General features: G+C 34.6%; 17 protein-coding genes across 26 annotated transcripts; 11 read left to right on the top strand and 6 right to left on the bottom strand.

Moving 5' to 3' along the window:
- The first annotated feature begins 15,717 nt into the window (after window positions 1-15,717).
- On the top strand, window positions 15,718-18,502 carry LOC108199779 (stem-specific protein TSJT1). The gene is made up of 5 exons (XM_017367750.2): window positions 15,718-16,093; window positions 17,133-17,373; window positions 17,491-17,611; window positions 17,720-17,829; window positions 18,228-18,502. Exons 1-5 carry the CDS (start codon window positions 15,891-15,893, stop codon window positions 18,264-18,266), a joined length of 714 nt encoding a protein of 237 aa, XP_017223239.1. The 5' UTR covers window positions 15,718-15,890; the 3' UTR covers window positions 18,267-18,502.
- Window positions 18,503-20,542: 2,040 nt separating this feature from the next.
- Window positions 20,543-25,968, top strand: LOC108199866 (NEDD8-activating enzyme E1 catalytic subunit). Of its 2 annotated transcripts, none has more exons than XM_017367867.2 (9): window positions 20,543-20,779; window positions 20,870-21,033; window positions 21,518-21,720; window positions 22,295-22,527; window positions 22,637-22,699; window positions 22,784-22,840; window positions 22,947-23,068; window positions 23,785-23,902; window positions 25,366-25,968. In XM_017367867.2, exons 1-9 carry the CDS (start codon window positions 20,681-20,683, stop codon window positions 25,651-25,653), a joined length of 1,347 nt encoding a protein of 448 aa, XP_017223356.1. In that variant the 5' UTR covers window positions 20,543-20,680; the 3' UTR covers window positions 25,654-25,968. The 2 variants fall into 2 exon arrangements, with proteins under 2 accessions (XP_017223356.1, XP_063938713.1); XM_064082643.1 differs by having other exon boundaries at window positions 20,575-20,779; window positions 25,338-25,509.
- Window positions 25,969-26,975: 1,007 nt separating this feature from the next.
- On the bottom strand, window positions 26,976-37,927 carry LOC108197288 (probable ATP-dependent DNA helicase CHR12). Its single transcript, XM_017364866.2, has 12 exons — window positions 37,319-37,927; window positions 35,654-35,804; window positions 34,180-34,244; window positions 33,630-33,818; window positions 33,121-33,270; window positions 31,479-31,871; window positions 30,660-30,919; window positions 30,310-30,528; window positions 29,904-30,111; window positions 29,660-29,813; window positions 28,648-29,250; window positions 26,976-27,851 (listed from the first exon to the last, which is right to left on the bottom strand). Exons 1-12 carry the CDS (start codon window positions 37,541-37,543, stop codon window positions 27,187-27,189), a joined length of 3,282 nt encoding a protein of 1,093 aa, XP_017220355.1. The 5' UTR covers window positions 37,544-37,927; the 3' UTR covers window positions 26,976-27,186.
- Window positions 37,928-42,107: 4,180 nt separating this feature from the next.
- LOC108199177 (organic cation/carnitine transporter 1) lies at window positions 42,108-44,641 on the top strand. The gene is made up of 2 exons (XM_017366910.2): window positions 42,108-42,524; window positions 43,259-44,641. The coding sequence occupies exons 1-2, from the start codon at window positions 42,158-42,160 to the stop codon at window positions 44,476-44,478; spliced, it is 1,587 nt and encodes a 528-aa protein (XP_017222399.1). The 5' UTR covers window positions 42,108-42,157; the 3' UTR covers window positions 44,479-44,641.
- A 1,546-nt stretch (window positions 44,642-46,187) lies between these two features.
- Window positions 46,188-46,823, top strand: LOC108199074 (protein FANTASTIC FOUR 3). Its single transcript, XM_017366830.2, has one exon. It carries the CDS (start codon window positions 46,188-46,190, stop codon window positions 46,821-46,823), a length of 636 nt encoding a protein of 211 aa, XP_017222319.2.
- Window positions 46,824-50,818: 3,995 nt separating this feature from the next.
- Window positions 50,819-56,098, bottom strand: LOC108200084 (uncharacterized). The gene is made up of 5 exons (XM_017368146.2): window positions 55,726-56,098; window positions 53,844-54,780; window positions 53,610-53,705; window positions 53,033-53,169; window positions 50,819-51,328 (listed from the first exon to the last, which is right to left on the bottom strand). The coding sequence occupies exons 1-5, from the start codon at window positions 55,917-55,919 to the stop codon at window positions 51,169-51,171; spliced, it is 1,524 nt and encodes a 507-aa protein (XP_017223635.1). The 5' UTR covers window positions 55,920-56,098; the 3' UTR covers window positions 50,819-51,168.
- Window positions 56,099-56,773: 675 nt separating this feature from the next.
- On the bottom strand, window positions 56,774-61,059 carry LOC108197054 (DEAD-box ATP-dependent RNA helicase 58, chloroplastic). Its single transcript, XM_017364531.2, has 10 exons — window positions 60,690-61,059; window positions 60,233-60,326; window positions 59,599-59,712; window positions 59,376-59,498; window positions 58,873-58,977; window positions 58,154-58,309; window positions 57,976-58,044; window positions 57,688-57,777; window positions 57,433-57,573; window positions 56,774-57,310 (listed from the first exon to the last, which is right to left on the bottom strand). The coding sequence occupies exons 1-10, from the start codon at window positions 60,950-60,952 to the stop codon at window positions 57,047-57,049; spliced, it is 1,419 nt and encodes a 472-aa protein (XP_017220020.1). The 5' UTR covers window positions 60,953-61,059; the 3' UTR covers window positions 56,774-57,046.
- A 2,065-nt stretch (window positions 61,060-63,124) lies between these two features.
- Window positions 63,125-68,244, top strand: LOC108197581 (E3 ubiquitin-protein ligase RHF1A-like). The gene is made up of 8 exons (XM_017365233.2): window positions 63,125-63,318; window positions 63,927-63,973; window positions 64,064-64,126; window positions 64,283-64,361; window positions 64,472-64,779; window positions 65,055-65,150; window positions 65,235-65,556; window positions 67,824-68,244. Exons 1-8 carry the CDS (start codon window positions 63,199-63,201, stop codon window positions 67,833-67,835), a joined length of 1,047 nt encoding a protein of 348 aa, XP_017220722.1. The 5' UTR covers window positions 63,125-63,198; the 3' UTR covers window positions 67,836-68,244.
- A 651-nt stretch (window positions 68,245-68,895) lies between these two features.
- Window positions 68,896-72,427, top strand: LOC108199844 (receptor like protein kinase S.2-like). 2 transcript variants are annotated; one of them, XM_064083497.1, is made up of 6 exons: window positions 68,896-70,279; window positions 70,362-70,708; window positions 70,934-71,069; window positions 71,197-71,333; window positions 71,432-71,576; window positions 71,882-72,427. In XM_064083497.1, exons 1-6 carry the CDS (start codon window positions 68,995-68,997, stop codon window positions 72,208-72,210), a joined length of 2,379 nt encoding a protein of 792 aa, XP_063939567.1. In that variant the 5' UTR covers window positions 68,896-68,994; the 3' UTR covers window positions 72,211-72,427. The 2 variants fall into 2 exon arrangements, with proteins under 2 accessions (XP_063939567.1, XP_017223328.1); XM_017367839.2 differs by having other exon boundaries at window positions 68,897-70,279; window positions 70,931-71,069.
- LOC108199843 (receptor-like protein kinase ANXUR1) lies at window positions 72,116-76,718 on the top strand. 4 transcript variants are annotated; one of them, XM_064083495.1, is made up of 7 exons: window positions 72,116-72,231; window positions 73,576-74,640; window positions 74,959-75,299; window positions 75,494-75,629; window positions 75,802-75,938; window positions 76,052-76,196; window positions 76,268-76,718. In XM_064083495.1, the coding sequence occupies exons 1-7, from the start codon at window positions 72,216-72,218 to the stop codon at window positions 76,594-76,596; spliced, it is 2,169 nt and encodes a 722-aa protein (XP_063939565.1). In that variant the 5' UTR covers window positions 72,116-72,215; the 3' UTR covers window positions 76,597-76,718. The 4 variants fall into 4 exon arrangements, with proteins under 4 accessions (XP_063939565.1, XP_063939566.1, XP_063939564.1 ...); XM_064083494.1 differs by lacking the exon at window positions 72,116-72,231 and adding an exon at window positions 72,751-73,054; XM_017367838.2 differs by lacking the exon at window positions 72,116-72,231 and having other exon boundaries at window positions 72,751-74,640.
- A 4,016-nt stretch (window positions 76,719-80,734) lies between these two features.
- LOC108197593 (receptor like protein kinase S.2-like) lies at window positions 80,735-85,180 on the top strand. The gene is made up of 8 exons (XM_064083815.1): window positions 80,735-80,748; window positions 80,790-81,070; window positions 82,107-83,201; window positions 83,410-83,750; window positions 83,995-84,130; window positions 84,292-84,428; window positions 84,541-84,685; window positions 84,757-85,180. The coding sequence occupies exons 1-8, from the start codon at window positions 80,735-80,737 to the stop codon at window positions 85,083-85,085; spliced, it is 2,478 nt and encodes an 825-aa protein (XP_063939885.1). The 3' UTR covers window positions 85,086-85,180.
- A 1,301-nt stretch (window positions 85,181-86,481) lies between these two features.
- Window positions 86,482-99,403, top strand: LOC108198895 (uncharacterized). 2 transcript variants are annotated; one of them, XM_017366667.2, is made up of 6 exons: window positions 86,482-88,038; window positions 88,216-88,577; window positions 88,655-88,790; window positions 88,978-89,114; window positions 89,269-89,413; window positions 89,499-90,060. In XM_017366667.2, exons 1-6 carry the CDS (start codon window positions 86,661-86,663, stop codon window positions 89,825-89,827), a joined length of 2,487 nt encoding a protein of 828 aa, XP_017222156.1. In that variant the 5' UTR covers window positions 86,482-86,660; the 3' UTR covers window positions 89,828-90,060. The 2 variants fall into 2 exon arrangements, with proteins under 2 accessions (XP_017222156.1, XP_063939563.1); XM_064083493.1 differs by lacking the exon at window positions 89,499-90,060 and adding an exon at window positions 98,997-99,403 and having other exon boundaries at window positions 86,484-88,038.
- Window positions 94,309-97,520, top strand: LOC108199739 (putative receptor-like protein kinase At5g39000). 4 transcript variants are annotated; one of them, XM_064083500.1, is made up of 4 exons: window positions 94,319-94,466; window positions 94,668-94,712; window positions 95,369-95,446; window positions 95,518-97,520. In XM_064083500.1, exon 4 carries the CDS (start codon window positions 96,250-96,252, stop codon window positions 97,246-97,248), a length of 999 nt encoding a protein of 332 aa, XP_063939570.1. In that variant the 5' UTR covers window positions 94,319-94,466; window positions 94,668-94,712; window positions 95,369-95,446; window positions 95,518-96,249; the 3' UTR covers window positions 97,249-97,520. The 4 variants fall into 4 exon arrangements, with proteins under 4 accessions (XP_063939569.1, XP_063939570.1, XP_017223179.1 ...); XM_064083499.1 differs by having other exon boundaries at window positions 94,309-94,712; window positions 95,555-97,520; XM_017367690.2 differs by having other exon boundaries at window positions 95,369-97,520.
- A 190-nt stretch (window positions 99,404-99,593) lies between the features above and the next one.
- LOC108199741 (peroxiredoxin-2F, mitochondrial) lies at window positions 99,594-101,836 on the bottom strand. The gene is made up of 5 exons (XM_017367693.2): window positions 101,527-101,836; window positions 101,371-101,400; window positions 100,566-100,724; window positions 100,009-100,103; window positions 99,594-99,882 (listed from the first exon to the last, which is right to left on the bottom strand). Exons 1-5 carry the CDS (start codon window positions 101,737-101,739, stop codon window positions 99,777-99,779), a joined length of 603 nt encoding a protein of 200 aa, XP_017223182.1. The 5' UTR covers window positions 101,740-101,836; the 3' UTR covers window positions 99,594-99,776.
- Window positions 101,837-102,553: 717 nt separating this feature from the next.
- On the bottom strand, window positions 102,554-106,530 carry LOC108197234 (3-dehydrosphinganine reductase TSC10A). The gene is made up of 4 exons (XM_017364795.2): window positions 105,863-106,530; window positions 104,737-104,884; window positions 103,958-104,260; window positions 102,554-102,834 (listed from the first exon to the last, which is right to left on the bottom strand). The coding sequence occupies exons 1-3, from the start codon at window positions 106,391-106,393 to the stop codon at window positions 103,968-103,970; spliced, it is 972 nt and encodes a 323-aa protein (XP_017220284.1). The 5' UTR covers window positions 106,394-106,530; the 3' UTR covers window positions 102,554-102,834; window positions 103,958-103,967.
- A 687-nt stretch (window positions 106,531-107,217) lies between these two features.
- Window positions 107,218-107,786, bottom strand: LOC108197815 (uncharacterized). Its single transcript, XM_017365521.2, has 2 exons — window positions 107,676-107,786; window positions 107,218-107,493 (listed from the first exon to the last, which is right to left on the bottom strand). The coding sequence occupies exons 1-2, from the start codon at window positions 107,784-107,786 to the stop codon at window positions 107,218-107,220; spliced, it is 387 nt and encodes a 128-aa protein (XP_017221010.2).
- Window positions 107,787-110,805: 3,019 nt separating this feature from the next.
- LOC108199691 (pentatricopeptide repeat-containing protein At5g67570, chloroplastic) lies at window positions 110,806-116,394 on the top strand. The gene is made up of 9 exons (XM_017367631.2): window positions 110,806-111,444; window positions 111,993-112,184; window positions 112,286-112,367; window positions 112,448-112,639; window positions 112,727-112,840; window positions 113,314-113,407; window positions 113,481-113,638; window positions 114,104-114,541; window positions 115,322-116,394. The coding sequence occupies exons 1-9, from the start codon at window positions 110,879-110,881 to the stop codon at window positions 116,165-116,167; spliced, it is 2,682 nt and encodes an 893-aa protein (XP_017223120.1). The 5' UTR covers window positions 110,806-110,878; the 3' UTR covers window positions 116,168-116,394.
- Window positions 116,395-118,608: the final 2,214 nt, after the last annotated feature.

Raw genomic sequence — 118,608 nt, 5'->3', positions numbered from 1 at the left:
GCAAAACCTTTAATCATGCAAGAAATTATTGAATAATATTTTTTCAAAAACACACTAATTGATAATACCATCTTATCATCACCAACATTAAACCACCATAACTCGTCATTGTCACTAACAACAACGATGAACCAATTCTAACCTTAAAAGCTAAAAAAAAAAACACAATTGTAAATAAAACTTGTGACTAAAAAATAGATAAAAGACAACATATTAAGCACATAATATACAAAATAAATTTGACTACACTCTTCACGTACATTCTCATCTACCAGATAAATCAAAACAGACAAAATTAAGACATAAAACAACACCTACAATAATTGATAATCGCGCACAAATACAAATATAAAGAGAAAAATGGAGATTTACATCAACACTTTTAAAAACATAAAAATATTTGAATATACTAAGAAAAAAATAGTTACATGAACATATAAATTAAGAATTGGAGAGAATACACCTTTGTTTTTGAATGTCGAAATCTTGACATGTAGATCCGTAGTTGAGCCCTAACACGACGATTAGAAGACGTGTGTATCATGGATGTTGGGAAAGAATCACCACCACTCCTCTTTCCGTTCCATTATCGTGAGACCCGTTATTATTCTTTCAAAAAGACCGAAAAATAATCCTCCTTTAGGCACTCTGTCACCATCCGAAGGAATTATATTGCACGAACGATGAGATTCTTCGGTCGCAATAAGACTTATTTGGTGGTATGATTTGAAAGCAGTAGGGAGTATTATTGAGAAAACGGGAACATATCAAAAGAATTAAACAGATTAAGAACTTTTCATCGGTGAAAATCGATAAAATTCTTATATTCGTTCTTCAAGAAAAGCAGACATATTATTGGTATATGTTCACGTAAAAAAAAATTCTTAACAATTTAAATATTTTGGAAAATTTGGTCTCTAAATATTAAACCGTTTGTTTAGGGGTAACTAACAATAGGAAAGGGAAACAATAGTTTCATTCCCTTTAATGTCGTTTGTATTATGACATCTGTCATTTCCTTTCCCCTTTTTTGATTTTAGATTTACCCCAAATCCCTCATGCTCCATTCCCCACCCCACACCAGGTATTTCTTTTTCCTTTCCTGATTCTTTTTTTATTTTCGTTTATAATTTATTTCAGAAGTCAATAACATTAAAAAATAATATGTAAAATATTTTTAAAGATAAAAAATAAATCTTAATTTAGTTTTTACATATTAAAAATAATTTTAATGTAATTTACAAGTCAAGATATTTATAAATTGATAAAAATTTTAAATAATAAAATATATCAAATTATAAACGTAAATATATTTGACTCTTTTAAAATTATTTAATATTTAAAAATAAAATTTAAGAATGATCATATAATTTTTCATTCTGTTTCCGAATCAAAATTAAACAGGTAATACAATTCAGCATCATTCCTTTCCTTTCTCTTCATTTCCTTTTCTGAGTTCCATTCCGTTTTTTTAAGTCGAACCAAACGGCCCTGAGTAAATTTGAGAATGGTGGTTGAAATTTCCAAAATTTTGACTGAAATTTTAAAATAATAAAAATTCACCCGAGTTTTTCTCCGTCTTTTAAGAAGGTAGTCGTGTTGTGATGCTGTTGGTAAGTATTAAAAATTAAAACTGAAATTTCAAAATGGTGCCTAAAATTTTTTCATTTTCACGAGATATTGACCCCGAAAGGTAGGGCTCATTACTCATAGCTGAGTTGCAACTTGCAACCTACGGTTTAGACGAAATAATTCTGGGCTTGCCTACTTATCTAGAAGGCCCAACAAATCAGAAGCCTTGTCTAAATCTCCTCAAATTTTTCGTCGGGTTTTATATCAAACTGGCCACCGTTACGTCAAAATATCTCACTTGAACCACCCATCTCATCGGCGACTCATTTAAGCCACTACAGATCAAATATATATCATTTTACCTACATCACTATTCATACCTCTATACTTAATCATTTATCAAAAATTAACCGTTTAGCTTTTTACTGCAAAACCACTTCGAGTACTTTCATAATTGTTCCTAGTATTTATCAAAATAATTTGGGAATTTCTAAAATAACATAACTATGTTGTTAAAAATATATATAGCTATAAATATATATTTATGTGATCACCCTAACTATATTGCTTTATAAATTCCCAAATTATTTTGATATATACTATATACAATTATGAAGGTACTCGAAGTGGTTTTGCAGTAAAAAGTTGAACGGTTAATTTTTGATAAATGATTAAGTAAAGAGGTATGAATAGTGATGTGGGTAAAATGATATATATTTGGTTTATAGTGGCTTAAATGAGTCGCCGATGAGATGGGTGGATTAACTGAGATATTTTGACGTAACGGATGGCCAGTTTAATATAAAACCCATTTTTCGTCAGAAAGAAACGCACCCATCAAAAGATGGCAGCAGAAGAAAACAATGTTTCGGTAGATATGGTAATCCAGATGTATCTCTACAATGTGTACACCAACATGAAGCCAATCGGGTAAGAATAAATGTATATTTTTGCTGTCTATTTACGTAAATCTACATCGACATTGTCACATTCAGTATAGCAAATGTGCCCAAGGTCAATGGAATGGAACGAAAATTGTGGCCATCACTCGCCAAATATTTATATTAATAAAATATGTTTATGATAGCAAATTGGACCACTCTTCTTCCTGCTTAGCAGTAGTGGGTGTGAATACGTGATTGCCCATCAATTTCATCTTTGGTTGAATCGACCTACGCACCATTATTCTTCTTTTCTTTTAGTTTTTTGCTTTTTAATTTTTGTATTTTGTTTAGTTTCGTTTCATTTCCCTTGACTTGGTAATTTGCCGTTCGCACGTTACTGTAAGGACCCCACCGTGACAAATTACCCACAGACCAGTTTTCTTACTTTTCGTAAAAATATTGCGAGTTGATGTTCGTGGGACTTTGATTAAGTGGACCGGGGAAGTTCGATCATGAAGTTAAAATTCTCAGTCTCTTAAAAATATTCTATTTTTTTATACAAACGGATCAAAAAAAGCAGAAGCAATATGCAAAATTTGCTTCTTCCAAACAAACACCATCATAAATTATGAACCTCCCTCTTGACACGAAAATAAAGTAAAATTAGCTTGTCATCCTTTGCAGTAAAGGCAACTGAGTAAGCGCCCAGTCACGGTTCGAATATTTAAAACCTTTAATTTAGTGACTGATAACGTGATCCGTAAAGAATACATAATTCAGTGATGGTTACTTGTTAAAGCTTTTTAGGAATATGATATAACTTTATTTCGAACTTCTAAATTATGTTTAATCGAGAATATTCATTTAAGAAAAATACTCAAGTGGGGGTGTATAAAAGTATGAAAAATCGAACTTCTGTTTATTATTTTCGTTATTATTTATAGAGTTATATGTAAATGATCAAAATATATAATAATATAAGTCTACTTAATATTTTAAATTAAATAAATTAATAACTCAAATTATTTAATTTAAATATTAATTTACTTGTCAATCAAGCACGATAACAGAAATATCCAGTCTCATAATTTTTTATTACAATTAGACGTCACTCACTGATCATAATTTCATGGAAATTCATGCGGATTTTACCGAATGGTTTATTTTATATTTAGATATTTAAATATAAAATTGGTTAATAAATTTTTGAAGAAATGGACACCTAAATCCTAGCTAATAACACATTATGCTACGTGACATTTGACCACTGAAGAATATTTATATTGCTCAGCATAGATACATGCATAGCGAGAGGGTTCTGGTACAAACTTACAAACTTTTTTTGTTCAACACATATATAACTTGAGTTCAACATTTTTTTAACATATTTTGTTGAACATTGATTAAAATAGTGGTGGAGAAGTACATAAACCAATTTTTAAATTTAAGAACTAAGGTAAACAATGTTATTTAACTAATATTTATGTTTCTAGACCCTACCCAAACCCCAGAGGTATAGTTTAAACATCTTTTTAGATATATTCAACACAATAATAATTAGTGTTCAACACCCGATGTTGAACCCCAGTTATAAATGTGTTGAAAACGCGATTTATTTATGCGTTATTTTTAAAAATTGTGATGTTTTTTGACGAATTTTCAACATGGATACTTTATATAACTAAGGATTAACACGATGGGAGAATAAAAAAAAGTTTGTAAGTTTGTAACTTAAAAAAGTTTTTATTTGATCCTATCCCTACATGTATATTTCCATCACATACGTACACATATAGATATTAGTAACGTAAAGAAAGTCGATACAATAAGATACTCCCAAATAGGGATGGCAGTTTTACCCGACCCGATGGATACCCGACCCGTTCCGATCCGATTGGGTCTACCCGAACCCGATTTTTTTGGATTTGGATCCGGATCTGGATCTTATTTTTGGACCCGAAAAAGTTTGGATCTGGATCTGGATCTCAGGTATTCCGAACCGAGACCCGACCCGAAACCCGAAACCCGATTTAAACCCGATCTGAACCCGAAACCCGATAAAAACCCGATACAAAATATTATATATATATATATATATTTTAAATGTAAATACATATATTTTAAATGTAAAGTATATACATTGAAATATTATGAATTATTAGGTATGAATATGAACATTTTACTTAATCTTATATTTGCAATATAGAATTTATATTTATTTCATCAATATTTTATTTTTCTTAATTATTGTGCATTAAAAAATCTAAATACAATAAAAATAATAAAATATAAATGATAAGTTGAATGATTGTATACAATTGAGTTAACATGTTTCACGTGTTTATTGTAATAAATGAAGCCTGTAATTCCCTTTTTTGTATTTCTAAAGTTCAAAAAAATAATCCATAATCACATTTTTTATAAATATATAATTTTTAATTTGTATTTAATTGTATTTTTTAAAAAACCCGAATTAGACCCGAACCCGAACCGAAACCCGAAAAAACCCGACGGATCGGATCTGGATCTTCATTTTCCGGACCCGGACCCGAACCCGACCCGACCCGAAATATAATGGATCGGGTCTGGATCTCAAGAAACCCGACCCGATCCGACCCGTTGCCATCCCTACTCCCAAAAAACGCATGGAACCATACATACTACGGAATCTTAGATGCCACCCATAATCTGGAAATAAAAGTGACTATTCTTTTACTCTTGTATGACTAAGAAAGGCACTCAAATTTTAAGATCACTACGAACTCTAAAACAATAAAATTATTAAAGCTTCGTTTTATCAAGTGAGTGTGAAAAAGACGGCCCATTTTTATCCATTTATTTCACAAATAGAATTTATTCTTGGAAAAAAAAAATTGCGCCGATCATGGACAAAAAAAATTATGTTAAGATTTTCGCAGACACTCCATCAATATTATATATAGATATATATTGTAGTAAGAAGTATATTTTATTATTTTAGAAGTATATTATAATAAAAAAAATATATTTAATGTACCTTTATTTCGATACTTAGAGCATCTCCAACGGTGTTGGCTATAATCGTTGGCTAAATTGGAACCGTAAGACATTATGTAAAATTTGCTGAACCTGTAACACATTTTGCTTCAATGGTATTGGCTATAATGGTTGGTTATAATTTAAAAATAGTATGTTATTAATATTTTAGATTGTTAAAATAGAATATATCAGTTTAATACAGTAATAAATGATGTGTAATCTTCCTACAGATTTCTTACAGACCTGTAGAGGTTCGACAAATATAGTCATCCATAGGAGGTTGGCTAAAATTATAGACAACAGATTAGTGTGGTTAGAGCATCTCCAACCATCTAAAGCCCTTGGCTAAAAAGTGAGGTGGCATACTTAAAATAAAAAAATTTAGCCAACAGCTCCAAAAACCCAACTCCAACCATGCTCAGCTGTTGTCTATAAATTTAGCCAACCTCCTATGGATGGCTAAATTTGTCGAACCTCTACAGGTCTGTAAGAAAATCTGTAGGAAGATTGTACATCATTTATTACCATATTGAACTGATATATTCTATTTTAACAATTTAAAATATTAATAACATACTATTTTTAAATTATAGCCAACCGATATAGCCAATACCATTGAAACAAAATGTCTTACAGGTTCAGCAAATTTTACATAATGTCTTACAGGTCCAATTTAGCCAACGATTATAGACAACGCCGTTGGAGATGCTCTTAGAGTGCTATTTTTTCAGGACGTTGGCTATATTTTTTAATTTTAGAATGCCAACTCATTTTTTAGCCAAGGGCTTTGTATGGTTGGAGATGCTCTTACAATATTTGTAGCAGTTCCGCTCTTCGAATTTAACAAACGGAGTACTATCTAAATGAATTCGAATCTTAAATATGCACTACAATTTCTTGCCTGAAATATTGGTGTACACTGCTGTATATACGGAATTATATATAAAATAAAGCATAGCTATCAGAACACAAGAAAATAGTTGGGTCCATCCACAGTTTTGGGTATTATTAGATCGTTGCATCCGTCCACTAGTTTGTTGCTTTTCTTTAATGCAACTTGTAATTTACATACAATATACATTGCCAAATATATTTATAAATTATCATCTCGGACTATGGTAGTTTAGGAAGAGGGCCATCAGATTACTTAATTTATCCTGTTCTCAGATTGTGAAACAACCGGAGTTCAAATATTAAATTTTCAAGTCCGTTACTAATATTTTTATAATGAAAAATACACATCGAAGGCTCGAATAATGCAACCAACGATGCATTAATGTAGCGGCCATGTGTTACTTGACGTATCGGCATCGTGTAATTAGGACTCGAGATTAGATATATGGTCCGGCTGGGACATGTATCTAAGAAAATGACACTTTGTTTTGATAAATAAAAATAATTGTTTTTTCTGCTAGTATTTGGTGTTTATACTGTGATCATTTGCCTAATCCATTTTTTTAGAAATAGGATTTATTTGGAGAAAAATATATGGGATTTCTAATTTATTTTTTCTAAAATGAGTCCCAATATTTTTGCTAAATAACAAATATAAAACACATCCTTAACATTTATATCTAAAAAAATTAAAAATATGTATTTCTTAAAAAATAAACCCTTAAATTTGAAAGAAAAACACTTACCCAAACAAACCCATCAAGTACTTCACAAGTTTTTCAGATTTTCAAAGTGAAAATATAAATAAATACACAATCTAAAGATTTGAACTTTAGCCAAATAAATAATTTATTTTTGGCTTAACCTTTTTTTTTTTCCAGCATTTGCATTGCTTTATTAATTGAATTGATACGTGCCTTGTAAAAGTTTCTATGATTATGGAATATTGGAATACAAGGTGACTTCACTGCCTCAGAGAGTCAGAGGAGTGTGTAGTTGCTTCCAGCGTCGTCCACGGTTTCTGGATTATTTTTGTGCATCTATTTGTAGGTGTTAGTTTTGATCATCTTTATTTAATTTATGTGTCAGCTGATTCTCTTTAATATTTGGACTGTCCTTTTTAATTGAAATATTCTGATTTATCTTTTCGCATTATTTTTATTGCCACCTTAGATATGAAACTTATGCTTTTCTTGAAAACCGTGTACTTCATATACTAGGAACCATAATTTAAATATGAGAAATTTGTAATAATATCTATATTTTCAAATTCAGTTTCGAAAATACGATTAAAATTATATATATGATTGCTATACTTGATAAAAATTGTTGCTTTTCACATTGCATGAATTACGATTAAAATTACTTATATATGAATCCTATTTTAAACAAATTATTAATTATATTTTTTAAATTGGGATATCGGTCGTTAAAAAAACAAGTGAAATTGTTTCAAAGTCTAGTATAAGTAAAATTGTATCATCTTATAATAGTGTGATATTGGTGAGATACTGATATAAATATCAACAAAAATTGTATAAGAATTATTTGTGTGTAATTCGGTTATGTTTAAACTCTGCTAGAGTTCAGCTCCAATCGAATGGTTCATTAATAAATTTATCTTCGTCTCAATATTCAAACAAACGAATCTTGAACATCACATTTATTCGGTAAAAAACTGGGCTGTGAATTTCCCAGATACAAATTCTTGTATTCATTAATTAAGAGCCACCGAATACACCGTTCCATGAATCAAGTCATTAATTTACTTGAACATAAATTATAGAATTATAGAACTATTATAATCACTTACATAACATGCATGTTTTGTGTTTATAATTTTTGATAATTATTTTTGTAAGCGCGTATTTTTTATATTGTTTTAATCAATTTCAAACAATAATATAACTGTTATGTAATTAGTTTATTTAGGTGACCTTTGGCTTGTGGATGACTTTGTCCTTTAACTTACTCCCATTAATAGGAGACTCTTGACCCTCCATTATACTTGTAACCTATATCTCATGGCCTATATAAAGGTATTTTGTATTGCTTGAAATCATATGAAAATCCTCACCATTCTCTTAGTCATTTTGTTCTTCTACTTGCTCTCTTTATAGTATATATTATATAACACGTTATCAGCACGATAGTGTAAATAGGTATTGGAAATCCAAGAAGTGGAAGGATTCTACGAAAATCTTGTTATTTCGCTTTGCCCATATTCATGAACTCAGTTACCATAGAAAACATATTGTGAATATCTATAAAAAATTTTATGCTTGTTTTGTTTCTTTCTCTTGTTCTTGTTTGAGACAAGTCGTGAAGATAGAATATCATAGTCTTTTACAGTGAAAGAAGTTGGGAACACTTCTTGTAGTTTACTTTGTTTTGCTTGCAAATAGTATGATCTTTATGTGCTTATTATGTGTTTGAGTCTTATAAATTTCGTATTTGGTTCATTGTTCATCGGAATACATTGATCTTATATTCGTTGCAAAGGTCTTTTGATCCTCTACAATTTTTATTCTTCGCATATTTCTATAATATGCTCGTAAGTATGTCAAAATCTGCATTTTGTGTAATCTGATTGTATGATTCAAGTTGATATGCTGTCACTTCTAAAATTCATAGTAAATTGAATATTTTTCCAAATATCATGAGCAATACCATTCTGGAAACCTCTTTTCGATATCTACTTTTTGTCTTTACACTCCATTTCGATCTTCTGTGATTTCGATGTCTTAAATATCAAAATACTATCATAATCAGAAGCTGATTTTGCATCTGCAGTCCACAAATATTCGTTTTCTGAATTCGTTACTTGTTCGTTTTTAACGAGTCTTACCATTCTGAAAAGATCTCGGAATATTCTACGTTTTTCGTGTTTTATACTTTTCCAGATAAAATCGTCTTCATAGAGTAAATTGACATTCTTTGAAACTGATCAGATTTGATTTTATCATAGAATTATGACTTATCATAGAGTAAATTGCTATTCTTTGATTTATGATATTGGATTAATATGTTTTGAGGTTATTCTTGATATTATTCTTAATTTGGGAGATTTAAGATATTTGAGCATGTGATTTTTGAGTATGTGTTTTTGGTATTTATCACAAATAGGATGTTTGGTTAATTAGTATAGACCTATTTGTGATATACATAATAAATTTATTAAAATCTTACCTTGATGTTTACTCTCTAGATAATTTGTTTTAGTATTTGAAATATCAAATCTTATAAAACTTGAGTTCAATGTACTTTATGTCACCCGAAAAAAAGAAAAAATATTACTTGACATAAATTTTGGATGTGGAAATCCATCTAAGTGCCATGAGCCTTGGTGACACAATAAATGAGGAAAATAAGGCCTCTGAGTAAGATAAAGCAAAGGCTATGATTTTTTTTTTTTTTTGAAAAGATCCACACTCTTTGGATGGATCTGAAAGAAAAATATGACAACACAAAAAAAAAACCGGAAGTGATACTTCCCGAGGCTCGCTATGATTGGCATCACTTGCGCTTGCAAGACTATAAAAGTGAGAGCAAGTATAACTTTGCAATGTTTAAAATTACATCCCCACTAAAGTTGTGTGGCGAGAATATCACTGATAAAGATATGTTGGAGAAAACAAACTCCACATTCCCCGTCACATGCTCTTTCATCAACAATATCGTGAACGTGGATTCACAAAATATTCTGAGCTTATTTTAAGTATTGCTCCTTGATGAACAAAACCATGAACCCGATTGGTTCAACACCATTCCCTGAAGTGAATGTTGTGTCTATTCATGACTGTAAAAAAATAATAATAATAATAAGATCTTTTGACGTGGTCATGGACATGCCCGTGATTGTGGTTTTGGGCATGGTCGAGGTCATGATTACCACAGTTTCTCCATTTTTAATAAAATTAAAAAAAAAAATGCTCACCTCTAGAATTGGAAGAAAAATGAGGAGAAACCAAAGAAAAATGTGATGCCCTAAAGGATCACATCAGAATTAGTGATTTCTTTGAAAATGTGAATGTGGAGATGACCGAATTTGATGGTGGCGATAATTAAATCATATATTTAAAAGCCTTGCTTTGCTTATTGAATATAAAAATATTTACATTCGAACTCTGAAATAATTGCTTGAATATATATTATGAAATCTCCTTCTGTTTAAATTATTTCAAATATTTTATTTTCTAAAATATTTATATATTTTTCTTTTGAAGAAATATGGCCGGTAGCCTTTCATTATGTGACATGAAAGATGAAGAATCATTTTGTTTGGCGGATAGTGCAACAACACATACAATTTTGAAAAATAAAACATATTTTTCACATCTAACATTAGCCAAAGCTAATGTTAATACAATATCGGGTGCATCAGATATAATTGAAGGCTCCGGAAGAGCAAGTATAATGCTACCTAATGGTGCATGTTTATTGATTGAAAATGCAATGTTTTCCCCCCGATCAAAAAGAAATCTTTTGAGCTTTAAAGATATACGCCACAATGGCTATCATATTGAGACGACAAATGAACGTGATAATGAATATTTATGTATCACAACTATAGTCTCAGGGAGAAAACATGTGATAGAAAAACTCCCATCATATAATTCTGAATTATATTATACTTTCATAAATCCAGTTGAGTCACATATGACTATTAATAAAAGTTCTGTTGACCCGAGAAATTTTATTATATGGCATGATCGTTTAGGCCATCCGGGTTCAACAATGATGCGAAGAATTATTGAAAATTCAAATGGACATCCGCTCAAAAATAAAATTGTTCCATTGTCCAAAGATTTTTCATGTGTTGCTTGTATTCAAGGAAAATTGATAACAAAACCATCTCCTGTGAAAGTTGCCATTGAATGCCCAAAATTTTTGGAGCGAATTCAAGGAGATATATGTGGACCAATTACCCCATCTAGTGGGCCATTTCAGTACTTTATGGTACTCATTGATGCATCAACAAGATGGTCACACGTTAGTTTATTGTCCACTCGTAATGTTGCTTTTGCACGACTCCTTGCTCAAATAATTCGATTACGAGCACAATTTCCTGATTATAATATAAAGAAAATACGATTGGACAATGCAAGAGAATTTACATCCCAATCTTTTAAAGATTATTGTATGTCTATTGGGATTGAAGTGGAGCATTCTGTTGCCCACACACACACTCAAAATGGTCTTGCCGAGTCTTTCATTAAAAGGCTACAACTAATTGCGAGACCATTACTTATGAGAACAAATTTACCAACTACTGCCTGGGGACATGCAATATTACATGCGGCTTCTTTAGTTCGGTTAAGACCGACTTCTTATCATAAATATTCCCCACTGCAACTGGTAAATGGTCAAGAACCAAATATCTCTCACTTGAAAATTTTTGGGTGTGCTGTTTATGTTCCAATATCCCCTCCCCAACGAACAAAAATGGGACCCCAAAGAAGATTAGGGGTATATATTGGATTTGATTCTCCCTCAATTATTAAATATTTGGAGCCCAAGACTGGTGATTTATTCACGGCAAGATTTGCCGATTGTCAATTTGATGAGACAGTTTTTCCTGCATTAGGGGGAGATAAGACAAAATTTGAAAAAGAAAAGCAAGAAATTTTGTGGAATGCAGTATCCCTGTCTCATTATGATCCTCGTACAAATCAATGTGAACTTGAAGTTCAAAAGATTATCCACCTACAAGAAGTCGCAAATAGATTGCCTGATTCATTTACTGATGTCAAAAATGTGACAAAGTCACATATACCAACTGTTAATGTTCCTTGTAAGATTAAACTTCCTGAAGAAGATAATAAAATCATGCTAGCAAATGAGTCTAAAGCACGCCAGAAGCGTGGTAGACCTATTGGATCCAAGGATAAAACTCCAAGAAAAACAAGGAGACTTGATAATAAAGTTGGAAACTTATTCCCCGGTAATGGATGCAACAACATTCAGATTTTTAATAAGTTTATCAATTCTAGAAGGGCTCCGAATGAATTTAATGGATGTTGTAACTGCCTACTTGTATGGATCACTCGATAGTGATATTTACATGAAAATCCCTGATGGGTTAAAAATGCCTGAAACATATAGTTCAAGACCCCGAGAGATTTACTCAATTAAATTACAGAGATCATTATACGGATTGAAACAGTCGGGTCGTATGTGGTACAATCGTCTCAGTGAATATCTCTTGAAAGATGGATATACCAATAATGTAATATGTCCATGTGTTTTTATTAAAAGGACAAAATTGGGGTTTACTATCATTGCAGTATATGTTGATGATTTAAACATCATTGGAACCCCAAATGAACTTCATGAGACGATTGGATATTTGAAAAGAGAGTTTGAAATGAAAGACTTGGGTAAAACAAAACTCTGTCTTGGTTTTCAAGTTGAACATTTATCTAAAGGAATCTTTGTCCACCAGTCTTCATATATTGAAAAGATTCTGAAACGGTTTATTATGGATAAGGCATATCCTGTGAGTACACCTATGGTTGTACGATCCTTAGAAAAGAATAAGGATCCATTTCGCCCAAGAGAAAAGGGAGAAGAACTTCTTGGTCCTGAAGTACCATATCTTAGTGCCATTGGTGCACTAATGTATCTTGCCAATTGTACACGTCCCGATATTGCATTTTCTGTTAACCTTTTGGCAAGACATAGTTCTGCTCCAACTCGAAGACATTGGACTGGCGTGAAACAAATATTTAGATATCTTCGAGGAACAATGGATATGGGTTTGTTTTATTCTAAAGACTCAAAAATTGAATTAGTTGGTTATGCAGATGCTGGATATCGGTCTGATCCCCACAAAGGTAGATCTCAAACAGGTTATGTATTCACATATGGTGATACCGCAATATCTTGGAGGTCTACAAAGCAGACTCTTGCAGCAACTTCTTCGAATCATGCTGAATTATTGGCACTACATGAAACTAGCCGGGAATGCGTGTGGCTAAGGTCTTTGGTCCATCATATTCGAGAATCATGTGGTCTTTCAGTTAATAAAGGAACTCCTACTATTCTTTACGAAGATAATGAAGCATGTATCACTCAGACCAGGGAAGGCTACATTAAAGGAGATCGAACAAAGCACATTGATCCGAAATTCTTCTTCACTCACGAACTTCAGCAGAGGGGAGATATTAATGTTTGTCAAATTCGCTCATGTGAAAATCCAGCAGATTTGTTTACAAAAGCACTTCCAACATCTTCTTTCGAGAAGTTAGTACACAAGATTGGAATGCGCAAACTTCGGGACATCTTGTAGTTATGTTAAAATGAGGGGGAGACATTATTTTAAACTATGTAGAACACATGTACTCTTTTTCCTTCACTAGGGTTTTTCCCACCGGGTTTTTCCTAGTAAGGTTTTAATGAGGCATGATGTTAGTACAAGTCATCATCCAAGGGGGAGTGTTATGTAATTAGTTTATTTAGGTGACCTTTGGCTTGTGGATGACTTTGTCCTTTAACTTACTCCCATTAATAGGAGACTCTTGACCCTCCATTATACTTGTAACCTATATCTCATTGCCTATATAAAGGCATTTTGTATTGCTTGAAATCATATAAAAATCCTCACCATTCTCTTAGTCATTTTGTTCTTCTACTTGCTCTCTTTATAGTATATATTATATAACAATAACAATTTTTTGTCAAACAAGGAGAGTTTTTTAGAGTAGCTACAAGAGATTCTGTCATATGACATTTTACAATATAATCTTCATAAATATGGTGCAAAACGTACTCCAGTAGTGTTCTCTCTACATCATCCATTTCTATACATTTTTTAGAATGGATGTCGCATTATTTTTATACATTCCAAAAATAATAATTTATAGTAATATAAAACACTACTACACCAACTATTTTCTTCTACTATCTTCATTTTATAATAATATAAACATTATTATACCAACTACTTTCCTTCACTATCTTAATCTATAATTAAATATAAACAGTCCCGCCACTTTACTCATTTTTCTTATAACTTTACTCATTTTTAAACTTTTTCTTGGTTCATGTATCCACATATAATGTATATAATTCATTGGGACGGAGAGAGTAATCATTTTGTAGAAAGTTATTATCATCCTTTCATTTCTTGTTAGATTTAAGTGCAATTGACACCACTTTGATTTTAACTTATTGCACTTTGCACCGAATAGTTGTGGAATAAATTTTGCAACCCTGATTTATCAAATGCGTCACAGTTAGCACCCTCTCCGTTATCTTATGATGTTAACATTACTTAAAGCAGAGGCAAAATAGTCCAAGGGAATTTCAACAGTTATGTATCACCAATCAAAAATGTATATATCTCCAAGAACATAAGAATACATCTTGAAGGATACTCGAAATCATTATCTAAATCACTGACGACTTTATAAATTAGTAATCTATCATTATCCGGGACTCCATTCTTCAGCTCTTTGAATTTTCCTTTCATACTTCAGTTGCTTGTAATCGGATTTGGGTTTTGAGTATAATTTGATTTTGTGTGTAATTGGGTTTAGATTTACTCTTTGGTATAATAGGGGAGAGGTAACGACAGGAGAGGTTTTTGTGTGTAAAATTGTCCAAAGCCCTTATTTGACTAACGTTAACGATCAATATTTGACGGAAAAAAATCCGTGAGGTTATAATTATAACGGGGTTCAAAATAAGAGGATGTAAACTGCTTTTGGCCAAACTTCTAAGTATAATGTGTAATAAGTTAAAACCAAAATGGTGCCGGTTACAATTATGTCTCCTATTTATCTATGACTAATTATTTCTCTCTCTTTTTTTAATAATTAACTATTCAACTTCTCATATTTTACTCTAATTTTCATCTTTTATATATAATTTTTTTATCAGTAAATTTTGTATTTAATACTATAATTATAATAGTAATAGTGAAATATATATCGAGATAATTATTGGAGCTGTTACTATAATAATCTATCCTTTTAAAATTAAATTATTTATTATATATTTAAAAATTTTAACCAGCATACTCTCGATTCTCGAAGATAGTTATAAAATTCCTTTAATTAAAAATTCTCCATAAAACCCAAGCTCTCCGATCTACTCTCGAAAATACGCGTATACGGGAGAAAATAGAAATTGGAAATCCACTTAACTATCAGACACACGGAATCATCGCCTAGTACTGGCCCCACTCCAATCTTTAATGTATTTATATCATTTTCTCCATAGTAGGTCCCACCCCAAGTTTAAAAAACAAATAAAGCAAACAAAATCGTAAATAATTGCCAATTTAAATGACTAAACCACCCTCATCTTCTTCCTATAAAACGACACCTCCCTTGCAGAGCTTCTCTCCCATGTTCATCCCTTTCATTTATTGAGTATTTATTTGAGTACTTATTATTTATGTTAGTTGTTAGGATAATAAGCCTCTTTATATACTAGTACGTTTTTTTTTATATCTGTAGAAATTAATATATAACACAAAAATACAGAGTACTAGTATTTATCTGTAATATCTTAAACATGTTGGCTGTGTTTAGTAGCTCTATCGTTTCGCCGCCGGACGAGCTGGTGGCCGCCGGGAGCCGGACGCCGTCGCCGAAGATAACGTCGACGGCGCTGCTGAAGAGGTTCTTGGGGAGTGATGCATCAGCTGTGTCCATGCAGATTGGTGATGATGCTCAACTAGCTTATACTCACAATAATCAGTCCGCTTTAAGGCCCAGGTATTTAACTCAACGTGATTCTATTCATATATTTTCTAAGCATTTTTAGGTTTGATTAGAAGTAATTTAAGTCCGGACTGATCTTCAAAAATCTTGGAAATATTAATCCCGCAACCGGATCAAATATATAATACGAATTTTTTTAGTGTGTGTCTACGAGCATACATTAGCAATCACCGCTCTTTGATTTGTAACAAACATCATTTCTTGATTTGGTGACAGATTTTTATTGGCTCCAATTTTATTAATAATGATGGCTCTGCATGTATAAAAATTGGAAAGTCCCTGTATAATATTGTTCTAATGCACTTAGCTTTGTAATTAGAGTATGATTTTTGAGTTGTTTTATATGCAGAAATGATCCATAGAGTAATTTATTTACCTCCTGCGCACAAAAAGGCAGAGGTGTTTCAATTCATTTTATCACGAATTTCTACAAAGCATGTTAGTATATGTAGTAATATGAATTTGCAGCAAGGATCTATACTAGTAGTTGGTTTTAATAATATATAAACGTTTGCTCAAGCCTGTCATCAGTGATGTAGAACTTTCTTGTATGCACCGCTCTTATTTTGATCAGGTCATTTTCACTTAATCTTAGAACAAGGTGAATCAAGAATTACATATAGATAACAAATAGATATAAACATCGACCAGGAGATGGATGGTTGGAATTATTGTCTGCGATGATATTATTGAGTTACGGATAGGATTGGTTCTTTGTAGGACATGATCACAAGTTTTTGGGTCCAATGTTTTTGAGTGGTTGCCCCTATTTATCTTTATTGGAATATTCTACCTAATATTGACATCACCTGATCACAACTACAGCAGATTCCTTATCGGATTCGGGATCCATCATTACTACCTTTCCACTGTCTGAAATTATTGGTGTCGTAGCTTGTTGGTCGCTTGTCTTTTATCAAGATAATGTTTGATTTATGTGAAATAAAACTTATTAAAGACTGGTTTAATAGGAAGCTGAATTTTGGTAGATGGTAGTAGATCATGACCTTATGTTTTTATATCGAATTTGCAGGTCATTTGCGGTTAAGGATGAGATATTCTGCCTGTTTGAGGGTGCGCTAGACAATTTAGGTAGCTTGAAACAACAATATGGACTTGGTAAGTCCGCTAATGAGGTTGTTTTGGTGATTGAGGCTTACAAGACTCTGCGTGATCGCGCACCTTATCCTCCTAACCATGTTGTTAGCCATCTTGATGGTAACTTTGCCTTCATTGTCTTTGACAAATCCACCTCCACTTTGTTTGTCGCTGCTGTAAGTAATTCATTTTTCTGACCACACAAATCAACCGATATAATTTCCTTCCGAAAATTAAAATGTCAAATATGTAGACTTTTGTGCTAATAATATGGAATCGCATAATTGTGGCAGGATCAATCTGGTAAGGTTCCTTTGTATTGGGGAATCACAGCCGACGGCTATGTTGCAATTGCTAATGATTCTGATTTGCTCAAAGGTGCCTGTGGCAAGTCACTTGCTTCTTTCCCGCAAGGTGGGCTTTCCATAGCATCTTTACTCAACCTGCACGTTTTTAATTTAATTTACTTGTTCGCTCATTCTTAATCTGTTTGATAACTGAAACTGGAACGGAAATGTACAGGGTGCTTCTTCTCAACTGATAACGGAGAATTGAGGAGTTACGAGAATCCCAAGAACAAGATCACTGCTGTTCCTGCCACTGAGGAAGAGATCTGGGGTGCTAAATACATGGTATTACACGTCTACTCATAAATTATTCATATTCATATTCCATGATTCTAGATCAGTTGGCAGCTTCACTAATCTAATGTCACACCTTCTTAGTTGTACTAGATAGTGACTTCCATTATCAATATGCCTACATGTCATATCACGAATATTTGCTATAAGTTAATGATTGTAACCCGTTATCCACCTCGAAATGTCAGCCGAAGTAAAAATATCTTAAATGTTCGACTTGAAACCGGAAAAAGTAAGATGTACACAAATTTCCTTCTATCATTAACAGAGTAGAGAGGTTGTTTCCGTGATGATCCTAAAAATGAATTTTTTTGAAACTATCTCGATTATCCTCGAACATAATTTTGTTAGATAGCGATGTTAATTGACTTGCGGTGATATAAATTCAGGTGGAAGGGGTGCCGGTTCTTGCAGCAATCAACAAGTAGAAGAGTTCCTGACTAAAGAAAGGGGTTGAGCTGGGGAGCCATGTAGATATAGGTGTTTGAGAGCTTGTAACATAGTTGTAGTGAAACTTTGGGCTGTGTTGATTGCTTCTTTCAATTAGTAGTGCTTTTCTTTTCTTTAAAAGATCTGGTAGACACTCTTTTTCCTCCGTTATCTTCATCGTTGTAAAGAGATGTGTTGTGTTTAATAAAAGTATGGATCTTTTAAGTTTGGACTATGATGATATGATCCCGACCCGTTTCTACAGTTTGCTCACTTCCGAATTCCGGTGCCCGCCATGAAGTTCTGCTTGTTTAGGGTCACTGTTTGCACGTAATATTTTGAAACTTTTAATAATTATAATTTCATGATATTTTTTGATTTTATCTTATAAAAATTTAAACGTCAAACTTGTATTTAGGAATTTTTTTTAATAATTACTTGCTTTTCGGGCTCGAAATGGCTTGATATTAGCGTACATTCTCAAGTCTAAAAATATTTTGTAGAGATCTGATACAATAGTGATATTTGTGTGCATATGAATGTTACATTATCTTTTTTTTTTTTTTTTTGACGAAATGTTACATTATCATTTGATTATATGATATTGATAAAATTTGATACGATTCAAAACCCATCCCGAATTCTACACATGAGAAAATGATATTGATTCGATCCTGTGTATTTCAAACCAGGTTCAAACCTAAGTAAAAATTTATTATAAAATTTGAATCAGGCTGACTGAAAATACATGAATTCAACCTAAAAATTACAATATAGTTAATTTTTTAAAATTTCAGGTCAAAATATTTTCCTATTGATTACTAGACAAAATGACAGGTTGGGTTGGTGTTGATATTTTCCGAATACATTATAAAATCAGGTTAATCCAAAAAGAAGATCAAGATAGATAAAATTGAGGCACCCGACACGTCATCTAGATGGCTATCTGATGATTTTAGATATAAATTAATATAACTTAGCTGTTTACATTATTAGCCGGAAATTAAACAATATATTCGAGACAGAAATCGTAGTAGTAATAACTGTGATATTATAAATCTGGAACTTATTTAATTGACAATTATAAATAATTGACATTAATGATGTGTTACGCTTTGAACCTTTAACATTTGTTAACCTCCTTGGATTAAAAAAAGAGTTAATTACAATTGGCACCCCTTTGATTTCGGCTTATTGCACATTGCACCTAATAGTTTTGGAAAATACACTTTGCATCCCCAGACTTTTAACCCGTAGACACTTTGCACCCTTTCCGTTAATTTCTGCCGTTACCGTTAATTTTTGCAGGGGCATTTTGGGAAATTTAATTATATTTAATTAAAATCAGACCTTTATTTAAATTTTCTGACCATCTAAACGATATTTTTCGGAAAAACTTAAAGAACGAAAGTTGTAGAGGAAAAAAAGATCTTTTTAGAACAATAAGATTCAAAATTTAAATAATTATTTAAAAATGATTGTTCATTTTTACAAGATTGCTAATTTTTGAATTTTTTAAAAATAATTATAAAAAAGATTACGAAAATTTTGAACCTTATAGTTCTAAGAAGATCTTTTTATTCTCTAAAACTTTCGTTCTTTAAGTTTTTCCGAATAATATCGTTTAAATGGTCAAAAAATTTAAATAAAGATCTGATTTTAATTAAATATAATTAAATTTCCCAAAATGCCCCTGCAAAAGTTAACGGTAACGGCAGAATTTAACGGAAAGGGTGCAAAGTGTCTACGGGTTAAAAGTCTAGGGATGCAAAGTGTATTTTCCAAAACTATTAGGTGCAATGTGCAATGAGCCGAAACCAAAGGGGTGCCAATTGCAATTAACTCTTAAAAAAATAATCTTATTGACTTGAAGGAGGCCGTACAAATCTTTCTCAATTGATATCATCAAACATGATTACGGTAAACATCTTTCTCAATTTATATCATTTAACATGATCACTATCTAAGAGGTTAATATCATATAATGAAATAATGAATTTAGGTCTGTGAAACACTATAAAGGCAATCGAAAAATAGTGAGGGGGACTTTTAACTCAGAAATATATAATGAGGTGGTCATTTTGTTTGAAAATATAATAATTATAATTTTTTTTGACTAATATTACTTACAGTTTATGATTTCATATTTTTTCGTAGTAATTTTCGAGAAGGACCTGAAATAATAGAAAATAAATATTTAATCACTAATCGTCATTTAATCGGTAAGCTAATTTGCAAAACATACCAAAACTAAAATGCAAGTAATACCCATTGAAATCATAGACGTTGTTAAACAGAAAAACTGGTAAGTTATATATACACTGGAAAAAAGCATGGGATGCCAAAAGCGTAAAACATAAGCAAAACTACCCGTACTCTAACTCGCTCTCTGCTCAGCTCGCGAGCATCGCCAATGGCGGAGCAACTCAGCAACAGCAGATCACGTGATCTCGACAAGCTTCTCCTTCGTCCCGGCAATCTCGTCGGCCCCACTTTCGAACCTGGAGCTGATGTAAGCTTTTCTGTCTCAGGACTTTTCACAAACAACTTGTGTGCACTTTCATTTTTGATCATTCTGATGTGTCAGTGTTGGGTTGTGTAGCTGAGGAATGATCTTCAAGAGTATGCTAAAGTGTTGGTTGTTGGAGCGGGTGGATTGGGTTGTGAGTTGCTCAAGGATTTGGCCTTTTCGGGGTTCAAGAACCTGGAAGTTATCGATATGGACCGGATTGATGTATCTAATTTGAACCGACAGTTTCTGTTTAGGTAGTGAGAGCATATATTGTAGTAATGTTAAGAAAGATTGATTGTTTGATGTGTTTTGAAATAGGGACGAGGAATATGTGTTCGATTGTTAGCTATGATGACAATTTTAGTACAATTGATAGGTTTGGATGGAATCGGTTTATATTTTTAGTGAATTTATAGAAAGTAATTAGAATTTTGTTTGGTTTTCTAGTATCTTAGAACCAATTGGGCGATTACATGTCCTATTCTTTTGTGATAATGTTCCTTATTTCCGTCTGTTTTTAGCTCCTTATTTGAGGACTTGAACAGGGAATGATTTTCTAAATCAATGGCCATCTATTATATTTGTATTTGTTTAAGAATACACCCTTCAGTGATATGTATTAATTTCTCATGATAGTTTAAGACGATCATTTGCTGAAGGAACAATCGTGCTGTATTCAAGCTGTCTGTTAGCCGAGTGTTATATGATTATGTAATTATGTAATTTGTGTTTATGTAGGTTTGAGGATGTTGGAAAGCCAAAGGCTGAGGTGGCTGCAAAACGGGTCATGGAGAGAGTTAGTGGTGTTAATATTGTCCCTCATTTTTGTCGAATTGAGGATAAAGAGCTAGAGTTTTATAGTGATTTCAGTATTATCGCTCTTGGTCTTGATTCCGTTGAGGCACGAAGCTACATAAATTCTGTTGCTTGCAGTTTTCTAGGTGCGTCTACTTTCTGCAGGTTTGCTGCTGAGATCTTGTCATTAACATATTCACTTTGCATGTGTCCAATTGAAGTTCTCTCTTATTGTGACCTAATACTATTGCTTATTTTTGTATGCACATGTTGATGCTTGTAATATACATTTTCTGACTACAATGTAACTGTATCATATGTGCATTCTATAAAATTGTAAATTAATGTCAGATACTTACTGCATTAATTTCTACATCACCATCTCTGGTAACCTTCATTCTACTTTAGTTTTATATTTGCACTCCGGTTTGCAACCTTCTCTCTTCCAAAGAGTAAATTTTTGAAAAAGAAATAGCTTGCGTTATTCGTAATTGCCAATGGATGTACAATAGAGTGATTATTTTGGATCAATTTTAAGCATAAGGGACTTTTAGGGATCAAAAAAGCTTAAAGTCCATAAAAAACAGTGAAAATATAAGTTTAAGCCAAATACTATTGAAATTTCTCTATATAATAGTTAAAGGCATCAATACCTGTGGGGTGAGCTGCCTTTGTCGCAAAATTCTTGTGCTTTTGTTTATGTCCATTTTGTAAAATCAGAGTATGATGCTGATGACAACCCAAGGGAAGATACATTGAAACCTATGGTAGATGGTGGAACTGAAGGATTTAAGGGTCATGCAAGGGTTATTATGCCAGGGGTCACACCATGCTTTGAATGTACCATTTGGCTTTTCCCGCCACAAGTCAAGTTTCCTTTATGCACACTTGCAGAAACTCCTCGAACTGCAGCTCATTGTATTGAGTACGCCCATCTGATTAAGTGGGATGAGGTAAATTATTGTCTCCTCAACTTCATCTACTTTACTTCTGTTTCATGCTTCGTATTAAAGAAACAACTGATCTATCATCTCAATGGTACTATCTGTTTAATTATTTCAGGTTCATGGTGGTAAAGCTTTTGATCCAGACGACCCGGAACATATGCAGTGGATCTACTCCGAGGTTTATAAGTGAATATATAATATATGTCCTCTACTGCTGTATATAAATCTTCTCAGTTACAACAGATGTATTCTAAATAAACAGGCTGTGAAGAGAGCTGAGCTTTTTGGCATTCCCGGGGTTACCTATACTCTTACTCAGGTAGGGTATATTCAGAAATCCTTCACTCTGTACAGGAATGTGTGGTCAATTCGATCACAAGACATTTTCACAGTAAAATTTGCCTTTAATTGTCTTCATTGTACAGGGTGTGGTAAAGAACATCATCCCTGCTATAGCTTCCACAAATGCAATCATATCAGCTGCATGTGCTTTGGAAACTTTGAAGATTGCATCTGGATGCAGTAAAACGTTATCGAATTACTTGACGTAGGTGACATGTCGAGTCTGATTGTTAAAACGAATCCTAGGTTTAGTTTGTGTTGCCTGAAATCCTCGACTTCCTTGAAATAATAACTTTGTCTTTGATTTAGTTTTTAATAGAGAATCTTTCCATGGTGAAAGCAAGAAATTAATGCCCCCATCTCTTTAGTTTGTCAACGACTAATTAATCTTGGTGCTATTTTTTATTTGCTGTCAGCTATTGGTAAGTTCCAATAGCATCCTTAAGTAGTTGCAATGCAAATAATTTACAATTCAAATCATTTCCTTTCAAGAAATTAAGTTTTTCAACTGGTTCTACATGTATGCATATATGTGTGTTCATCTGTACAAATTGATTGAATAAAGAGTAGTCTACTGAGTACTGAACACCACATGAGTAGGTTTTACAGCTTAAGTGTAATAATTGAATCTGCAAATCTCGTTATCCCATTATTCTATTTTCCAAGTATATGTACCTTCTATTGTCTGGCCAATCTAGCCTGGTGGGTTTGAGCAAAAGTTTGTGTACTGGACTGTATGTGGACTCTCTTAGTCTATTGGGCTGACCAAGTTGTTTTCCTTGATGATATTCTGACTAAAAACACGTCACCTTGATACAAAATTAATAGTTTGTCAGTATTCAATTCTAAGATTCCTTCTCCGAGAATGAAAAACACAGAAAGTTCTGTGTCTTCACTAATATCCACTTGATATATTTGCAGGTATAATGGTGCTGAAGGTCTGCACACTAAAGTTACTGAGTTTGTGAGGGACAAGGATTGTCTTGTTTGTGGTCCTGGAATTCTTATTCAGCTGGATACTTCAGTCACATTGAAGAAGGTATTTTTTTTGTATCCTTGACTTTGCCATATTTTATAGTGCAATTGTAGTGAAAATTACCACTACATCAACTAGAACGGAAATAATCAGTTTTTCCACAGTACCCCCTAGAATTCTGCTTTTTAGATTTTCAGTTTGATGTGCACTTACTTATGACTTGTGCGAAAATTGGAAATTAAATCATCAGATTATGTCATACATATTCTAATGATAAAATCAGCTAATCATTAAATTTCATGTACTATCATATGCCATTTCTAAAGTATATGGTGAGGTATTTGGCTATCATATTCATATCCTTTGCAACTCTATCTGATCTGGAACCCTGCACATCGTAATTTGTTTGTCCTTGAAAAATCGTGATTCAACTGCAAATGTGATGGGTTTCAACTTACAGTCCTTCAACTAACACAAGTAACGTCATCCGTTTCACACTATTGAAAAAGATAGCGAAATTCCTGTTCTTTGAAGAATTTAACAGAATATTATAGTTTTAAGAGGACTATTATTTTTTTTCAACAGGCTGGCATATGTTATATGTTATTAATATAATCTGTGCTGACCATTAGCAGCACAATTTTTGGAAAGATTACCGATAGGAATCTACTTTCAAGAGCTTTTGTTAAATTATCTAAAAAACATAAACGACTGGTTCCTTCGAGAAGAATCTTTATTTCGTCCCTCCTTGTTGCAAATTTAAACCGTGAAACAGGTTTTAAAAAGTAAAGCTTCGGCATGTCTAAGACTGCCAGACTTGAAATGAGATATTAAAAAAAAGCTTGGACAAGGGCGGTGATGACTGCTTATGATAGTAAGAAAAAGATACTCCCTCTGTCCTTCAGGTTGTTTAGGCATGCATTTTAAGGCTCCAATAAAGTATGTTTTCGTAAATTAAATTTTTTTTTTGAATAAAAGTTTATTGTTCAAATTTTATACAAAAAAAAGAGAAAATTTTAAAAATAAATTATGAAATTATATTTTATATACACCTTAAAATGTGTGCCAAGTAGTGCCAAAAAAACACTTCAAAGAAATGAGTGAGATGGAGGGAGTAGAGCATAGGCATTATGAGTTAATGGCTTAATGCCCATAAAAAATTCTCACGTATTGGTTTATTGTTGAGGAACAACCACTTCAGTAAAATGCACATGTTAGTTTTGTGGAAGTCTTCCATTTTTTTATTGTTTTTCTGTTTAAGTCGTCTAATTTGAAATTGAATTAGCCTCCATCTTTTACATGAACTTGGTCTTTTTTAAGAATTCATTTCACTGGGTGCACGTACAATGAGTTAGCAGCTCCCTAAGAATAATATACTACGATATTAATATTGCGTTTTGGAAAGTAACTTAAATTTGTTATGCTTTCTCTTTTGGTGTTAGCTTGCAAGCTATACCTAGCTCCTTTCCTTCATTAAATTCAGTTGTTTTATATGCAGTTTTCTTACTTTGTGTCGGCTGTAACAGTTTATTGATCAACTAGAAGATCACCCGAAGCTGCATTTGTCCAGAGTTAGTGTTACATACAGGGGCAAGAATTTGTACATGCAGGTCCCTGCAGTACTGGAAGAGATGACTCGCTCAAACTTGGACAAACCGCTATATGAGCTGATGGATAAATGCGGGAAAGACGTTGTCCATGTCACTGGAGCCGCAGGGAAGAGTGGTGCGAAACAATCATGTTTGAGGAAGTTGCGAATTGTTTTTAAGGGAATTGATGGGGTGGTAGATATGGATGTGGCAAATGGAGCTTAGAAGATTCTGCTCTTTTGGTAAAGCGGAGTGTGTGTAGAATTTAGAGTGTCGGGACCAAATTAAATATATTTAGCAGAAGGCATGCAAAACCAGCTATGGTACTTGTCATAGCCGGAGGTTTTGAAGATATCACAATTGGCTAAATGGCAATACTTTCACGAAATCAAGAACTTGTTTCTCATTCCTCCAACTCTTGTGGTGAGAAAAATTTCAAATTACTTGGAAAGCCTCTTGTTTTAGCTTCTAATATTTGAGAAGAGAAGATAAAGTTGATCTTACTTTAGATATTGATTAATTACTTAAATCAGTTTGATAGTTTCTGGCTTGCGTGTTGTCTTAAACTAGGGTGTTCCAATGACACTGAAATCTCATCATTTATTCAATCACTTGCAACTTACAAGTAGGGCCAATAAATGCGAAACTGAAACCAAGCCAAGTTGAGTTGTATAAAATTGAATTTGAGAAGTTAAAAATTGAAATGATACTGATTACGACAATCTCAGTAAGCTCACGAGATTTACATCTTGTACTTGGAGAGTATATTGGATTGGGATTTTGAAGATTTTTTTTTCATTCATGAAATTCGAAAGTATTCGATTGAGATTGTTTTGAATCCATTAAAATCTTGGGGTATTCAATTGAGATTTTAAATTATGCTACAAAATCTGGTGGTATTAAATTAGGATTTTAAATTATGTTCCAAGATTAGAGGGTATTCAATTGAGATTGTTTAAAATTCATTAAAATCTGATAGTATTCAAAAATTGATGAATTTTTTTGGATTTCATAAAATGATGTATTTTGTAGGATTCCTCGGTGTATTTTAAGTTTTTCGAAATCCCACCAAAATCCATGAAATTTTGAAACATTATGCTTAAATCTTAATAAATCTATATATTCTCTGCGACATTTTATCATAAATCCACCATAAATCCACACAAAATCAAAATCACATACAATCCATTCACTAAAAACAATCCTTAGTCATCGTGCCTAGTTTCTAATGTGCTACATGTATTTTCTACTATCAACAATTAATAAACTGAGTTTTGTTTTAGGTTCCGAAAATGACCGACACAACCCAGATCAAGTTTTCAGAATCAAATTCACCTTGGCAGAAAATAAAGGTCTATTATGCTTTTCCCCTGAACTTGACCAAACTTAGACATTAGGCACAACATATTCAATTTTTTGGGCCGGTGATAATGACTGACTAAACTCTCTGTCGCTATGAGGTGGAGGCGGCTTTATAAAAGCAAGAGCAACGACGAATCATAACTTGCGGCATAAATTAAATTACTGTACAAGCTATCAAATTATCCTCAATCTAAACGGTGTCAACTTATCTTCAATCAAAACACCTTGTTTATGTATGTCTGCTGCACCTGCGGCAGTAATGGCTCCCAAGTTCTAACTACAAAAGACATGGAGCCTCACTATAGTTTTGTGTGTCATTTCCCTGCGATCCACTACATCGTCGTTCATTAGGCAATATTTAAACATGTAATTTAATATGAAATCATAATAATGCTATTATGCTAAGCTAGACCTCTTTTTCCTATGGATCTTCCATGTCAGCATGTTTCCCTTCGAATTATCATCATCGGAACCTGGAACTTCACTGTCTTGGGAATTTGATACCTCAGACATGGATATGGACCTGGACCTCCTTGGGACCATGCCAGAGGTAATTTCCGGAAGTCTTTCATTCGGAATAGGCACATGTTCACTCTTCAATTCTACTACTCTCTTATCTTCCAGGACATCATCATAGGCTAGTTGATAGCTTGGTGGAGGAAGATGCTCCTTCATCTTTCTTTTACCTGTACGCTTGGATACTGGTTCTCCATATTCCACAGCCTTTATCCACTGCGATTCGCTAAGTGTATCAGCATAAACAATCGACTTCCTGCGTCTCTTTCCACTGACATTGGCACTCTCATAATCAAATCCTTTACCCCTAGTGTCCTTTGGGTCAGGTTGAGCATATGCCCAATCTGGTACCTCATTCTCTTCCATGAGACGAGATCTGTAATTCTCTTTCTGCCTTCTTTCTTCATCCATTTTCTCAAACATCCAGAATTCTTCTTCTGATCTAGCTGCAAGACGGTTAATCTCTCTCTCGCTTGGCACATCTCTTCCAAGTGAGTTTGTACCTCTACGCATAATATCCTCCAACATCTCTCTCCTATCTTGAGCTGCAATCAGAAATATACTTCAATTTTTTTTAGTAAATAAAAGAAATGCAAGTAGACTAATCCCATTGTGCAGGAAAAAGAACATCAGAAACACTTTTCCAAAAAGCTAAATCATGTAAAACCATATGGCTGCGAAGGCTCGAGAAACATATGAATATATGTTGAATCAGAATTATATCTTGTGCAAACTGGAAACACGTATACATACCACTAGGGTATCTCTGAAGTCTGAATCCTCACATATATGTATTTTGAACACACATGAATGGTCCCTCCCTATTCCTATATTATTGACGTTATATATCATTGACATTATAACTAAATGGCAATTGGTATCATAGTATATAATGATCCTCCTGTCTCCATAAATGATCGCATGCGAGTTTCCATTTATGATAGCACTTGTGTGTGTGTGTGTGTGTCAGATATGTATTCTTTTATCTACTTCATTCGCAAACAAAAGACACAAAACAAGCCCAGTAATCACTGAATTTTTTTTATAATAACACAATGCCGCTAGGTTTTCGAATTCTGAACTTAAAATTCCATAAAAATTTATATTATTCTATAGGTCAGTTTTCGGCTTTTCCCTAGAAATAAAGGACAATACAATGCGATATCTTCAAGTTTTAACGAGGTTCAAATGTAACTCAGATATATTTTTTTCGAAAGGCAATGAAACTAGAAAAGAGGGAGGGAGTGAGGAGTGGACATGTAAAGCTAGGAAGTTGAAAGCATAACTTTGTCAGAAGATTTGTCAAGCTCCAGAATAAATGTCAAAACACAAAAAACTAACCTGTGGACGTTGTATTAAACAGTCCTGCCTGAATAACCTTTGCATCAATACCCATCTTTTGCTTTGCACGTTCCAAGATTACCTCTTCAATTGAACCGACACTGACTAGTACAAAAACTCTGACTTCCTTCTTTTGCCCAATACGATGCGCTCTATCCTCTGCTTGTTGGTCCATTTGTGGATTCCAGTCACTGTCAAAAATAATTACAGTATCTGCTGTCTGCAAGTTCAGGCCAAGACCTCCAGCACGTGTACTTAATAGAAACATGAAATAAGGAGAGTCTGGGGCATTGAATTGCTTTAGCAGAGTTCCCCTCTCATCAGTTTTTGTTGAGCCGTCAAGTCTAAGAAACTTAAAGCCATGAAGTTCGAGATAAACTCCAAGAATGTCCATAAGACGAGTCATTTGTGAGAAAAGGAGTACCCTGTGCCCCGCTTTGTACAGTTTAGGAAGTAAACGATCTAGGAGTTCGAATTTTCCAGAAGCTCTAACAATTTCCTCCTTCCGCCAGATATTATAATCGCCAACAAAAAGGTAGGGATGATTACAGCACTTCCTAAGCTGCATTGTCAAGTTCTGCAGGCTCTTAGACTTCCCGGTACCTGCAAATTAGTGTTATCAGTGGAGTAGGTGCAGAAATTTCCTATCTCAAACATTAATAACTCACTGGGCTATTACCAACAGAATGTATCAGGAGAACAAATAGAGAAAGTGATAACTAGCAACAGCTATCTCTGAAGTCTGAAGTCTAATTGAATGTGCTTAAAGTGATAATTAGTGTTTTCGATTAATGTGCTTTTTCCTTGGTCAACTCTCAGCCATGTGATTGACTTGGTAATAACCAAAGAAAGAAGAGAAACCCATGTAGTTAATTTAACTACTTTCTTGTCCTAACTAGCTTTAGATAAATCTTTAAGACCGGCGCCAGAGTGATAATCCATTACAACACATAGTAGTGAACTTTCACCATGTTGATGCAAAAACAGGTAACACAAGGGACGAACTACATACCAGAACCCAGTCCAACTCTCCCCACATCGGTGACTTGGTGATAGTATACTTTCTGCCAGGCTGACATGTCACATTTAAGTATGACCTGAGACTTCTGGGGAAGGTACTTTTCCACCTCTTCTTTCTTCCTTCTCAATATGAATGGCCTTATAACCTGGCATTCCACAAATGATTATGAGGTCAGAATTATGATAAATTAAATTAATATACTATTACACTATTACAGTATTTACCCAACACTTACATGATGCAAACGCCGAATCACCAATAACTCTTCTTCATCTGTTAGAGAAACATCACATCGATCTGCAAAGGGAGCATTAAACCACTCCTCGAAATTCTCAACTGAATTAAAAATGTTTGGAAGGAGAAAATTAAGCAGTGACCATAACTCTTGTAAACTATTCTGTATTGGGGTTCCAGTCAGCAGAAGTCTCCTTCGTATCTTGTAACTGCATGGGACATGAATCTTAATCAAAGTGAATAGTTATATATCAGCATCTATCTCTCTATAGATGCACTCTAACTTAGAATAACTTAGTTACAACCTTCAGATGTATTCCCTAAATAAAAAAATTTATATGTAGACAACTAGTACAAAGTATGAAGCATCTAAGAGCCTAAATTGTGATGCAGTCATGCAGCATTACCCAGAGTCAATAGTCCTTGCTAAAGCAGATTCATGATTTTTAAGCCGGTGTCCTTCGTCAACAATCATGTAGTGCCAGTGAATTTTTTTCAGAAAGGCTTTATCTCTCATAATCATATCATAATGGGTAACCAAAACATTAAATTTCCCCTCTCCTGAATATGTTTCCCTCAGTACCCTTCGCTCCTCCATACGTCCATCATAATGAACAGCAACAATGCTGGAACAACAAGGAACTAAGTTATAAAGTGAATACTAAGCTCAGAAAAGCACACAAAAATGAAATAAAGTGCAACGGGCACTTTCTAAATACAGTGTGACAGAGGAGCACAGACACCCAGTTACACATACCTGGGAACCCAAGTAGAGAATTCAGCTATCCAATTTGGTAGTACAGCCTTTGGGGCCACAATCAAGTGTGGTCCAGCCACATTCTTGTTCTCCATAAGATATGCAATCAGAGAGATGGTTTGGATTGTCTTACCCAACCCCATCTCATCTGCCAATATACCATTCAGATTGTTATTAAACAAAGACAGCATCCATTGAAGCCCTTCTAACTGGTACGCTCTTAGTTCTCCACCCTGAAGCATGGATGGCTGCTCTATCACCTGTAGAGTTCAAAAACTAATTAATACTTATATTCACTATCAAACTAAAGATGACATATAGAACAGGAATAAACGAACAAATAAGGCCAAATGACATCCATCACCTACAGGGTTAGAACAAATGCAAATGCAATGTTTATAAAGTGAAGACGCATCCTCTTTTGCATAACATTTTATTGAAAAAAACGCAGATAAATATAGCTACTAGGGTGCATGATCTTTTATGATAGAAGTACAACTCAAAGCAAATGTTCCTTCGTATATCTGGAACCTTGAACTGTTTTGGAAGCAAGTAATCAAGTTCAAAACAAAAAAATTAAAACCATAAAAGAAACTGGTCCTATCAACATTAACAATAATTTTAGTTTTTATCTTATAAAAATGTAACAATCTACATGTCAAGCTTCGCAAGACTTCTTTTTCTTTCGATGCAAAACAGTTGCACAACTTTGGCTCACTTCTATAGCAGTGAAAAAAACTATAAAATTGTCACCATAATAAACAAAAAAACAGGTGTGGAAATATTTCAAAGGAAAACAATTATAATTTATCTATTTACCTTCTCCTGTATCGAATGAATAACTGAATTGTACTGCCGTTGACCTTCAAGTAAATCACCAGGCTTTACATCTTGATGAGGTTCCATGTCAATTATATCATCCTCTTCCTTGGATCCCGCTAATATTCCAGTCTTCGAAGGAGAATAATCAGGCATGTTCGCTTCTAATTCATTCAAGGGTTCAATACCGTCATGCTCTGCATCTTTTTGACGTTGAACTGCAGCACCCAGGCGAACAAGCAACTCATTTGTCTTCCCAAGAAGCATTGTTAACCTTTCATTTTTGCTCTCTTCAACCATCCTCATATACGCTTCCTGATCATCAGCTTTTAAAGCTTGAATTCTCAATTTTTCTGCACGAGTCGCACGCTGTCGTTGCCTTCCATGCCATGACTGTTCATAATAAAGAATAGCAATGAATACTTGCAAAAATCTTATACTACGCATCACCTCTTACTTTTTTCCCTATTTGCCACCGCCAAAGTGACTACATATGTGTTGCTTTACAGATCTGCAGAACTAGTTCGCTCATCGTTATAAATTTATACATGCAAGAAAAAAATTCATATAAGCAATGAAGATAGGAGTCCTCCAAATCCATATTCTATAATACAAGCCAAAATGCCTTTCCAGTGGCATGTAGAATGCGATAGTGCCAAATTTGGTTATCATCTATTTATCTAAAATGTATAACTTGCAATTGAACAAGCAGATGGAATATTTTAGTACCAATATTTTATAAATTTATATAAATTAAAACTTTTACAGATTAAACTGTAATGTTCAGCAGCATTTACTACATTGTTTGAAGCATAAATAGTAAAATTAGGTATTTAATTATCAATTCTTCAGTATTAAATACAAACTATCAATAAAATTTGAAAGATATATAGTCAATTTGTATAATTAATTAATTATTGAAAGAATGTAAATTGTTAATAAAACTATCCATATCAAAAATATGTCTAATATTAGTTTAGATATCATTAGGTAGAAGTAAAAAAGTTAGCTATCTATAAGTCTTATCATGTTTAACTTGAGTAAAACAAATATAATTGGAATATTCCTCTTGAATCCTACAACAATTGGATATTATAGTACTTAACATATAACCTTTTAAGCTTAAATTTCTTTTGAAAAAATTATGTAAATTTTAAGAAAAATATTTTATGATAAATGGTTGATCCTAGTTTCAATATTAGTTTCAAATATTAAGAGCTAAAAAGTAAGGATTAGCTTTATTTTTCAGTGAATAATAAATAAGCAATTGGTACAGTAATAAATAGAGACTTGATTAACAATACATATATTTCATGCAAGTAAATACTGAATAAACTTTTATGTTACATCCCTAAGCAAAAATATAAGGTGGTAAATACGAAATTTTTATTTAATTATTCTATGGTAAAAAAAAAGGATTTTATTCACTTTTTTTCCTCTGAAAAAGAAAGATAATCATATTTGGAACCTAATAGTTTTTAAACTAAAATTTGACAAATTCTACACTGCTTTTCATGTTCGTAAAAGCATGTTAGAATGCAGGTGATGACAAGTTCTTGTTAACGTTTTGTGTAAAAGTAACAGGTGATCAAACACTATGAGATGTATAATAGAATAAGCAAAAAAGTCAAAAAGAACATGCCTGAATGCCATCGTTCCTTTGCTTTCGGCGCTTGTGAGTAGCCTGTATTTGTAATTGCAATTCACGGGCTGCATCAAGTATCTCTGCAAAGAATTTGCGTTGCCTACTCTCGATTCTGTTCTTTTCCTCCTCCTCCAACCTAGACAATCTCTGCAAAGAATGGTGGTTTAATGTATCATCAGTATTATTGCACATACTTTTGCTTAGATGATGATGCTAAATCTGAACTTTCCAATTGCAGTAATTTACCAACTTCAGAACTCGTCAAGCCAGTACAAGCATGACCACTTAACTTTATTTTCCATAAGTCGCCAGACTACATTATCTGAGAGCAAATATGATGCTATCTTTACCATATATATCAATTTTCCTACAACTACAAGCCTACCCCTTCCATGTCCCAACCCCTAATCTCAATCACTTCCAGTATCATAATATACATTTTATGCCCGATAAATTACTCAGCAAAGTTATGGCCAAAATTAAATTAATGTTAAAACATATATCACCTCAGCTTCCCATTTCTTTTTCATGGTATCATCAGCTTCCATAAGAAAAGCATTTCCCACGCCATATAAAGGACGACGTAAACGCATCATTCCCCAATCAAACAACTGCTTTTCAGGAGAAGCACAATTCATGCGAAGCCCGTACTCTTTACACAGATCTGAGCGAACCTTGCTTTGAAAGTCCGCCAGCTGAAAGAAAAGTTAGCATTCTCAAAAAAGTACCACGTAACCTTAATAACTATGATCTATTAATTATTCAAGTACAGTCAGGTGCATTTATGTCGATGCGTCTTAACTTTGCTAATAGAATATATCACACTTCAGGAGCAATTAATGCTCTATAATCATCAATTTACTTACTGCATGATAGAGCGAGAGATTACAGAACAAATTTTAATTACTTTCTCCATAGCCATCTTCCTTAATTAATATGTTAACAAAAAAAAGGACCACATTGTGTTTTAGGCGTAAGTTCATATGCATATTTACAGTTAATAATTCAGATTATGTTTCTTTCTTTACATAAATGCACATTTTCTCACAAGTCTACCTTTAGCCCATAGAGTTCAAGCAAACACTTCGACTGCAGGTCCTCGCCTCTACTTGTAGGCAACTCTGTCAAAATTAAATAAATAATCAATATTACAAGTTATATTAAATTCTAAATGCAGTTGTTTGATCATGTTGTTTTTCTCATAAAGTTATATAATAGATGTATGTAATATGCAGAAGATATGGAGGGAAACTGTCTCTAGAGCAGGATGAACTATCAGATAGGCACACCAATAACAATTAAGACTTACCCAGTCCTGAAAAAAATATTATACTTGCAAAAGTGGATCGTATAATTATTTGAGAGAGAGGTATGACGTTGATCCATCTATATGAGTCTCTTCTTTTGCTATTAATTTTTGTTTTACATGTATACTACTGTATGTCCCACATACATACGATATTTTGATAAAATAATTCTTTTCTGACAAACTACAAAGATAGGTGTCCTTATTTTACCCACTTTATGCCTAAGCAACCTGAAAATGTCCATATAAAGAGAACCTATATGATATATCATTCTTCTCTTTCCAGAATGAGATTCATATCCTTATATCAAATTAATAGTTAATTTCCCATAAAGAATATGTACATATACCAATGATTTGAGCCACACTGGAAATTGTAATGCAGATTAACTAATACTTTAGACTATAATCCCAAGGACCTGCATTCAGTGTCAACCAATTGATGACATCACAAGCTTATTAGGACATAGATCCTTTTGCAATCCGTTATATGACATAATCACATAAAGTCTTGGAGGGATAATACTACAAAAACCCTTGCTTCAATAATCTTAACCGAAGTATTCAGGACGCCCAGTCGAGTCAACAATAGTGATAGGATGATTAGTCGATTAAGCGCGGACAGTCAAACATAAGGTGTTATCTTAGTTATTATATACCCAATATATGAATGTACGACGAGCATGAATTTCCAACAATGTTGCCATCAGACTAAATGCAGCTAATTGCAATTAAATCAGAACATATGTGCTAGAAACCATACAAACGGAATGTATTTTAGCCCTTGATATACTAGATATATATATCGTGGACAATTAATTATAACAACCATGAATGTTAATTTAACATGCAAAAGGAGAATCTTTTAAATTGAATGGCCACATTAATGAAGTCTAGTAAAGATCCGTCTTCTCTTGGTAACAATAGGTCAAGGGTTCAAGCCTCATAGGAGGCAAGGGTGTCTGCGCATTTGGAGGGAGTGGGTAGGGTGCACGCATTGGTGCAGCCGCCACCTGAAAACCCGGAAGTTTTGTAAAATTAGTTTTAGAACATCTATATAGTTTCTTTCTTTGGCAAATTAATAGCATGCAGCAAAAATATTTAAATAACTTGAGAATTAAAATTAAAAGTAAGTTTTAATAATTTTTCACTCCCTCTCTTTCGTCCCTGCAGTCAATGAAATTTTGGAAAGAAATCTAAACGAACCAACTGTTAGATTCTAACCTTCGAGTTCGGATATGCGATGTTGTATGTTGCTCTTTAAACGATTTTCCTTCAATGCTGTCAATTCGAAACCTGACATGCAATCTAACCGATGCTTTGCCAAGGTATCCTCAAGCTCTGATATCAAATCTCCTCCAACTGAAGAATCACCCTACAACATAGAACTAAAATCATGTATTGTGCCTTCTTACCATCCCAAGACTACTGATTAGAACGAAAATGTAAGTGTTTACGAGTAGAAATTGACATATAGCATAAGTATTGCATAATGACAAAGTATGAAAAGTGAAAACTAAAGTATGACAACTGAGACCCTAAATTTTCAATGTAGATAACAAACAAAAAGTACATAATTCAATTACGTCTCTCCAAAGTATGACAACTGAGACCCTAAATTTTCCTTATAAGAGTTTCCAAGTAGTAAACAACAAACAAAGTACACATATCAATTACGTCCCGACAAATTATAAAAATCAGACCCCTAAAAAGTCCCCATTGTTGTTTCTATGTAGAAAACAAAAAAGACAAATAGAATAGAAAAGTACATAACTCAATCGTGCCTCGACAAAATATAGGAATCTAGGTCATCACCCAACGACAGAGAACATTTCTTGTTGTTGTTTCCACGCTTCTTTTATTTTAAAAAAATAAAAAAATTCAGCCTTATGATAGTACAATATAAGCAATTCCTTTAATAACTTCTACACTCAACTAAACAGTTATGACATAAACTCTGGACTATGCCGATCACAATCAGTAATACCATTTACTATCACAGAAGGTAACACACATGCTGAAAATTGTTAACCTAATCCATAATCGTTATATATTCATCTTAAATTATAAGAACAACAATTAAACACATAACAGACTTTCAGAGATTGCGTAAAACAACTCCTCCCTACAAGAGATATGAACAAACACTACTTACAACAACTTATAACATTTTCATATATTGATAAAATCAAGATCAAACAGATAATGTAGAAAATCATTCCAGCTCAGCTCACATATAGCAATTAATAATTGTCTCCTTAAAATCAAACATATACATACATATAAGTAACAAAATGTTACCGAAATGTCAATGTTTTTATATATCGGTGAGTTCAAGATCAATTGAACAAATAATCAAAGCTGCTTAAAGTAATCAGTAAATGGCTCTATAAAATCATATACATAAGTAACAAAACCTCAACGAAACATCAATATATGTCGATTTCAATATCAAGTAAACAATAATAATTATGCATCTTAGCTTACAACAATAATAAATAACACTATAAAATCATATACATAAATACATACATATATAACAAAGAAAAGCTAGACAAAATACAACATTTTCATATAGCAATTAGTTCAAGATCAAATAAACAAATAATTATTTAAACTTACAACAATCAATAAATGATTCCTATATAACTAAGAAAAGCTCAACGAAATATAAACATTTTCATATACCGGTAAGTTCGACATCAGACCAACAGATAATCATCGAAAAATCAACATTATCAAATATCTATAAGATCAAGATCAACAAACAGATAATCATCGCAGCTCACACACACAATTCCAAAAAAAAAAAAAAACTACAAAATCACACAAACAGACAAACGCGCATAAACATCAATAAACGCGTATATAAAAACAAAAAAGCCTCACCGGAGCATCGACATTCTCATCCGCCGCGACGCGAGATCCACCGTCGGCGTCACCGGGGAGAGGATCGGAGTAAATTCTCGAAACCGCCTGCAAAATGTGAGAGGGAAGGGGGAGATTGCGAGAGAGGAGATTGAGAGCGCAAATCAGCGTCTTCGTCTCTTCAATCCCTTCGATTGAGCTCGCGTCTGGCTGTTGTGTTTCTTCTTCATTCACCGCAGTGGCCATGGCGGGAATTCAAGCCTGTGTTTTTTGTAAATTTTACTATACTATTACTATATGTTATGTTCGCGTCTATGTGGAGATGATTTAATTTAAGTGAAATTAGGGGAGGAGAGATTTGTGTATTGTGTAGAGTGTTGAGAGTTTTGTTCCTTTTATTTTAGGCTTGGTCCTCTATTATGCGGTGAGCCCTAATTAAGATTTTAGGGGTATTCTTTTTTATTCTTTTTTTTTTTTGACTTGAATTCTTATTTTATTTTTTGTTGCTAGATTTGGGATAAGTATAACATTTTTCTTTTAATTAATTATCGAATAAGAGTGTCGACATGTAAGATTTTTCCTTTTTTTTTATTCAGTCGGTGAGAACTTTGATTTTGGAGAAAATAGAAATTTGTTTTGTCTTTATTATTTATTTATTTTGTTAGGAAGTTGGTCCTTAACTCTACTCCGTTGGTTCTCTTCTTTTTTCGGGTTTAATTTTATTAATAAAATTCTTAACAAGCCTTGCGGTTCATGTGCGGCAAGTCTGAATGGGATGTTTACAAGGCCAGCAAATCCAACAGGGTCCTAGTTTAAATCTTCATATAAAAATATATATCTTAAAAACTAACAGATGTCTTATATCATATTTTAAATTATTAAAAAAAGAATTGATCCCAACATGTTTTATTAATTTAGGGCATTTCTCTTCTTACCCCATCTTATATTTTTATGATAAATTCTTATATACACATATATCTCTCCACTTTATATTGTGCTTTAATGATGAAATAAATTTTTTAATGATAAAATACTCCCTCCTTCCCATTTTAATTGTCCACTTAGCAAAAAAAAGATTTCCCATAATATTAGTCCAGTTCTTCATTCAAAGCAAATATTGTAGTTTCAAGGATCGACTATTACTCCCCATATGCACAATCCCAATAAATTTCCTACTGCAGTACGTAAAACTGGCTGTGAAGCTGGAGTATATGTGAACAAGTCTAACATTGTATTCAGTAAGTAATTAATATGGCATATGAGTTTTATCTTTTTTTGTGTAATCCATGCAATGATAGTAGACAAAATGAGTTATATTTATGATTTCTTAATATGTGTGATTTTGGCTAAGTGGACAATTAAAATGGGAATGAGGGAGTATTAAACATATAGTGCGGATAAGACCTTGTTGGAGTTGAGATCATTTAAATATGTCCTAGCACAATTATTATATTATATTTAGGGACTGAACTAGACTTGCTCTAATAATTTAGACCATATTTAACTAACCTCAACTCCAACAACGAGACCGTTTGGGTGAGTTTAAAATAAGTGCTTCCTGCTTAAAATAAAAAAGTAGAGTAGAAGTTAGAAACAAGTTAAAACTTATAAGTGATTAAAATGTTTGGAAAAAAGTAGAAGCCCTGAAACAAAAGTTAGTATTCCCAGCTTTTTATATGTGCTTCTTGACTTTTTACACAAACGATACGAATAAGTGCTTTTAACTTATAAACTCAGAAACCCGGCTTTTAAGCCGAAAACAAACACCCCCAAATCCCAATGTCTTATCCCATCCGGGTCATGTTCCGGAAAAAAACATTAGGAAAACATTAGGGAGACCGAGAGAGAACTCTTAGAAAAATTATATTAGTTAGGGTTCTGCAGTAGAATTGCACATGAAAAAAATGTCTTATTTATGTATTATATTTTGAAATTACTTTTGGACACACACAAACAATGCAAAAAAACATGTATTTGGATTTAGATCTTGAAAATCTATGAAAAATATAGGGTTCTGCGTCAGAACCTTAGTGATTCTATGGTTCTATTTTAAGCCGGGTTTTCTCTTGAGCGCGACCATATCCTCCTCAATATATATATATATATATATATATATATATATATATATATATATATATATATATTATTAAATACACACACGTTTGTGTTTTATAAAAATAAATGGAAATACTAAAGAAAATATTAAATATAAAAATTATTATTATATTAATTAAACTATAAATAAAAATAAGATATTAAAAATATATAATAAAGTATAATTAACGAATTACATATCTGAAAATTTCAAGAAACATTATAGAAAAACCGTATTAATATTATAATTGTTAATAATTAATGTAACAATGCGATAGGATTATAATACATATTAAATTGTATAATCTTTTATTATCATATAAAAAGATCATCAATCAACCGATAAATCATGATCGATCTCATTCAATCCATCTCAAATTCATCAAAATCTCGCATAGGTTTCAGAGAGGCTTAGTACAAGCTTAAGAATTGATACTTGACTCTCTCTCGCAAAGCTTCCATCTACCGGATCCCATTTACATTTGTAAGAGCATCTCCAACCATGAAGTCCCCTTAGCTAAAAAGTGAGTTGTCATGCCAAAAATAAAAAATTTAGCCAACCACTTCAAAAATTCACACTCCAACCACAGTGACCTGTTGTCTATAAATTTTGCCAACCTCTCATGGATGGCTAAATTTGTCGAACCTCTACAGATCTGTAAGAAATCTGTAGGAAGATTGCACATCATTTATTACCATATTGAACTGATATATTCTATTTTAACAATCTAGAATATTAATAACATGTTATTTTTAAATTATAGCCAACCAATATAGTCAATACCATTGAAGAGAAATGTCTTACAGGTTTAACAAATTTTACATAACGTCTTACAGGTCCAATTTAGCCAACGATTATAGCCAACACCGTTGGAGATGCTCTAAAGCCCCATTTCTTTTTTCGAGATCCCATTTAACGGTGGTTTGGTTGGAAAGAGGTTATAGGGTTGGAATAAAAAATCGGGTTAAACTGGTATGGATTTGAGGTATCATTTCTGATATCAGGTGTTTGGTTGAGCGATGGAATGAATATGGTTAAATTATATTCTATCCGTCCCATTTTAGTTGTCATATTTCTATTTTTGTTGGTCAAAGTGACCAAATTTTTTACCAGAGATTATAAATCATTCTTTCATTATTTTTAAAAATTGAAAATTACATCCTAAAGTAGATTAAAATTTATTTACGGTGACATATATTTTTTATTATTTCAATTGATAAAATACTAATAAATCTCAGTCAAGTTTTAGTCATTTTGACCGGCACAAAACCAAAGGTGACAACTAAAATGGGACGGAGGGAGTAATATTTATGAGTTATTAATTGTAATTAATTTAAAATATTATTAAATTAATATATATATATATTTTTGAGTCATTAATTTCATTTTGTATTAATAATCTACATGAAATGATAAAAATAGTAATGAAAATAAAAGGAAAAAATTTTGATTCTTGAAACCCATGTTTCATACCCACCTCTCCCTTGGGTATGAAAATCTCATACCTTGTGGGTTTGAGAAATGAGTTTGATTATAGAAATTTTTCAACCAAACACCAGGTATGAGTTTAGAATCAACAAAACTCATACATGATATCAGGAGAGCTCGAACCAAACGACCCCTTACATTTGTAGAGCCTAGGGGTGAGCATTTGGTTGGTTCGGTTTAAAACCGAACCGAACCGAAATAACCGAAAACGAAATATGCTTTTTTTTAAACTGAACCGAACCGAATTATTATTCTAAACCGAACCGAACCAACCGAATCATTTCGGTTCGGTTTCGGTTTTGGTTTGGAAAAACCGAAATTCTTAAGAACTCTATACTGTAACTATAATGCACCAGAGGGTTTGTGCTGTGCGAAATAGCTCAATACCAGGCGTTTCAAATCAGAGATCATAGAACTATAAAGCCGTAAAATCAGTAAAAGCAAAGCATGCTCTATCTACCTATCTACGGTCATGGTAATGGATGGAATCTTCTCATCTTCAGTTTAGATTTATATACAAACCCACACAGTGAGATCAGGCAGAATTGTGCCTAATAAGCTCACTGATAGCAAAACGATCTAAACCTGCATAAAAAGTTAACAAATGACATCCTTAATCAGAATTTAGGACATTAGATTTTAGGATTATCCATAAATAATGTATATAAAATATTTTTTTTTATACATAATAAAAAGTTTGGTTATTTCGGTTTAAACCGAAATATTATATCAGAAATCTTTGAAAGGAGAAAAAAGAAAACTACGAATCGAACCGAACCGATATTTTTTTTCGATTTAAACCGAATTAACCGAAATTTTGAAGAAAAATGAAACTAAACCCAACCGAAATTATACGGTTCGGTTTTACGATTTCGGCTACAAACCCGTGAAATAGTATTGATTTATTATATTAGTTTTGACATGCATGGACTATAAATCCACAAATTACATTTTATGTAATTTGAATATAATATTATAGTTATTCATATTCAATATAATTATTATGAATAATCATGTATTCTATTTAGTTAAAAATCTGCTGTTAATTCTTAATAAATATTTTATCGATTCATTGATTACACTCTAATTTAGTTAAAAATATCTTATCTTCTTTTTTTTTTTAAAAAAAAATTCTAATATCGATAGATGGTTCAATTACTTACGATTTCAATTTCCACAACCCTGAAATAACCACCTACCAAATATTGCCAGAATTATATATATATTTCTTAAGTGTGAAGAAGGGCACTTGCAGGGTTTAATGTTAGTCTTGTAAAATGGAAGAAAATGCAAGTTCACAAGAACAAGGAAAAGAAAGAGAATTAAAGCTAGAATTAAAAGTGGATCAAGTGATCGAAGAGTACGTGGGTTCACTCGGATTCTCCCAAATCTTGCATGTTTTTCTCGTCTCGATCGCTTGGATTTTCGATGCGCAGAACACTCTGGTCACTATTTTTACCGATGCTAAGCCGCCTGCATGGAGCAATGGAGGACACGTGTCGTCGGTGTGTGGGTTGCCGGACGGCAGCTGGTGGTGGGTCGGCGGGAATGAGAGCTCTATTATTGCTGAATGGAACCTTGTTTGTGGCAGGAAATTTCTCGCGGCAGCTCCGGCTTCTCTCTTCTTCTTTGGCTCTGTTCTTGGTATTCTTACTTTGATTCTCACTTATTTTATTTCATCATGTTATGTTATGTATCATATTTGTTATTTGGGTTAACTCCTGATTTCCGATTAATGGCAATAAGATCGTCTCGCTGATTAGTTCTGATGACCGATTTTTTTCCAGCAAGATTTAGGATATATTAAGGTAACACTTGAATCTGGATGACATGATTGCACTAACTATGTGTACATTTAATATGTTATATGAAGAATACTGGTAGGGAATTTGTTGAATCCGTGTAATAAATTTATGGAATATAAAATATTTGAGTTTATAGTACTGTGATATGAAGTGGTTTTGATTGATCAATTGAATTTACAATGTAGCATCTGAGAAGTAGTTGAGAAACTTTGTTGGTTTACCTATGTATGGCCATTTTTCGTTTTTAAGGAAAAAGATGAACTATAAACGAAAGTTTTTAATCTTGCATGCTTTACTATAATATTGATATGTAATGGTGCAACAAGGAGATGAGGAAGTATATGGATACATGTTTTTATGTAAACGAACCGAGTTTGAATCGGATATTAAAAAGCTCGGATCGACTCGTTAAGCTTATCGAACAGGTTTTTGGTTGTTCGAACTCGAGCTCGTTAAAAAGCCGAGTCGAACTTTTTAGCGAGTCGAGTCGAATTTCTTAACAACCAGCTCGGTTCGTTTATAGCTCTATGTTTTTCAGTAGAAAAACTTAAATGGTATGTCTGAATGTGACAGGGGCAGCATTCTATGGCTGGATTGGAGATGAAGTGCTGGGGAGGAAGAAAACAGTACTACTCTCCTGTATACTAACTTCTATAACAACTTTCCTCACTTCAATCTCACCAAATATATGGGTATACGCTTTGCTTCGCTTTGCAAGTGGCTTTGTGAGATGTGGGATTGGTATATGCTGCCTTGTACTAGCCACAGAAGCTGTTGGCCGCAAGTGGCGTGGCCAAGTAGGGCAGTATGGATTCTTCCTCTTTACTGTTGGATTTCTTACTCTCCCTCTGGTTGCTTATCCTTACAGAACCAGCTGGAGAAAGATATATCGTGTATTATCCATTCTTCCTTTGGTGTATTCATTACTCATTATCCCTCTTGTGTCGGAGTCACCACGTTGGCTGGCTGTCAAAGGAAGAAACAAAGAAGCTCTTGATGTTCTTGGAAGGTATGCAAGGCTTAATGGTAAGAAGCTACCACCAAATTTATATCTTTCGGAGCCATCCTTTGGGAAAACAGGCGGGCAGGCTAAAACAAGCATATGGTCTGCTAAATGGGCTACTGCAAGAATGATCTTAGTCATGATAGCTGGATTTGGTATCGGGTGTGTTTACTATGGGATCCAACTTAATGTGGAGAATTTGAACTTTAATCTTTACATATCAGTTATGATCAATGCACTTATGGAGATTCCAGCCATGGCTATCGGCACCATACTCTTGAGCTATACAAACCGTCGTCCACAGCTTTCTGGATCAGCCTTCATTGCTGGTGTTTCATCTATCATTTGCATTTCTCTTTCCAGAGAGTTGCCTAGAGATAAATCAAAAGGTAGCTGGACTCAATTGAGTATTGAAGTGGTTGGATTAATGGCTGCTTCAAGAGCTTTCGACATGTTATATATTGTTTGCTTGGAGCTATTCCCAACCTATGTAAGAAACTTTGCTGTTTCTCTGTTACGACAATCCCTGATGCTGGGGGCTTCTGTTTCTCCTCTGCTTGTAGCACTTGGTAGGGTAAGCCCGTCTCTTTCCTTCCTCAGTTTCGGCATTCTTTCAGTCTGTAGTGGCCTATTATGCTTGTATCTTCCCGAAACTAAGGATGCACCATTATATGAGACACTAGAGCAACAAGAAGAAGAGGAGAAGCTAAAGTCTTTTGCTACGGATTCTTTAGACTTGGAAAAATTTGAAGTAGAAAGTTTTGTGGTAGCTAGCGATATGGCAGAATAACTTGATCAAAGGACAACAGTAATAAATTAATAGTTACAGGAACAAAATAGCATTTAGGTTTCTGCAGTTGTCCCGAATAAAACTAATTACATTTCTTGGTAAAAAGAATAATATTGTGGAAAACAGAATTTTAGATGTATTAGCACCAATTGAATGTCTGTTAAGGGACCTTGAAGGAGTATCAAATATATGAGACATTTATGTGTTTAAGAAAAATGCTCCTAAGTACGTACTCTTATCTGTTTATTCCTCTTCCTTTTTTCTGTCCTCTGGACTAAATGCAAATATGTGTTCAGCGTGCCATATTATGGCTTAAATGGTACTAGTAAGAACATTAACCATACAAAGCTCAGTGTTAAGAATACTATCGTACTTGGAACTGATCAGTTCTTTATTCTGTATGTTTTTACAAACTGAATGAATTTGCCGTACTGAATTAAGCTTTTGTGTCTGCAGATCTGCTTTGTTGTTGATCCCTGTCAGCTTTCATATGCAATTAGCTTAGTGTTTCATGCACTTTTGTATAGTGGCTACATAAATCGCTTCTTATTAGCTTAGCTTAGTAAGCAAACATTGTCAACTTTCAACTAGTGGAAACACAACTTGATACATCTAGCAACTAAAGAAGCTTTCCTCAAGTAATTAATTTATATTAAACAACATCAGATTCACCCCTCTTTGAGAAATTCTGGTTCCGTCACTGATTATATATATGACTGTGAAACAACTTAAGAATCATGACCTGTTGGTGGCCATAGTATTACTGGAGATGCTGCAATGCTGCAATACAAAAATATATTACTGAAAAAAAGTAGTACTAGGAAGAATCGTAAATATATCATAGTTTATAGAAGTGGAACAAGAGTGAGTTGATCAGAATACTCTCAGATGGAGCTAGCTGTTAATTAGCAGTAAAGGGTATATATAGTTTCCATAAGCAGCAATATTTTAAGCTGCCATTTTCTACACTTAGAAACTCACATGAAGTTTTTAAAGTGCTAAAGAATCTAGCTTGGTTCTAGCCTTTGCATATTTTGTTGCCAGTTCAACTCATGTACTCTTGTTCATTATTATTGAACGATCTTGGACGACAAATGATAAGTCTTTACCTGCTATCTCATGATCTCATCGGCCATCGATTCATCTCTCTTGTTTTTTAAGCCTTATTCGACATCCGAACAGCTGGACTTGTTAGAGTTGGAATGTTGCTATAATATTGAATTGAATGCTATCAATTTCTGAAATTACTAATTATTCTTTTTATTTATTTTCAAGAAGAAAAATTCAAACGTTTTGTGCCCTCAGCTTTATTTTCTTTTTATCCAGCTGTGAACAGTAGTAGATGGCTGCTTAATACTGTCCACTCGTACACCAGAAACTTATTTATAAATACAACTTATAAGTAGTAAAAGAAGCTTCTAAACTGGCACCGGCAACCCAGATTAGCAACAAAAAAGAAAGAAAAAGGAATGAAGCACAAAGTGCTTCTGCAACTTTTTCATACTATAAATATATGCCCCTAGCTATTTCAGTGCTCATTCATCCTTCCTCCCATATATCTCTAGCCAACATCTTCTCATGTTTTATTTCAACTTCATATCATCAACCGACCAATTTTGCTCATAACCGACCAATTTTGGTGACCGTTTTTCCTCATAACCGACCAATTTTCCAAACACATAATTTTTCGATTAGCCATGTCAACAGTAATGTGTCAAGGCTCACAAACAAGTCTTGATTCCAAAATCAAGGGCACAGACACACTGCTGCAGCTTACATTGACTGCACCAAGATCCACAGAAAGAGAATCTATCTTCCCTGAGAAGAATATTCCCACAAGCCTTGGTCTGAGTAGCTGGAGTTTCCCCCACACACTCTCCAACTCATCATCTCAGCCTAGACTCTGCAAGTCATTTTCATCACCAAGGCTCAACGACAGGAGCTTAGAGTTGTGCACCGAAAATTTGGGCAGCGAAACAGGTAGTGACACAAGTGAGAGCAGCATTTTTGAATCAAGAACTGAGAGACCAGCCAGGGAACATCAACGGAACATTAAGCAAATTTCATCAGGAAAGAAGAGGAACCCGCGTTGTTTTCCACCTCCCTTGACAAGTACAAGAAGCTCGAGTTCATATCAAGTTAGACCTCATAGAGAAAATGGAAGGCTGATCATCAAAGTTGTGGAATCACCGTCTACTGGCACTTGCTTTGAAGCTCACCGAGATCATGGCCGGTTACAGCTAACATTTTCAAAGCATGGCATGCAGAAACTTGGCTCAGAAAAGCAAGAAGATGGTATTGCTGAAAGTGATGGCGAGGTTCGTATGGGACTGGAGAAAAATTGAGAGGCCACGAAAAAAATGCTTCATGCACAAAATTTGATTAAAATTTTTACATTTGTTAAGTTTTGATTGAAATAAGCTCCCAGTCGTATCATAACATTGATTAAAACATCCTATCTCAATTGTCATGTCATCTTATACAAATTTTGTATTCAGTTTTGTGCATGTAGCACTACTCGTCCAGTGCCAGGAAAGTGGAAAGGGTACCACTGGTACTGAAGGAATATTATGTCACTGAGAGCCTTTTTGAGTGTCCACTTAAAGTTTGAATTGGCTGTATTTTCACCATTTTTGTAGTCTGCGCTTTTCATGTTCTCCTTTTCAATAAAAAGTATGCGATAATATCTTTGTTGCATCATACTATACTTTGGAGAGATTCTATTCACCTATATATCACAGAAAAGAGAATTATACTACTGTGGTGACTTTTACAACATCATAAAATCTAACCAGTCAGTTTGTATAGATATTTTCTGTGCTGGTGTTTAAAATAGGAGAATAAATCTATATGAATAACTTTAAGCACAGATGAAAGTACGACAATTGAGCTCTGCTCACAACTAAAATCGAAATGTTAATTACTCGTTCAGTCTTTCTCATTTCTTTACAGTTTTTTTTCATTACTCGACATGCATTCTAAGAATCTTATAAAATATAGTTCCTAAACTTATTTTTAAGATTTTCTTTTTGTGTATAAAAATTCAAACATTAAATTTTTATTTTAAAAATAAATTATGGAACTATGGTTTTTAGGAGTATTAAAATGTGTGCCAAATTCTCGTCCCTTGAGGTAAACTACGTAGGGGGACAGATGGAGTACAATTTTTTGAAATTATGATTTAACATATCCAAATACTCTAATTATTCTACCCGGTCCAAAATCTAACGGGTTGGATCAACATCAACAATCACCTTATATTCGACAAGAGTAGTGCTAGGTGCATATAATTGTGTACACAAAACTTGTACATAATGACGTGACAATTGAGGTGGAAGGTTTTAATTGGGGTGGTTGATGTGAATACAGGGGCTCATTTCAATTAAAACCCCCACATATCATTATGTACACAATTTTGTATACAATAATGTGCACCAAGCATTTTCCATTCGACAAACTTCAAAAGGCTTCAAGGATAACGAACGAATTAAGTAAAAACGAGGGTGCCTGCCAGCCATAATAAAAACACAGCCTTGGTATCCAATCCTTTTGGTTTCAGATTTCTTTTCATTTGTCTCCCTCTTTTGTGGAAGTTCAGACCAAATTCTCAATCGCGTATCTAGTGGTCTTCTCGTAAATCTTCATCTGTCCAATCAGAAAGATGGATCATCTGTATTCAATTTCATTGGTTGCATGTTAGTGTATCACAAACATCTTACATACATGTAAAAGCAAATTAGTCAAATTTAGTAGCAAAGCCGCCCTATGCATATCCGTTTTTCCAAGAAATGGTTCAAGATTTTGCATGCATTTCTTTTTCGTGCTTCAATTGATATTGACATTGTTCCTTAATCTTTGTTTGAAAAAGAAAATTGTGCAATATTTGACTTTGGCACCCATGTGTTTATCACACAGCCTTCCACTTAATTTCTACTTTCTGCCCCTCTTTTTTTCTCTATCAATAATTGTACTTAAAAGTTGAAAAATCACCCTGGTACTGCATACACATGCAAAATTATTCCTCACGAGTCGAGAGTAACGTTGGTTACTCTTTCAGGTATCATAGTTCATATTCATTAAATCATTGTAAAAATTTTATCATATATGCATAATCACAACTTGAATACTCCCTCTGTCCCATTTTAACTGATGTTTGACTTTTTAACACGTATATTGAGGCGTAAAAAAACAATAGCTACACGCAATAAAAAAGTTCAATTCTTATATCAAATAAAAGTTTAGATTCCAAACTTTAATTTGATATAAATTTTATAAAGAATAACTATGTTTAGATATGATTTTTTTAACATCTTAAAATACGTGTAAAAAAGTCAAAAGCAGTTAAAATGGGACGGAGGGAGTACTAACTAGTCTTTGAATTTTGGATCTTTACAAAGAAAAAGGTCTATAATTTTGGATTTTCTAGTGTGTGCTTATGGGCACCCACTAAAACCACTTTTTGTTGAGGTGGAAGGTTTTTATTGGCCAAAACTTCATTAATAATCATGACCCCTTGCAAATGCACAAAAAACATAATCAGTAAAAAGTGGTTGTTAGTGTGTGCACATGTCTCATTGGCACACACTCGAAAGACCCGCGTAGAAATGGCTTATGCAGGGGTTTTGGTTCGAGTACATCCACCTCTTTCCACCTATTAATAATTTCTGTGCATGTGTTACCCGTTTGATTTGTCTGTTAAGAGCAACAAGTGCAGTACAGTGATCAATGTTCAACAATCAACACACAGAACTGCAATTTGGTTTGTAAGTTGTTGATAGGGTAACAGCAGGTGATCAATTTTCCATGCACCAGGGACTCATTTTTCTAGGTTTGAACTTTCTGCAGAGCATTTCTCCATGCAGCAGTGACTGACTGACTGGTGTGAATTTTCCGGGTTGAATTTTCTTCAAATTAGGAGCGTGTTTCGCCCAACTTACTTCATTAAATTCTACGGTTTTTCTAGTGTGTGCGCCATGGGTATATGCTAAGCGCTTTTGTATCCTAATAATGGTGGCTTTTGTATCCTAATAAGTAATAATGGTGGACCCCTACAAATCTCTCAAACCTATAAAATTCCGCGCTTAACATGTGCCTATGGGCACACACTAGGCAAACCCTAGTTTCTAAAATTAAATATTTGGAATACATTTAGTATCTTTATTTTCAGAATAATAAGTATTTACTCCCTTCGTCCCGGCCAACAGTATGTATTGGGGGACGAGAACAGGATATGGATTTTAATGCTTCAATAAAATATACTTCTGCAACTTATTTTTACAAAAATATAACATTCATATTTTTATAAAAAAAAATTAAAAATAAGTTATAAAACTATATATATAGAGCCTTAAAATGTGTGCCGAGCAGTGAAAACAAACGTATACAATTGAATGGGACGAAGGGAGTATTTATTTTTCCAATGATTATTAATATATTATAAGAGAAGGCAAATGTCCCCAATATCAACTATTATGCAATTTTCTCTGTCAAAAAAAAACAAACTATTATGCAATTTTTTTTATGAGATTGTTATATTATATTAATCTATTTAAACATATATGTATATGTGATGTATAGCATAGTTATATCACGTGTATATATTAGAGATGGACATCGGTGTACGTTGAGACATCCGGATTCATCAACGAGGATTCTTTTACTCCCGATATCCCACGGGAGGAAGATAATATTTCGACCATCTCTAATATATATACCCATTATTACATGTCCTATGAGAATAATATTAAATTCATAATTTCATAATGCTTATATTTATAATTAATATTATTTTAATTTTGTATAATAGTTAAACATTTTAATTGTTATCTCCCATACTAATTAGAATAGTATAGGAATAAAATAACACCACACAAACTTAAAAATATATTAGTTATAAAAAACATAAAATATATAGTGAGTGTTTTTATAATTATAGATATTGCTAAATATATGAAAATAAAATAATTAAAGCTAAATACAGAAAATCCCTCTGATTTCATCAGAAAATGCAATTTCGCCTGCTGAAAATATGATCCTTTGGAGATGAGAAGTTGTCAGTGATGAACAAAAAGGAGTTATAGATCTACCTGGAATACACTACTGTCTTGCTGCCTCAACAGCATAAAAAGACATATTGAGAAGCTAGAGGTATAGTCTAACATCATCAGCTAGTTCACAGTTGGCCCAGACTTGGGGAGAGTCTCAATTACAGTGTCAAGAACAAAGAATTAAAGCTCCAAGCATCACGTGGTAAATGCAGCTAGTATAATCATATAAATAATTTTTTTAAAAAAAATGCTGAAATGTCTGTCTAATATTTAGATAAGCTAGTGTAACAATGTTGTCGAACTTCTGATCTTGCTAATATAGAAAACACGAGTAATTTACATTACAGACTTCTCTTGATCACAGGTGTAATTACAAAACAAAGTTGGTGTTCACTTTAATAAACATTCTTGTTCATAAGCGCCAAATGTAACAAATACAACCAAGTACCTCCGGCCTCAAATCCCCCTACGCACCTAACAATGGGGACAACTGTAACTATTAAAAAAAATAGGAAGAGAAAAAAAAAATCTATATTCTTCAAGTAAAATTCACAAGTTGGCAGGCGGTTCTTAAGTCTGTTGCAGCAAAAAATTCCTCTGCGTCATCTATACAGAAGATTCTCCCAATCAGGACACTTCTTAATTACTCCCTCTTACCCTCTTCTTCTTCATCATCTTCTCCATCAAAACTATTTGTGCCTTCTCCACTATCCCTTCGGTCCAGTTTGACTAAATTTATATCGCCTTTGAACAAGGTTTGAGCTTCTTCATCTTCTTCATCGACCTTCTCAGAATATGCATACCTGAGGTACAAGTTACAAAACAAGTGAAGGAAATAAATGACCAAAAGTCACAAATGTAGTCTCGTCAAAAGAAACCTACATAGACAGTAAGGACTTCCTCTCAGGCTTCAACCAGGACCACTTATTTCCTCTAGTAATCTCTATTGTTTTGACTATGTCCGCCGACTCATTTCCGCTAGTTATCTTTAGTGTTTTGATTATGTTTGCCGTTAGGTATCAGGCTAAGTGACCAAAAGTCATAAATGTGGCTCGCCAAAAAAAAAAACCCTACAGACACAATAGGACTTCATCTTAAAGCTTCAACTGGGAGAACTCATCTGCTCTAGTCGACTTTTGTTTCGACTATGTTAGCCATTAGGTATTAGACTGACAAATTAAGCCAAATTTAAGAAAAATAATTTCAAATTCTAATGGTTGTGTTCACTTATATGGAATGAAATGACATTTGTATTCATGTTTGGGCGGAAGTAGAGGAAATGCTTATTATTTTCATTCATCCCTTCATTCCTTTTTTAACAATTTACGCTAGAATCTCAAACTACCTGTTTTGAAAGGAATGCTCCATCTCCTTCCTCACTTACAATCTTCATCATAAAAAAATTTGTACTCCCTTATGTTTACTCACTATTCACTCCTACATTCTTTCTTTCACCGTAAAACTTGTTTATACTTTTCATTACATTCTACTCTCATTCAACTCCAAACAAGTGAACACAACTAAGTGGCTGTTTGGCTTTATCACTAAAAACTATTTCTGTTTTTAAGAACAATAAAACGGTTTCTAGAAAACAGATGTGGATATTTGGTCCTTGTTTCAGAAAAATGTAACCAGCAAAACAGTTTTTAAAAACATAAAACATGAAAATGTTGAGACTGTTTGGCATTGTTTTCAGCCAGGAAACAATGTTTTCTGTTTGAAAAACTATTTCTAGTTATATAGCTGCTGGTTGACATTGTTTTTTGTTTTCATAAAGAACATGTTCATGTTTTCTGCTTTCTGTTTTTTAAAAACTGTTTTCTGGTTATATATATATATATAATCTGAAAATTTTTTTAAAAACAGAACCAAACACCACTTTTATTTTCTGAAAATTGTTTATAAATTTTTAAAACAGAAAACAGTTTTTTAAACTATGAGGCCAAACAGCCACATATTTTCTGAAAACTGCTTTTATGTTTTTTTAAAACAGAAAACAGTTATGTAGTTTGAAGCCAAACATCACCTAAGATACTGCTTTTTTTAACTGAAATAAAATAATTTGGCTAACAATTATGTTTAGGTTTAATCCAATAGTCAACATGATCCTCACGAGAACTATATGGTAAATTTGTTTTAAAAAAATTGATTTCCGGAATGACAATAATTTCCTCAGCCCATCTAAAGAGAAAAGTACAACCAGAACATACAGCATCAGATACAGGGTAGTATTGAAAATTAAAACAACTGGGTATCATGTGAAAAAAAACAATTTATGGCTAAAACCGAAGTATGAAGAGGCAACGGGAGATATACTTCAGTTGATAGTTCAGCATATTCACTTTAAACTATAGCCTGTACTGGTAATTATTTTTAAGTCAAAGTTCCAGTGATGGAGGCTCACAAGACCTGAGGTTGATAGATCTCCCAAGCAACTTTTATTTTCAGAGTTGTGCCCAACTACAAAAAAAAACTAAATCAATAAAATTTTGAAGTTCAAGAAGTACCGCTGAGAGCTTTGTGATGGGGCCCATAGATAGCAGATAACACAGAGCAATAGCAAAGCAAGGATGTCCCAAAAAGCACTAATGATCCAACCTCTTTGCCATCTCTCATTAAAAGGATCTGTTGCTTTGAAGTAAACCTATAAGACATACAAGTCCGTACATTAAACTATTAAAGGCCACCATCACCAGTAATCTTCTAGTAGTCAATGTAAAATTAAGTTGAAGCATAACATATTATAAGATGAACAAAATTAATCTGTCATATACCAGCACAATCCACAACTAACATACTCACTATCTCAAAGCGCATGGCATACTCAGCATGCAAGTTACCTAAACTTGCTAGGTAGATAAGGATATGTATGAGCTTTTGAAACTTTTATGAATTAAGCTTTGCTAAGAAAACAAACGATCTACATATCTTCCAGACATATGCAAGGCTGCACTAATTAAAGTGTAAACTTTGATGCTTCGTGAAATTGTTCTATCAAATATTAAACAGAGACAGAGTGCAAACAGGATCAGGTGACATTTTTATACAAACATGTGTGATGTATATACGTCCATAAGCACATACCTCATATACTATCCAAGCAACCGAAGCAATGACAGTGACTGCCAAGGCATTTGAAAATTTCCTGTATATATCCAACTTGACTGAGCTTTTCTTCGCCTGGACCAAAAGAAGTCAGATTGATGAACAAAACGTGTCGATGAGAGTAAGAAACGTAGGAACTTCTTGCCAATGCTATGTGAATATGTTGATATGAATTTGAAATATATTTGAACCAGTAACGGGGAAAATAAGTACCTGCAGTTGCTCCAGTGTCTTTGAGAGGGAAGTAAAAATCCATAGAATAAGAAATGCATCCAGCAAAGCTTCAGGAAGGACAAAGAAAACTCTTGCTCTTCCTGAGATATCATTTATGGTGCCCACATACTCGGTAATATTTAGCAACTCAGATGCCAAAAAGTAAGTAACTCCAAGAAGCATCACTTTAGCAGTAAAACCACCAAGAGTAGGACGAACAACCCCATATCCCATTGAGACAGAGAGTATGAGAAGGCGCGTAAGAGTTTTCCTTATAGCTCCAATTGTGACTACCCAAGTTGTAATTCCAACAGGCCTTGTTCCTGTGTTGTTGAAGTGCGCATACTCAAAATACCAAAGACTCATCTCGAACAATCCCAAAGCAATAACAATTGTAATCCAATGCTGAAGTTGCAATACATCATTTGAAAATCGCACGTACTGGACAAACCATATGAGACAAAGCATCACATATGCAAGAGACATAATCACATAAAACTTCATGAGAGGAGCCATCCGTCCAGGTAAATAACCATCAGGATTTTTCCATACAGTTCTTCCACTCAGGGTCATTCCCTTGAGTTCAGGGTCACATGATATAAAAAATAAGTTGTACATTCCAGTTTTTGTGATTTGGATCTTTGTATTTCTCAAATGGGTCGCCATATGCCTCCCACTAAAATGAACATTCAAGACAATGGGCCAATTATTATCACTTGCAGAAGGTATTCTAATGACTTCACCTTGTTTACAACCTTCCAGCTTAGCAAGATCGGGGGTACAACAGATGGACCTCTGTCCACCATAAGGTGAACCACCAATATTATCACGATCAGCTGCTTCAAAAATTACAATTTGTACCAACCCAGTACTATGGGACACCTTTGGATGGTGATCTGCCGCTGCTCTACTCCTCAAAAATGTGATATTCTGGAATCTATGTTCAAATTCAAATTAGTTATACGCTTATATACAATACAAGTATAAGTCCATTGTAAAAGCGTTAATTAAAGAAACAAAAAGAAACAAGTTATCAACATGAAACCACATTCAATATCATTAATAATATCTAGAGGTAACTCAGTACAAATTATCATGCACGCACTGGCCTTTCAGGAAAAAGTAGAGGAATGAAAACTAAGGTTCAGACATATCAATGCAAACTAGAGTCACTACAAGTCCATTAGTTCCGGTGTTTTCCATAACACTGGAATTCCACATTTTTCACTTTGTTCTTAGCAAACCTAATCCTACACTTTCAATTCTGACACCAACTTCTAAACAAAAGTAGTAAATTATAACTTCGTTATTTTGAAAAGTTCAATCATGGATTTTTTTCATAACCGCCAGAACCAAATTGACTCGACCAAATTAGCTGGAAAAAAGTAAAACGGACTGTTTCTAATAAAGGAGAGTCCGTAAAGTAAATGCAAATTAATCTACATATCGACTAAATACTGCAGTCGCAACAATTATATAAGAGATCTACTAGTTGATTATACTTTCAAATATTTCCTAATTGAATTAAACTAATTCAAAAGCAATATTCAAAGTGCAATCGATTCACACAACAAAGACGTAGCAACAGAGACTTCCGATATACAATTGGCAATCGCAACTCAAGAAATAATACAGATAAATCAAAATTCACATTGAATAACATTTCTCAATTCATCATATACAAGCATTTTTAACATCTATCTAAACTACTTCTAGCATTCAAATTTCTAAATCTGAACTAAAAAAATTATAAATTATATATAATTAGCATAAACCTCATAAATATCACAATTAAGTAATTAACAGCACAATGCCAAGTAGAATTTTACTAATTTACCGAGATTAATTTTATTAATTTATCGAGAGGTGAGGAGATTATTACTGGATATAAGAGGAGCCATTGGTGGAGTAGACGATGCCTTCGCTGCCGCCGGAGACGAGATATGAGCTACCGACTTCTCGAAACGGATCTCGACGGTAGGTGTGTATTGATGCTACTGCTGATCCAACGGCTGAGATTGCTAGTAGAGATGCAATTACAATGAAGTAGTGGGAGAGTTTAGTTGAAGCCGACATTTGTGTGCTGAGGGAGAGAGACAGGGATTCGAGAGAGAAGCGTGGAGAGAGATGGAGAGAGAGAGAGAGATTTAGGAGTTAAGCTGAAGCAAACGGGAGTGAGACAGTGATCGGAGATGGCAGCTGTGCTCTTCTTACGCGCCTTCACTCTCTGTGTATCTCGTACGCGTGCTGAAATCAATATAATTTTATTCGTAAAATGCATTTATTTGATTAAAGTTTAACACTTCATTTATCAAAACATATTTTCATATGCAATATTAGTGCATGCCCTTATATCTATCAAGCTTCTATGATTTAAATATTTATCTGAGATAATGTTGTTCGTTTTACGATTCAAAAGTTAAATCTGAATGGATCTTGATGAAGAATAAATTTAATTTTCTATAAATTTACTTTTATCATTTGTATCTAATTATATACAGTAAAACTTAAGCATATATATATATATATATATATATATATATATATATATATATATTTATATATGCAATTTTGTTGGTTTTCCGTGGAAAAGGTAAAGTTAAATCTTAAATGATCTTGATGAAAAAAAAATTAATTTCCTGTAAAATGATTGTTGATAATTTCCATCTAATTATATAAAACTTGAGCATATATATTTTGGTCTCAAACAAATTGTTGCATATATTATTCACTTGAAATTGCCGTATGTAGCACATAGTTGCATATGCTCTTTTTGGTTGTACCAACTTCGATGGTTTTCCACTCTTTCCGTTTAGAAAAAGTCTAATTTATATTGGATAGCAAATATCCAACCACCAAAGATTCAGACATTTCACCACCCATTTACAATAATACTACATTCCAGATAATGCATAGGACCATACTTACAGTGCAGTAAAAACAAGCTAACAATATATTTAATTGAAATTAATAGGGAAATTCACAACTGTTTCTAAACAGGACTTTGATATAAATTTCTCAACTGTATCTACAATAACAAACTCTTCATGCCGAGGCAGTAGCTCATTTTCATATCTTCTCAACACAAATTGCTCTTCTGAAGTTGGAAATTCTTGTAACAGCGCATTTGTTGTAGGAAAAAGAAAACTGTGACTGCTCGTACCGGCTTCAATCTAAAATTTCAAAATAATTTACAATCATATCTACAAAAACAACTCTTCACACTGAAACATCAACTCATTTTCATATCTCCGCAACACGAATTGCTCTTCTGAAGTTAAAATGCTTGTAACAACACATTTGTTATCAGAAAAAGGCTTCCTCCCTGTCCTACCAGCTCGATGGAGATAACTTACAGCATCTTTTGGCAGATCAAAGTTGTATATATGGGTTGTTTCAGGCAAGTCAACTCCTCTAGCTGCTATATCTGTAGCCACCAGAAGATAACCACCACCTTGTCTCATTTCCTGAATTCAAAGAACAAAGCTAGATAATGCTTAATTTATACTATTCACTCAGTCCTAGACTTTCACAGAGTACTTATACAAACAAACAGCGATCATGAAACCAAAAACTGACTCATACATACAGATAATGACACTGCTCGTGAGTTGAAATTTACATCCTCGTCCAAAAGTAGAATCTCTGAACATCCAGCAGGTGAACTCTTCAGAAGGTCAATTAAAGTGGTTATTGGTGGAGCATTTCCAGCCTTTTTTGACTTCTCAGACTGCATGACATGTTCAATATTAATAACGGGACACCTTATAACTTATAAGTCATAATAAGAAGACGATACCAAACTAGTAAGAAATAAGAAATGTAAATACATAGTGACACTTACCTGCTCACCAACAAATATAATGGCAGACTGAGGTGCGTCAGACTGCACCAGCGAGAGTAAGGTTGCATGCCTTTCATTTTTACCACATATCTGAACACCAACAAAAACATTAGCACAATGTTACACAGTCAATCCTAACAATAAGCTCATTAATCCTTTATCCTTCCCACGTCTAGAACATTTAATTTTGATAAAAGGTAATGGTATGAGATCATGAAATGTCTCTATATATATGCGCATTATAAGAACAAAAACCTAATAAAAATAAAACTCGGATACTGTGCTTACCACAAATCTATGATGCAAGCGTGATGGCATTGGCTCAATGGGATTTACATGCACGTGTGCAACATCAGCCTGTCAGTTATAAGATTGGGTTAACACAATATCTTAATATACAAGCAGTTGCTAATGGTGTATACTATATACTGAGGTTGACAGGAAAATATGACCTCTATCGGCAAACCTTGGTCCATTTCTGCTGTATGCAATCATACACGAACCGGTTGTGCTGGGGAACTGATGCACTGGCAAAAATAGTTTGACGAATGTTCGCGGAGTACATATTTAGCAGCTTTCTAACAGCACTGATTTGTTTTGAAGAATTAAACATGAAATCGACCTAAATAAAATGGATGCAAAAATTAAGAACATATTAGCTTTCCTGCATTCACTCTTCAGATATCAAGGAAAACCACATATATTGGATTGTCACTATATATTCAAGTACAATGCAACACAACAAAAAATATTTGTCAATATTTACTTATGCTCCTTTAATTTCTTTATAATAATACTAGAAGACCGATATATGATATATGGTGTGTTTTCCAAAAATAAAAATGGAATTAATATAGATGCAAATATATACTTCTTTGCAAAGTACTAACAGTGAAAAATGCACAATGTTACAAAAAGAACTCGTAATATGCTGCAACTTAGCTGCTATAATATAGTTAGCGGAAATATTACGTATTGTAAAGTAGCTGTTCATAATAATTAGTCTCTGAAATCCCCCAAAAGTTTTGTAATTTACATGATTATCTTTCTCTTATGTTCTGCTATATATGTGACCTTTGTAACTCTAGTTGTTATACGGAAAAATAATACAGTATAGGGTTATCACTTTTTCCTGTTATCACGACACGGAAAAGACATAAGAAGTAAGAAGCAGAGGGAACTTGCCTCATCGATTACGAGAACCCTTATAGATTCTAACTTTAAAATGTTCTTATTTAACATCTGGCTCAAGCTCCCCATTGTTGCAACCACTATTGTAGGAGGCTCCGCCTGTTTTCCACAAAAAAGGTCAGCAACATGCTAAAAGGATAGAAAGGAACGCATTAAAGGTACACGTCATCTTGCTTTATGTCTAACAAGATCATCATTGTCCATATAAGCAAACATATCTACAGTCACAGTGATAGATTATCATGAAAAACAGAAAAAGTATATTCCACTGATATCACCTAAAGTGTTTGATTTTATAAATGTGTTGACAGGAGATAACTCACAACTGATATCAAATGCTCTGTGCATCTCTATAAAGAAAACTCTATAGGAGGTGATATCAGCCTTTAAGGGATATTTTTCTACAAAATTCATTCCTAGTTGGGACTTGGGGTGTTTGATCACCTAATGGTGACAGTGATTACTCATCTGTTCATTCCATAAGTAAAAAATGTTACCTTCAACCAACTCTTGTGCCTTCTCAAAGTTCCTCCGTCAAGAAGAGCCATGACTGTGCAAGGTTTCTCTTCAGTTCCAGGCTCCCCACTTTTTGCAGCAAGAGTACGAGCAACTTTTGTAACCTTACTTGACAGGAAAGTTCATCAAAAGATAAGAATTTTGGTCCGAACAGTGATTATATCTCATCAACACTAATATTAAAAAAAACAATAATATATATACCTGCATGCCAAGCTCCCTGGTGGGCACAATAATCAGTGCTTGCACAGTTGACCTCCGAGTGCTTAAAACTGAGAATATCAATAGCAGATAGGCCAGGGTCTTCCCTGAACCTGTCTAGTGATCCAAATAAAGCAAAACAAAACATTCATAAAAACTTCATCAGCAATTCACCACACTTTAAGAGAGCAGGAACAATAGCAGCCGGAAATTATATTTTTCGATCTTTATCAATACTGTTAAGCTGGAAAATAATCAATCTACCAGATTCTTAAGGAGGATGCATAAAACAGTCCTCGTGGTGCTACAGTATATATGTTGCTTCCCAGGCCTATATGAAGTTACATTTTATTGTCGGAAAAAAATTAGGGATACAAGTCCAGTGCGAAACAAATGAGATATAAAGCTATTTTATCTTGATAGTTGATATGTCTTAAGCTGCGTCCCAATGACTGCATACTAATCAGAACATGCGAAAGAAGTTCGGAGATAACAAATACTACTTAATATGGCCAACATTATCATCGGATTTTTTAGCATAAATTCTGTGACTATCAAAACACATGAATGAACAATATTTTGGCAGACAACTCTCTCCAAATTATTATAAAACAAGGATCTCAGACAAAATAGTGACCTGCGAATGGAGTATACAATCACGGCCAGAAAACAGGATTGGCAGAGCCTGCTCCTGGACATCCGTAGGTAGCACAAATCCGACCTCTTCCCCGCTGCAACAATTCATAAATATATAACTTAGCATACTCACAAGTAAAAATAAGCCACAAAAAGACCTATATATGTCAATATTATCAATCACAACCCGAACTAAATATTTAATTTACATGTTCTAGAGTAACATTACAGCTAAATTTAAGCAGATAAACGTACAATACAATAAGTTAATTAGCACTGGAGATTTCAGCAGCATCAATCACAATAAAAATTCAGAAAAAAAACACATCAACAAATTAGATTTTATTTGACATTTATCATCAATTACAAACTATAGCTTAAATTATAACGAGAACGAAAGCAAGCGAGCGCCACGAGAACAGTTCAATTATTCAAAACGTAAAGCGATAAAAACGCACCGGCGCAGCACGTGTTCAGGCACGTGACCTTGACAGAGCTCCCGGAGAGTAGGCTTGTTAGTCTGCTCCGTTACAACATCAGCCGATACGAGAGACGATCGTGTGGTAGAGCGTGTAGATAAGGAGTGTGTGGTTTTGATCCAACGGCTGTGAAGGAACGAAATGGAGTGCCTCGGGATTGGTGAAACGAGAGGGGAGTTAGAGTTTTGAGGGGTTATTGGGGAGAGATGTTGAAGGTGAGTGAGATGGAGATAAGTAGCCATGGCGATATGAAGAAATGACAGTTTGGTTGGTTTTGGTACGGAGATGAGTGATGAGTTACGTTCGGAGCTTCATTATGGGCCTGTTGGAGAAGAGTATCACCTGGACTTAGCTATCCAATAAAAAAAGCCCAACCCTCTCTTGTTTAGAGTGTTCTGAAAGAATCCTGTTCTGTTAAAGAATTCACTGTTGATTGGATGAAATATTGTGCTGATTCACCGATTATACTCTCATTTAATTATTTGATTTAGTAGAAAAAATTGATTAATATCAGATCAGTAGGACAACTTAATGATTTCAGTTCTTGATTTTTACGATCATGAGAGATGCTCTAATGTGATGAAATATTTGGTAAAAGCTAGCTCTTTATTTATATTTCACCACATAAGAGTTGTTCATATAAAATATTTTCTAGTAAAAAATTAAATCCACCTAAACTTTTTGAATTTTTTCCCATTAACTATATGTGTATTCTACTTATCACTGTGTTTTATTTTGAATACAGTTAAGAAATGTTTAAAAAATTAAAAGATCATATTCAATACTCCCTCCGTCCCACCCAATTCTTTACATTGGGTTTGGGCACGGAGGTTTAGAAATATGTATAAAGTAGTGGAAAAGAGAAGGAAAAGTGGGTGAAGTGGTGAGACCCATTGATTTTTAATATATAAAAGAGAGTTGGTGGAGTAAAAGTAGTGTGAAAAGAAAGGAAAAGTGGGAAAATGGTGGGACCCATTAACTATTTTAGGAAAGTTTTGTGATGTAAAGAAATGGGTGGGACGGCCAAATAAGGAAACTGTAAAGAATCGGGTGGGACGGAGGGAGTATATTTTTATAATCCTTTCAATAGTTGTAGGAAAATGTTAAATCTAGAGCAACGTTTTTAATATTCAATTCTCAGCTCCCCTTGCATCTACACAAATCATACACTTTCGATACAAATTTTTACAAATTGCTCTGGATATTAAAAGATTGCTCTGAATATAACATTTCTCTAGTTGTATTGTTAACTAATACTATCACATTTAATCTATTAAAATTCATTAGTTATTATTAAATTATAAAAGATTATTAAAATTAGAATCAGGTACATAGTGTTACATTTATTTGTTAAAAATTTCAACTAGTATTGATTCGTAAAAATCTCTTACGATCATCATTGAATATTATTTTCTACAAGTAAATATCTACAAGAATTTGATGATTTAAAATCGTAAATAAAAGATAGGATATTGTTCTCACCGAGTTCAAAGGTTAAAGACAAAACACAAGTCTACAAGTTGATCAATTCCACAGCCAAACTCCGCTCATCCTCCATGTGTGTTACCGTATTTTCTATTCCCTTCTTTTGACCTTTTACCCGCTCAAAGTCATAAACATAATTATCATCTTCCACCGCCAGAATAAAAACACAGAGCAGTATATTAAATTAACTAATTTCCTAGTATTTGTCAGTTTCAAATAATAACAATCAACTTTATTTAGACCGTAGATTTTATTTACATCGATTTCGTTAATAATGAACGGAGATAAAAAATTTTAACAATAAAAAATTTCACCTAAAAAAATAACTATTATATGCGACAAGCACATATTAGAAAAACCTGAAATTAACTTTCTTATTATATCTACAAAATAATCGAGTGATTGATACATCTTTTGTCAGGCCATTTTTTTTATTAAAAACATTCTAAATTATATTAGAATATAATTTTATAATTTATGTTTAAATTTTTATTTATAATAATATCTTTATTTAAAATTGAAGAAAACTAAAATAATCTATAAAATTATATCGATTTTTTTTTAAACTTAAAATTATACCGAATTAGTATAAATTATAGTATTTCCTTACATATATAACCAAAAGATATACTCCCTCCGTCCCTTTTTACATGTCCCTTTTGAAAAAAAAATTTGTCCCAAATTACTTGTCCACTTCTCTTTTCAAAGCAACTTTTTGTATGTTTTTTCAAAATGTAACAACTTCCAATGTTTGACTAGCATATATATATACTAACTCTATCTAATTCATTACATTTATTAGGGATATGTATGAAAACAAGATATTCACCTAACATTTTCTTAAGATGCGTTATTTTTTCAAAAGGGACAAGTAAAAGGAGACGGAGGGAGTATTATAATCAGGCTTTATATAGGTTGCTCATTCTCTTTCCCCCTTAACTTTTGTGTTGTGAAGACAAAACAGATTCCAAAAGTGCTCAAGCGAGTGCGTAACTACTCTCCCATGTCCGATTCTATTTCTTCGCCGCCCCCGATCATATCCTCCGCCGCCGACGACATTGCCGGCGATGATGTCTGCAGTATCTGTCTCGAGCCTTTCAATTTCACTCATGATCCTCCCTCTGTAAGTCCATATTTAAAAATAATTATTGTATGTTTTTATTTGAGTTCTGTTAGACACATTTTAATGCAGTAGAAAAATAGTTACACGATGATTAATTCATTTATATAATTATATGTAAGTATTTGATTTTATAATTTGTGATTTTTGAGCCACTGGGATTGTCTACTGATTTTCATATCAGTGTTAGTTTTTATTTTTTTAAATAATACTTATTTGAGCGATTTCTAGGAAAATATATGCGTTTAGTTAGAGCAGAATGGTTGAATGCGTGATTGCACAGCTTGCGAAATTCGATCTTTTGTAGGTCGAATTCTGTTTTTTTTGATGAAATTTTTTAAGTGAATTAAATTGAGTTTCTTTTTAATTACGGGCTTGTAAAGAAATTGATGAGTTGAAGATGAGTGCGAATTGGGTGTTTGCGCCTGTCAATACTGAATATATTTCTTCGGCTGCTTGTGTATGTTTATGTTGATAATTATTGAGATTTATTTTATGAAATAAGATGAAAAATGTTTGTGTATGCAGTGTAAATGTGAATGTATTATGATCAGTTTTAAGTCCTCGAGAGTTCCATTCAGGATTGATGTTTTTGCATTTGATGTTAATAGGTGACGAACTGCAAGCATGAGTATCATCTCCAGTGCATTCTTGAATGGTAGGTTAATTACTTGTTATGTTACTCTTCTCTTGAAGTTCCCTTCTTTCTTGTGGTGTTTGTTTGTTTGTTTTAAAGAGGTTTTTACAGGTCACAAAGAAGTAAAGAATGCCCAATTTGCTGGCAGATTCTTTCCTTGAAGGATCCGGCAAGGTAGATTTCTCCTAATAACACACGCACACATACGTGATAATCTTCATTCTTATCATTTTCATTGATAATATAGTTGTGTGATCTTTATTCTGATTAATCTTTATTTCTTGGTACTTTTTTTATATTAGTATCTTATATTTGAATTTTAATTTGTAGCCAAGAACTTTTAGATGCAGTGGAAAATGAGAGGATCCTGAGATCAAGACTCGAGGCTCCCCAGATTAATGAACATGAGGTCAGCCATGGCTAGAGGGGGTTATCCTCCAAAATAAAGTGTTTAGTATTATTTTTCATATTTGAAAGTTCAGTTTTTCATAGCATGCTGGCTTTGAATGTTACTTTCAGGATTCTCCATACGTGGATGCTTCTGAATTTGATGAGCATATTATTAGAAATTTTGCTGCTGCAGCAAGCAGACTTCGTCATGCTAACAGAAGACGAAGACAGAGGTCTGCTGGAACAGGTCCATCACAAGTCCATCTCTCGGCACGAGAGGAGTTTCAATATTTTGGCAGTGAGCCATCACAAGTTAATTCAGAAGTATATATCCCGTCAACTTTTTTTATAGATCCAACTCCACCAAACATGTCCTCGTCAGTTGGGAATGTTGTTTCTCATACTATTGACACCAGAGATGCTACAGTTGAGCCCAGGTATCTGCCTCTGCTGTTGTAATTTAATAATAAGAGAAAATTAATATTTGAGTTTATATGCTAAATGACTGAAATAGTAATCTTCCTGCCCTGGCTAGCACTATAATTGCTGTCAATGTCATATGATTGCAGAAAATTATTTGTAAATAACGATTGTTGACAACATTGCAATCTTTGTTGCACAATGTTGCAACTTTCTTTGCCCCTTACTTTTTTTCTCTCTTTGTATTTTGTGTTCAGTGCTTAAATGTTTCTTTGCTTTACTATTTTCTTAGACAGCAACCACCTGGTAGTCCTCCAAATTCAAACATTTCAGAGTCCATCAGTTTTCCGGAGACTATTAAATCTAAAATATCTGCTGCCTCAGCCAGGTATTGAAACTCTTTTCTTTTCTTTTTTTTCCGTTTAAATTAAATTATTTGTCCTTTTTATGATGCATGTATATATCTATGCAGGTATAAGGACTCATTCTCAAAAGGCACACGGGGTTTTAAGGAAAAATTGTTTGCTCGCAATAGCTCAGTTAAGGAACTGAGCAGAGAAGTTCATCGTGAGATGAGTGCAGGTATAGCTGGTGTTGCGAGGATGATCGAGCGCCTAGATTTTGCCTCTAAAAGAACAGGAGCGCCTGCTCCTTCATCAAAAAATGATGGTGGAATCACAAACTTGACTTCTAAAGGCAAAGGTGTAGATCAATCTCATCATGAAACCACCAGAGAGACTACTGATGACGTTAGTTCAGATCCAATTGAAGTCCGCCCTGCAGTTTCACTACAGGTTTGTTGAAAATATATTCTTAAAGGATGATATCTTTAAACTCTCAAAATAGCAGGAAATTTTTATTTTTTTTTTGAAATTCTTCACTTTATGTTTGTGTCTTCCTGCGTCCACATGTTTTTACTAGAACCTTCAATTTAATTAGTGTAAACTTCTGCACATTTCTTCGTTAGTGTGCGCTCTTTGCACCTAATGACCAAATTTAACATCCCATCAAGATGTATTGCCCATTTTGGCCTTGAAAAGTCAGTTTTTCCCGGTTTTTAAAATTTATATCTTGCATTGAATTTACAAAAGCAAGTTTAACAGTATGTAGCATTCTTTAAACTATTTTGGCAAAATTTATTAGGGTATTGATCCAAGTTAAATAGACATAATTGTAAGATGAAAAACATTGTGAGGATAAGAATGAGCCCAATTGACATTGTAAAAGATTCTTCTAGTTCCCATTCTAATTCAAAAAAGTTTTAAGGATCCTCCTCATGAAAAATTTAAAGTAAAGAAAAAAGAAAAGGAGTGTTCTGAGTCTTATTTTTGTTTCTCACATGCTAAACCAGCTCGTTACGTGCAAATTTTATGGCACTTTGTTTAATGTTGATGATCTATATCTAACCTATGTGTTCATAGTCGTACAATGAGAACGCTAGTTACACTCTTTTTGCAGTTAAACTATTAAAGGTTAGACTAAAGGCATAAGTATTATTAAATGCCAATTACCATCCTTTTTAATCTATTAAAAGCTATACTGGGTGGAGGGGGATACGTATCACCTGTGAAAGATATGAGAACCCTAAAACCTGGTTGCTGTTGCTAATACTTTTAATTATGTTTTCTGTTAGATGTTAATCTCAAGTGGGGAGGGGAATAAGTTGGTAATGGTGAAGGTCTGGCTCTTTATACAGATAAAAACTTCTGATCTGCCATGTATAACTTTAGCAATTATATTGACAAAATACAAAAACCATTAAATTCTCATATTCGCGACAAGTTTTTTGATACTTATTGCTTGTGAGGATGTAGCACTTTGCTGAGGAGTATTTAAATCTCGACTAGACTGTCTAGACAGGACAAGGTGAGTAACCAGAGAACAAGTTGGGGTGGTTAGGAAGGGAAAATAAGGAGTGGTTTGTTGTGTGGTGATACTTTGAACTCAGATACCATTACATTAGACAACACTACAACAGTTGGCATAAGCCTAAGTGCTTTAGCTTGTCTGAATGTCCTCAATGAGTAAACATAGAATATAACTCTGGTAACTTGACTTTGTTTTGAGGGTGACCACACCTGCTATATATGTTCCCCTACGTAAATGATATGATATATATTTCCTCACAATGGCACTATTATGGATATTAGTGTAAATTGAAGCAGGTAAATTGATGTAGGAGATGCACGTAAACTAGCTTTGATACCACTTGACCACTTGATGGGGGATGCGGGCTAAATTAGGGTTTGGGGGAGATTCTCTCGTAAGAGAAAATTAAAAAAATTCAGATCAATAATCAGACTCCTACATATATTAATCAGCCTCCTCTATATAATAATCTTCTTTCTCAATTAAACTAAAACTCTAAACATATTATCAATAATAATATAATCGAACCTGCTTTGAAATATTTTAATAAATGGGCTTCCAAGGCCATAAAATATTGCCCCCAAATACTTTCTTTTGGCTTTTGACCCATTGTCCTGCATCATAAATATTGGTGGAACCTGCATTTATTCTAACATATTGATTTTATACTACTCGAGTCGCAAAGAATGAATACATCTATCTTTTAATAAATGAGTTTAATTAGAGTGTTTAAAATGGAATTAAAAAACTAGTAAAAAATAAAGGAGCTAACTAGTAGAAGTATCTCAAATTTTGCATTATTGGTGAGTTGATGTATTGTGAGCGAAAAATGATAATGATTGATATAAACCGTGGAAATTGTTAAGCTATATAGCCATCCAGGTTCATACTTTATATCAAGAATCTTTTGGCAGAAAATTTCAACTATAGAAGCTTTTCATAAAACTGGGAAAAGTAATATTATTATTAGATACTCATTAGCTTTCTTGCTGTTGTCTGCCTTGATTCAGTTAGTAGGTTGTATTTTTGAAGTTTAAGAGTCAATCAATGATATGCCTTGTTGTGCCTTGAAGTGCATAGACATCTTTACCTGTCAATAATATCTATTCATGAATGTATGATATCATATATTAATTGACTTCCCTAGTGTTGCCTCATTAATTGCATTACCATTGTTTTGATTCTCTTACAGATTAAAAACTGATGCTTGAGATTGATGTGGTCCATGTGGAGAATCTACTTTCAGTTTTGTGTTTATCTACAGCACCGAAGCTCCTTTGTGCAAGTGACGGTCCTGAGAAAATTTATCTGTGATCACCTCAACAGATGGTTGGCTCGCGTCCTGCGATACTTAATTAGCAACAAAAGAACTATATTCAATTTCTATGAAATTTGATACTGAGTCTGTAGGTCTGATCAGTGTTAAAGAACTGTATGTGTAACTTAATAAGAGCATACCCCATGTGGGAGGGTTTGAAGAGGAAGGAGAACTCACAGATAACATCTTAGCCTATTATCTATCTCTAAAAGACCCATGTGTGTGTTTACTTCTGTTTCAAAATTTACGTTCTGAGATGTAAGGAGCTACATAATACTAGCCTGTTGAAAGATGATATGCATGTTTAACTGTTATAAGGATTAAACCAATTAAACTAAATTCCTGTTGATTTGATTGGTTTATGCTCAGAATCCGATGATGAGTTATTTTTGAGCATCGTCTCTACTATAGTACTGTAGAGTGTTTCCTTTTTACAGGTAAAAATGTAAAATATATGCTTATTAAGGAAAAGTTGCATGTTCAAGGATTTAACCAATCAAAATATATCATATAGCTCTAGCAAACTATATAATTGAGGGTCGCTATATCGGTTAACGGACATGCATTTTGTAATGACATGCTGTAAAACCTAGACCCCAATGGTAAGAGTTTATTCTCTATCGTCACAGTTTCTGGATTCGATTATCGCTCCTTCCCAGATTTATCGGGACAGATACTGCTCTACAAGCTTATAAGTATGATGTGAACTTACTTATCTCAATCTTCCTACAACATTTTCTCAGTTGCAGTAGACTGTTTTCCTTCTATCTATCATTGTCACCTCAGTTCTTTACAATTTCTACTTCCCCTTGTTTATGAGTAGAATGATTCAAGGGCACCAATATTGACTTTGACAAATCTGATAATGTGTTTACCTAATTTCAGATAGTGCAGTGAAGCTACACATTTTGGGACAAAATAATGCATATTTAACTCTTATCAAATAAATTAAAGATTAATAAGAAATTATTTGTTTTCATCTCTTATATGAGCTTGTTTTATGTCAAAACCTCAAGTATTTTCATAAACAATAGTAAGCTGGAACATGTTCTTTGCTCACCTTTGGATTTACACCATTTTCATGGACAACAAAGCGTCCGAGACACGAGCCTTTAGCTGTGATATTGTAAATTTGGTGATTTTAGTACTTGCTATATTGGATATCATAGCCTACAAGCTCCGTGAACTTGATGAAGCTAAGTATGATGGGAAAGACAAGATGGTTTTGATGTCACCAGGGCAACTATGTCGTCGCTTTTCCCTTGATGAGATTTTGTGTGCGACGCACAACTTTGACAGCAAGTATCTGATAGGAAAGGGAGGCTCTGCGAAAGTCTACAAAGGAATGATTGATAATGGAGAAACTCCAGTTGCTATAAAGAGATTGAGTTTTGTTTCCAAAGAAGCTGGAGGCTCAGTGTTCTCAACCGAAATTGAGATGCTTTCCAGGTTCAGGCACAGTCAATTGGTGTCCCTTATTGGTTATTGTGATGAATCGCGTGAAATGATCCTTGTGTTTGAGTATATTCCCAGTGGTACACTGTCTGATCACCTGCATCGGAGTTTTGAAAAAGGTTATGACTCCTTGTCATGGATTCAGCGGTTAAGGATATGTATTGGAGCCGCGCAGGGCTTGAACTACCTTCACACGGGTACGAGCACTCATCAAAGAGTGATACACCGTGATGTGAAGAGTACGAATATTTTGTTGGATGACAACTTGGAAGCTAAAATTGCAGATTTTGGAATTTCCAAGATTGCCGAATTGAATCAGGGATGCTCTTGTGTGAGTACTGCTGTCAGGGGCACATTCGGGTATATGGATCCAGCATATTTTTCGACTGGCAGATTGACACGGAAATCAGATGTGTATGCGTTTGGAGTTGTGTTGTTTGAAGTTTTGTCTGGTAGAAGAGCAGTGGATTTAAGTCGCGATGATGAGCAATCGGGTTTAGCTGGATGGGCACAAAACTGTGTCAATGAGGGAAGGATAAGTGAGATCATTGATGCTAATCTGGAGACGCAAATTTCAGAAAATTCTTTATTGGCTTTCGTGAAAATTGCATACCGATGCCTAGATAGGAAGCCCAGTTGCAGACCAACGATGGCCGAAGTTGTGGTAGTTCTTGAGTTCTCATTGGCATTGCAAGAGAGTCCAGATTCTAGTCGTGTTGTTGGGGCAATTCCTAGTGATAGTGTACAGAATTCTACAGCAGTGGAGGTAGTGTATGGCGCACATCAAATGAAGCCGTTTGAGATGAATCGGACTAGGATAACGTTCTCAAGGAAGGTCTTCCAGATACTTTCAACTCCTATACGAGCATTATCTGGTTAGTCTGGATCGTGTTGTGTGTGTGCGTGTTTCTTGAAGAAATATACACTTCCATCTAAAAGTTCTCTCCTCTTTTTCAGTGCATAGTAGTAATGCAAAAAATTCCAGCTACAACAGAAGCAAAAACAGTGTGTTCAGTAACCGAGTGAGACTGAACAAAATTCGCGCATGGCTAGAAACAAACAAAATTGACGTTTATCCAGAGGCAAAGGGCCTCATGATGACTGCAAACGTAAGGAGGTTCAACTTAGCTGAATTGTGTAGCGCAACTAGAGGCTTTAGTCCAGATATGCTGTTGGCTACTGGAAAACGTGGAAGGTTTTATATTGGTTGGCTTGACGAAGACACGTATGCCCCCTCAAGTACTGGCACTGGAATGGCAGTTGTCATTAGAAGATATAATCTCGACATATTTAGAGCTATGCAGGTACTTTCAGTTGTAAATTTCCGGCTGATTGTCGCATAACCTTGAAGATGATTAATATCCATTTAAACTTTATCGCGGCCATGAGTAATTTCTAGTAGTATTCTGCAGGTATTACTATTTCTACGTCCATTTAATTATGTGTCACAGGGCACTATCCTTCGCATTCTCAAATTTAAAGTAATAAGTATCGTTGAGATTTTGCTTTTTTGAATTTTGTGGAAGGAGATGGAGGTGGATCTGTGTGGAAGATATTCTCATCCGAATCTTGTTAAGCTTTTAGGATTCTGTTTAGAAGGCCAGGAGTTCCTGCTTTGTTTTGAATACTCAACAAAGGGAAACTTAGAGAGATATGCATACAAAGGTGAGCACTGAGAACATGTTGAATTCCGGATAGTGACATCTTACATTCTTAATTTTAATTTCCAGAGATATGTTAATGGGGAATTTTATAATTTTGAGCTTTTGATATACAAATGCTACTTTTGCAGAAAATGGGAAATCACTTTCCTGGGTTATTTGGCTCAAAATATTGTTAGGAGCAGCTCGATATCTTGCTTTTCTCCATTGCTCAGAGGATCATGTCATCTATGGCGACTTTAAGCTGGCTCATGTGTTGCTGGACGAGGTACATTATATGTCATTTTTGTAATGTTGACTGTATCTTGAGCAATGCTCTCCAAGAGGCCAGCTATAGCTTCTATTTATATCACCATTTTATTTTAGGGATTCAATCCAAAGGTATACATTAGTGGAGGCGCAAGATTTGCTCCTGCAGATGGTGATATGCTTGTAACAGGCATTCCTCGTGTAGATGAACACTATTGTCCAGGATCAGAGGGCTATTTATCTCCAGAATACAGAGAAGCGGGTCTGTTATTTATTTATTCGTTTAAACATAAATTTTTTAGGGGCTGTTTGGATTAAGGTTGGGATTGGTTAACAGGAATGGGAATGGGGGTTAACGAGAATGGGAATGATATGGAAACCCAAAGGGTGGGAAGGGCATGATTTAACCACCTAAGAAGATTGGGGTTCCCATTTCATAGCACCAAATAACTAATCCAAACACCTATGCATGGGTTTGAAGTTCTGATTCGTGTTAACCGGGCTCATTAACCATGAACCAAACACCCCCTTAGTAAAGCTGTGCTAATGTTCCAATTCCCCGTGCAGGCCGGTTGAGCTCAAAGAACGATGTGTATGCTTTCGGCGTGGTGTTATTAGAAATACTGACAGGAATCAGAGTGGTCAATGTTAATGAAAGGAATAAGAAGATGAATTTGGTGGATAAGGCCAGACCTTATCTAGCCTGCGAAGGAAAGTTTAAGACGGTGGTAAACCCGAAGCTGCTAGAGCAGAAGTATTGTCCAAAGGGAGTACAGTCAATTTTATCAGATGTTCCAGCACTGGCATTAAAATGCCTTGATATTGAGCCTGAAAAACGCCCCTCAATGAGACAAGTTGTGGAGATCTTAGAAGAACTCAATACCATTATAAAGTAAATGGGATGTTTTTGCTTGAAGGTAACAAGTTTTATTCTAGAGTAGTTATTTTATATTTGATTGTAATACTAAATACAGATTTATGATTTTTGGAATGCATACTTACCTCCTCATGAAATTCTTTTAAAAGGTTTTTTGACAATTTTTACCATTTTCTGGTTTCAGTGCTTGTATGAAATAGTTCATTATAAATTTTGAATAAAAGTTGATTTTTACTCTTTACTACTGTCTTCTAAGCTTTATGCAAGTTCTCTCTAAGGCTTGACATCACTCTTTTAACATTCGCCATTAAGTATGCACTATGTTCTGGTAAGGTTCACTGAATCAGAGTAATGTTTGAATTTGTAGAACAATTTCTTCTCATTCCTCAACTCAAAACACAAACACACAGCATATTTCCAGGGATTCCTCACCAACAGCGATCCTATGTGTGTGGTTTCATACTTGATTAATCGTCTTGGCTTCTATCCTCCGCCCTCACACACACACACACACTAAATTCAGCATCTGTACTTCAGATAAGCTAAATATGTGCAGAAAATGCGCAAAAGAGCACATAATAGGATTGCGGTCAACATGAGGGACTTGGTGTCCACCAGGCACCACCCAACAATTCAACCCAAGCGGCCTGGCCCTTCGAGGAAATAACTATGAATATATTAGTACTTGACTTGTCTCATAGTCAACAAGGATTGTTTGAATTGTCTTAATCTAGTTTCCTGTCTAGAAGAAGCAGCACAGCCACACAGGTTATATACATGAGTATTCAAAGATCACTCCTGTCATTGAAATTTCTTATACAAGGAGAGAGGATTCATGTTCTCCTACTATCTATCATTATCAGGTAATTTTTTACATACAAGTTACCAGTTTAATCTTCATTAGTATGAGTAACTAAAAAATTGAAGGGCAGGCGGCCCTTCAATTTTAGTATAATTTTGTAAAATTTAGAATGGTCCCCCCGTGCCTCTTCCTAGATCCGCCCCTGGGCAGGCCTATGTTCCCTTAGTAAATTCATATAATTTCAACACCAATAGATTCAGTACTACAAAGAAAGCATGTCTCTTGCTCAAGTATGGGTATATACCATCCTCATGTTCCTCCTCCACCATCCCATATTAATAACAGCTATGTCATCTCTTATAGATGATAAGTTTAAGTTCTCTCAGGACAACGAGAAAGTTTTCAGTACAGGGGGGATACAAACTTTTACTTACAATATTGTAAATTTGACAATAGTTTTATTTGCTATATTAAATATCATCGTGTACAAGCTCCGTGAACTTCATGAACCCGAGTATACTGAAGAAGACCAGAAATTTTTGCTAGCATCAGGGGGTATATGTCGCCGTTTTTCACTTGCAGAAATTATGTTAGCAACAAATAACTTTGATGAGGAATGTGTAATTGGAAAGGGAGGATCCGCGAAAGTCTACAAAGGAGTGATTGATGATGGAGCGACTACAGTTGCAATGAAGAGATTGAGTTACATTTCCAAACAAGCTGTAGGATCAATGTTTAGGACAGAAATTGAGATGCTTTCCAACTTCAGGCACAGCCACTTAGTGTCTCTTGTTGGCTATTGTCATGAAGGGCATGAAATGATCCTCGTGTTTGAATATATTTCCCAAGGCACTCTATCTGATCATCTGCATGAAAGTTTTGTGAAAGGTTATGACAGCTTAACATGGATTCAACGGTTAAAAATTTGTATTGGAGCTGCACAGGGGTTGGACTACCTTCACACTGGTACTAGCACCAGTCAAAGAGTCATACATCGCGACGTGAAAAGTACCAATATCTTGTTGGATGACAATTTGGAAGCTATAATAGCAGATTTTGGTATATCCAAGATTGTGGCAACAATTCCGGGATGCACTTGTGGGAGTACAGCTGTTAGGGGCACCTTCGGATATATGGATCCAGCATATTTCACGACAGGCAGATTGACCAGGAAATCAGATGTGTATTCATTTGGAGTTGTGCTGTTTGAAGTTTTGTCTGGAAGAAGAGCTGTGGATTTTAGTCGAGATGATGAGGAATTAGGCTTAGCTGGATGGGCACAGAATTGTATCAAACAAGGTAGAATGAATGAAATTATTGATTCTAACCTAAAGATGCAAATTTCAAAAAAATCGTTATTGGCTTTTGTGAAAATTGCATCCCAGTGTTTATATGCACGACCTAGTTGCCGTCCTACAATTGCTGAAATTGTGGTAGTTCTTGAGTTTGCACTGGCATTGCAAGGAAATTCAGATTCTACACAAGTTGTGGGGGCAATTTTTGCAGGGGAGAGCGGACGATGTTCCACAGCAGTGGAGGTAGTATATGGTAAGAATCAAGTCAACCCATTTGAGATTAATCGTAGAAGGGTAACATTTTCAAAGAAGGTCTGCCAGATTCTCTCAGCCTCAATCCAGTCATTATCTGGTTAGTCATCGTTCCTTGAAATATATTGAATGGCATTTTTTGTTTATTTTTGGACTCAAATTGGTTGTCATTCAGGGACTCACTAGTCACTCATGTACTTCATAGTGTGAATCATTTCTCTTAAGACAATCATGACTGTGGGAATAACTAGAGTATTATAGAAGAGCAGGATGATAATAAGTGTAGAAAGATTCACAAAATTAACATGAATATGCGGCCATGGATTGGTCTGTCAGAAGTTAATTGCTTTGACGTGTACAGTGCATACTCTGTGTTCTCAATACCCTAGCTTCTAAAGTTCCTCTCATCTTATTTCAGTACATAGTAATGCTAAAAACAGTAGGGTCGATAGCAGAGTGAGCCGGAAAATAGCTGGAACTTTTACAGAGGAATTTAACAGAATGAGGATGAACAATATAAGCATTTATCCAGATGCACAGGGCCTATTTGCAAATGCAAATCTAAGGATGTTCAGCTTGGCTGAATTGGTAAGTGCAACAAGAGGCTTTATTCCAGATATGATATTGGGTGACAATCACTATGGAAGGGCTTTCATTGGTTGGCTTGACGAAGACACGCTTGCTCCATCAAGGATTGGCATTGGAATGGCAGTTGGCATTAAGAGAACCAATTCATATGCAAGACTTAGAACTCTGCAGGTATTTTCTCTTCAATTTTCATAATAGAAAGTTATTTCTAGTACGTCCATTAGGCACTTCTATCGGTAGTTATGAATGATACTATTTCTACATCCATCCAACTATGTTATTTCATGCAACATACCTTTATATTTCAATGTTAAGGAGAAAATATGTTGTTGAGACTTGTGGTTTCATTAATTTTGTGGTTGAAGGCCGAGGTGGATCTGTGTGGAAGATTTAACCATCCATATGTTCTTAGGCCTCTGGGCTTCTGTTTAGAACAGCAGGAGTTCCTGGTTGTTTATGAATACACACTGAAGGGAAACGTAACAAGATACGCTTACAAAGGTGAGCACTGCCCTTAGACTTCCAGATGTTGATTAGATACAATCCCCTTTAATATCTAGAGATGTTTTAATTTCAGTGAAGATACATTTAAGATTTTTATTAAATATATAAAATGTTGTAGATTTTCTCCTAACCATTTCATCTGTGTACTTCTACAAATATGTTAATGCAGATGAGGGGAAATCACTTTCCTGGGTTATTTGGCTCAAAATATTAATAGGAGCAGCTAGATATCTTGATTTTCTCCATTCCTCAGACGATCATATCATCTATGGCGACTTTACACTCTCTAGTATATTGCTGGATTGGGTACATAATTTGTAATCTATGTACTATAACTAAATCTAAAGCAATTACTCACTGAAAGCTAGCTAAAGCTCTTTACTAATATGCTCTCTTTTTGAAATTTATTATATTACTAGAATTTCAATCCCAGGATTGGTTATAGTGCAAGTGCAAGATTTGGCCCTAAGGATGGTGGTACGCTCATAACAGGCCTTCCTAATCTAAATGCACAACATTGTGCAGCATCAGAAGGCTATTTTTCTCCGGAATACAAAAAAGCTGGTATCTGTTGTTTACTTTCTTGCTAATAATAATATTTAGTAAGTTCTAATGTTCATACTCCAACCAAATAGGTCATTTGAGCTCAAAGAACGATGTTTATGCATTTGGCGTGGTGCTATTGGAAATACTGACAGGAAGGCGGGTGATTGATGTGAACTCGAAGAATAAAAAGAGAAATTTGGTGAATAAGGCCAGACCTATTTTAGCAAGCGAAAGAAAGGTTAAGGGAGTAGTGAACCCAAAGCTGCTAGAGCGAGAGACATGTCCAAAGGTTGTAAATTCAATTTTATCAGATGTTCCAGCACTAGCATTGAAATGTCTTGATCTTGACCCTAAAAAAAGACCCTCAATGAGACAAGTTCTGGAGATCTTAGAAAGAGTTAATGCCATTATACAGTGAGTGATGTGGGGATTATATTTTTTTTTTGGATAAAAAAACATCGAGTGATATGGGGATTTTAAGATTACTCAATACTGTGACATGCTTTCTAAGTTTGGATAGATCAAATTTTATCTGTGTAATGATATTTCATAATTTTACACTCCAGATCAGAATGCATTATCTTGTTACAAATTTCTTTGAAGGAAAATGAGGCAAATTTGCCAAGATAAAGTAAAATAAATGTCATGGAGTACAATTACAATAGTTTAAAAACTTAAGAACCTTCAACCACATATGCATACCATCTTTAAAAACTTATGTTCAAGCAATACTAGCGACTTACGTGTTAATTAGCTAACCGGTCTCCATATTGATTGTTAAATTATCTAAAACTTGTTATATATAATTACTGAAGACTCACTAGTTCAGCATAATTTTGCTTTTTAATTTTTGGTTTTAATTGTAAGACTTATCTCTTTAGCTTTCCGTCTTCTCTTATTGTAATGAAATGTGTTTTTTAAAATCTCCTCCCTTATTATCTGATTTATTTTAATAATATACATTTTCAAGCATCACAATATCTATAAAACAGTTCCCGCGTGCACAAAATAAAGTACTAGTTCTGCACTTGATATGTAAGCATAATAAACCGTTAGTTAAGGGACAATATCATAACAAAAGCACATTTTCATAAGATCAGAATATTATTACATTACTAAACTCAAAAGGTCAGTCATTTATAAATAAACAAATAAAAGAATACAAATTATGCAGAAGATGTGGTTTCTCAGTTGTGCAAGATGAATTCTTACAGGAATCTGCCTGTATATATTGAAGAAATTGCTGCAGATAAAAATATTTAAGGATAGCCGAGAATGTATTAAGCCAATCATATATTCAAAATAAGAGATAAAGCAATAGAGTACTATAGACTTTAAGCTTGCTACACCAGACCACACTGATGTAGAGGCATTATAAATGAGTTTCGGAGGGTTTCTTACAAGTGAGATGGCTAAATTTGTTGAATGATGATCTTGAACGTGGTTGGAACCAAACATGATATAAGCGGAGAAGTTGATAAACGGACTCCCTCCGTTTCAAATTAGATGTCCACTTTAAAAAAATCACACAGTTTAAGAAAAGTGGTTGTTCATAAATTAATTGCATTAAATGATCAAAATATGTGGAGTGAGATTGATCTAGGAAATATAAATAAGAGATATGTGGAGTAGAATTGACTTTGAAAATATGATTTTGCATTGAAAGTTGAAGTGGAGTAATTTGAAACAAAAAGTTTTCTTGAAATTGGACATGTAAATTGAAACGGAGAGAGTAGCATTTAAGATTACTTTCCGGATTAAACATATGATCCCCAGTGTGAAATGCTGACCAAATTGAATCAGGTGACATCTCAAATGAGGAAGAAAATGAAGTACAACAAAAATGGTAGACGCTGACTTTTGGTCTACAGACTCATCCCTTGATTAAGCCATTTATGAAGGCGGTGCTTGCTAGATTGCTAAAACGGAACCTAGAGTTCTTGCAAATCTCAGCCGGGCGGCCTGTCCCTGCAATCAATTCTGTACAGGACTATTTAAAGATGACTCCTGCTTTGACGGGATGGGAGAAGATTTATGATATAAGAATGAGCTCGCTTAAAAATCCTGTCCGGTGGACATGCAAGCAACAGTTTTCAAAGATGAAGTTTTCGGGTTATGATGAAAATGCATAAAAAACGTGGTGTGTTTGATTCATACTTGATAAAGAAACGGAACCTCAATCTCATATATAACTGTTTGGATTAGTTATTAGTTACATGGAATGAGAACTCAAATCCACTCTTGTTGTGTTTCCATATCATTTTCATTTCCAGTTAATCCTCATTTCTGTATCCCTATCTCTATTTCTCATTCTCATTCACAACTTTAATCCAAACGTCTCCAACTCATTCTTCAAATCTGAGAGGTAATCAAAATCCGCTGAAATCGTATAAAATCATCCGCACTGTACCACGAAATGCGATTTTTAATTTTCGTGATATGATTGCAGTTTGAACTTTTCACAAACCGCACGGTGTGGTGTCGGTTGCGGTTTGACATATTACTAGTATAATTCAACCAACACCACACCACAATATTATACACATATAAATATATTAATAACTATCAAATAAAAATATATTATATATCTATATATATTATTTATAATTATCTTATGTACATATTTGTTAATTATTACTCCCTCCATCCCAAATTAGATGAACTAGTTGACTTTGGGCACGTAACTTAAAGTACATTGACCGTATAGTTCCGAATTTTTTTTAAAAAAAATTTCTTTTGTAAATGAAAATTTCATATTTAAATTTTTATTTGCAAAAATAAAATTTCAAAAATAAGTAATGTAGCTATGCGGTCAATGGACTTTAAAGTGCGTGCTCGAAGTCAATGAGCTCATCTAATTTGGGATGGAGGTAGTATTTGATAAATCTCGCATTATTATTTTTTTTTTTTTTTGCCACAAGATACTTAATTTCCCGTATAAACGAATTGTATCATAATACAATAGCCGCAGCCAAGAGTTCCTTTCGTTCATGAAAGTTTACCATCTAACCCTCGGACATGCAAGATAACCGGGGACACTTAGACAATAAATCTTTAATGTTCGATAAGAAAACATCCATAGGAGGTCTGGTTCTACTTTTCATCCTTTATTCATGTCAAGTACCCTGAAAAAATACAATATAAATACAAGAACGTAAGAAGTTTATATAAACAAATATAATAAAATCGATTAAAACCAACATAAAAGAAAAACCAACAAACTAATAATTAAAAAAATAAATATATAAAGATATTATAGAGATTCTTAAGAAATAAGGAAGGTAACTCAAAATTATAATAAGTCAAAAAAAATTAAAAATCTACACCAAAGAGATAATGAAATCTATAAATCTCGCATTATTATTATACTCAATTTGTATGAAATGATTATATTATTATAATATGTTTCTTAGTACTCATATTACTACTACTACTACTACTACTACTACTAATATATTTAGTATGTCTCTTCAAATAATTGTTAATTATTATTCAAACCGCAACCGCATTGTGCTAGCATAAAAATTACTATTATAATTTTTGAAACTGTTTAATATTCTTTTAACTCTCTGTATTTGGTGGGGTGTACCGATACGACCTCAATATTTTAATTAGGCGATTTAACCCTCCAAATATGTGTTATCTAACAATTATCTCTCAAACCGATATAAAGTGATAAAATGTTACATAACGGAGGGGTAAACTTGACAATTCACAATCATTTATTTTGGTATGAGAGTTACTAAGTATGTAACGAATATTTTGATTGTTAAATTGGTCGAGTTAAAACATGAAAAGTTAATCGATATAATTAAGAGTTATAAGGTCTTCTAATTTACTCTGTCTATATCTTTGATTGTTTGCACTAGATAAAGATAACTTTATCATGTCATCAAAAGATATATAGCCAACATGCAAGTTTCTAACATGAAATTGAAATCAACATTGTCGATATAAAGGCTGCACAATGACAATATTTTGAGTGTGACTTAGAAAGTTACTACCTCCATCCCAAATTAGATGAGCTCATTGATTTCGAGCACGCACTTTAAAATCTATTGATCGTATAGCTACATTACTTATTTTTGAAATTTTATTTTTGCAAATAAAAATTTAAATATGAAATTTTCATTTACAAAAGAAAATTTTTTAAAAAAAAATCGGAACTATACGGTTAATGTACGTTAAGTTACGTGCCCACAGTCAACTAGCTCATCTAATTTGGGATGGAGGGAGTATTACAGATTTACAGTTGACATTGACGGTTAATAAATCATTCTTTATCTGAAATCTGAAATTTCATGAATGTGTCCAAATTCTGTAGCTAAGCTTATTACTCCCTCCGTCCCATTTTAACTGCTTTTGATTTTTTTACACGTATTTTAAGATGTTAAAAAAATCACATCTAAACATAATTATTTTTTATAAAATTTATATCAAATAAAAGTTTAGAATTCAAACTTTTATTTGAGATAAGAATTGAAATTTTTTATTGAGTGTAGATATTATTTTTTTACGCCTCAATATACGTGTTAAAAAGTCAAACATCAGTTAAAATGGGACAGAGGGAGTACTATTTCAAGACCCAACAACACTTCACGAGTACTGAAGCATTTACGAGTTCAATATACGAGGGACTTGGTCTTGGTGTCAACCACCCAAAGGCCTGTCCCCTCAAGATAATAACTGTAGATATCATCGGTACTTGACTTGTCTCAGAGTCAACAAGGATTGTTTGAATTGTCTTGCTCTCATTTGCTGTCTGAAAGAAGCTGCATTGAATTGTTCAAGAGTTGATTGTCATCAAGTCACCAGTTTTACTCAAAATTCAAGATGTTGGGAGGAAGATGCAAGGGACAATCTCAAGACCTCACATTTCTGTTTGCCGTTATGTAAGGATTTAAACTTTACCTTCGATAAATGATACTCCCTCCGTCCCACAATGCAAGTCTCTTTTTGGAAAAAAGTTTTGTCTCATAATACTTGTCCATTTTTAATTTCCAATGCAAATATATTGACATTATTTCAAAATTATCATTCTTGAAAATTGTATAACAATTAATAAGGGTTGAATAAGAGTCTACATTCATGCATTTATCATCAGGAGTACAAGTGAGAAAATTCTATCTAATTAATGTTTTCTTAATATGCGTAATTTTTTCAAAAGAGACATGTATTGTGGGACGGAGGGAGTATAACCACCACGTTATTCTGTTAGGTTCTTTGGTCCACTCATTCATTCAAGCTTGAAACCATCCGGATCCATTCAATATCTAGGCACCCATTTGATCCACATCTTTTAGCGATGTGAGAATATTGGGGATTGCAGGGAGTCGAACTCAAGTCTCCCGCCAGATATCATGTTAAGTGATCCTAAAATCTTGAGATGCTGTGAGAAACGCTTACCAGGATCATATGAATTTTTTTGCCCCACAAAATTTTCAATTTTAAAAGAAACTAGAAAAGAGCTGTGCAGAAATTTATTTACGAGGGGAAGGAGTCATATATTATTTCTCTTTCTATCATTATCATGTAATTTGTCACGTAATCTTCCTTTAGTATGAGTAACTAAAAATTGAAGGGCAGGCCTATGTTCCATTGGTAAATTCATATAATTCCGACATCAATAGATTCAGTACTACAAAGAAAGCATGTTTCTTGCTCAAGTATGGGTATATACCATCCTCATGTTCCTCCTCCACCATCCCATATTAATCACAGCTATATCATCTCTTATAGATGATAAGTTTAAGTTCTCTAAGGACAACGAGAGAGCGTCCTGTACAGTGGAGATGCGAACTTTTACTTATAATATTGTAAATTTGACAATGGTTTTATTTGTTATATTAAATATCATCATGTACAAGCTCCGTGAACTTCATGAACCCGAGTATACTGAAGAAGACCTGAATTTTTTGCTAGCATCAGGGGGTATATGTCGCTGTTTTTCACTTGCAGAGATTTTGCTAGCAACAAATAACTTTGATGAGGAGTGTCTAATTGGAAAGGGAGGATCCGCGAAAGTCTACAAAGGAGTGATTGATGATGGAGCGACTACTGTTGCTATAAAGAGATTGAGTTACATTTCCAAACAAGCTGTAGGATCAATGTTTAGGACAGAGATTGAGATGCTTTCCAAGTTTAGGCACAGTCACTTAGTGTCCCTTGTTGGCTATTGTCATGAATGGCATGAAATGATCCTCGTGTTTGAGTATATTTCCCAAGGCACTCTATCTGATCATCTGCATCAAAGTTTTGTGAAAGGTTATGACACCTTATCATGGATTCAACGGTTAAAAATTTGTATTGGAGCTGCACAGGGGTTGGACTACCTTCACACTGGTACTAGCACCAGTCAAAGAGTCATACATCGTGACGTGAAAAGTACTAATATATTGTTGGATGGCAATTTGGAAGCTAAAATAGCAGATTTTGGAATATCCAAGATTGTGGCAACAAATCAGGGATGCACTTATGTGAGTACAGCTGTTAGGGGCACCTTCGGATATATGGATCCATCATATTTTACAACAGGCAGATTGACTAGGAAATCGGATGTGTATGCATTTGGAGTTGTGCTGTTTGAAGTTTTGTCTGGAAGAAGAGCTGTGAATTTAAGTCGAGATGATGAGCAATTAGGTTTAGCTGGATGGGCTCAGAACTGTATCAAACAAGGTAGAATGAATGAAATTATTGATTCTAACCTGAAGATGCAAATTTCAAAAAAATCCTTATTAGCTTTTGTGAAAATTGCATCCCAGTGTTTAAATGCACAGCCTAGTTGCCGTCCAACAATTGCTGAAGTTGTGGTAATTCTTGAGTTTTCATTGGCATTGCAAGGAAATTCAGATGCTACACCAATTAAGGGGGCAATTTATACAGGTTACAGCGGACGATGTTCCACAGCAGTGGAGGTAGTATATGGTAAGAATCACGTCAAGCCATTTGAGATTAATCGTTGGAGGGCAACATTTTCAAGGAAGGTCTGCCAGATTCTCTCAACCTCGATCCGGTCATCATCTGGTTAGTCATCGTTGCACGTGTTGGCGTATTCCTTGAAATATATAATATGGCATTATTTATTTATTTTTTGGACTTAAATAGGTAGTCATTCAGGGACTCACTAGTCACTTATGTACTTCGTACTAGGACGGCAACTAGACCGTGCATTTAAATGATACTTTGTGTTCTTAATACTGTAGCTTCTAAAGTTCCTCTCATCTTATATCAGTACATAGTAATGCTAAAAACAGTAGAAGCGATGGCAGAGTGAGCCAGAAAAAAGCTGGAATATTCACAGAGGAAAATAGCAGAATGAGGATGAACAAAATGGGCATTCTTCCAGATGCACAGGGCCTATTTGCAAATGCAAATCTAAGGATGTTCAGCTTGGCTGAATTGCTAAGTGCCACAAGAGGCTTTAATCCAGATATGATATTGGGTGAGAATTACCATGGAAGGACTTTCGTTAGTTGGCTTGACGAAGACACGCTTGCTCCCTCAAGGATTGGCATTGGAATGTTAGTTGCCATCAAGAGGACCAATTCATATGCAAGACTTAGAATTCTGCAGGTATTTTCTCTTCGAATTTTGTAGCTAATTAGTTTAAATCCAAATATCTACAGAGTATTAAGGGATTTTTCATTATTGAAAGTTATTTCTAGTTCGTCGATTTGGCACTTCTAAGGTAGTTATGAATGATACTATTTCAACATCCATCAAACTATGTTACTTCATGCAACATAACTTTATATATCAATATTAAGGAGAAGTTATGTATTTGAGACTTTTGGTTTCATTAATTTTGTGGTTGAAGGCAGAGGTGGATCTGTGTGGAAGATTTTATCATCCATATGTTCTTAAGCCTCTAGGCTTCTGCTTAGAAAAGCAGGAGTTCCTGGTTGTTTATGAATACACACTGAAGGGAAACGTAGCAAGATACGCTTACAAAGGTGAGCGATGCACATAGAGTTCCAGATGTTGATTAAATACAATCGCCTTCAATATCTAGAAATGTTTTAATTTCAGTGAAGATACATTTGAGTTTAAACTTTTGTAGATTTTTTCCTAACTATTTCTTCATATGTGTACATCTACAAATATGTTAATGCAGATGGGGGGAAATCACTTTCCTGGGTTATTTGGCTCAGAATATTAATAGGAGCAGCTAAATATCTTGATTTTCTCCATTCCTCAGAGGAGCATATCATCTTTGGCGACTTTACACTCTCTAGTATATTGCTGGATTGGGTACATTAAAATCTTTAATCTATGTACTATAACTAAATCTAAAGCACTTACTGAAAGCTAGCTAAAGCTCTTTACTGATATGCTCTCTTTTTGTAATTTATTTTGTCACTAGAATTTCAATCCCAAGATTGGTTATAGTGCAAGTGCAAGATTTGGGCCCAAGGATGGTGGTACGCTTATAACAGGCCTTCCTAATCTAAATGCACAACATTGTGCAGCATCAGAGGGCTATTTTTCTCCAGAATACAAAAAAGCTGGTATCTGTTATTTAATTTCTTACTAAAAATAATATTTAGTAAGTTCTAATGTTCATACTCCAACCAAATAGGTCATTTGAGCTCAAAGAACGATGTTTATGCATTTGGCGTGGTGCTATTGGAAATACTGACAGGAAGGCGGGTGATTGATGTGAACTCGAAGAGTAAAAAGAGAAATTTGGTGAATAAGGCCAGACCTGTTTTAGCATGCGAAAGAAAGGTTAAGGGAGTAGTGAACCCAAAGCTGCTAGAGCGAGAGACATGTCCAAAGGTTGTAAATTCAATTTTATCAGATGTTCCAGCACTAGCATTGAAATGTCTTGATCTTGACCCTAAAAAAAGACCCTCAATGAGACAAGTTTTGGAGATCTTAGAAAGAGTTAATGCCATTATACAGTGAGTGATGTGGGGATTTAAAGATTATGTGTGAGGATAGATCGAATTTTATCAGTGTAATGATATATAATATTAATTAACACTCCTGATTAGAATGCATTATCTTGTCACAAATTTCTTTGAAGGAGAATGAGGTAAATTTGCCCAGATAAAGTAAAATAAATATCATGGAGTACAAGTACAATAGTTTAAATTTTAAAAACTTAATAACCTTCAACCACATATGCAAGCCATCTTCAAGATAGTTCAAGCAATATTAGGTACTTGCATGTGATTTAGCTAAACCTGTTATATATAATTACTGAAGACTCACTAGTTCAGCATAGTTTTGCTTTGTAATGTTGGTTTTAATTGTAAGACTTTATCTTTAGCCTTCCATCATATCTCATTTTAATGAAATATATATTTTAAATCTTGTTCCTTTAATATCTGATTTATTTTGATGACATAAGTTTTCCAGAACCATAATATCTGTGGAACAGTTCCCAGACAAAATAAATTATTAGTTATGCACTTTATATGCTAACTTAAAAAATCATAAGTGAAGGGACTATATTATAACAAAAGAACATTTTCATAAGATCAGAATATTAGATCACTAAGCACAAAAGATCAGTGAAATTTTTTAAATAAATAAAAGAATACAAATTATGCAGAAGAAGTGGTTTACCAGTTGAATTCTCACAGGGATTTGCCTGTTTATATTTAAGAAATTGTTGCAGATAAAGAACTGTTGAAGGATAGCCAAGGAATGTATTAAGCCAAACATATATTCCAAATAAGAGATTATATTGTGACATGCTCTATCTGTAGGTGGATAGATCAAATTTATAAGCGTAATAATATCAAAAATGGTGGTAACTGTTAGAAGAGAAACGGAGTCCTTTTAAATCTCAGCCATGCCCTTGTCAGGTTTCATCGAACAACCTATGGAATTCTTTTCAACAACAATACTTAAGGACTTGAAGAATATTTATGAGTTCAATTTATACATTTTCTCCGCAAACCTCTACATTTAATCTGAACTTTATTCGTTCGTTTGATTTAAATGTCTGCAACTATTTCCCCACAGTTGCTAGTTTGTAAATATTTAGGATTAGCTCATCAATAGTTGACTTGTGGCATTGTCAAAATTAAGGATGCTGTCTACAAGAATTTGTAGCAGTATTGTATTAGTGTGATAATTGAGTTTAAAAAACCTCTAGAAGGAACTAAGAAAAGAGTTGGAAACAACTTTTAATATATAAAAATGAGAAGAAGTATACATGTAAGATCTGTGATAATGTAAATTTTAAAAATGTTGAACAGGTCTGTTCAGAATATAGTTAAAAAAAATTGTGTGACACTAACTTAATTCTTAAGTTCAAAAGGAACTAGGAAAGAGCTGCGCAGAAATTTCTTATACAGGGAGACTGCGTAAGAGGAGTCATGTCTTCCCTCTATCTATCATTATCAGGGAAGTTGTTAGTTACAAGTTACCAGTTTTATCTTGCTTAGCATGAGTCTATAAATATTAAGGGCAGGCCTAATTCAATAGACTATGTTTCGCGGTCACTAGAGTCAGTACTACAAAGAAAACATGTTTCGTGCTCAACAATGGGTGCATACCATCCTCATCTTGTTCCTCCACCATCCAATCTTCATCAGAGCTGTATCGTATGCTGTTGACAATAACGTTAACTTGTTTGAAGACAGCAAGAAAGTGTCCAGTACTAAAGATACGCGAGCTTTTGGTTGTGATATGTCAACTCTGGTAATATTTGTATTCATTATATTGAATATCATCGTCTACAAGCTCTGTGAACTTCATGAAACAGAGTGTAGTGAAAAAGACGAGGCATTTGTGATACCATCAGGAGAAAGATTTCACCGGTTTTCACTTGCTGAAATTTTGCTGGCAACAAACAGCTTTGATGAGAAATGTCTGATTGGTAAGGGAGGCTCCGCGAGAGTCTACAAAGGGATGATTGATAATGGAGGGACTCCAGTTGCTATAAAGAGATTGAGTTTTGTTAACAAAAGATGTGGAGGATCAATGTTCTGGACCGAAATTCAAATGCTTTCCAAGCTGAGACACAGTCACTTGGTGTCCCTTGTTGGTTATTGCGATGAACAGAATGAAATGATTCTTGTCTTTGAGTATATTCCTTGTGGTACTCTATCTGATCATCTGCATCGAAGTTTTGAAAAAGGCTATTACACCTTGTCGTGGATTGAGCGCTTAAGGATTTGTATTGGAGCTGCGCGGGGATTGGACTATCTTCACACGGGTACTAGCATTCATCAAAGAGTGATACATCGTGATGTGAAGACTACAAATATTTTGTTGGATGACCACTTGGAAGCTAAAATTGCAGACTTTGGAATTTCCAAGATTGTCACGGCAAATCAGGGGTGCACTTATGTCAGTACTGCTGTCAAGGGAACATTTGGGTATATGGATCCATCTTATTTTGTGACTGGAAGATTGACGAGGAAATCTGATGTGTACGCGTTTGGAGTTGTGCTGTTTGAAGTTTTGTCTGGAAGAAGAGCAGTTGATTTAAGTCGGGATGATAAGCAGTATAAGCAATTTGGTTTAGCTGGATGGGCACAGACTTGTATAAGACAAGGAAGAATAATTGAGATTGTTGATTCTACTCTGAAGAGTGAAATTTCAAAAGAATCTTTATTGGCTTTTGTGAGAATTGCATACCGATGCTTAAATGGCCAGCCTGATTGTCGTCCTACAATGGCTGAAATTGTGGTAGTTCTTGAATTTGCATTGGCTCTGCAAGAGAATCCAGAGTTTACTCGATTTGAGGGGAAAAGTGGTAGTAATAGTCCACCACATCTCGCAGCAGTGGAGGTGGCATATGGAGAGGATCAAGTGAAGTCGTTTGAGATGAATCGTTCCAGGATAACATTCTCTGGGAAGTTCTGCAGGACCCTTTTAGCCTCAATCCGAGCATTATCCGGTGAGTATGTGTACTTTCTCTTGAAAATATATTCATTTATTTCATCATATTCTAAATTCCAAACTGGTCTTCATAGACAAACTCATATTGTTATTCATATGTATGGACTAATCCGCGACATAGTTCACATCTATAATACCCTAGCTTCCTTCTAAAGTTCATCTCCTCTTATTGCAGTACACACAAATGCAAAGAGATTAAGCTACAACAGGAAAGAAAACAGGGTTGATAACAAATTGAGCCTGAACAAATTAGGTGTTTTCCCTGAGGCAAATAACAGAGCGAGGTTGAACAAAGTTGACATTTTCCCACAGGCAAAGGGTCTTGCGATGACTGCTGATTCAAGGAGGTTCAGCTTAGCAGAATTGAGTAGTACAACGAGAGGCTTTAGTCCGGATCTGATGTTGAGTGAGGGAAACTATGGAAGTGTTTTCATTGGCTGGCTTGATGAAGACACGTTTGCTCCCTCAAGAATTGGCATCGGAAAAGCAGTTGTCATAGTAAGATGTAGTCCAGATCAAAGACTCAGAACTACACAGGTATTTTTCCTCTAAACTTAGAAGCAAATTATCAAATAACTTTAGATTTATAATTTTTTTGAATATTGTGGTTGAAGATGGAGGTGGATCTTTATGGAAGATATAACCATCCGAATCTTGCCAATCGTTTGGGATTCTGTTTAGAAGGCCAGGAATTACTGCTTATTTATGGATACATTCCGAATGGAAGTGTAGAAAGATACGCTTACAAAGGTGAGCACTGAGCAGTACCACTGCATGTTGAGTTCTGCCAGTGATTAATTAAACTGCGATTAAGTATCCTTGACTAGAGACAATTTGATTTTCTGCTGATATAACTGAGGGAAATATAATCAAACTAACTTTTCTTGATTAAGTCTTCTTAACTATGTATATTTTCATACACAAATCTGTTTTGCAGATAATGGAAAATCACTTTCTTGGGTTGTCTGGCTCAAAATATTGATAGGAACAGCACGGTATCTTGATTTTCTCCATTCCTCAGAGGATCATATCATTTTTGGCGAATTAACACCCTCTAGTATATTGCTGGATGAGGTACATGAGATTTAGTAATTCATGTACTGTAATAATTTGTAGAATAATTCTTACTGAAAGCCAGCTAAATGCCAAGCCCCGCCAAAAGGCCGTGACATTAAGCTTTTTAATAATGTTTTGTTTTTCAAAAAAAAATATTTTATCTTATTTTTAGGAATTTAATCCAAAGATCTGTATCCGTGGGAGCTCAAGACTTGGTCCTTCAGATGGTGATACACTAGTAACAGGCATTCCGTGTGTAAATGCACATTATTCTGCAGAATCAGAAGGATATCTCTCTCCAGAATACAAAGAAGCTGGTTTGTTATAACTTATAAGTGTTACTGTTTAATGATCCGAATCCTTAGCAAGTTAATTATCTAATGTTCATACTCCAATGATCAGGTCAGTTGAGCTCGAAGAACGATGTCTATGCTTTTGGCGTGGTGTTACTGGAAATACTGACAGGAATGCGGGTTGTTGATGCTAACACGAGGAATAAGAAGAAGAATCTGGTGAACAAAGCCAGGCCTATTTTAGCCTGCGAAAGAAAATTTAAGCGGGTAGTGAACCCGAAGCTGCTAGAGCAAAAGTACTGTCCAGAGGGTTTAAATTCAATTTTATCAGATGTTCCAGCACTAGCATTACAATGTCTTGATCTTGACCCTGAAAAGCGGCCCTCAATGAAGCAAGTTGTGGAGATCTTAGAAAGAATTAATGGCATTGTACAGTAAGTGCTGTTAAGATTGTTTGAAGATCATATTGTAACATATTATTTGGTGCTTCCACCATAGTCTCATTTGAGTTCTTGTGTAAAATAGTTTATCTGTAATTTTGAATTAAATATTTCTATACAGAGTAAATGATTAAGATGATTAGATCCCAAAACCAGTTCCTGATCTAAAATGATCATCTTTAATATTGTAGTAATATTCTGAAGACCTCTTTTTTATAACAACATAAATATTAATAATATACTCCGTCATCCCAAATTAGATGACCAGTTGACTTTGGGCACACAATTTAAGGTTCATTGACCGCATAGCTACATGATTTATTTTTAAAATTTTATTTTTGCAAATAAAAATTAAAATATGAAATTTTCATTTATAAAAAAAAAATAATAATAATAAATTTCGGAAGTAGACGGTCAATGCATCTAAAGTTACGTGCACAAAGTCAACTAACTAATCTAATTTGGGACGGAGGTAGTACTACTTTTAAGTCGTAAACAATCAATATAGTCAATAGTCAATATCATCTAAGTACAGTCTTACGGGTTCAACAAATTTTATATGATATATCGCATATACAATTAGATATAACCAACTCGCTGAAAATATCCATAAAAAAAAAAAAAGGTTATTTCGGCCAAAACTATAAACACCATTAACCAAAATTCACCATTTAAGATACTCAAACCGAAATGGTTTTGTGACACATTAGGTGCATTAGTATAAATGCAAGCCTGTGGTCTATTCATCTCGTGTGAGGTTGTTATCAAAATATGTGGTTCAATTTTGTGTTGAACTGTGTTCCTCATAAACAAGCTCAGAAAATATCAGAATGGGCCTTACTTCAGTGCTCAGGCTCCGGTCATGCGCTGGTCCGGCATAGCATGACACGTGTGCACCTTCGATTGGATTTCAGGTACTATACCACGTGTTTGTTCACGTGGATGCCTCGTACCTTTTTATCGTCCTTTTCACAGAAGCTCCCACCTTATCTTGTCTTGCCGACAATTAGACAAGTTCACTGATAATGATAAACACTTCATATTCTCTTTATCTCACACTCAATCAATTTTATGGAGTACTCCTCCGTCCCAATGAATTGTATATAGTTTTCTTTTTGGGGACCTTTCATCAATTGTATACATTCCAAAAGTAGTAAATTTTTATAATATAAAATATCATTACACCAACTATTTTCTTCCCCTATCTTCATTCTATAATCATATAAACACTATTACACCACTACTTTCCTCCACTATCTCAAATCTATTATTAAATATAAATGGGTCCTACTATTATATTCACTTTTCATTTAACTTTACTCATTTCTTACACAATTTCTTGGTCTCCGTGTCCCAACCATTTGTATACAAATGACTGGGACGGAGGGAGTATAATTTTTATGTAATATATATTTTAAGAATTTCATAATATAGATTTACTCTCTCCGTCCTCTGAAATGTATATATATGCATTCAACACGGAGGCTAAAAAAAATGTATAAAGTAGTATAAAGTAAGAAAAGTGAATAAATTAATGAAACTTATTAATATATACTCCCTCCGTCCCCCTGAATAGTATACATCGGGGGACGGGGACGCGGCACGGACTTTAATGCTCCTATAAAGTGTAGTTGTGTAATTTATTTTTAAAATTTTCTTTTTCTGAATTAAAGTTTGGATGTTATATTTTTATTCAGAAAAAGAAAATCTCAAAAATAAGTTACGGAACTATATTTTATAAGAGTATTGAAATGCGTGTCGAGCAGTTAAAAAGAAACGTATACAATTAAATGGGACAGAGGGAGTAATTAATAATAGATTTGGAAAAGGATTCAGCTGCTAGTAGAAACTCTATCCTGGAAGTGGGCCATCTATCAGTTCATAACTGGCATCCTTGTCCTTTTAACTGTTCCAACTCCAAATCTCTGTCTTCAGCTATATTTGATTTATTTTTAATGGACAAGTGGGCGGGACATACTATTTTTCTAAATATTTATTTTGTATAGTTTAGATTTGCATTTTTTTTTAGCAGGTATACAAATTTCATTCTGAGCAGTAAAAAATAAAGGAGGGAATCTCTTTCGAAAGGATAGATAATATTTCTTCCGACGTTTTGAAACTCCTAATTTAAGCATTTCCACTAATAATCATAATATTGATAGATATACGGAATTTCATATAAATTTATGGTGTATAGAACATATAATCACATTTAAACTTGGAAACTGAACTATTATACATGTATTTTGTAATATATATAATTGAAAAAGTTAAAATATATGTATTTTTAACAAATAAATTTTGTAAGATTATGCATCCTTATTTCGTTTGATGTTTCCTACCATACGGTTGAATGTGCAAGAAAATTGTCAATATATGGTTTGAAGGCCCAAGATAAAAAAAATGTCTTATTCATATGACTACTTTACCATTTAATTTGTTCGAAGAAAGTGGCATGGAGGCTGTTATTTCATCATAGATTTATTAAATAATTTTTAAATATAAATAGCTTTATTTGATGTGTTAAAACTAAAACATAATAAATTTATTAAATATTTTTAAACAAAGAAATTTCACGGTGATTTAAATATTGATCAACCAATTCATATATATCAATCACGTATAATATAATAATTTCAATATATAATAATTCATATATAATAATTTCAATATATTTTTTGAAAATTAAATATTATATATATATATATATAGAGTTTTACTCCAATAGAAACCTCCTTATTCTAGAAACTAGAAACTATCACTAAATTTCTAAGAGAATATCACTAAATTCTCAAACAACCCCACTTTCTCCTTCTTCTTCTCCAACCGGCCACCAACCCTCCACCCCACTTCCGGCAGCTTCACCCTACCACCCCCGCCAAGTCTCTGCTACTCTCTCCACCTCCATGCCGCCCGACCCTCCATAGCCACCACCTCCATGTCGGCCTCCATTATTTATATCACCACCAAATCCAACCCCCCTCCGGCCTCCACCGCCCCTTCCATTCCACCCCCACCTCCACCTCCACCTGCACCTTCGTCCTCACCTCCACCTCGGTCTTCCTCACCTACAGTACCGTATATCTAGCTTAATGCCGATTTAAATTCCAGATCTTTGCCAAAAATCTGCCGGACAAAGCTAAAGGCTCCTTCCATGTCCACCACCTCCATCTCCACCTTCACCTCCATTATCTCCACCACCGCAACCACCACCTGAATCGGCAACTAGAACAGATTCAGAAATTCTGGGCAGTTTCCGCAAGTTTTCACTAATTCGTGCAACACATATCACTAAATCGTAAAGAGAATATTACTAAATTGTACTGAGGATATCACTAACTTGTATTGGTTTCTAGTTTTTATTTTAAAAGTGGTTTCTATTTGATCATGAGCCTATATATATATATATATATATATGTATGTATGTATATCAATGGGGTTATATCATTGAAACTAGAACCGACTATAAAAACATGCTTCATTATAAGCCCTCCTAGACTTTTCCTATTTTTGAGAAATAAGTCGATTATCTTTTAACAAATTATGAGAATATTTAGATGAGTTTTATATAAGTAAGAAAATAAAGTATGATTAAAATATTTGATAACAAAGTAGATTTGATTTTAACTAACAAATTCAGAAGTCGGTCTTTTAAACCCGGCCAAATATCCATATATATAAGGGATACTTAATTTATACGTCCTTGAACTTCGGCTCATTTTTGATTCGCGTCCTTGAACTAAATTTGTCAATTTATGCATCCTCAAACTTTGTAAATTTCCAATTCAGGTCCTTCCGTCAGTTTTTGACTAACAGAAGTTAGTAATTAGGGTTTTGAAATTGGGGTTTTTTGACTCGTTAATGGATTGTTGAAATTGATGGTATGGGAAGTTTCGGGAGGTCAAACCGAAGAGATTTATGTAGGTTTCAATGGCGGAGGATTGCCGGAATGATGGCCGGAATCAATGGCCATTTTCCGGCCGGCGGAGACATTGCCACCATTCCGGCAATCTTCCATCATTGAAACCTACATTAATCTGTTCGGTTTGGCCTCCCGAAACTTCCCATATCATCAATTTCATCAATCCATGAACGAATCGAAAACCCTCAAATTGAAAACCCTAATTGACTAACTTCCGTTAGTCAAAAACTGACGGAAGGACCTGAATTGGAAATTTACAAAGTTTGAGGATGCATAAATTGACAAACTTGATTCAAGGACACGAATCAAAAATGGGCCAAAGTTCAAGGACGTATAAATTAATTATCCCTATATATAATTACATGGGCCAAACACCGCCGTAATCCGGCTGCAAACAATTAACTTTATTTTGTCTTTCATTTATACTCATGGTAGGATTTGCTTGGTCTAGGCTTTATTTCCAACCACAGTTTAATTAGATGACTACTCGAAACATATCACTCTACATGAAAAATATCTAAAATATCTGTAGTATTAAAATCAAGATATAATGCATGCTTATTTATAGCAGCACTCACATCTCAGTTTATAGCCAAACGAGATGCAGTTGCAAACTAAGGGTCGCTGAGGCTGTCTTTGCCTGCATTTGCCCCTGCACCTGTTCTCCTATGTTTTGGCTGGAGAGACTATTCATCAAGGCTGATTAGGCCATCAGGTGCAGTGACAATTGCAAGCTAAGTCAACTTTGTTTATTCTGCTCTTCACTCATCCGTTGTATCACGTGCTCGTGGCCACACAGTAGATAAACCGATAAACAAAAGCTAAAACTCCAAGTCTGAGGGAGAGAGCTGTAGGTTGCTATAACAGATACTTAAGTAGTTTCCGATAATTGTTATATGTATGCAATGTTTTGCAGGCTGAACGTGTGCGTATGGTTTCAGACATATAGGTTAAGCTTCAGGTTAGTTAATTTTTCATCGAGGTGAGCACTAAGTAATGCATGTTGAGTTTGATGTGGGGTGATATTAATTTCTTATTCAGTATCCTCGGCTAGAAAGTGATGATATTTGATAGAAACACTCTTGTAATTTAGTTTTCTGGTTATGTAATCTGTACATGCAGGGGCGGATCTAGGATCCAAATCTTGGAGACACCAAAAGAATTTTCAGAAAACACTTATATATTTTTAAAATTTTATGAGCGCACTTCTATAATTTTGTAAAATTTAGAATGGTGAAAAAATGTTCAAAAAGATTCTGGGGTGCCTCTTACTAAATCCGCCTCTGTGTACATGTACAAATCTGATTTTGCAGATAGTGAGAAATCAGTTTCATGGGTGGTTTGGCTCAAAATATTGATAGAAGCAGCTCCATATCTTGATTTTCTGCATTCTTTAGAGGATCATATCATCTGTGGCAAGTTTAGGCCCTTAAATATATTGCTAGATGGGGGTACCTTAAATTTTCTGAATTATATATTGTAACTAATCTAAAATCATTTTCAGCAAAAAAACAACTAAATCTCTTTATTAATTTGCAATATTTTGTACAACTAATTTTCGTTAGGATTTCAATCCAAAGATTTGTAATAGTGGAAAAGCAATATTTGGTTCTGCAGATGGGAATAAACTTGTAACTGGTATTACTTAAGTCGCAGGATCAGAAGGCAAATTACCTCCAGAATACAAAGAAGCCGGTCTGTTATTTTCTTTTTTGATTAATGATTAAAGTTCATATTAAGTTGCTTTAATGTTCTAAACTAATCAGGTCATTTGAGCTCAAAGAACAAGGTTTATGCTTTCAGAGTGCTGTTTGTTATTAGAAACACTGACAGGAATGCGCGTGGTTGATGTTAATGCAAGGAATATGAAAAAGAATCTGGTGGATAAGGCGGAGGCCAGACCTGTTTTAGGCTGCGAAAGAAAGGCTAAGAAAGTAGTGAACCCAAAGCTGATAGAGCAAAAACATTGTCCAAAGGTTGGACGTTCAATTTTATCTGATGTCCCAGCACTGGCATTAAAATGTCTCGAGGAGTTGAGGTTGATCCTGAGAAACGCCCCTCTTGTCGAAGTTAAAAATGTAACAATTTATATTTAACTGTAGATATGCATAATTTGATTGTGAATAGTACCGAATATCTTATCTAAACATTGTTGAAGTAGTCTTGCACTGCTGTCCTTGGTATCTATCACTATCACTGGGTTGTTATTTATAATTTGTATTCCTCCTTATAACTGAAATAAATGAAAGCCAGGTCTACAATTATTGACTTTGACAAATGAACCTACAACTGAGTCAATGCCGTTACTGATATGGGATACTGCAGTGAAGGTGCAGTTTTGACAAATAATGCTCTGACGCCTTAAGATTTTAGATGAGTTAAGCTCGTTTTAGATGAGGCTTCCCGTTTATAAGCAAAAAGACCTATACATTTTTATTTAGGCTTGATTTTATGTCCAAACCTTTGATTTCATAGTCAATCAACACTACAAAGAAAACATGTCTCTTGCTCACCAGTGGATTCATACTATTTTACTTATATTGCTTCTCCACTATCCAATTTTCACCGCGGCTATAACATCCCCTGTTGATGACAGGATTAACATCTTAAAGAAAGAGAAGCGAGTTTTTGGTTGTGATAATGTAACTTTGATGATAGTTGTGATCGTTATATTGAATATCATTGTCTATAAGCTCTGTGAACGTTATGAGGCCAAGTATAGTGGAAGAGACCAGATGATTTTGTGGCCAGGGCATATATGTCGTCGCTTTTCACTTGCTGAGATTTTGTGTGCTACACACAACTTTGATGATAAGTGTCTGACTGGAAAGGGAGGCTCTGCCAAAGTCTACAAAGGAATTCTTGATAACGGAGCGACTACTGTTGCTATAAAGAGACTGAATTTTACATCCAAACAAGCTGGACGAGCCGTGTTCTGGACAGAAATTGAGATGCTTTCTAAGTTTAGACACGGCCACTTAGTGTCCCTTGTTGGTTATTGTGATGAGTGGCATGAAATGATCCTCGTGTTTGAGTATGTTCCGGGTGGTACTCTATCTGATCATCTGCATAAAGCTTTTGAGAAAGGTTACTACACCTTGTCGTGGATTCAGCGCTTAAGGATTTGTATTGGAGCTGCACAGGGATTGGACTATCTCCACACGGGTACAGGTATTCATCAAAGAGTAATACACCGTGATGTGAAGAGTACTAATATTTTGTTGGACGACAAATTGGAAGCTAAAATTGCAGATTTTGGGATTTCCAAGATTGTGGCAGCAAATCAGGGATGCACATATATCAGTACGGCTGTCAGGGGGACGTTCGGGTATATGGATCCAGCATATTTTTCGACTGGCAGGTTGACCAGGAAATCAGATGTGTATGCCTTTGGAGTTGTGCTGTTTGAGGTTTTGTGTGGTAGAAGAGCAGTGGATTTAAGCCGGGATGATGAGCAATCGGGTTTAGCTGGCTGGATGGGCACAAAAGTGTATTAAAGAGGGAAGAATAATTGAGATCATTGATTCTAATTTGAATATGCAAATCTCAAGAAGTTCTTTGTTGGCTTTTGTGAATATTGCATGCCAATGCTTAAATAGCCAGCCTAGTTGCCGCCCCACAATGGCTGAAATTGTGGTAGTTCTTGAGTTTGCGTTGGCATTGCAACAGAGGCCAGATGATCTTAAAGGATTTGAGGGGACAAACGCTGATTATGGTGCAAAATATTCCACAGCTGTGGAGATGGTATATGGTGCGGATCAAAACAAGGCATTTAAGATTAATCGGTCAAGGGTAACATTTTCAAGGAAGGTCTGTCAGATACTTTCAGCTACAATCCGCACGTTATCTGGTTAGTTAGTCACTCTGTCTCACTCACTCCCTCTGTGTGTGTTCTCTGAAAAACTAGATTCTTTGGCTAGCCCATTTACTGAACTCCAAAAAGGTTGTTGTACTCCCTAGTCCCCCCCCCCCCCCCCCCCCCCCCCCCCCTTCTCTCCCTCTCCCACTTTCTCTCCCTCTCTCTCTCTCTCTCTCTCTGCTATATAGAAGAATTCCAGATGAATCGGTTTCTTTTTTTACAGGCTCACTACATTATTAGGTTGTTTTTGTTTCTCTGCCTTTCAGTTTTTGATACCCCATCTTCCTTCTAATTTACTCTCCTTTGATTTCAGTACATAGTAATGCTAAGAACACAAGCTACACAAGAAACAGAAACAGCAGGATTGATAAGAAAATGAGACTGAACCAGATCAGCATTTTCCCAGAGGCAAACAATAGAATAAGGCTGAACAAAATTGGCATTTTACCAGAGACAAATAACATAATGAGGTTCAACAAAATTGGATATGTTCCACAAGCAAAGGGCGGCATGGTGACTGCAAATTTAAGGATGTTCACCTTTGCTGAACTGGGAAGTGCAACAAGAGGCTTTAGTCCGGATATGATGTTGGGTGAGGGAAACTATGGAAGGGTTTTCATTGGTTGGCTCGACGAAGACACATTTGCTCCTTCAAGAATTGGCATTGGCATGGCGGTTGCTGTAAAAAGATGCAATTCAAATGAAAGATTTAAAGCTGTGCAGGTATCGTGCTTTAAAATGTTACCATTCTACGTCGTTATAATTATGTGCATCAGAGCACCATTCCTTCGTATTACTGAACTTTACTGGTTTTCTGAATTATGTGGGAGAAGACAGAGGTGGATCTGTGTGGAAGATTCTACCATCCGAATATCGTTAAACTTTTAGGCTTTTGTTCAGAAGGTGAAGAGTTCATGCTTGTTTATGAATACACACCCAAGGGAAACTTAGAAAGATACACTTACAAAGGTAACAAGTCTTGAACTTATTCTGTTCCCTGAGGATATGATCAATGGAAATTGAACAAATATAAACTAAAAACTCAATTTTATGCAGATAGCGGGAAATCACTTTCTTGGGTTGTCTGGCTCAAGATTCTGATAGGAGCAGCTCGATATCTTGCTTTTCTGCATTCCTCAGAGGATCGTATTGTTTATGGCGACTTCAGGCCCTCTAATATATTGCTGGACGGGGTAAATCAGAACTTCATTTTATGTACTTCATATAATTCTATAACAATCCTTAAAAAAGGCTGGTAAGTTCTAATTTTGATGATATGTATCGTATTATCAGGATTTCAATCCAAAGATGTGTGATTCTGGACATGCAAGATGTGCTCCAGATGATGCTGATTCCTGTTCTGATGTTCGTACTCCAAACATTCAGGTTGCCTGAGCTCCAAGAACGATGTTTATGCTTTCGGTGTGGTGTTACTAGAAATACTGACAGGAATGAGAGTGGTCGACTTCAATGCCAGGAATAAGAAGATGAATTTGGTGGATAAGGCGAGACCTGTTCTAGCCTGCGAAAGAAAGTTTAAGACAGTAGTGAACCCGAAGCTGCTAGAGCAGAAGTACTGTCCAAAGGGTGTAGAGTCAATTTTATCAGATGTTCCAGCACTTGCATTACAATGCCTTGATCTTGACCCTGAAAAACGCCCCTCAATGAAACAAGTGTTAAAGATTTTAGAAGATGTTAATGCCGTCACAAGATAAGTGGTTTTTGAGATTGTATATGAAATAAGAAGCATGTAATCAATCATTTCACTAAGTAGAGAAAATTCCATGTAATAATTTTTTACTTCTGATGGCCGAATTATACTCCGTTTGTGTCATAGGAAGTCGAACCCGAGCCCTAAAACATAAAATGTTTCTCAAAGATAATTAATTTAAAGCATGTCACTATTTAAACCACAAGATATCAACTTTACTGGCAAGCACACAGTTCAAACTGAATTTGAAGGATACCAAGAACCAGCAGTACTAGTTTGGAAAGGAAAAGAGACCTCGATAGTGCATAATGTGGCCAATTTTTTTACGTCTACAAACCAAACTTATTCCAAGATAAGCGGAAAAGAAAATAGTGGTAATATACACATTATTAAAAATGAAATATCCTTCGATGTTCCTCTTCCTTTGAGAACTATAATTTTAGACTAATGTAGGGTCATATCTGCGCCAAAATGACTTCACCGCCAGAAACCTCGAACTCAGATGGAGCTTTCTCCACGTTTAGAGCCTTAACTTTACCATCAACCACATAAGCAGACCATCTGCAATATAGTAAAGTTAATACCAGCAACCTACAATTATATTATAGCCAAGATATTGCAAAATGATGCAGCCTAGGAGCTAGAGGGTAACAGTGCTGAGAGCAATACAGAATACAAATATCATACCTATGCGAGCGGTGGCCCAGTAAAGCTGCAGAAAGATCAATATCCAAGTCCAAACTTTTGTGAAAGCTCCCATCGAAGTCGCCATAAAACTCAATCTACATACAAAAATGACAAAACATGCTACTTTCAGCTATTTGATCATATAAGTGTAAGAGGCACCCTCTTCTTTTTCATGTTACTCCTATTATTGCTCATTCGTCAAATTTGAGCACATGGCATAGAGTCGGTCCCTAATAAATGTGCAGATATTCATTGCACCAATACAAGTAACCAACAAGTCAGAGTGTTGTTTTGGCATCATTACAACCATACAGCTTTATCAGGTTATTAAAACAATGCACTTAGTTAATCCCAAATTCTTCCAAGCTATGTAATATAATCCCATAATGCCTTAACAACTAGATATAAGGTTCAAATTCCTGATATTCTGAAAAGAAATTTTTACACATTCCTACTTATATCAAACTTCTACTAATTCCATCCAACACTTTCATAGACTTGCAAGTTTCTAATCATCGAGTAAACTAAATGCAAAAGATATGAATTTTGGAGCTTACTGCTTCTTTTGATTGTAGTTTCTCTGCCCAGCCATTCATAACATAAGGATCATTGACAGAGACGCATATCACAGAATCAACTCCTTTGGCCTTGAACTTGTCAATGTTGTTCTTGTAACTTGGAACATGCTGGGTTGAGCATACGCCAGTGAATGCACCCTAAATAATGAAAGTTGAAGCAAACAAACAAACATAGGTCATAATTTATTAAAGACAAATTCATTTCATGAAATTTAAAATAAAGTATTTCCATCCTGAAAACCTAAATCTTCAAAACAACTTCAGTAATTTATTAAAAAGCAGTATGCCAACGATCACAAGATTAGTTCATGAACAATAAATTGGTCTAGAAAATTAGAAATTTGAACCCAAACTCATTAGATTTTCTCACATATAATAATCTGCTTTTTTATTAGAACTTCTGTAAGACTTTAATTGAAAATGATATTGTTCCAAATAACCAGCCTGGTTGATCAAGTAAATTTTACTGCATTTCCCAAGCCACACACACCATTAATAAAAAAAGTCTTAAGCTATTTTTAACGGAACAATATTGATTTACCAAACACCCATATGTCACCCAAAATAAAAAGCGAATCGAACCTCAATGTTTTATCACCTTACTATAAAAAGAATATGGTTTCTGAAGTATTAAATACCTACTTTAGGACAGCATAATGCACAATAAAATTACACAATCTTAAGCATTTCCTAAACAAAAAATATGAATTCACAGAAGCATCACAACTAATTCTTCGAAAAATACGAATCTCGAAAGCACTAAATAAAACAAAAAATCACTCACAGGGAGCCCAAAAATAACAATCTTCTTGTCCTGCACACAAAATGCAGATAAACAAAAATCACATCAGTACACATAAAAAAACTAAAATCTAAAACCCTAATTGAAAAACAGTAAAATTAAAAAATAGTAAAATGAAAAATTAATATATTTAGTAACCTTGAAGATGTCTTTGAGGGAAGTGGTGGAGAATTTGGAGGAGACGCCTTCATCCCAGCTTCTAGCTTTCTGTAGCGAAACATTCGGCGCCGCCGATACGAGGTCTGTTCCCTCAGAAACTGACGCGTAGCTCCGTAGATAAGCTCCGGCGCGGAGGTTTCCGGCGAGGGATTTGATCGCCGATGAGCGTCGGTATAGTGCAGCTGCAGCCATTTGGATGAGTCTGTGTGTGTTTTCTGGAGTGTTTTAGTGTGTGTGTTGATACCGGGCTGAAATGAAGGGAGCGTGTTTATAGGGATACCAGTCTTAAGCTATGGGCTTTTGGGCCGGATACATGTCTTTTTATTTGTTTAGTTATTCTAATTTATTTCGATCAAGTTAAATCAAAAAAGCGTAAATTAATAGGTGACCGAATCAGAAGGAAATTGGAACCAAATAGATTGTTGGAAATCTAATATATTCATTATCTCCTGTATGAGGATTATAATTAAAGTTGCAGTAATTTTTGAGATATAGCGATATGTTTACTAACAATAGCGGGTCATATAATAAATTTTACTTTTGTAATGATATCGGATCATTTAACATGTAGATCAATAATATTAAATATTGAATTTTATTAATTTATTGAAATTATTTTTTAATCAAAATTAAATATATATTAACATTATTTTATTGGAATCAATATTTTATAATTCAAATCACATATTGTTAGTTGGTTAATTATTAATTAATCAAAATTTTATCATAAATGTTTTGATTGATTCGTGTCCCAACATGACATGATAATTTTAGTATTTATTGGAGTTTTACGGTTAAACTTCTTCATCTCATTCAATTGTATATGTTACTTTTTTACTACTCGATACGTATTTTAAAATCTTATAAAATATAGTTCTTTAACTTATTTTTAAAATTTTTTATAAAAATATACAGAAGGAAAAAATTAAAAATAAGTTGCAGAACTATACCTTACTAAAACATTAAAATCCCTGTTGCGTCACCGTCCCGGCGGCATGGGGGAGTATACGATAAAAATATCGATGTAGGATGTTAAAAATTGACATCTCATCAAACGTACTATGGAGTGACGGTGTCTTTTAAAGACGAATATAAAATACATGTTGGTCAACAAAAAAGCCAAATACCTTTAACAAAAGGAGGGTTTCTTCTTCTACTAACGTGTAAAAATGTTGAACCAAGTTGCCTTCAAGTCACTGTCCCCATTGCAATGTAATTGAAGGATAAATAAAGTGGTCTCGTCAAGTACCGGGAACAGCGTAATGTAGAACCAAAAAGACTGGATACCTGATTCAACCAAACACAGAAACATTACTGAGCACTTAAAAGCTCCAATCTAGATCTGGTTCCATAAGAAATATGGGCATCTATTGAAGTATAACAGGATTCCAACTTAATTGCTAGAAGTATTCTCCATTCCTTCTACTTTGCCCCTTTGAAATCCTCACTAGTTCAACCAATGAAGAATTAGGGAGGGGAGGATAAATGTTTCTAAAAATATACTATAACAAAATCACTTCCACCAATAGAATGGGTAGGGACTAGAGATGTGTCCTGCAGGGTGGGCAAGAAATTAAGTCATGACATTGTCTACACTTTAAACTATACATACATTCAAGGCAACACGCTAATGTAGAATTATAAAGATGACAGCTCGCACACCGTCTCAAATATCAACATGATCAACTTAAACCATCCTTCGAATTGTAGTCCCAATAGATCACTAGTTCAACTATATTCTGTTGGGCGACCCACTTCAGTAAGTTATACAACTTAGAAAATAGTTTAGAATCTTGTGAATATCAACTGACTAACCCTATATGTGCATCTTTAATGAAGCATTAATTTCAAAATATTACGTCCAATTTTTCCTGAAAGAGCAAGTGTCTTCCTAAGATAGACTACTTGATGATCTGGCACACATCTGAGTTCTTAAAGCTGTCTTCTTGATTTATAGTTACTATTGCCACCAGGGCCTAGCTAACACATAGACCCTATCTGCGCTATATTTATCTATCTTCTTCTTTCATCTACAAAGCGATTTATTCTTATAATTCTTTTATCTGAAATATCCAAAAGAAATGTATAATCCTACCCAGAATAACATAAGTCTGCACCGCAATCGTATCATATGTTAGAAACTGAACTATCCCCACACTAGACACAAATTCCTGAACAAATTTGAATTCCAAGCATACGTTACACCCCAGCTATAGTTGTAATTAACCAGTTCAGGCGGGAGAGGGCGAGGAAATGAGTTTATAGATTTAAAAGCATAATATCTGTTTATACGTGCACTTTGAAATGATTTGCTGCCACTATGAAGAAATTAATCTACAGATCAACATGTCTCGAATATTATGAATATAAAATATTATGATTTGGCAATATATGTGTGTGTTTACTCTACCTTATAGTTACTATCTCTTCTTTTTGTGCCATCCCTCTATGCTGCTATACCAATTCCACTGGAAACAAAGGGCTGCAAAGCGTAATATACCAGCAGCAACTACCTCAACAAACGCCATCAAGAATGATGGTTGAGGAGATAGACCGGCCGTTGCTATGGACAACATGACTCCTTCAAAGTTGCAGGGTACAATAAATTTCCCAGATTTTATGCCATTTAAAGCTTTTCGTGCAACTTCCTCAGCTTTCATTGAACCAGACGAAGCTGCTATTATACTTGTAAGTTCCGGTCTCCTCTTGTTTTCTGCATTATATATGGATATCAACAAAGACTGAAAGCAATAGGAGGGGAACCTAGACAAGATACATCTTGAACTAAAAGAACATACAACAGATTATAATTAAAAGAAAATAATTTACGACAGGTAAAATTATACTTATAACAGCCTCACATCGAGATGGATATATCTAACAAATTACGATAGTAATTCACTTTCTTGTTACCAAGGGACATAATAAGCTTCCCTGGGCTATCAATGCCAACTAAATATTAATCTATTTGATTAATAAAAATGACATTAGCACTTCAATATCTTCTATCAATATCCTTGACTTGATTTATATGATAAAAGTAAGAGTATGAATATGTTCGTGTATCATTGCATATATCGATCTAAAAAAAAATAACTTCAAATCATAGCATAGTTAGTATATATTAGTGTAGCTCTCTAAAAAGTTGCAAGCATATAATAGAAACGGATTCCTGGCCAGATAACCAACCTTCAACAAAGCCAGGAGTTTCAGTATCTGGGGGAAATATGAGAGAGACATGAATATCTTCCGCTATGACTTCTTGCTGCAGTGCTTCGGCCATGCCCCTGAGGGCAAACTTACTGGCTGAATATGCAGTATAGCCATAAATACCCACCTAACATATTACATCCTCCAATATTAGAAGTGCTAATAAACAAAAGAAGATAAATACGTTAACAGATAAGGGACTCATTACATTTATGTCAATCACATTACCAAGTAGCTTCTAGCAGCAATTTAAAGGAAACAGTAGTATGACGATTTATTGTAATGATCCCCTGTAGTTATGGCGGACGCTTCAAGCAAGACTGTACTTTTGGAAATAGTTATTTGATTTTCCTTCACTATGAATACAAGATCCAAGAGGAAAAAATATATCAATGTTATAATAACATACCATTTTATTTTATTTTTTGGAGGAAATAGGATAGTTTGAAAAACAAAGCAACAGCAACTAGATTCGTGGTCATATGTGATATTACTATAACTTTTTGTATGCTGATACGTAAATGAATTAATTAAAGTTAAAAAGAAAACCAAAAACAGTTCACTTTTTTAATTACTAAAATTGTTGCAGCAGCAGAGGCAACTAGAAATCTTGTTCTTATTATTTCTTAGGCATCTCTACTCTCTAAGGATCTGAAATCTTTTCTGGAGAGCTCAAAACTACATCCTTCATAGAAAAACAACAATGAAGCTTACATGACACCAATAATGAAAATCATTCCATATCAAATCTATATAAACAACACATAACTCGTAAATCACTGTAAAAAAATCATATTAAGTTCAGCTAGCATCAGAACAAAATGAAACTAGCATTATAGTTTGACAATTTCTCATGGATCTAAACTCACTACAATTAATTCCAGAGAGCTATCCTTTCTTCTAAATCCACAATGTAGCTTCAATCATACTAATTACGGAAGTCAACTATCGCCTAATCAGCTAATCGTCAATTGAGCATCTAAGCATTCTAAACAATATAAATTTCACATCACTCGTACCATCAAAATTAACTTCACTTAGCATCAATAAACATTCTAATCCGTAAATTACAAAAAAAAAGGAACAAAAGTATAATTCGATATACCTGACCAGCCTGAGACGAAATAATAGCAATCGAACCTGGACCACGGTCCTTCCTCCCTTTCATCCCAGGCAAAGCAGCTTTAATCAAATGAAAAGTCCCGATCACATTCACATCAATCATAAACTTAAACTCCTCCAAATCATGAGTCTCTAATTCCTGCGGCACAAACACTCCTTGATTACACACCAGCACATCCACATCTCCGGCCTGCTCCAACGCGCCTTTGACCGCGTCGTAGTCACGCACGTCGGCGCTGTAGATGGCGACGTCGATGCCGGTGGCGAGGCGGATGGACTGCTGAGCGGCTTCGAGTTTTTCGAGGTTGCGCGCGAGGATGGAGACGCGAGCGCCGTCGGCGGCGGCGCGGTGGGCGAGGGCCAGGCCGATGCCGCTGGAGCCGCCGGTGATGAAGACGTGGCGAGATTTGATTGGGATGCTGACGTGGCGGGGGCGGACAAGGAAGAAGAGAATGAGGAGAAGAGAGAGGGGGAGAAAGAGGAGAGAGAGCAGATAGAGGGATGTGTCCGCCATTGAAGAGGGCAAGCTTGTGTTTGGACTCTGTTTTGGAGTTTGGACTGTGTGTTGTTTTAGTGATTTCTTGATCAGTTTGAATTGTATTTTAAACGACGGCGTTTCCGATGAGCCTGCGGGTATGTTTTTTTCTTCTTGTTTTTGCCAAAGGAAATTGAAATCATTGTTAATAGAAGATTAAAGGGTCGTTTGTACTTTTACTTATTTACACGAGTTACGAAAAGCTAGAAATAATTTCAGATTTCGTTACTCAAACATGGGCTAAATTTAGGAGAGACATTCTCCTGATTTAACTATTTTATCTCGTTAGGTAGTGAACCAATTTAAGCAACATACTCAATATCGTCTAAGGAAAATATACTACAAATTCGTCAAATTTTACATAATATTTTTATGAAATTTTACATAATTAATAAACACACGACGCGTGTCATTTTTTATCCAATTTGATATATACTTTTTTCATGATATAGTTACTGTATAACGTAACCCTATATTGGGAGGTTTATGATTCTTGTTTTTGGTTTTTCTTTAGGCGTTCAAGTCATATGTAAAGAGGATGGATCCTGTTTATACATCTGCTGGGCTAATATCGGTCAACAGCTAGCTGTAGAATCAAGAAACTATTTAATCACACTATAGCTGTAGAATATAATTCAAGACAAGCTGGATCAAGAACACGAACACATTATTGGTTAGACAAGTATGACACATACAGACATACTGCACATGAAAACTGTAGCTCATACAATTCTTGATCGTAGAGTATTATTATTGGCTTGCACACTTTATTTATCAACACTAATACAAACAGAGTTCGATAATCAAATCCTTTTGTGATTAAAAGAACTGTAAAATGTGTAATTATTGTAAGCCAACTGGCCCTGCTGCGGAGCAAGAAGGCCTTTTGAGTTGTTCTGGGAGCACTCTGTAGTATTCTTTGATGCAGCAGCAGCATTGTAATCAGTATTCGATCTTCCTTGCTTGCTCTTTCTTCTACGATGTGTCGATCGCGGTATAAAAACCCCCGTTCCTTTGCTCTGCTCGTAATTCAGCACTTGTGCTGGCTGTGTCATTGGCTGAACAACTCGAGAATATACCTGCAAAATACGTCACATTTTTACTTGATAAGTTGATCATACGTGTCAGAATACAATATAATCCTGATAAATCCTCATCCTAACATCTCGAGATTTTAGGATGATTGGTTAGTTAACATGATATCAGAATTTAGGCTCACAGGGGACTCGTTTTTGAACATGAGCTGATGAATCATACTAACCTGATAAGTAACCGGAGGATAGGGGAGGTGATCTTCGTCGTCCATTATGAGAAGAGAGATTTGCTTGCTCAAATCTGCAAACAGAATATCATCTTGATCCGCAACTTCCATGGCCATAAAAGGCTAGCTTCGAATCTAAGAAGAAAACAAAAAAGAACAATCTATTTGATTGTTCTTCTTAGAGTTTTTTTTGCTAGAAGTAGAATGTATATAGATTGGGATCGGTTTATATCAAGGGAATAAGTATCGAAAGGATATATATTGGAGGACTTGTGTGGTGGTGGGACGGACAAGCAATTTGAAATTCCAGTTGGCCATGTTAAATGATATTAGTGGGCTCTCTCACCGTCTTTATACTTTCCCACAGAATTGGTCTTATAATTGTGGTATGAATTAGGAAAAAAAAATTAGCGCAATTGGATATATTGTATCGGGACCTCCGGGTTCGACTCTGACTCACCCGAGAAGTATTAGAATATATACCCATTTGTGAATCGAGAATTGATCATCTAACGTGATACTGAATCACACAGCTAAGCAAGATGAGACAAGAGGGTGTTGCATGGTTTGTAATTAATAATGTTATCCAGTTGAGGAGCGAGAGCCCACACCGTGGATATCTAATCCAACACAAACGCAACTGTGATCTGATCCCCTTCGAAGACTCAATAATTGATATCATAGTTTTATAATAATCATATTCCTAATTTTCTAACCTAATGTCACCACTTGAGTAATCATGGCTGAGTCAACTGTTGTCAATGTCAAGTGCCACTTATATTGGATGAGTGAAGGGTTCTAAACCGCTCATCTGGAGAAAAGTCATGTAAAGTCTTGAAGGGTTGTTCAGATTCCACCGCTTTTCTTAACAAAACTCTAGAATGTATTGAAAATTCAGGTGTGGACAAGTTGAATCTACTTTGCATAGTAGCATCATTTTTGTCTAATTTTGTATGCCCCATTAATTAGTCATATATGTGAATACTTGCCGATGAAAATGCAAAAAACCAGAACGACAACTTCATCAGTTGGTGACAGATAACTAATCTGATGATATATTAAAGCATTAACGAGTCCTACACTTAAACACGTATCTGAGTTTAACACTTCCATCCGTGGTTGGATTATAAATTTCAAATACATTTCCGCGTCAAATAAACTAAAAGCCGACCGGACTCAAAGTAGATAGGTGGATCTAGAACAGAAACTCTGCAACCATTTTTGTGCTGGTAAACGTTTTAATAAGTAGGCTGCCATGCAATAACTGAATTCCATACGTTTCAACCATCTGAACATAGCCCATAACAGTATTTGTTATGATACTGCAACTTGCGAGTAGAAATGTGCATATATGATAAGTCAACTAAATATGTAGTCGAACCTATTTTAAAAGGTCAAAAGCTTATTATTCACCCTGGTGGCCTATATGTCAAATTCTACATATTCAATTGTCATTTGATAGAATCGTGAATTATGGGGTGGCCAAATGGAACTGTTTTTATCATTTGAAATATGCTTATCACTTGGCGTTTGTATTTCAGGTTTTCAAACTGCCAGGAATGTTGCTGCTTGGCCACTGAATTCACACCCTATGGAATATACAAGTAGTGGCCGCGGCACCCAGATGCTCGCTAAAAACACCAAATACAGCAGCGTTTGGCTAAACTTATTTTTTATCTCTACTGATCTCGGGTGGTCATGGACCCCTCACCCCAGGATCCGCCTCTGAGCAGTGGAGAGGCGAAAACAAGCAAAGTGAAATCATGGAAACTTGACTCTCTCTGTATAGGCATTATTTATCATAATAATTAAGATCACAACTTGTAGCTTTAATTCGATTGATAACTACTAAAACAATGTTTGCAGCACTGCTTGAACAGTACTCCAATGGATTATCAGCGTAAAAAGCACTTTTACAACTTCGCAAGGCATCCAATTTTGCGACTTGCGAGATGCACACCACACAACTCTCAAGATTGAAAAATGCATAAGCATCTTGTTGGCACGTCACAAACTTCAGAAGCCTAAATACACCCCGGTCAAATTCATCTACTAATTATTTAAGTTTGTCAAACAGTTCTCCGAAAAGAGATAAATTTGTGTTAGTTTAAGGTTTATTTACGTGGAAGCCATGTCCATTTAAAATATTAAATTTTCGGACGACAGCATCGCTGCAAGAAGCACTGATTTTAAAAACTATATTATTCATATTTTATTATGATGTACGCTACATAATATTATGATGTCCGCGATAATAAATTTTAGTAAGAGAATTTAGTTATATATGCTATACTCTACATGTAACAGTTGCCTGTAATAATTTACACACGGGTGTAATTTACTATACTCTCGACTCATTTCTCAGGCCCAGTTTTTTTTGAAGAGAGGAAATAAGTGAATGTAAGTGAAAATAATTTCGGTTTGATCCCATTTTTAATTTGAAAATTTTGGTGTGAAATTATATTATAATTGCATCAATTTTTATTTGTTTTCATTCCTTTAAAAAACTCGAAAGTATAAACAGAAACGGAAGTTACTTCCATTTCAGTTGTTTTCCTACTTGTTTATAACTCGAAGACGGGTTCTTATTTATAACTCGAGGGCAGGGCAAGAACTAGGAAGGGTGTATTGTATTGAGATTTTAAAGCATTTTTTTGCATTCATGAAATCCGAGGGTATTCGATTGGGATTGTTTGAAATCCATTAAAATCTCGAGGTATTCAATTGAGATTTCAAATTATGCTATAAAATCTTGTGGTATTCAATTGGGATTGTTTAAAATCCATTAAAATCTGATGGTATTCAAATACTGATGGATTTTTTTCATTTCATAAAATGATGGATTTTGTGGCATTCTTCTGTGTATTTTAAGTTTTTTGAAATCCCACCAAAATCAATGGGATTTTGAAGTATTGTACTTAAATCCTGTAAATTCTACGACATTTTATCAAGAATCCGTACAAAATCAAAATTCCATACAATCCATTAAAATCCATAGACTAAAAATAATTTATTAAATCTCAATCGAATACACCCCGTAGTAGTTGTATGTGATAATTTTTTACGCTGATTTATATCTCTTACTCTTTAGATGTCAGGAATTCAATGAGAATTTACCCAATAATTTTTTCTACCTCGAAATAATATACCGGCCTCCAAACAAACACACAGCCTCATCCGAGTTAGTTTCATGTTCCAGAGAAATGGAACCTTCAGCAGCTCCTCGTCAGTTAACTCCACCACTTCAACCAAACCCAATTGACACCAACATCAAAACAAAGCTCCTCAAAAACAACATAACCCCGACTCCCAAAATCACCCACACTCTCCGCAAAAAACACCTCCACAAAACCCTCCGCAAAGCCCAGAAAAACCCACCCATTTCACCCCAGCCCATTGATCAAGAACTCGCCCACCAAGCCCATTTCAATGCCATCAAAAATGAGTACAGAAGCTTCAGAAAGGCCATTTCAAGAAAGAGGGTGGAAGAGGGAGTGAGGGTTTGTGGGAAGCCTTGGGAAGGATTGGAGAGGATTGAGTTGAGAGAGCTTTCGAGTTTCGGTGATGGGGAGGTGGGAGATAAGTTGAAATTTGAGCATTTGAGGGAGTTGGGTGATATTATTGAAGTTGAGAGGGATAAGTTTAGGTGGCTTTTGGATGATGATGTGGAATTTGAGGAGGGTAAGGGGGGTTTGTTTGATGGGAGCAAGGGGAAGGGGGTTCGACCCAAGCGGCCTGATTCGGAAGCTATTAGCTTTCTTGTTGATAAGTATGTGTAGTTATGTTTTTTGATTTTAAGTGATCATGTTTCTTGTTGATGTTTAATCTTGGTAGTGTGTTTCTTCTTCATGGCTGAATATTAAGGATGTCCATTTTGGGTTCTGGGGTGTGTTTTTAAACTGTTATTATTGATTTCTTTTAAAATGCAGTGCAATTTGATCAAAGTGAACATATTAAGCTGGAATTGATAAAAAATAAAGTAACTTATTTCAGGTTATGTTAATCAAGTGATTGAGTGTGTTTTTTTGTTGAAATTTGTGTTAAGTTTTTTCTCTTTTGCTGATTTCTTCTTCTTCTTCTTCTTCTTTTTTTTTTTGGGTGGGGGAGGATATTGGGTTTTTGTTTCTGGTTGTGTTAGTAAACTTTTCAATTGTCGTGGTTCTAAAACTTAATGAAATGGTCAGTTGATATTTGGCCTAATTGATTTAGATGATGTTATTACTGGTGTTTGTGTTTGTAAAATCAAGTCCGGGTTCTAGTTAGTGTCAGACATGCCCACCCATGCTGAATGTGTTACTGGTTTTTGTCATGACATAGGCTGAGTGACACAAAGCTGACCGTGAAGGACTGGAAATTTGGTAAAATGATGAAACAATCAGGCTTACTTTTTACCGAAGTACAGTTGGTTAAGATTTTAGAAATGCTTGGTGATAGAGGTCAGTCGAGTCATGCCTTATCTGTTGTGGAATGGGTTTACAACTCCAAGGATCACAAACAATACAAGAGCAGGTATTTTTTTTTTCTTTTTAGCCAAATCTTTTGATTTTCTGTTAGTTGTGGAAAAAGTTGCATCATTTATGTTCTGAGAAACAAATCAATGGATTTTGTAGATATGTATATACAAAACTATTGGCCGTTCTTGGAAAAGCTAGAAGGCCTGATGATGCCCTTCAAATATTCAGTCTGATGTGTGTAAGTAATATAATTGATAACTTGAGAAAATCTGATGCTTATAAGGTAGTACTGGAGTTTTTTGACTCAATGTTATATAGGGGGACTACTACATATATCCTGACATGGCCGCATATCACAGTATAGCGGTCACACTGGGTCAAGCTGGATATCTGAAGGAGTTGGTAAGTATTGTCGAGCATATGAAGCAAAAACCTTCAAGAAAAATAAAAAATATGAGGTGGAAGAACTGGGACCCTGTTAAGCAGCCGGATGTGGTTGTCTATAATGCTGTAAGATTTATTACACTGTAATACTTGTTTTGACTTTTAAAAGTAATAATTCATTGAAAATCTAATGATCCCTGAAATGGTGGACAGATACTGAATGCTTGTGTTACATCCCGACAATGGAAGGGTGTGTCTTGGGTGTTTGAACAGATGAGAAAGGGTGGTCTAAAACCTAATGGAGCAACATTTGGACTTGCAATGGAGGTAAATACCTCACTATAAATCCACCTGCATATGATTTTTCACATTTTTTTCTGTTCTTAAAACAAAATACATTTTTGAAGCAATTTAACTTGGCATGAATTCGTCAATCAAAAAGTGTTATGATGTGTTTGTATATTAATTTTATTGAGCCAGTTGTTACATTATTCATAATCTTCTAGCGAGCAATGTAAGCCTACCATTACTTAGATGACGTTGGAACTTGGAAAATCATATTCTTGTAGCTGTTACAGTATTCGATCACGGGACCAATTAATTATTACAATTTCCAAAAACATAATATAATAATAAAAATATCAAGCCAAGTTTGTGGCCCTTTTCCAGCTGAATGTTTGTCTTACTTTTCATAGTATAACCTATGCTTATAATGTTTAACTAATTATGTATGTCGAAGTAAGTATTCCAATTCAAGTACAACATTGTAGTCAAGTCTTACATGATTAGCTTGTTGAAAGGTTATGCTGCAATCGAAGAAGTATGACCTGGTTCATGAATACTTCTGGAAGATGAAGAGAAGTGGGGAAGCGATAAAAGCCCTTACGTATAAAAGTACTTACGTTCTCTCCTTAACTCTCGAGTTAGTAGGTGAATGGTGCCTAATGTAGTTTACTGTTGATCATAGTTCTTGTCAGAGCCTTTAAAGAGGAAGGGAAAGTTAATGAAGCTGTTCAAGCTGTAAGGGAGATGGAACAAAGAGGATTGGTCGGCACAGCTTTAGTATACTATGAGCTTGCATGCTGCCTTTGCACAAATGGGAGGTGGCTAGAAGCTATGGAGGAGGTTGGTTCTCTTCCTATACAGTTCCGTAATTCCATTGTATCTACTGTTTAGGTTGCTGAAGATGGTGTGATCAAATTATAATTATCCCTCCAAAGTAGTTTTGTTTTGGAAGATTTGGATGGCATCACTTCTCTTTCTACAGTGCTACTTCCATTTCCTATGGACAGATGTTTATCTTCATTAGTATAAACTGCTAAAAGATTCTTTTGAAAATGCTCAAAATGCAGTTAATTACCATGAGGTTCGTCATCCTTGTAAATCACAATATACTTGTATTTGCACCCTTGTACATACAGACATGAAAATGAATATGCATGACAGTTATGCTTCCCAGTTTATATTGTCTCATGCTCAATTGAAGTTGACATTTAGGTCAGACATGTAATCAAACCATTAAGGTATGTATTGATGCAGATTTAGCATAATTTACCGATACAATAACCTCTCCGGCATTTATGCCTGCAGATCGAGAAGCTTAAAAAGCTTCCTCGTACGAAATCGTTGGAAGTTACTTTCACCGGCATGATCTTGGCCGCCAAGGATGGTGGATACATTGATCATTGCATATGTATCTTTGAGCGCAGTAAAGACCATTGTGATCCGGGAATTGGGATCATAAATGCCATGCTGAAAATTTATGGCCAAAATGATATGTTTTTTGAGGCTAGAGAACTATTTGAGCATTTGAAGAGAACTGCTCCTGGTCCTGATACTTGCCAAAGTAACCATAGTTCCTCTCTTAACCCAGACATGTACACTTATTTTGCTATGCTTGAAGCTTCTGCTGCTGCTCTTCAGTGGGAATATTTTGAGAATGTCTACAAGGAGATGGTCCTCTCTGGTTATCAGCTCGATCAAAACAAGCATGCACACCTACTTGTAAAAGCATCCCGATATGGGAAGGTAATGTGTAATGCTATTTCCTTTATAACTTTTGTTAGATGCTTTTAAACTGTATTGTCTCCTACTCTCCTTCGATATAGGATAGAAGAAAGGTCTAACTATTGGGAAAAAATGTAGCCTTTCTTTGTCACAGTCCTTTCGTAGAAAGGAATTAATCATTTATCTGATATATAATTTGATATTTAACCCTTTATCCATCTGAGCAATCCCATATCACTGTGCCCAGAAAATGTGCTACTTGTAGCCAAGTAAGAGCAAGATTAATACTAACGAAAGAGACGGTAAAAAGTATGTTTGGCCCAAAAAGTAGTCGACTTTAGTGTTTTGAACATTGTAACAAAAAGAGTGACTAGACTGGTACAAATATGCAATAAGTAATATGTTTGGGCCCAATGAATAATGTATTTAATATTTGACCATATAATGTTTCTACATGAACACTTTCCTGGAACTTGGTGTATTAACAATTTTCTCTGGACGAAGAGACCCATTTGAAAGGGAATCGACAGTTTATCGGAAGAGGAGCAAACTTTTGCGTCGAAGGCAATAATTTAAATTCTCCATTATTTTTTGTTCACCATAGTGTAAATAAGGATTTTACTGGTTGCAGTAAAAGTCCCATAAAGGAGCTGTACTTGAAAAAGAGATACAAATGTAAAAGTCCCATAAATGAGACTTGAAAAAGAGATACAAATGCTAAAGATTCTTAAGTGGTTTTCCCCCATTTGTTTTCCCCCATTTTTTCGCTATATATATTTACTTCTTTCGTTTTTGATACAGTGTTATGTACTGGAACATGCATTTGACACTATTCTGGGAGCTGGTGAAATTCCCCATCTCTCATTCTTCACTGAAATGGTGTGTCAAGCCTCTTCTCAACGTGATTATGGACGAGCTGTTGCCATCGTCAACACCTTGGCTTATGCTCCATTTCAAGTAAGTGAGATGCAATGGAAACGCCTCATTGAAGATAATGCTGAAAGGATTAACGAGGATATATTAAAGGAACTATTCGACTCGCTTTGCCATCATGAGTTATCGACAGAAGTGTCCGTCTCAAATTTGATAAGGGTACTGCAATCTCTTTGTGGACTGACTAAAACAGCAAGCAACTTAAATTGTATACACCAAGGTGAAGAAACCAGAACAGACTCACTTTCAGAGGATTATAGCAAAAAATTTGAGGTTGATTCAGATGTTGAGCGGCTTACAGTTTCTGCAAATGCAACAAGGCTCAGTACTTGTGATGATTTACTGGTTAATGAAAATGCAGTCACCAGTAATGTACCTGGTGATAATATAGAAGAATTTACCAATCTGGAACTTGTGTCTGAACATAAGAATGTTGGTTCTCAATGGAACGAAATGGATAAACACAATATTATAGATGGTTTCTCCTCTGATTTTGCTTATAAAGAATCTGTTGGTAAACGTTTGGACATAAACTCTGAAGATCTTGGGGACTCTGATCTTTATCATATGTTGGATCATAATTTTCCTGCTACAGAAGTTGGCGACTCTCACAGATCAAACGCGCCTTCAGCAAATGAAATACTAAAGAACTGGAATGAGAGCAGAAAAAAAGATGGTATTTTATTCTCCTTTCAGCTCTTCGACCAAATGTGAGTTAAACTTTGGTACTGCAGTCTGTTCATTTCATCCAAGCTAATACTTGTACAACTAGGGATTTGCTCATATATATATGTGGGGTTTTCACTATTGAGTATTGATCACCCAAACGATGCTGGGATTGTCAGCAAATCAAAAGCACTGATAAATCTAGAAGCAGATTGCAAATGTACACATTGTAACTTTTTTTGTCACAGATTTACTGATACTAATATTTATAATCATGTTATAGCTTTGTAGGTTTATGCTAACTTTTCTATAGTTTAGTATTTGAGAAGGATGAAAAATTTTATATGCAGAACAATGTCCATTTTTAAATATGTATAGAAAGTTTTTTTTTCCTGGAAATTATCAATGACAATAGTACACAGTCAGGCATCTAGATAACTGATCTCCGGACTTGGCATACTGAACTAAAAGATAACATATAAATAGGCTTGATTGCACTTAAGTCTTTATAATATGTCACGTTGTACACATAAACCCTTAACTGAAATAGTCGTATATTATTTGCCCTCAACTACGAGGTTTGTACAGTTTAACCCTTCGGTTTGTACAGTTTAACCCTTCGGCTAAAATTGCTTCTGATATTGCCCTTAAGGGTTGATATGTCCAAATTTATATACTTAAAGGGTGTTACTGTTCGCCAAGTGTTTTTATATGTTGTATCATCAAGATATGGTTGTCCAATGGCAAAGGTCGAACAATCACAAGAAGATGGAAGTTCAGGTTTGAGTTCTTACTAAGTCTCTTGATTTCATCAAAAACTTTAATTTGATAATAAAGATTGTTTAAGCTAAGTTCAGGTTTAATTTGATAAAAAACTTTAGCGTTGCTTAAGCTAGTACTAAAGATTGTGTTAATACAACTCCGCCACATTCTTCTTTTGAAATTCTGGTCCCTCAATTGTTGCACCATCTGTTAGTATCCTACATTATCTTGCTATAGCCTTTTCAATGTTAATGCTGTCATGTGTACCATTTGCCCTGTAATTCATGTTGACTTACAAATTGCAAGACTCCCTGAAACCAAGATGAGCTCGATCGTTAATACCTATGATTTCTAAAAAGGTATACCGTCAAAGGTTATAAACTTTATGTGGAAACCCAATTCCCTGTGTTGCTAAAGCCAGTACTTAAGATGAATATTGTCAAATTATTGGAATATCAGATGATGATGCGAGGGAACTTGTGCCTCAGAGAAATTTTGCTTGGCTAAGTGAAAGAGATCAGCTGAGAGCAGAAATGAAAGCTTTTTCAAGGAATTAGAGAAGCCATAATCTGGTTTCCTCCCGCTTGAAAGTTTGACAGAGATGGGTTAGGAGGTATTGTACAATGTTACTATCTGTATATGATATTTTTTCAATTAACCTCTTTCTTTGCATGCAATTTAAGAAAAAGGCACTATAGAAGCTAAATTTTTTTTGCTAAAAATGAATATTTAGTTTTTCCTTTCTATAGGATAGGATTCCGGGTGGGGGGGGGGTTGGGTGGGGGGGTGGGGGGGGGGGGGGGGGGGGGTGATGGGGTGTGTGATAATCATATTACTGCCTTGTGATAGCATACTATATCGACACATTTGGTTTTAAGTTTGGTCCATTATTTATCACGGGTTTGAGGCTTGTATGGGTGTGGTGGTAACAAGCGATCATAAACCTGTAAATTGTTGCAGCAATCAAAATTTAGTTATTTGAAATTTATTTGGGTGAATTAGGTTAGAAGGAACTCCCACTTGCCTCCGTCAAATGAATTTATAAGAAGAGAAGGTATATTACATTGTGCTTTTCGAAAATTGTTATTTTGCAAAAATAGTTTCATTCGTATTAGAATCTGCTTGAAGGTAGAATATTTAGCTTCAAGGGTCTCTTGTGAGGTATCAAATGCCTGAATCATAGTTGAAATAAGTTTATCCCTTTAGTGCGATAGCAAATGTTTGGGAAGAGGTCCGATACTTTGCACAAGGAAACTGACAAGTTAATTTTCTTTAAATAATTTCCATAAAAAGAAAAGAGGAACAAAGTAAGTTGTCATGCACTGTGAGGGAGCCAGAGTGCTCATAGAGCATTACACGGGGTTATTACAGAGACATCTTGTTTGGAGATACATGACCGGCTCTTATGCCAAGGCTCATGAAGAAAAGCAGTCTCTTCAAATTGGTCTGAAAGATAACGAAGTTGGTGTTTGAAAATGTTTCTTTGTTGTTTACTTTCAGCTACTTAAGGTACTCGTATCTGTCTGTTCTGTATTAATTAATTAGAGACCTGTAAAGAACCTGAATGTCAGTACAGAATATAAGAAGATTTAATAACAATCGTGTAATTTTGGAAAGGAAATTGTATAATTTGATAATAAGTGATAGGACCTCATAATTCTTATTACTTCAGTGCAGTTTGGAACGAAAAAGGCTACACATAAATTATTTTGAACAAAGCCTCCAAA

The sequence above is a fragment of the Daucus carota genome, chromosome 8 (genome assembly GCF_001625215.2).
Source record: "Daucus carota subsp. sativus chromosome 8, DH1 v3.0, whole genome shotgun sequence".
Taxonomy (NCBI): Eukaryota; Viridiplantae; Streptophyta; class Magnoliopsida; order Apiales; family Apiaceae; genus Daucus; species Daucus carota.
The sequence above is the reverse complement of the archived record's forward strand: the minus strand, read 5'-3'. Positions and strand labels throughout refer to the sequence as shown.

Excerpts from the sequence above, each read along its gene's own strand:
- LOC108199779 (XM_017367750.2), top strand. The coding sequence starts at position 15,891 with ATGTTGGCTGTGTTTAGTAGCTCTATCGTTTCGCCGCCGGACGAGCTG. Across the intron at positions 16,094-17,132 it reads CAGTCCGCTTTAAGGCCCAG|GTCATTTGCGGTTAAGGATG; the intron begins GTATTTAACTCA and ends TCGAATTTGCAG. Across the intron at positions 17,374-17,490 it reads CCACTTTGTTTGTCGCTGCT|GATCAATCTGGTAAGGTTCC; the intron begins GTAAGTAATTCA and ends TAATTGTGGCAG.
- LOC108199866 (XM_017367867.2), top strand. The coding sequence starts at position 20,681 with ATGGCGGAGCAACTCAGCAACAGCAGATCACGTGATCTCGACAAGCTT. Across the intron at positions 22,528-22,636 it reads ATCTGATTAAGTGGGATGAG|GTTCATGGTGGTAAAGCTTT; the intron begins GTAAATTATTGT and ends TAATTATTTCAG. Across the intron at positions 23,903-25,365 it reads CTTCAGTCACATTGAAGAAG|TTTATTGATCAACTAGAAGA; the intron begins GTATTTTTTTTG and ends CGGCTGTAACAG.
- LOC108197288 (XM_017364866.2), bottom strand. The coding sequence starts at position 37,543 with ATGGCCACTGCGGTGAATGAAGAAGAAACACAACAGCCAGACGCGAGC. Across the intron at positions 29,251-29,659 it reads GAGAGTTGGACTGGGTTCTG|GTACCGGGAAGTCTAAGAGC; the intron begins GTATGTAGTTCG and ends ACTAATTTGCAG. Across the intron at positions 27,852-28,647 it reads GTTTAATACAACGTCCACAG|CTCAAGATAGGAGAGAGATG; the intron begins GTTAGTTTTTTG and ends TTCTGATTGCAG.
- LOC108199177 (XM_017366910.2), top strand. The coding sequence starts at position 42,158 with ATGGAAGAAAATGCAAGTTCACAAGAACAAGGAAAAGAAAGAGAATTA. Across the intron at positions 42,525-43,258 it reads CTTCTTTGGCTCTGTTCTTG|GGGCAGCATTCTATGGCTGG; the intron begins GTATTCTTACTT and ends TGAATGTGACAG.
- LOC108199074 (XM_017366830.2), top strand. The coding sequence starts at position 46,188 with ATGTGTCAAGGCTCACAAACAAGTCTTGATTCCAAAATCAAGGGCACA.
- LOC108200084 (XM_017368146.2), bottom strand. The coding sequence starts at position 55,919 with ATGTCGGCTTCAACTAAACTCTCCCACTACTTCATTGTAATTGCATCT. Across the intron at positions 53,706-53,843 it reads AGACACTGGAGCAACTGCAG|GCGAAGAAAAGCTCAGTCAA; the intron begins GTACTTATTTTC and ends CTTTTGGTCCAG. Across the intron at positions 53,170-53,609 it reads TTGCTTGGATAGTATATGAG|GTTTACTTCAAAGCAACAGA; the intron begins GTATGTGCTTAT and ends TATGTCTTATAG.
- LOC108197054 (XM_017364531.2), bottom strand. The coding sequence starts at position 60,952 with ATGGCTACTTATCTCCATCTCACTCACCTTCAACATCTCTCCCCAATA. Across the intron at positions 58,310-58,872 it reads GGGTTCTCGTAATCGATGAG|GTCGATTTCATGTTTAATTC; the intron begins GCAAGTTCCCTC and ends CATTTTATTTAG. Across the intron at positions 58,045-58,153 it reads TACAGCAGAAATGGACCAAG|GCTGATGTTGCACACGTGCA; the intron begins GTTTGCCGATAG and ends TATAACTGACAG.
- LOC108197581 (XM_017365233.2), top strand. The coding sequence starts at position 63,199 with ATGTCCGATTCTATTTCTTCGCCGCCCCCGATCATATCCTCCGCCGCC. Across the intron at positions 64,362-64,471 it reads CCCAGATTAATGAACATGAG|GATTCTCCATACGTGGATGC; the intron begins GTCAGCCATGGC and ends TGTTACTTTCAG. Across the intron at positions 65,151-65,234 it reads ATATCTGCTGCCTCAGCCAG|GTATAAGGACTCATTCTCAA; the intron begins GTATTGAAACTC and ends ATATCTATGCAG.
- LOC108199844 (XM_017367839.2), top strand. The coding sequence starts at position 68,995 with ATGTTCTTTGCTCACCTTTGGATTTACACCATTTTCATGGACAACAAA. Across the intron at positions 70,709-70,930 it reads ACATATTTAGAGCTATGCAG|GAGATGGAGGTGGATCTGTG; the intron begins GTACTTTCAGTT and ends ATTTTGTGGAAG. Across the intron at positions 71,334-71,431 it reads CTCATGTGTTGCTGGACGAG|GGATTCAATCCAAAGGTATA; the intron begins GTACATTATATG and ends ATTTTATTTTAG.
- LOC108199843 (XM_017367838.2), top strand. The coding sequence starts at position 73,269 with ATGTCTCTTGCTCAAGTATGGGTATATACCATCCTCATGTTCCTCCTC. Across the intron at positions 75,939-76,051 it reads CTAGTATATTGCTGGATTGG|AATTTCAATCCCAGGATTGG; the intron begins GTACATAATTTG and ends TTATATTACTAG. Across the intron at positions 76,197-76,267 it reads TCCGGAATACAAAAAAGCTG|GTCATTTGAGCTCAAAGAAC; the intron begins GTATCTGTTGTT and ends CCAACCAAATAG.
- LOC108197593 (XM_064083815.1), top strand. Across the intron at positions 83,751-83,994 it reads CAAGACTTAGAATTCTGCAG|GCAGAGGTGGATCTGTGTGG; the intron begins GTATTTTCTCTT and ends TTGTGGTTGAAG. Across the intron at positions 84,131-84,291 it reads AGCAAGATACGCTTACAAAG|ATGGGGGGAAATCACTTTCC; the intron begins GTGAGCGATGCA and ends ATGTTAATGCAG.
- LOC108198895 (XM_064083493.1), top strand. The coding sequence starts at position 86,661 with ATGTTTCGTGCTCAACAATGGGTGCATACCATCCTCATCTTGTTCCTC. Across the intron at positions 88,039-88,215 it reads CTCAATCCGAGCATTATCCG|TACACACAAATGCAAAGAGA; the intron begins GTGAGTATGTGT and ends CTCTTATTGCAG. Across the intron at positions 88,578-88,654 it reads AAAGACTCAGAACTACACAG|ATGGAGGTGGATCTTTATGG; the intron begins GTATTTTTCCTC and ends TTGTGGTTGAAG.
- LOC108199739 (XM_064083499.1), top strand. The coding sequence starts at position 96,250 with ATGTCTCTTGCTCACCAGTGGATTCATACTATTTTACTTATATTGCTT.
- LOC108199741 (XM_017367693.2), bottom strand. The coding sequence starts at position 101,739 with ATGGCTGCAGCTGCACTATACCGACGCTCATCGGCGATCAAATCCCTC. Across the intron at positions 101,401-101,526 it reads CCCTCAAAGACATCTTCAAG|GACAAGAAGATTGTTATTTT; the intron begins GTTACTAAATAT and ends TTTTGTGTGCAG. Across the intron at positions 100,104-100,565 it reads AACTACAATCAAAAGAAGCA|ATTGAGTTTTATGGCGACTT; the intron begins GTAAGCTCCAAA and ends TTTTGTATGTAG.
- LOC108197234 (XM_017364795.2), bottom strand. The coding sequence starts at position 106,393 with ATGGCGGACACATCCCTCTATCTGCTCTCTCTCCTCTTTCTCCCCCTC. Across the intron at positions 104,885-105,862 it reads TTTCGTCTCAGGCTGGTCAG|GTGGGTATTTATGGCTATAC; the intron begins GTATATCGAATT and ends GTAATATGTTAG. Across the intron at positions 104,261-104,736 it reads AACTCCTGGCTTTGTTGAAG|AAAACAAGAGGAGACCGGAA; the intron begins GTTGGTTATCTG and ends TATATAATGCAG.
- LOC108197815 (XM_017365521.2), bottom strand. The coding sequence starts at position 107,786 with ATGGAAGTTGCGGATCAAGATGATATTCTGTTTGCAGATTTGAGCAAG. Across the intron at positions 107,494-107,675 it reads ATCCTCCGGTTACTTATCAG|GTATATTCTCGAGTTGTTCA; the intron begins GTTAGTATGATT and ends CGTATTTTGCAG.
- LOC108199691 (XM_017367631.2), top strand. The coding sequence starts at position 110,879 with ATGGAACCTTCAGCAGCTCCTCGTCAGTTAACTCCACCACTTCAACCA. Across the intron at positions 112,841-113,313 it reads CATTTGGACTTGCAATGGAG|GTTATGCTGCAATCGAAGAA; the intron begins GTAAATACCTCA and ends GCTTGTTGAAAG. Across the intron at positions 113,639-114,103 it reads GGCTAGAAGCTATGGAGGAG|ATCGAGAAGCTTAAAAAGCT; the intron begins GTTGGTTCTCTT and ends TTATGCCTGCAG.